This window comes from Melanotaenia boesemani, chromosome 3 (genome assembly GCF_017639745.1).
Source record: "Melanotaenia boesemani isolate fMelBoe1 chromosome 3, fMelBoe1.pri, whole genome shotgun sequence".
Taxonomy (NCBI): domain Eukaryota; kingdom Metazoa; phylum Chordata; class Actinopteri; order Atheriniformes; family Melanotaeniidae; genus Melanotaenia; species Melanotaenia boesemani.
In genome coordinates this window covers 12,467,727-12,596,939 of record NC_055684.1, presented here as the reverse complement: position 1 = coordinate 12,596,939, position 129,213 = coordinate 12,467,727, and the positions used below count along the sequence as shown (strand labels likewise).

Genomic DNA, 129,213 nt, shown 5'->3' with positions numbered 1-129,213 from the left:
GCAGCCATCTTACAAACAGATGGATAAAGAGCTGCAAGTTTACAAACTGTCGGCTGCAACCAGACCATCATGCAGAAAATGTACAGTATATGTTAGATATTTATTCTGATATTTTGATTCTGAAATCAAATATAATTCTGTGTGGATTAATGTCTGATAAATAAACATATTCTGGGCATTATAAAACGAAACAACATGTATAAATATACAGGATTAAATAATTAATTTAATACATTTTATTTAAACAAAAGGAGCAGTAAAAATATCAAATCAAACAAAGCATGCAGATGTTTATTTATTCATTACAAGAACAGTAAAATACACCAAAAATATTACTGGATACGATGGCAGGTTTACACAGTCCTTAATGTCTGGCAGAACAACACTGGGAACCATGTCAACCAGCGCAACAAAGGGTCACAATTTTGTCAAGGAAAGTTATGTTCTCATCTGCAGATGTAAGTGTCATCCAGATTGGTACTGTTTCATTTAAAATCCTCTACTTGCTGCGTGTGGTATGTTGGCAATTTAACAGTTTTTTTATTTAACAAACAGGGACCTCATTAGCATGTAGATGAACCATTCCCTGGAAATCAGGTGCTGGAAATAAGGCACATGATTAGCAGCACCTGTAAGCATGGACCCTGCTATAGCAGTCTGATGTGAATCATAGGGTTGTGCACATAATTTTCCTCTGAAAGTGACCATGACAACCACAGTGGTTGATTCTCACAGCAGTGTGACCAAGCTGATGACCACATGCTACTGAGGCCCCTGTTTGTTAAACGAATAAAGTGTTAAATGTTTTGGCTCTTAATTTCAATCATCCAACAAGTTAATATCTGAATAAGCAGGGTGGCATTGGCAGAGAAGATTTTTCCTGGTTTTTCATGGGCACAACCCACATTCTCAACACAAATGCATTTTCCTTTCTCACCATTTCAAAGGGAAATAAACAGACTTGGTAGGGCTACACAGTGCTGTGGTGGTTAGCACCATTGGCTCACAGCAAGAAGATTCCTTTCAAGAAGTGTCGGCTGAGGGCGTGGGGTTTAAAAGAGGCCTTTCTGTGTGGAACTTGCATGCTCTCTCCGGGTACTCTAGCTTCATCACACAGTCCAAAGACATGCTTGTTAGATTAACTGTAGGATTGAGTGTGAGTGGTTGTATTGGTTGATGCGCAGGCGACCAGCCCAGGGTGTACCCTGCCTTTTGCGGCTGCTGGGATAGGCTCCAGCCCCCTGTGATCCTGCATTGGAATAAGCTTGTATATAAAAAGGATTAAATAAACACTGTCCAACTATGTAACATTTATTGTCAAAAGCATTGTTACAACAAAGAAATAATCAAACATGCATTTCTCTGCTTGTGTGCCAAGTTTAAATATGTAAGTTATTGTGCAAAATGTTTAGAATTTAATATAATTTAATGTCCTTATTGGCATTCCATTTAAATCATCATTCAAGATCAAAATCTGTTTAAGCAGCTAATTGAGCCACCTGTCCTATTTCTTAATTTGCATGTTAGATGATAATATTGCTTCATAAGTTAAGACCATTTTAGAATCATGCCATACTGGCAGATATGCCTATGCTGTACACGGTTTAAAGTGGATCACTATTTTTTCCTGAACCTAACAATGTACAGTAGAAGTGGTGCCTAAACCTAACTTAATGAAAGGTCAAATGGAGGGAGAAAAAGTTGATTTTATCGTGTTTGAGTTAAGAAGTCAGAACGCCTCTGGCTTTTTCTTACTGCACAATTCCAGAAGATAAAAACATATTAAAAATGCTGTTTTGTGATAGAAGTTTGACAGAATCATGTGTTCCTGAATTTTACTAGACACAAAATAGAACCGGAAATAACAGTATAATACTGTAGCTTTATTCACTTTCATGTGTTTGAAGCAGCCACATCGGACTTTGAGAGAAGGCTGATGAGACAGAAATTTGACTCCAATACCTCATCAGTGGCACCAACTAAATGCATAAAGCTGTGTGTCCACAGAGGCACAAATGTGCATACACGTTCTTTATGACATATTTGTAAAACTTAGCAAACTTATTTATCTCATGAAATTATATTGTGAAAACTGTACGTATGTGCACATACCTGATTTTCTGTCAAATTTTTAAAGCATGGATGTGGACAAAAACATGCATATGTTCAATCATTAATGATTAATAAAAAGGGTTGCACCACAACTACACATGATAAAAAAAAAGCAAAGAACAAACTACCCTTTTCTGAACCAGCCCAGTCTCACAGCTACATCTGAAGTTGTGGATCACAAAACTTTGTGCTGCTGCTGATGAAGACATTTTTTTTTTTTTCATGCCATCCAGCTGAAAGAAGACATACGCATAGTTTTCATGTGTTTTTGCTCTGGCTGCTTGTGTGTATCCACACCAGAGGCTTTGACTGAACAACATCATCTGATGCTCTAATGAGAATGGGAGGCTGATACAAAAAGTCAGAAAAATCTCAAAAAATAAAAATAAAAATGGGCACTGTAATGTGTCTAACAGTTCCTTTTATAATATAAAGTGATGCTCCCTACAAGTTCCCCAACCTGCAGTTAAATATCTCTCTTAAATGCACAAAACTCTGAATTGATGTATTTGAATAAACTTACTGAATTATCTAGTGAGATCACTATCTCACCTACAATATGTCAAATAATTTCATCAAGGGCACAGACATTGTTTAATCTATAGATTTCTGATATGGTGCAGATTTTGAAAAGTCAGTGATGCTGATAATTTTACTGAATGAGGCCATGACAAAAACTAAAGATAATAAAGGTGAAGTCATGTCTTCTCAATCATGACAATTTTCCAAGATAGAATAATAGACCTTGTTTAGTCCCTCAGTGGGTAAACTGCTTTGTTGCAACAGTACAGGTGAAGTAAGCAGAAGCACACAGGTGATATAAAAAAGAACACACACAAATAATAAATAACAATATGTACAATATATGGTCTGATAGGGGTGAGTATGTACAGATATTAATAAATGATGGCTGTTATTGAACTAGAAACCCTCCATGTTCATACATAAATGTGGAAGCTGCATCTGTTGGTTAAAAAGACTATGCAGAGATTGCATTAAATTTCTTACTGGATATTTTAATGAGATATTTTCCAATGAAAACTTGCTGCATGCATGAAATGGACTACTAAAACAATTTATGATTGTGATCTGACAGGTCTGACGGCAGTTAAAATATCTTGTTTCTGACATCACGCTTCTGTCAACTGTGCATTTATCAATATTTTTTGGACGAAATGGGATTTTATTCCGCAACATGGATGTATGACTCAATAAATGTGTATATTTTCACATTGCTGCTGGGGTTTTCTTTCCATTGTGTACCGTCTGCAGATCTTAAAAAGCTGCAAACATACAGTTCAGCACATCAGTTTAATTCCTTCTGAAAGGTTAATTTCCAAAATGTCATCTGTGATAATGTAGCTTTGGATGCAGAGAAAGCCTTAGAGCATGAACAGTGAAGTCTATGAAAAATAAATCATTTATGTTTCAGTTAGTATTTTTTTCACCTTGTTATCAGCCTAGCTGGTGGCATAGATTTAACAAGGTGGATATTTTGCAACATGATAGCATCACGTAGTTGCTGCACATCCATGATGAGAATCTCCCGTTCCTCCACAACCCAAAGGTGCTCTATGGGCTTGAGATCTGGTGACTGTGGAGGCCACTGGAGTACAGGAAACTCTATTACAGTCAACTTGTGACATGCTGCATTATCCTGCTGGAACTGTGGTCATAAAGGGATGGACATGGTCAGTAACAATACTCAGATAGGCTGTGGTCATGCCATGGTGGTACTAAGGGGTCCAAAATGGGCCAAGAAATCCAACCCCCCCCGAATCATTACACCACCAGCAACCTGAACAGTTGGTACAAAGCAGGATGGATCAGTGTTTTCAGTTCTGACTGACCAGACAACGTTTCTTCCATCGTCTAGTCCAGTTTTGGTGAGTCTGTAAAATGTAGCATTGGTTTCCTGTTCTCAGCTGGTGTGGTCTTCTGCTGCTGTAGCCCATCTGCTTCAAGGTTTGTACGTGTTATATGTTCAGAGATGCTATTGTGCATTCCTTGGTTGGAACTATCAAAGAATGCATCTCCAACCAGTCTGGCCATTCTCATCTGACCTCTGAAATCAACAAGACATTTTAGTGTCTGCTCACTGGATATTTTCTCTTCTTCAGACCATCTCTGTAAACCCTGGAGATGGTTGTGTGTGAAAATCCCAGTAGATCAGCAGTTTCTGAAATACTCAGATGACACATTCCAAGTTTCTTAAATCTTTTCTTCTTCGTTCTGATGCTCAATTTGAACTTCAGCAAGTTGTCTTCACTATGTCAATGTGGCTAAATGCAGAGCTGCTGCCATGTGATTGGCTGATTAGATATTTGTGTTAATAAGCAGTTGAACAGGTGGACCTAATAAAGTGGCTAGTGGGTGTATTTGTTGTAGAAGCTGTTTTGTGAGCAGTTGATGTGTAGTGCAAGAACAGACATGTGGATCAACCTTGACAAAATAAAAAAAATAATTAAGGGAAATAATAAAGACTAAAGTGTCTTTCAAAATGGAAATATATTTTAGACATAATGATTAGGCAAACTGGATTTTTTAAGATGAACTATAATTTGAATAACTTCTGGCTCTAAGTCAATCCAAAATGTTAATAAACATTCAATAAGAATGAGCTAATACTTTCCAAGACATAGTAAAATGTCTCAGTTTCAACATCTGATGTTATTTATGTTCTATTATAAAACGTGGGCTCATGAGATTAGCAAATAATTGCATTCTCTGTTCATTCGCATTTTAGAAAGCACCCCAACTTCTTTGGATTTGGGCTTAGTGTAGATGACAATCCCGTCTCCAACCTGAACGCTAGATGTCAGTAAATGTTCCACAGTCACTGATGAACAAGAAACATTCGAACCTCCACATCTGGCAATGACCGATCAGACAAACATAGCTTGAAAGTCATCTTTTATTGCACAATAAAAGATCACACATACCATGTTTTGACTCATCAGATTGGTCCACATGGGAATACAGAGAGCTATAGTTACAAATAAGAAAAAGGAACCAAAAAGATAAAAACCCCACCACAACTTATTTATTAATGACCAGGTTTCTAACTTCAGGATCAGCCTGTTTGTACACTTATATGATGGCTGACCCTCTATATAGTGCATTGCAAGTAGTTCAGCGATGCTTGCAACCCACAGCAGCTGTCAATAGCTTTATTGTTCAACTTTCCTTTTAACTTGCACTGAGAAGGGTGGTTTCACACAGGAGCTGGATGAAGGAGAGAAATTCTCATGTTTAAGTATCTAATCCTGCAGCGATCTGATCCAAATCTTTATTTTACATCCAACTTTCAAGTTCTCATCACACTGAACTGTCAGTCCTTCAAGTGTGCTTCTGCAACAGGCACAATAAACCCAAACACATTCAGGACAAATCTATGACTGAGACTGATGTCTGGACTTTAAACCTTTGGGAGAAGCTCTCATGTTCCAGAAGCCAGTAAGGGTTTTTATGAACTTGCTGTAGGTTTTACAGCTGGAGGAGAGAGTGAACGTGGGACAGTAAAGTGTTATTTATGTAATTCCTCTGGCAATAAAAACATTTCAGTCTGGATATTTGGGTATTTATGAACAACAGGGAGATAAATACAGTTGGACTCTGCAAAGGTTGTTTGATTTCTGAAGCTTTGCACATCAAAAGCATCTCTGCTTCTTTCTTTGTTATAGATCTCCAGATCTTGGTTTCTTCACTAACCAGAATCAGCTCTGAATCAGCTGAAGACTTGAGCCTCTGGAAGGAATCGAAATTAAAGCTTGACAGCAAAGTTGGTGGCAGAAAAGCCAATAAAATGACATCACAGAGCATATATCTCATGTAATGCCTTCAAGCAAATCAGACCAACAAACCAGTTACAGGATGAAGGAGGAACAAATGTAACCTCAGTTAAATCCAGCATCTGTCTTCTGGCCTCATGAGTCAATTAATCTGCACTTTAATTTAAAAAAAATAAAATAAAATAAAAAAAAGTTGATTTTGCATCTGATTAACTGCCATGTTTGCTCCAAAATGTTGCTGTCCTGCAACCTAAAAGAGAATACCCTAAAGAGTGCATCAAAGTTTAAGAACATGAGGAATAGACAGCATATTAATCCAATGTGATGTGCAAAAATCAGATTAGGAGGTGATGGAGGCGACAAAGAAATGCAGATTGTTTAATTTCCATGTGAACCAAAATGCTATATTTCAGGAGACTTTCCAGAATAACAAAAACAGCCATTAATCAGTCGTGATACAACAATGAAAAGACAAGAACTGTACAATAAATACATCATTTCTGATAAGAGATCAAAGTTTACATGTTGAGGTGACTTCTGTGACCAACAAAAAGGACTTCAATGTAAAAAAAAAAGACAAAAAAACAGTAAAAGAAATGGAGCTGACACACAACCATTGCTGGGACTCACTTCCAGCTATGGTCACACGCTAATTCAAGTTTTTACACAAGAACAGGTGACAGGAAATGCGTCCACAACCGTTGGGAGTGACCTCTTTTCAAAACTCTCAGGTAATTTAGCTGCGGTGCGCAAATAACTGGCTTCACCTTCAGATCGACTTTTTCAGGAATCTCAAAAAAAGAAAAAAAAAACACAAGAACAATCAAATACTTAGTTTGGATGTATACTGTGTGTGCATTATCATCTTAGATGTGCTAGATAGCAAACACAAGGCCTCGTGCAGTAAGGGAATGCTGGGAGATAAAACAATGATCCTGCAGGGAAGGATCCGAGATATTCCAAACTGCATCATTTTACACGATTACCGTTGGGAAGAAACAGAGATATTTATGGAGCTTTTAGACCAACAGAAGCTAACTGTCCTGTCGAGAACTGAAGCAGCCAGTTTACGTTAAAAAAAAGCTTTTTTCTGATTAAAATAGCTGGAATTTTCTATGTGAATGAGTATAAATAAATAAAAAAAATCTTTTAGCCTATAAATGCAACTCAGTTTTGACTGTTGAGACTATTATCCTTAATTTAAATAACATTCTGATTAGGATGAATCAGTGAACTGCAGGCGAGATATTCCACCAGTCTGAGTGATGACTCCCATCCTCCCATCCACACCTGCAATGTTTGCTCCCATCTAAACTCTTTATTACATCAAACAGTTGGGCATTGGTCTACTTGGTTTCTTTGTTTTTCTAGCACTGAACTTCACTGAATTTGGCATCACAGGATCTTGTAGCAGAAATAAGAAAAACATGAAAAAAAAGCAGCAACATGTCGACATGATGCCACAAAGATAAGCTACTAACTTTTCATGTTAGAAAGATTTAAGTGAGCAGAGAATTACACTTAAATGGAAAGGTCTTGTTTTACAAATCAAAAGATGCAAATATCCCAAATTATTCAGGAATTATAAATCCAAAGCTGGGATCTGCTGACTGGAGGGAACTCTGCAGAGCCTGGCTGTTCCAGTTTGGTGCTTCTCCTGCTGATATGCAGAAAAGACCGTTGGTCCAAAATCTTCCCGAGCGTCTGAGATGCAGGTTGACAAATATCCCAAATCATCCTGTTTAAACAAAGAACATCCAAAGACATTTCCAAAGGATGACCCCATCACCATGGAAACAGGATGTCAATGCAGCGTGCAAGTGAGGCCTACAAAATAAAAAGTAGCTTTAGAGGCACTGGTAAGCAAACAGTCACTTTTTTTTCTTTTAATTCTCCATTTGTGCTTTAAGGGATGACTGATTGACTTTTAGAAGAAGATGTAGTGATTTGGACAAGTGGTACCTTCCATTACTGTTGGCTTTTTGGAGATAATGCACATCACCAAGGCTGTGTACACACACACAAAACAACAAAGACAAATAAAAAAAAAAACCATAAACTTATGTCCCTATATGGAGATGTAACAGACCATCTATACAAAAACTACTAGCTAAAAATAAGGCATTTTTACTTTGAGTAATACATAATGAAACTAAGAGAAAATAATGTGGTATTTGGTGAAAGTTTGGCAAAAAGCAAAAAGAAAAGTATAAATTATATGAAGCCACAAACTTGTGACAAGGCAACAACTATGTTTTTTTTTTTAAACCCTCCCCCTTCGAGAAATGTGACCTGTCAGGACAAAACAGCTCCACAACAAAATGTGTGCGCATGCATGCACACATATAAACTTTCTCCCGATATCACACACACAGTCATTCACACACACACACAAACAACACAACGGAAACAGGTTAACATTCACAAAAAGACACTGTGCAAAAATAAGTTTTTTTGTATATGAAAAAAAAAAAAAAAAAAGAAAAAACAGAGTGGAGTCACACAGGAAACATTTAACACACCCTGTTGTAAAAAGACTGAGTAAAACCAGCTACTTGCATCCATTCAATGTACAGTACAGTCTGTTTGATACAGAAACACTGAGACCACTGCAATGCAAATAAATCCCTCTCGCATATGTCAAGTATCTTTCCCCACTTTACGGAGAAACAAACAAGAAAAAGAAAGAAATGGAGCACTTTAAAAAAAAAGAGGACAGCGATATACAGTGATGGATTTACGTGTCTGAACTGCTGTGTGAGGAAAAACAAATGCGGAGCAACGAGGCACTCGGCATCTCTGAAAGCGGACCGGTCCGTTTCCCTGCTCGGACCATCCAAAGGCCAAATCGCACAAAACTGAAGGGAAACTACGAAGCCTACAGCTGTCACCCAACTAAAATAAAATAAAATAAAAATGGGGGTTTTATCACATTATAACATGATAAATTTTATTCTAAGAACATGAATCAAAGTAGCAGATGTATGCAGATGTTGTTACGACCAAGAAATATTGGAGCAAAATACATTTTATGAAAAACATTCTCATCAAGCTTCCGCCATCAGTGTGTGAATGTGTGTGTGAATGGGTGAATGTGATGTATGATGTAAAACGCTTTGGGTAACGTTCCAGGTATATAAATACGGACCATTTACCATTTATCAAGCAGAAACACTCCAGTTTTTCTTGTCAATGATCAATAGTTCTACTGATCTACTGTTGTACACACAAATGTGGGACAGTTATGAGCAACAAGCATGCAGTGAGATGGTGTGTGCGTGTGTCTTGAGTTGCCATTGTGTGTGTTCTGCCTTTGGTTAATAACATGTACCAGAGATCAATTCTATGGCTGTCTTCTGAAAATAAAAATGAAAATTAAAAGGCTATATGCACCGCAGGGACTGGGAGAAATACACTGCTGACACGGAGCTGTAGTCCTGTCTGCTTTAAGGTGCGACATCAACATCATCACGGTGTCCTTCAAGCTTCACCAAATCCCTCCAATGAAGTACAACTTTATCCCATTTTGTAAATTAGGCATTTCTGTCACTATAGCATGAAGAGTTTCCCCATACGAAGACAAATACAGTTTATAGTCCACGTTTTTACCACAAAACATATCACGTGATACGGTTGACACTTTTACAATAAACTATCACGATATAACGCGATGCGGTCCTATTGATTTTGGGTGACAGCTCTACGCTTCTGTAGGAAACAAACAAAAAAAGTAAAGATTTTTACCCTAAATGCAGCAGTGATTTTGCACTTTTCCCGAACGAGACACTATTTTTTATTTTTTACTTGTGTTGTAACATTTCCAGGTTGGTACTTTGCACAACCACAGATCATGAACACACTGTCTCCCATAATCACACCCACCCCCTCCACGTCTCCACCCAAGTGTTTGCAGGCCAGGATACATTCTAATCTGCCCCCTACCGCCCCCTGGTGGCTGAACTGAACTCTTTGCCCCTAACACTCCCGTTTTTTTGTGACTTCTGATTGGACCCGACCACTTTTACCCTTGTAGGTCATTAGGAACTTCTTTCATCCTTTCAGGTCACCTCCCCAGTTTTCTACCAACTATTCTGGTTGTGGTAACCCGTGTGAAATAACATTTTGTATGAAAGTGTTTCTCTTGAAGCACTTTGATATTTCCAAATTATTTTTTTCTTACAGGTTAACAGGCCACTAGGAACTATCTTTCCAGCCTTTTGGGTCACTAGTGGACAAAAAGGTCCTCTCCAAAAACAGCTGTAAAAACATCATGATTATTATTGTGCTCAAATGCCTCAATGAAATATGTAGTTATACAAATTAGCATTTCAATGGCAATTTAATCAACAAACTGTCACTGTTTTCATGAAAATAAATACACATAAAACCATTTTTGGTTTTATTTTCCACATAATCCTTTAGGAGGATGGGGATTTTATTTAACGATCAAAATCAATATTTTTATACGTTTTTGTAAATTTAAATCTGATCAAAAGGAAAGAAATCCCAAGCTCAACATATATTTTATAGAAAATAATTTTAAAAAAAGTTGACAATTTGTAATTAAATGTTTAAAGTAAATAATTACATTTTGGAAAATAAAACTAATTTCTAATGTTTAATGACACTTTGTGGGACTTTTTTTTTGCCTCTAATGACCCAAAAGGGTAGAGAAAATTATAAATCTGACAAAGCAAAAAATAAAAATTACAATGCATCAGAATAAATTAAGTCACTATTTTTAGTATATTCAAGACTGATCTTTAAATAAAATCCCAGCCATCCAAAAATCTATCACATAGAAAATAATACATTTTTAAAAGTTGTTTTTCTCCATAAAAACAGTGACGTCATATGATCAAACCAGCATTTTAAGGGGTTCAGATAAATTAAATAACATATTTGGTAGTTGTCATTAGAACTGAAGTTAACAAAAAAAAGGGGAAAAAAATAACAATTTATAATAGTTTTGAGGAAAAACTTTATTATCCGCTAACGACCTCAACCATGACAGTAGTAAACTGAGGCGACCCGCAAGGGTTAAGACGACTATCAAAGTGACTTTGTGGCTAAGTTTGATAAAAAATGTAAAAACTAATTTTCATGATTGTTTGTTTTTGTTTGCTAATAAATAAGTTTGGGGTTTATCTGGTTCTGGACTCAACATTTCCTGTTCATAGTGTGCAGAATGAATGATTTATCCCCCTGATCTCCTCTCTTACTTTCAAAATGAGCTATTGTGGCAACGAAACTGTATTTAAAATTAGAAAAAATTTTCTGAACAAAAAAAAAAAAAAAAACAAAAAAAAAAAAAGAGAAAACATCTATTTCACGGAAGACTTGCAGACAATATCTAAAAGTTAGGATTCAACCTTCATGCCTGATTTTTCTCTTCGTGCGACGTTAATGTTAAAGATTACAACAAAGAAGAAAATTTGTTTAAATCTAATTTGGCTGCACTTTAAAATGCACTTAAAGTAGTTTTACTGGACGATTCGTAATGCAGCAGCAGCGTTTTCTGTGCTTTTTTTAGTGTCTCATCTCTCATCATGTCCAAATTTATCTGGTCAGCAGGTTTTTAAACATTGCACAATTACAATTAAAAAAAACATCGGTTGGTTTAGTGGAGTTTGCAAAAAAATAACAAACAAACCAAAACTGCTAACATCTGTGAGCCGTTCCCCCCTGCGTCAGCTTCTCCCCGTTACCAAACTGTGGTGAGAAATTTAGAGCAAACTTTTTTGGAAAACTGCCTCGGAAAAGCAGTGCTGCAGCTTTCCTGTCATGCTCGGATCCATGCAAACACAACAGAAACTAGAGCTGCTTTTTCAAATCTTCGCTAAATACCATCCTGGATCGCATGGACCTTTAAACCGGATCAAAATGACTGCCAGAGTCGCTCCTCAGGGAGTGCGTGTTGCCTGCAGAGTGCCTTCCTGGTCCTCCTGACTCAGTCTTGATGCAGAATGAAGGAGAAGAAGACAGAAGGTCATTTCAACAGTAGTTTTTTTTTGTATACAATGGAGTGAGGCGGGTGGGTGGGGTGTTGGTATATAAACATGAACAAGTTGAATATAATCATCATCATTAGTCGTCATCATATTAAAAGTCTTTACATGGACATTGACTGACAGACTCGGCACAAACTTTACACCGTCGCAACAAAGGAGACGAGAGGAGAGGACGGGAAGTGGTTTGTCTTCCTCATCCTCTATGCTTCTTCCCGCTCCGCCTGTCTCTGCTCCTCCACCTCCACTCCCGTCTCCTCCAGTCTTTCCTTGCTCTCCTTCATTGCTGCTCCGTCTATGTGGTTATTGGAGTCCGGTTCCTGGGGCTCTGAAGGCCCGTCCTGTCCAGTCTGTGTCTCTTCGGTCGGAGCCGTGTCTGGTTCTGAAGCTGAGGTAGAGGGGATGGGTGGAGAGGAGGAAGAGGCAGGTTGGGACGCACTAACTGTACTTTCCTCAGCGTCTCCTGTCGCCGTCTTCTCTTTCTCCTTCTCCTCCTCTCTCTCGCTGTCCTCCCTTGCTCTCTTCCTCCTCCTCTTGGGGCTGCCCGGGGAGCTGTCCACGGTGTTGGGAGGCATGGCGGGCAGCGCCATGATGCCGCCGTGCGGCAGGAACATGTGTGGGTACAGCAAGCCGTGGGACATTCCGGGGATCAGGAAGGGGTTAAAGGTAAGATGGCTGCCGGCTCCTAGATGTGCAGAGCTGATGTGGGCCCTGCTGGTGGAGGTAATGACGGCTGCTGGTTCTACTCCTGCTGCTCGTTTGGCGCCCTCTGCTGCTCCCTTCTCCTCCTGATTCTTTTCCTTTTCACCACCAGCAGCTGAAGAGGACGCGCTCTCCTTATCTGCAGGTGTGGTCGACGACGGGCTGGCTGCATTGGATGTAGGCGGTGTGGTTGTGGTGGTGACATTCGCAGCAGACACTGATGGAGAAGAAGAGGATGTCGAGGAGGAGGAGTTGGGGTGAGGAGGAGGTGGTGCGTGTGCCATCATCGTGCCGACGCTGAACAAGGCGTGCTGCGGGATCGCCGCCCCGTGAGGATGAGGGATGCCGTGGAGCATCATGGGTAACATGCTCAACCCGTTCTTGCCGTCTTCTGCCGATGACCCGGTGGCTCCTGCTGAGACCGCTGCAGGGAAACCGTGTGGGAATCCAGCCGCCATGATCCCAGATATTGGAATTCCAGGAATGCCACCGCGCAGGTTCTGCATGGCCACCATGGAGTCCACGCTGCTGATTATCCCGCCGTTCATGTAGAGAGGGGGGCCGAGCCCAGAGGAGGAGGAGTCAGATACAGAAAGGAGGGGCTTGGGCATCTCACTGCGAGGCCGGCGTCCACGGCGACGGGAGCCCGGGTCTCTGTTGACTGGCTCCGTCAGGATCCGGGAAAACTTCCCCTCAGGGAGGAAACCCTGAAGGAGGAAAGAAAAGGGAATACATCCTGTGAGATTACACATCTGTAGATTACAGCAACATGGATTAAAGAGGTGAAATCAACAGATTCTGACCTCCACAGCTCATCATACTCACCGAGTGTTTGACCACATCGGCCCAGTCTGGAGCCACAAAGTACTCCGAGTTTGCATCCAGCCACCTGGACAGCTCCTTTATAGCCGGAGCCATAGCACCACCAAGCTGCAGAGAAGGAGAGTAGCAACACACCAGGGCCTTCATTTACACACTTTGTGCATATATATATATTTTTTTAATTAACAGATTTATAGTTTAGTTCAATGGCTTTCAAATCTTTTATGTCTAGTACCACTTCTAAGATTTGTTTTTTCACTTTAACTTATTTTATTAACATTCTGGACCCAAAAATACACAAAAATCATCAACTCAGAATTTTAAAAAGTAAAATAAAACCAGCAAACACCACTTATTTACTTATTTCTGTTAAAAGACAAACAAATCAGACAATATTATATTAAAAGAAACTTTTACACTTGGACAAATATTTTTGTGAAACTATCATATTTCTGGTTTTACTCGGTTCATCAATGTCAAGCAAAAACTGGGAGAGTTTCAGATCTGAACTTTCCAGTGAAGCTGTTAGCAGCTCCAGGTGATCTACTATTTTTAATGTTATAGTGCTGTGAACATGTTATGTCATCCAATCGACATGATTCAAAACTTATAAGACACCCATGTCAGACAGAGAACTAATCTGGTGTTATTAGAAGATAATTGAAAGTGAGCTCCACGGCCAGCTGGTCATCATGACTTCTGATGGGATTCTGCTCCCAAAGAGAGGTCCTGATAGCTTTCTGTCATGATTTGGGACCGGTGTTACAGAGTTGTACTAACTACACAAAAACTTAGCTAGTGAATATCCAAACAGGTTTTTTGGTGACTGACGTGGAAGAAGACTGGTCAGACATTCCCGGACCATCACTGAGCTGGATTATAGCATTTGTGTTGAATGAAGTCTTTTCTTTGGGCTTAAAATACATTAAAATGTGAAAGAGCTGCAGCCATGCTGGGAATGTGTGTGTGCAAGCCACGCCAAATCCAGTCACCTTTGTTTCTACAGAACATTTAAACTAACCGAGGTTAACCAAACAATAAAAATTCAACATCCAGAGGTGGAAGTTCTGTTGGGTTCTGTCCTCCAGCTGCAGACACGTCTGATTTTTAAGTTTAATATGGAGTGATTTAACAATTTCTCCTTTTTTTAATGTCTGAGAAATTTCTCCTTGATCCCAAATCATCTCCTGCTCTCCTTTCTCTCTGCGGCTTTCATTTTTTTGTAATTCAGTATATTGTTTTCAGATGATTAATGATATTTATCTCCTGTCCTTGCACTTTTATAGCTGTGCTTCAGCTCTACCTTTTAGATAAATACTGACTTGAATCAGTGAACTAAATGAACTAAACAGACTTATTTCAAACTTAGCAGAAATGAATTGTTTTTACTTTTCTTTCCATCCCTCCAAACAGGAACGCAATCAATTTCCGTGTGACTTCTGAAGAAGAGCGATGTCCTCATATCTGGTTGATTGAGTGTGTTTCTGGATGTAAATGATCAGGTGGTTTAGAACATGTGGGATTTATAAAAGCTGAACAGCTACGTACGGCTGCTTACTGGTTACTTGGTACGACTGGTCTTCACACTTTTTGTACTTTAATCGCTCTAGTTTTCATGGAGGGTTGATAAATGAGGGGCCTGGGCTGAGTTTTACCAGGAAGGAAGTGTTTGGTTTGGCTGCAGGCTGATATTCATGCACTTAATGTGTGTGTGTTAACTACCCTCCGTCCGGTGCCTCGGTGAACAACAGGGACCCTCTCTTCCCCCGTCAGAGAGTTGACGTCCAGCTTGGTGGGGTCTTTACAGCGATGCCTCCTCTGTTTGGGACGCTCCACAAAGCCGTGCAACAGACCAGCTCCAGACTGCACAGCATGGTGGGAGGAAGAGGAAGAAGTTAAATGAGTTAGTAACTTCTTCTTGTGGCAGTTCAGATCTTTCAGTTCAGGTCTTTTCCACTTGACATCAGTGTCCCTGTAAACACCTGTCTGAGGTATGAACCTCCCTCTAGTGTTTTCTTTGTCCTCTCCACTGATCATAGCAGCCGTGTCTTTTTCTCATCCTTCTTCATCACAACCGTTCCAGTCTGAATTTATCACACAAGCGTTTCTAACCTATAGCGTTCACAGAGGGAAAATGATGATGATGACCTCTTTCATATCCTTCTATTTATTTACCTTATTGTTCTCCCTTTGACCAGAGACATGAGATGATTTCTTAAGATTTCTTAAATGTAAAACCAGCGACTAGCTGGAGCTTCTCTGGGATCAGTTTATATGGTGAAGAGTTGATGTTAAAACCTCTGGCAAAAACCGGATTCCAGGTAAAATTGGAAGCTTTATCAGCTGTTCGTCTGATCATCAACGTTTAGTTGAAGATCCCAGCTTGGCCTCAGAAGGCATACATCCTCTCTACCTTCATATTTAGGCTTCAAACTTTCCCTTTTGACAAAGCTTATATTTAGGACTGGCTTGGTGGCATTAGCCATCCCTTTAATTCTGTTGCTGTAGGCTGAGGCTGCTGGAGGAAGTCCCATGATGCACTGGGCTCTGCTCTCTTTACTGTCCATGTAAAATATCTGACAGTGTTATCATTAATTTGTGTTTCCCTTTTTTTTTTTCAGCGGGTATCCCTGGCTTAGAGATTAAGCTGCCTAAATAACAAGGGCGCCGTGGCACACCCCTTTTTACAGTTGGCAGCTAGCATGTTGCCAACTTAGCAACTTGGTCGCTATATTTAGCGAGTTTTCACTCGCCTCTAGCAGCGATTATAATGGAGACTTTTGGAGACCGACGTGAAAGAGCTAGTGGGAGCTGTGCAGACAGCTCCACCGTGCAAAAGCACACAGAAGAGGCTTGTTCCTCACGCAGCAGAGCTGCATTCAGAGCAGGAGATAATCGCCTCTGTTACATGACCAGGCTGAAAATTAAACGTACATAACTGCTGCTGGATGATCCTGTGCTGGCTTACTGTCAGATATTAATGTTTATTAATGAAGAGTGTGGACAAAATATTTAAAAAGTTAAAAGTGTTGCAGTCTCCTAATTAAAAAAAAAAAAAAAAAAGACACTTAATAAAATTAAACTTAAAAAACAAAGAAAATATTGACTGAAGAATTTAATGTTATTATTTTTTGCTGTTCTAAACATTTTAGGTTGTCTTTTCATCAATGTCTGCATTTCTCAAGACATCTGAACAGTTCCTAATTTAGCATCTTATGTAGCCCCATAATTTACAATAACTTCTCAAAAATTAATGGTAAATGCATTTTTTTGCATTACTTTTTATCTATTCTAATTTAAAGTTTAATTTTTCACTAAAAATTGTTGCAACATAGTTTGTTTGTTATTGGTGCAATAAAAATATGTGTTTTTCCAAACACATTGAATGATAGTGATTAATAATCGTGATTACAATATTGACCAAAATAATCGTGATTAATATTTTGGTCATAATCGTGCAGCCCTACTCACCAAACTGACAGCGTGCAGCATTGTAGCTGCAGCAAATGGTTACAAACCGAATCTTAAAAGCCTACAACATGCAGGGTTGACTTTAAAGCAATAAATGAGACGTACGTGAGCGAAAGCGGGCAGATCCATGCTGTAGCCCGGGTTCTGTCTCAGCCACTCGATCAGACCTTTGCTGGCCGCCTCTCTGTCGATGGTCACGATTTCTGGCTGAGGCGGAGTCTGAGTGGGGGTGGGAGTTGAGGAGGAGGAAGGCGTGGGAGGGCCTGCAGGTCGCTCGGAGGGAGACGGGGACGGCGAAGAGGTGGAGGAGGAGACAGAGGAGTGGCTGATCCCCTCTACACGACCCTGTAAATGGACGCGCACACAGAGACACACACATGCACACAAAGATGTTTTAATGACTGGAAATGAAGCAGACAGAGAAGATTTTCCTCTTCGGCCCACTCTGTTTTTGCCCTGACTGGGGTTTCTCCCCCTCACACTGAATAATTTCTAACTGCCCCCTCTACCCACCTGTGTCTCAGGGAGGTGCAGTCCTCGGCTCTTGGTGAACTCAGAGTACAGAGCTTCCACATTTCTCCTCCTCCCCCTCCTCCTCCTTAATGAATCATCTCCCCTCAGGCTCCCGTTAACTATCTGTCCAGTGACAGGATGGATGAGACCAGCCTGCAGGATCCCAGACATGTCGATCCCCACAGAGCCCGGCAGCGGTGCTGTGATGGGGGGCGGCGGCAGCTTATGGCTGTGTTGACCGACTCCTGGAGCCACCACAGCTTCATTTGTCCCGATGCCGCTTGTGGTGCTTATTTCTCCCGATGACTTGGTTAGATCAATGGCTGCTTCTTGCCAGCCATTTATCAACATGGATCCAGTGTGGTGAGAGGGCGGAGCTACCACTGGCACCTTCTCACCGCCAGAGCTTGTGGTGGCAGCGGTGTGGCACGATGACGCAGGTTTCCCGGCTAAAATCTTGGCAGCTGCCGCAGCAGCGGCTTCGTAGTCGAAAGACCTGCGACCTCCTGCTCTTTTGAGCTCAGGGAGGTAGGTAGGAGCCACGAGCCTCTCCTGCAAGAGAGGCAAGGAGGTGAGGCGCCAAGCTCCGCGCCCGCATGCGCCGCCCCGCGGCATGTACTGTCAAGATGGACAAGGTGGTGAGGGGTAGACAAGAACGGGAGAGAGATGATGGCTTCTGTTAAACACACATATGGACTGAGACACAACACAGTGGCAGCTGTCAGTTAGACCTGGGTCACATTTAAAAATGGCTTCCTTTCATCGTCTGTTGTCTCTGGAAGCTGCTAAAGCTTCCTGATGGGTTAACCCATTTACGATGGATCTAGCAAATATCTACATCCCTGTAAGATGTGATGCCTGCACTTTGAAACAGGATAAACACTGGTGTCAAAAACCGCTTTGTTTTTATACTCTTAAGCTTGTTTTGGCTGAATTTTAAAGATTTGGTATCTTAAGATATTTTTTGTTAAGTGTGCAGCACACCAAACTTACCAAACTGCATCTGATTAATTATGTTTGTATGATTATATTTATAATTTGATCTGTGTTAATAAGAATGTTTTGATAAATTATTAAAACCATGGAACAACTAAAAGCCTTTTTATTGAACAGTCATGAGCAGAGAGCAGTTAAAAGAATCCTAAACGATCAGACATACTAGTCAGTGGACTCCCTTGTAGTCCTTTTTCCCAGCTTTTTTAACTCCTATCTCACTGTGATGAGCTGTTCAAAGTAGAGAATGAATGCAGGGGAAGAGAAGCTGCAGTGACAACAGAAAACTAACAAATAACTTTCTAACCAACTCTGACATTACTGCAAAACACAGAGTGGTCTTCCGCTTCTTCTTCACACTAACACAATGTTGCTGCCATTCTCAGCCCAGAGAGCAAGGCTGGCTGAAAACTACATCTGCTGTTATAAACCACAGTGGTTTCCTCATTCTTTCCACTGAGTCTACTATCTAAATAGATCCATGACTGAAAACATTTCTGACAGAACTCTAAATAGTTTAGAAGTTGTTTTGCTTGTTCAGATGTCGGTAATGTGAGGAAACCCAGCAGTGGACCAAATGTCAGCACTGGTTTTTCACATGGGTTTGGTATCTAAGAGCCCTGGATAACATGACAGATACTGATCAGCTTTTTCTTTTACATGAACGCCCCATCGGCATGGAGAGGAAAAGTGCCACAATGAAACACCTAAATACAGCATTAAATAATTAATTAAATGATTAAAACCATAAATAAATATATGAATAAATTATTTAATATATTATTAATTTACTTTCTAATCTAATTTCATTTTACATAAAACATATAGGCCCTGGGATCCAGGTGAACCTGCCTCTCATCTAATTGCTGGGATAGACTCCAGCTTCCCAGCGACCCTGAATTGGACAAAGTGGTATAGAAAAATGGATAAATAAAAACCCGTATATTTTTTCATCATTTTAATTGACCTTCTGGGTTATAAGATGCACTGGCTTGTACAAACCGCATTACCCATGTAGCAGAAAGATGCCAGAGAGTCTCCTTTTCAACTTCTGTTGACAGTGTCGACTTTAAACTATAAATCAGTCCTGTCTTAATAGTCAAAGTAAACCCAAAGTTATAATAAAAAATGTGTGTCATACTTTTTTGTGTATATTACTGTCACATTTGGTGCAGGAAATAACTAAAAAAGGCTGAATACAGGGAAGTGTTCACAAGAATGACGGAAAAAAAAGCCTTAAAAAAAATCCCAAACCCCCTTTCCTACTAGTGGAAAGCGCAGCAAACAATCCAAAAATTAAGAGTTAACATGATGAATTTGGTTACTGAGGAAGAAGGAAAGCTGTGGGAGTAACTAAAATCCATCAAAAGCAAATTGTAGTGCTGCCTCCTGGTGGACAGGAACTGGTTTTTGGGGTGGAACAAATCTTATGGTGACATCTGTTTTTGGAAATAGCTAAAAAAAAAAAAAAAAAAAACCACTGCCTGCATGTATTTAGGTGTGTATAACTATTAGTTTTTAAAATCAACTATTCATATTTGCATTCTGAATAAATAGTTGATTAAACATGTTTATGGTTTTCATACAAAGAAAAAAAAAATTGAAAAGTTTCCAACTTGAATTTTATGTTTTCTTGTGAGATTTTATGTCCAAAAGTTAAAACTAAAATCACACATGACGTGCTGAAAATGATACCAGCAAGGAAAAGTAAACTGTTTTAAAAGTGAAATATAAAGGCAAAAGTAGTCAGAAACAGCCAGTTATACCTGAAAGACCACAGAGGGTCTATTCTTTCATGGTCCTGATGCTGCAGAGTATCCTGAATTCATTTAAACCTGGTGGGCGGGGCTAATGTTGAGCGCGTTAACCATGACTTTAATTACTCTGGTCTGAAGTTAAAGCTGCGGTTGAAATGACTCTTGATTGTTTTTCTTAATCACAGCAAGTATCGGGTGTTGCCATCAAATAAAAACCTGATGATTTCAACAGGCTCTGCAGGGATCTTTTATTTGGGATAAACGTACAGTCATATGCAGAGTTAACCAATCAGATGTCGAGATCCGCCAAAGAGCTGCAGTGACAGTTTAAATGGATTAATGATGTACGGCAGCTCAGGAAGCATTAATATAATCAAATGCTGAAATGGTTATATTTTAACATCAATTTAATTTATTTAGATTTTTAAATAACGCATTCATTTTTTTAACTGAATGTGCAAAAATTATTTAGAAAATGATTTCCAATTTAAAGTCTCGACTGGCATTTTTAAGTAATTTATTAAACATTTGATTTATTATATATGTATTTATTAGCAATGTTACTTCATTAATGACACATTTAAGATTTTTTTATTTAATTTTAATGTTTTAATTAATTTCTAATACATTAATGATGCATTTAATTAATAATTCAGTGCTGTATTTATGTATTTCATTACGGCACTTTTCTTCCTCCAGTTTTCCTTTCGGTTTTATTTGGACCAGCTTTGTAGTAGCTTTAGATCCATGACTGTGATTGGCCATCTCAAGCCGTAACACCTTATTATTTTACACCTGCTCATCCACAGGTGAAAACCAGCATCCGGTCCTCATGGGTCACTGTCCTGCAGGTTTTAAATGTTTTCCTGCTTCAGCTCATTAACAGGCTGATGCAGAACCTGAGAAGCCATTAAGAAGATCCATTTCACTTGAATTGTGTGTTTTGGAGCTGGAAAACATCTAAAACCTGCAGACCAGAGCTGGAGCTACTGTGGATGTGTTGAAGTATATTCATAGTTCTGGCTCCTGGAATAGAGTTTTAAAGGTGATATTTGAGACACGTCCGTTGTTTATTGTTATACTGCCGTTATTTTACATTTTTATTTTCAGTTATAATTATGTAGTCATTTTAGAGGTTGTTTTCAGTCTAAATGGGGAAAAATAAAGACTTCCTATCTTTAAAAACTTGAGACATGGAGACAAACTGCTCACACCTCTTCTGTTTACAGACTAAAACATCTGGGGAAATTACGTTTGAGTACGTAAGATGTGAAACTGAGTTCAAATATTTTTCTTCTTTCATAAAATCCTTCCTTTATTTTTATAAAACAATTTAATCTGCCCAAGTCTAATATGCACATATATAATATCAGCAGTACACAATACAGACAGTAGAAACTTTACAAAAGAGCAACAAAACTATGGTTTGATGGTGCCCAGTGCTACAGGATGTATAGAAAAACGACCTGATTCACATTTACTGGTTCATATAAATGAAGTTGTTGCTGGTTTATAAACCAATAAAAGCTTTTATTATCTAGTAATGCCACTGTTTGGCTTAGTGTTTTATTTTTGGCTTAATGGTGTTTTCTAGTCACATTAAGTGTAGTAGATCATGTCAAACGGGGGTTATTGGAACCTCTAAGATAAATTAGGTCATTTTAACGTTTAGATTATTGTATGCGAGTCTTTCCCTGTAGAAAAAAAACTGGACACCACATGTGTGAACCATGGCATGAAACGGATAAATGTAGACAGGTGACTGATGCATGTGTACCACAAAGGTAGGTCAGTCATTCATTAGGTTACAGAGGGGGAGTACTCACCTTGGGTAGTCTTGTGAGAGGAGGAGGGACAGAAAAGCCCAGTCCAGGACTGGCCTGCTGGACTCGAGCCTGGCCTGGGACGGAGCCAGAGGCTGTGGTGGGGAGGAAACCTGCTCGGTGCTGGTGGTGCTGGGCTAAGCTGTTCACCAGACAGGAGTTGGCAGCCAGAGAACCTAGAGAGTCATACTGCTCATTCGACGAGGGCCACTTTCCTTTCAGGATGGCGTGGCAGATGCTGTCCAGCCGGTTGATGATGACTCGGTCCTACAGGGAGCGGGCAACACAGAAGCAGAGGCAGAAGAGTTATGTGGAGAAAATAAAGCCAATTACAATATCATATTTTCAGGGAATGCCCCTCTATTATACCTTATTGGCAGAGTTTAAAGAAAATAGAAAACATCCTGAAAGTGGAGCTTCTGTGTACATTTGAAGTTTCATATTTGGGAGAAGGAAACCAGGAAATGACTAATTCAGGGAACAAGTACTATTTATTCCCAACAGTGTCAGAGGCAGGTAAAAAAAAAAAGCCATCATAACTTTTTTTTAGCTAGATTAGAATTAGATAAATTTGGGAATTTCTGGAGAATTGTGTTGATTTTCTATTACTACTGAAATCAGATTTAAACCAGTTAAAGTAATGTAATTCACAGTATTTGCTACAATTTCTTTTTGTTTGCAAGTTTATGTTCTGTGTTATGCTGTGCCAGGACAAGGAGGGGAATAAAAACAATGTCAAATGTGCTTAAAAACTGCCTAAATATCTTTATGTGTTTCACTTGGTTTACTTGTTAATGTAGCCTTGGTTATATTTTTTCTTTTTTTCCTCCAGTGTGGAGAATTTCAGTGTGTTTTATGTCCTTTTTCTGTTTTCTTTGAAACTTGAATAAAATAAATTAAATTATTATGACAGAAATACTTCAACAGGCATCACAAGAGTACCTTTGGCCACTCAGAGAATGAATAAAGAGCTTTTTCCTGTAGCAGCTGGGCGATGGTGGGTTCCCTGCTTTCATGTAGGCTGTCGGGAATCTCACACATGGAAACAGGAGCTGCAAACCTGGGGCTGCCAGTGTAGCTTTCCACCACATGAACTGCAGAGGAGAACACATTTAAACACATCACATTGTTTCTGAGCCTGTAAGTGAACCTTTCTAACCGGGTGTAAGTGTTCGTACCTGGAGAACTTGGCCTCTCCTCCTTCACTTGGCTGTTCACCACCAGACTTTCCGAGGAGTCGGCCAGCCCATCTGCCTGCTCCAGCTTCGGGGTCAGGACAGTACTGTCTGCCTCCAACATCTCCTGCTTCATCTCAGCTTTAAATTCAAGGCCATCTGGCTTGGTTTCAGGTTTTATCTCAGAGCTGTCTGGGAAGGCTGTGAATCCCAGAGCTTCTGCTTTAGCTTCAGGCTTGACGGTGTCAGAAAAGGCTGTAAACTCCAAACCTTCAGGCTTAGTCTCAGTCTTAAACTCAGAACCATCTGAATATGCAGCCAACCTCAGAGCGGATGGTTTAACATCTGGTTTGACTTCTGAGTAGGCAACAAACTGGAGAACTTGGGGTTTAGTGTCGAAGTTCTCAGGCTTCAGGCTGAGAACTTCAGGCTTCACCTCCAGTGACGGAGCGTTGACGGGATATTCCAGCTGCTCAGTTTTGGTCACCAACCCCTCTGACTTCACAGAGAAGGAGAGAAAATGAGCATGTTTGACTTCAGAGCTGTCTGGAGCCTCTGCAGCCTCAGTTTTGGTCTCCTCTACCTTCACAGGTACCACCAGTTCCTCTGTTTTCTTCTCACCGCTGGTTTGCTGGAGAGAAAATGTAAGCGCAGATGGCTTCAGGTCAGTGCTGTTAACAGGTACAGCTGAGAACATTTTACCTTTGTTTTGACTGAGCAAATTGTCTTTGTGGTCATATTCAGTGATGTCTCTGCTGCAATCTGGTAAGTTCAGGTCTTCAGCTGAGCCCTCATAGTAGTCCTGATCTACTGAGACCTGAGTCCTGGCTCCATCACTCTCTCTGGTGCTTCCAGGATACTTTGATGGTTCTGATTCAGAAACAGATGGACATTCTGAGTAAATATTTTCCAACTCCATCTCACCGCTGGTGTTTTCAGTCTTTTCAGCCGTTTCTTCCACCGGATCCTCAGTCAGAGAGACACAATCCACCTGGCCCTCTGAGACCTCATCGACTTGATCTGCAGGAACCGTGCTGAGCGCTGCTGGACTCTCTCTGGAATTCTGTGGAATCTCCTTCATTTGCACAAACTCTCCAGTTTCATCCTGCATGAACGCTTCAGTGTCAAGAGAATTATCCACACTCTGTTCCTCCACCGTCTGATATAAGATCAGCCCGCCCACCTCCACAGGAGGCTCCTCGATAGACTCAGGACACACCAAGCTTCCCTCCTGCACCAGCTTGCCCAGATAAGGCTGCACGTCTTGGGTTAAGTCCTCATTATGCTCTGCCTGCTCAAAGCTCTCCCTGAGGTCCTCGGCGTCTGGTTTTAAGATCTCTTTCCTCTCATCCTGTTCTGCTTCTGGATCGCTCTCATCCATCTGTGGCACTTCAATGGTTCGGTTAAAAACTCCCAAACTTGGGTCGGCACCTTTGAGCAAAAAGCAATAAGATTTTAAGAAATTAGGCAACATTAACATTTCACTCTGTGGCTTTACGACAGAGTAGTTTTTCCACACTGTTAATGACTTTTTATGTGGTCTGGAGATAACGTCCAAACAGCTTTCTTTCTGGTTTATAAATTAATTCTACTTACAGAAGCTGTATATTCATCAGTGCGCTGTGTAGTCATGTCTGAAGCACTTGGATAACTAAACAAAACAACTATAATCTAATAATTTATGTTACTATCATTTTGAAATGTAACCGTCATATTTTACCAGTACCTGGTAGAAATACAGCATGGGTTGAGTCAAGTCAGCTGGACTGGATGCAGTTTTGAAAGTGTTTTGCTCTCATCCAGAAGAGCTTTTTCAGTTCTGATGGAGATTAGGGGTTAGCCGATTCACTATTTAATTGATTCATCCTGATGAGATACAAGCCGATTCAACATGGATTCTTAAATGTTCAAAATAATGAAATGACAGTAAAACAGGACATGTGGCAGGAACATAAAAGTTGTGGGCTGCACCAGGACACTTTAGGGAACAGACCATCAGTCCGTTTTCCTATACTGTTAAACCGCGTTTCCATTGAGCGGTTTGGTTCGGGCCGGTACAGTCCGGTACACTATTGAATGGTCCAGTCAATTCAGATGACCGTTTCCACTGTAAGTAGGACTGCCACTGGGCGGCAGGGTTTAGACCAAATGCCTAGCGTGGGGTCACACTAGCGTGACAACAACAAATGTTACACTACTGTACAAACAAGAATGGAGGCCATTCAGCAGCTTGGTTTTGTCTTGCTTAGCTTGCGGTTCTTTGTACAAACAATACATGCCGCATTGTATGAGAGAAGGTTACGAGCGGAATCACACTATCACCAAATATAGCTAGGACAGTTTGCAGTTCCAGAGCCAACCAGACCTTACTGTTGTTTGCAGGCATCCTTTTCCTATTATCTTTCCAACATCCAAACACAACATGCAACTAAACCACAAACTGAACAGCAGCGTTGTTTGTGTTGCGCTTGTTTTTGTCGTGGGCAATAATGTTTTTCTATCCGCAAATCAATGGATTTTATTGGCAATGCTAGTAGCTCTGCCTTAACTGTGCCATAGAAATTTTCCTTTGGGCCTACAACTGAAGGGGGTCCATAAATGGCGGGGTATAGTTCAGTATGGTTGTATAGGCCCATTTTATAACAGAAACACACAAAATACCGTACCGGCCCGAACCGCGTAATGGAAGCGCAGCTTTTCTATGGTTCAGTTAAGGTGGAGCTACTAGTTACGTATGTAACACAGAAAACTCCATTTGTGGACTAAATACTGAGCCTTGACACACCTTGTTGAGGATTACATTCCTCTCCTTCCACATGTTGCTCCATGGTCTCCTTTGACAATTCTTCCACTTCTTCTTCCTCCTTATCGTCAAACTCAAACCCAGCGTTTCCCTCCCGGTCTTCTCCTTCCTCCACAGGATTAGTCAGGCTCTCTGAGACATCGGTGTTTCCCAACCCATCCTGCGGCTCTTGGGCGGTGAGGTCCGAGAGAGAGAGGGAAGGAGGAGGGACGTAAGGCAGAGGGGAGCTTGCTGACAAATCTGTTTGATCAGCGCTGGCTTCCTCGTTCACACCGATGTCCTGGAAAAGTAAAATAAAGAGTTAGAATTAGAATATGTATATATACATACATATATGTATATATACAGTATGTGCAGAATTATTAGGCAAATGAGTATTTTGACCACATCATCCTCTTTATGCATGTTGTTCTACTCCAACTGGTACAGGCTTGAAAGCCTATTACCAATTAAGCATATCAGGTGATGTGCATCTCTGTAATGTGAAGGGGTGTGGTCTAATGACATCAACACCCTATATCAGGTGTGCATAATTATTAGGCAACTTCCATTCCTTTGGCAAAATGGGCTCAGAAGAGAGATTTGACGGACTCTGAAAAGTCAAAAATAGTGAGATGTCTTGCAGAGGGATGCAGCACTCTTAAAATTGCCAAGCTTTTGAGGCGTGATCATCGAACAATCAAGCGTTTCATTCAAAATAGTCAACAGGGTCGCAAGAAGCGTGTTAAAAAACACAAGGCGCAAAATAACTGCCCATGAACTGAGGAAAATCAAGCGTGAAGCTGCCAAGATGCCCCAGTTTTGCCATATTTCAGAGCTGCAACATTACTGGAGTGCCAAGAAGCACAAGGTGTGCAATACTCAGGGACATGGCCAAGGTAAGGAAGGCTGAAAAACAACCACCACTGAACAAGACCCACAAGATAAAACGTCAAGACTGGGCCAAGAAATATCATGACACTGATTTTTCTAAGGTTTTATGGACTGATGAAATGAGAGTGAGTCTTGATGGGCCAGATGGATGGGCCGGTGGCTGGATCAGTACAGGGCAAAGAGCTCCACTCCGACTCAGACGCCAGCAAGGTGGAGGTGGGATACTGGTATGGGCTGGTATCATCAAAGATGAGTTTGTGGGACCTTTTCGGGTTGAGGATGGAGTCAAGCTCAACTCCCAGTCCTACTGCCAGTTTCTGGAAGACACCTTCTTCAAGCAGTGGTACAGGAAGAAGTCGGCATCGTTCAAGAAAAACATGATTTTCATGCAGGACAATGCTCCATCACACGCATCCAAGGACTCCACTGCGTGGCTGGCCAGAAAAGGTCTAAAAGAAGAAAAATAATGACATGGCCTCCTTGTTCACCTGATCTTAACCCCATAGAGAACCTGTGGTCCCTCATCAAATGTGAGATCTACAGGGAGGGAAAACAGTACACCTCTCTGAACAGTGTCTGGGAGGCTGTGGTTGCTGCTGCACGCAATGTTGATCGTGAACATATCAAGACACTGACAGAATCTATGGATGGCAGGCTTTTGAGTGTCCTCGCAAAGAAAGGTGGCTATATTGGTCACTGATTTGTTTTTGTTTTGTTTTTGAATGCCAGAAATATATATTTGTAAGTTTTGAGTTGTTATATTGGTGAAATGGGTATATATTTGGTTTTTGTTAAGTTGCCTAATAATTATGCACAGTAATAGTCACCTGCACACACAGAAATATCCTCCTAAGATTCTAAAACTAAAACAGCCCCACTCCAACTTCCAAAAATATTCAGCTTTGATATTTATGAGTCTTTTGTGTTCATTGCGAACATAGTTGTTCTATAATAAAATTAATCCTCAAAAATACAACTTGCCTAATAATTCTGCACACTCTGTATATATATATATATATATATATATACTGTATGTGTGTATGTTTGTGTGTGTGTGTATATATATATATATATATATATATTTTTTTTCCAATCACTCAGTCACCGTTAAAGTTGCTGTTTGTATTAACACATAAATAAACTCTGATGTAATCCTACTTAATGTCTGGTTAAGTTCAGCTTTCCTTTTTCCTTTTCTATTTCCTTTTATTTTATTTTTTTGCCTACCTGGGGGGTATGATTACAACAAACAGTTATGTTGTGAGTTATCAGTGTCACCCTAATGACAGACAGGATGTCAGAACCAACCTTAAAGAGCAAGTAACTTGATGACAGTGGCTCCACAGAGTCTACTGTTGAAGGATGGGATGGAGGAGATGAGGGGGGGAGGCCTAAACACTCCTCCAGGGTTCCACCCTCCTCCCCTGCTCTTTCTCCTCCCTGAGCCTCCTCATCTTCCTCCTCCAGAAAGCCAGTCTCCAGAGCAGGTGGACCAAGAATTGGATCCGATTCATTGAACATGTGCTCAGCCGGACTGGTGTGATCTGTGCTGTCCCATGGAGCCTGCAGGAAGTGATGGAATAAAAGATAAGGACGCAGCCTAAAAAATATTCTACGTTGTCCTCTAAAAACTCATTTTCCTATCTATAGATTCATCATTATGGAGTCCAAGTGTCATTAATAAAAACAGTAACTAAAGCTTGGTGCATACCTGTAACTGATCCAGCTCCACCGATGGAGCCATCAGCCCAGTTTCCTCCGATGAGCCCTGCTCGCCAACAAGCACATCGCTCCTTAATTTTGAATCCAGGTCTGCTCCACCCACTCCGTATGAGTTGAGCATGCTTTGACCTCCTGCTGCTGAGTTAAACGGGAAACCGTTCAGTGCGTCTTTGGAGGTCTTTCCTCCGTGTAAAGCATCTGCTGACATGCTGTCGTGCTGCAGCGTGCCCAGCTCCAGAGATTCATCCAATGGAGCACAGTCCAGAAAGTCTACACGCGGGCCAGGGACCATTCCCAGACTTGGTGAGGCTGAATCATGGGCATCCAGGGGTGGAGGGTGGAGGTGAGGATGACAGGAAGAAGACGAGGAGGATGGGGAGGGAGCAGAGGGAGGTGCAGGGTGCTGCTGGTGATGATGGTGAGAAGCCTGGTGGGGATATTCGGGAAGCTGAGGGGAGTGGCGACCCAGTCCTGAATCATACAGGCAGCAGTGAGGATGAGGCAGCTGTGTGTGAGAGGACGAGGAAGATGAGATTCCAGGGTGAGATGCCAAGCCTGCGTGATGAGGGTGATGATGACTTTGTGGATGAAGTTGAGCAGGGTGTCCCCTGACGTAGTTCCTGTGAGCCTCCAGGAAACTCAGCTGCGGGTCGTTCAGGATGTAGAAGTCAGTCCGGCTCAAGCCGTGGCGCGCCGCGCCAATGAGGAGGTCGCGATCGTGTTTACCAGACTCCCACCAGACAGGAAGGTAGAGGGAGGGGCGGCACAGCTGGAGACGAGGCGAGAGCAGTGGGTGGCGGAGAACCTGAGGGAGGGATGGACCTTTAGGGACAAAGCTACTTTGTTTGTTTTTTATTATACATTTGTCTATTCCTAACTGCTCATCTGACAGCTCCACATGGCTCTCAGGTATATATGTATCTGATATTTGTTCCCAGACTTGTCACAATCAGGACTGCATAAATTTACTTATGTTTCTAAGTCATGAGCGGCACACAAAGAACCTGCTGCAGACATTTGTCTTTATGCAGTCATGCCCTCATTAGATATTTAATACTTCCCATTCACATTTCTTAGAGTTACAAAGTGCTTTACCAGTAGAAATAAGCTCTGTTAGATCACATGGATGTTCACCAAAATACAGTAATAACATGTGTGGCATATATATCAGACATTATTTATGCTTTTGCAAAGATTAGCTAATTAGCTATATGGTGTTTCAGTTCTTTTAATTCTCATTTACAGCTCAATCAGTGTTTATATAACAGAACGGGGAGCATGCAAACTGTAATGTTAAAAGGTCTTTCAAAGATTAAATGCTATGTGAATGTGTTGGGAATGTTTATACAACTAAACAGGAATTTTCTGCAAAAGTTTCATTATAAAGTACAGAAAGTAAGGAGATGAGTGTTTACTGAAAAACCCGAAAGAAAAGAACCTGCTAAATCTTCTCTGCCAATGCCAAACAAATGATTCAGCTACTGACTCTTGTTTGGTGTTTATTGGATTGGATAATTGAAGTCTAAAGAAACAGGACAAATTGGCCTGTCGTTTAACAATCAGGGACTTAGTATTGCGTGGAAGAAGCACACAGCCACAACAGCCTGGCACCTTCTTCTCACGCTGGTCACCAGCTTGGTCACACACTGCTGTAAAAACAAGAGTCAATAGCAGTGTAAGCTGTTCAGCATTGGCGGAGAGGATTTGATAAGTTTTTTCATGCTCTCATCTCACATCCTCAGCTCTGCTGCTCATCCCATGAATGCATTTTCTTACTCATGTGGCACCATTTAAAAGTGAACTAAACAGGCTTTCTAACATTATAAGATTTATTGCCAAGAAGCATCATTACACCAAAGAAACAACTAATTTTCTCACTTTCTGTGCTAACTTTAAATGTTAGATTATTCACACACCATTCAGGGAACCCAAACCAAGGAAAGAGCAATATTATTCTAAAATATTTTCCAGGTAAACCATAAGACAACCAAAATCCACATTTCTGGGATGTTTTAAGTTTTGTTTTGTGTTTTTTTTTTCCTCAAAGCTTTGTGGGTCATGACAATGTAGGCAGAGCACATTAGGAGGTAGATGGTATCACATCTAACACAGGTGACTGGGGGTATGCATCAGGGATCACTCCTTTTGATGTTAACTTGATCAAAATGTTTTTCGTTTGCCTTCTATGCTGATGATACCTTCATCTGCATGTGTGGACCTTCACCTGATCGGCAAATCCATTTTCTTCTGAGGGCCAACAAAACAATCACAATGTTCTCAGATGGAAAAACAAAGCCACTAAATCTTCCGGTGTCTTTTGCTACTTTTCAGGCCTCTGACGGAGTTTGTATGTCATTACAAAAATATCCTGGAACTCTTTCTGAACTGGTTTGTTTGTTCACATAGTTACCAGGTGTCTCTGTACACTCATGATTAAAAGTTTTGAGCTAAATATGACATAGTAGGGACATATTATTACAACTAATGATGAAAATACTGCAGACAAAAAGTTTATCTAAGTTTCTACCAACTACTGAAATCACTTGGACTTTGGTTTCCACAAACAATCATTGAAAATGTTAAATTGCTTCTGCTTCTGATGACGTTTCTTCAAAGAACCCACCTGCTCTCTGATCTTGCGCAGAAGCTCGATGCGATACAGTGTCCGAGCTGCTCTCTCCTCCGTCAAAGGCTCTACAATCACAGCAGGATCAACCAAACCTGGATAAAAACAGGAGAAGGAAAAAAGGAAAGAGAAGGTGAGAAAAACACACACTCAGATATATGTGTGTGTGTACTCTGACCTGAAGTTTTATTCATCAGCAACTTAAAATGCAGTTTATGTTTATGTGAAAAGCTAAAAAAGAAAAAAAATATTTTCACCATCACCAATAAAGCGAAAATAGAGACCTAAAAGACAGTGTGACCTAACGATACAAAAAGGTTGAATACAAAAAAGGAAAAACATTGGGCTAGCCTTTGCCAGGTAGAAGAAGCTCAAGAAGGAGAAAGATTTTAAAATGGATGTTGAAGATGCCTACTTTCTCCTCAACAAGTAAGTCTATGGTAACACCTTTATAAAGTCAAAGCTAACTTTTTGCATTCGGTTTTGTAAGAAAGTGTTGCTCATCACCATGGGCAGCGTAACAGTAGCTCCTGCTAAAATACACCAACCTTGTTGGTGTAGAAGTGTATGTTGACATGGTTTTAGTCACTTTCATAGTTATGGTAAACGCTGGCTTTCAGTTGCAGTAAAGCCAGACTAAAAGCCGGTGGGACCGTTTTATAAGCTGGCTTTTACTGTGACAAAAAGCTGGTACTGTGAAAGGCCAGTTTCCCCATCGAGATCCGTTCCCCCTGTGAGATAGTTTTTTCCTTCTAAACACAGAGGAACGATATTTAACAGTGAATTTCTGTCCACCAGATGTTTCCCCCTGACCAGCTATGATCCAGAGGGAACTTCTTCACCTGAGTGAACACTTTTAACTATTGGATGACATGCCTTCATCTGTGTTGCTGAGGCTTTTTGATATACCGGCAAAAGTGCCAAAGATGATAAATAGCAATGTGGACCATCTTCATTACATAACATTTAATTTCCCTCTATCGCAATACAGATCCTTTGCTGCTATTATAATGTTTTCCACAAAGCTAAAGCACCAACAACAGCACCAATACAACCACAGAAAGCCCACATGTCAGATTGTTCCACATATTTCTTTTTACTGCTTTCTTTCTTTCTTTCTTCTTTTTTAGTCGCTGGCATGTTTAGATTGGTTTGCTGCATCTAATACCTTCTTCTTTTCTTGGAGGAAGCTTGCAGGCTGTCCTGCACATGTTGACAAAGGAATTGAAGTATCTTTCCAAACTCTCGTCCGTCTTCCTCTCCAGTCGGGCCAGTGCTCTGAACTGGGACCAGTCAAATGCTTTCCTCTCTGGATCATACACAACTCCAAACGATGAAACAGTTCGGTAGAAATCTGCCTGCTCTCGACGGGTCCACCTTCAACATCAGAGAGAATGGGACCAACAGTGAAGAGAAATATTCCAGAAGGTTTTAACAAAAATCAAGTACATTTAGTATTTTCTTGAAGTGGGATGCATCACCTTCTCTGCCACTCCAGGAACAGGGGGTCTGGTTCGGTGGCGATCACAGAACACCTCCTCAGCTCTTCACCCAGTTGCCAAGCAAGCGGCCCGCCAGCGTGATGACTATGAGCAGCTCTAGCTCCTCCGATCCCCATGCCGACAAGGCCATCATGAAGCAGGAAGTCGTGCCTCAGTAGAGGCTCGCGGCGTAGCGTGAAGCGCTGGTAGGCGGTGATCAGGCGCCGCAAACGGGCTGTCAAGGCAGGACCGGTGGGCCACAGGGGCCGGGCTTGGACGACATGGAGAGCCGCCACTCCGGTCCCTGTTCCTGCTGTTGTCGTGGTGACCAGAGTTCCATCCTGAGCACACAAGTCACCTGACATCTGAGAGTCTGTAGAGAAAAGAGAGAAGTTTCTTTAGGGTCAGATACTAGATACAACACAGTGGTTGCACTTCAGGAGCCAAGATTAAGTTCACTCAAATGTTTAGAATTAGGTTCTGGAGGACAGATATTTCAGATATTTTTCTTAGGAATTTAATAGATTTAATTTAAATACATTCATTCCTGTATTTCCTGTTGCAACACATTCCAGAAAAGGTTGGAATGGATGCAGTCAAAACAAAATAAAATAAAAATAATATCAATATTATTAAACAGGTAATTGTAATTATTATTTGGTACAAACAAAAGCATCAATGAAAAGCTGAGTATTTGAGTAGTAAAGCTGGACAGAGGATCTCCAGTTTGTCACCAAATGTGAGAGAAGAAAATCACTGAACTGTTTAAAAATGATGTTCCTCAAAGAAAGATTGGAAGTAATGCCCACATTTCTCATACGACAGATGTTAATAAATCAATCATATGCAGAAATTTCAGAGTGTAAACAACAAGGGAGCAAGTCTAAGCTTGATACTGTAATACCTCAAAAAGAGAAATGGCAAAGCTCAGTTTCTCCTCTGTGATGGCAGCAAGATGCAGATGCAGACCACATCCTTTCCAGAGACGCCCATGCAGTTTTCAACAAGACGATGAAGAACCACATTTAGGAGTGAATGCGCTGGTCTGTCTGCATCTCCCATTACCAGCAAAAATGTTGATTTTAAAATTAAAAAATGTGGCAACAACAAACCTGTACTGCTGCATGTAGAGACATGTTTGCAGAAAAAATGGGATAAAATAAAACCTGGAACTCTTCATCACTGGTTTCCACAACAAACACTTAAATGAAGTGAGAAAGACATTGCACCAAATGTTGTAATGTTTTGTGCATTTTCTATTTATCATGAAAGGTTGATCTGGACATTTATCCATTCAGATCATCTTTGAATAGATCACATAACATCCCATACCACAGAAGACGGTTAAAAACAAATTTAAACTAAGCAGTATACTATAGGTGCTTTCGTTTTAAAATTTAATCTGCACATTAGAGAAACTATAAACTTATTCTGCAACTTTCCCCTAAAAATTCAGCTTTCAAGAACCATCATGACTGGGGAACTAAGAGTTTGTCAGTTAAGAAATCTGGAAAAATCAGCATGAAATCAAACAGAGAGGAAGAGCAGAGGCAAAATTATTGTCACTCTAAATGTGAAACTGGTTGACTTGAAGGACAAAAACCCCTGAGCACAAGCTGAGCAGCGCTGTGTATGCAGTCCAGTCCAGGAGGAGCACTCGGACCTTCATACAGGGGAAGCTAAACAAGTACTTCACAAGCACATGTCAGCACAGCAGAACCAACTCAAGTTTGGTGAGCCTCTCAGGTTCTGTTTTTAAATGGCACTGACAAGGATATGTTTGTGCAGTTTATAATGTGTGCATATGTAAAGGTTTTTGACAAGATATAAGTAAGTAACAGAGTATCTGTGTCCTTTACCTCCTCTGTCACTCAACAATTCATGATTAAATGTGCCCAGGGAGAAAACAAACACAATTCAAACCGATTACAGCTCATTTGTCTCACCACCCGGCCTTCTGCAGAACAGCAGGAAAATGAAGGGGCATCAGGGGGAAAAAAGATCATCAGCAACTGGACCAGTTTTATAATAAAATATTTTTTTCTGCCAGTTTGCCAGCTGGGGTTTCATCCTGTGTATCGTAGAAGATTTGTTGATCATATAGTCAGAAACCAAAAGTAAAAAGCATCGACTTCAAAGCAGTAACTGTACATCTCACCTGGACCTGTGCTGTCCGGTTTGTCTGATGTATCAGTGCTGGAGCAGGTTTCCTCCCCCTGTGGAAAAAATATTTAATAAATATAGAAATGATGATATAATAAATCTTTAAGCAACACATAAAAAACACAGGTCAAGTAAAAACACCGACCATCCTCTACAGCAGAGCTTCTCAAGCTTTCTACCAGTAACAATGAGTAACATGCTTGTCTTCAATACCGTCTTTTTCTATAAGTTATACAACATGACTTCTCGTCAGCTGTTAGAACATGAGTAGAAATATGAACCTCTGTTTCTGTCAAACTATCTGTATGCGAGTGTGTTTGCGGAGCAGAGGTGCGTATTAAGAAGCAGGATTAGTAACCTATCGAGGTAACATCAAGTGCAGGATTTCTGGAATCAGAAAGCTGGTTCATTTTTTACCAGTTTGGATCACCATGGCAACTGATGCTGGGAACCTGACGTGCTTTCAGGCAGGCGAATGCTCCCCTCCTGACCAATCAGTTCCCTTAGAATGGGTGGATGGTGAAAATCTCTGTCTGACTCTGTACTATCTGACTTTCATGTAGAAAATTTTCATGTAGCCTTACACAGCGACTGATTTAAGTTTGTTCCTGCAGAGATTTTTAAAGATTTGGAACTGTGTTTTTTAACAACCATCACTGAACTATAACAGATTTCCTTCCTTCTTCTCCCATAGTGTGAATGTGCAGCTTATCAAACTGCATCAAATTATGTCTGTACATTTATTTTCATCCCCACATTCATCTGGAAAACTACTTTTAAAATGAGTTAAAGTCACTAGACAACTTACAACATACAAAGTCCTTTGTATTAAATGTACAGAGTCTGATCACAGAAAATAAACTGGCTTGGTTTTTCTGTTTATTTATAAGCTGCAATGACAATTTCAAACAGTCACATCTGACAGATGAATCCTTCAAAACCTGCAAAGCAATAATTTATTCAAATAAAGAATAGTGAATTATGTATTAATGACATGGCAGTGATATTAATCAAAAATGATATTAATCACCTACGGGGCCCTGAGCTCCCTCAGACTCCAGGAATTAGCAATAAAAAGCCATAAATTAGGTTTTATCCACAATATCCTCTAAAGTTGTACAAGTTTGTGTTTTTAGTCTGTTCAAATGATCCATTAACTCAAATATTATGAGTTTCTTAGATCCCAGAAGCCAGATTCATGTCTATAACGCTTCAAAAATGATTCAGACAAATATGAGGTTGACTGACAAATATCATAAAAGACAACATCTGGAAAAGGACAAAAATATATTAATAAAAAAACACAAAACTCAAATGAAAATGTAACTTTTCTTCACCTTGCTGCTCTCATCTCGATCCTCTCCTCCATTAGCTTTGCTGTGAGGGTCGTCCTTTGCCTCCTCAGTTTTGTTCACACTGAGAACAGAAACAAGAGAGAAAAGCTTTAGCCACTGAGACATCGTCAAGTTAGCTGTGCAACATACAAGAATCTAAACAAGGACGGTTTAGGTTCAGTGTTCATGATATTAAATATGTGTGTTGCAGCATGTCATGGGATGACTTCATGTAAAGAAAAAAAAACAAATATGAGACTGCCACACCAGAGAAAAAAAAACAACAAAAAATCCAAAAATTTCACTGAAGGTAATAGAGCTGCAGTTGTTCTACCCTAACAACCAAATTTAACAGGATAAAAATCTAAGCAACACACCTTTAAAGTGATGAAAAGTCAAGTTTTACCTGGCAGCCACATTCGGATGGAAATCCATCTGTTTCCCAAATAAATTTCCTTATGTTTTCTCTCCTTCAGACGGGCATTCAATGAATATCTGAATTTCATTTGAGCGTTATCAAAATAAATGAATGAACAAACAAACAGGGAAAAATCTCATGTGAAATTCTTGTATATGTTACGAATGTCCTGTTGCCACCTGGGAACTCTTCCTGACTCCAGTCTGATTGGAGAACAGCTCACCAGTCAGCCTGATAGGCTTGCTGTCGTCAACCTGAACATCACCTAGCGCAGATGTGAGCTGCAGGCAAGCTGCCGTTTCCCAGAAACAGTAAATGCTGATCACACTGTGTGCTGTTTTAGCCGCAGAGTCTGTCTTTTTGTATGAGGATACAGAACATGGAGTCTGATACCGAAGCAGCTTTTTATCTTTCTGGGAATGAGGCAAGACTTTGTGATGGACTGTCCACCTGAGCAGGGTTTAGCCTGCCTCTTGCCTAGTAGCAGCTGGTGTAAGCTCCTGCCCCACCGCGACCATATGCTGGAATAAATGAGTGTAGACAGTGGACGGACAAACGGATGGATGAGCAGGACTTTAGTCAGAAATATAGCTGCAGCCCTGAAATTATAAAGACATGTTCTTGAGGTGCTGAGAAGTGAAATGAAGGCAACAGGCACTCCAGACTTCCTGACAGTAGTTGCTGCTTTGTCATATTGTTTTGCAGTGCTGCATTATTTGCTTGTTTTTCCATTTTTGGAAATAATAAAATGGAAATCTTTGTCTGTAGACTCCACAGTTCTAAGAAGATAGCTTTGTGGTTTCCAAACATTTGCACTTCATAAATACCACATTTGTTTTCCTTGCTATTCAGGCTACAAACTTCAAATTCAGCAAAAACTTTATGAAACTGAAAAGAAAAGCTTCACAGTTCCTGTAATACTGCCTCTGCATGCACGATTTTATCCCCATGGCATCAGCTCTCTGCATCCCTTCATTGTTTCCTGTCCCAAATCTGCGAGTAAACCCTGCAGAGTCGACATTTAGAGACAAAGAAATCGCCCTGCTACACAGCTGCCACGCTCAGCTGGAAAAACCTTCAGGTTGATCAGGTAACACAACGAAAGACAGCTTCCATCTCATCTCCATACCACTGCCATCAGCCACAGCAGCAGAAAACACAAACTCATGCACAAGTTTTCTTGGCTGTCTTCCCCACTCTGCCTCTCTTCCAGTCAGCATAAGTTCTCCATTCAGGACCCCCATGTGGAGTGAAATTTCCAGAAATAATAGTTCCGTGACACTTCTGTGGTTATTCATTATGATGTTTAATTTAATGAACAAAGACATCTGTTACCACCAAGATAAATTTCTGTTCTCCACTTCAAAATTCACAGCATCTGTCAGTCTGTTAAGTTTCATTAAAACATGTTTGTTATAAAGAGAATAAGATTAATAACACCTTTAGCATTTACATGCATTTGTTTGTAATCAACTTACTCACAGCTGGTACTCAGTATGTTAAGCAGCTGCGTGGGCAGCGAGGTGGCAGAATCAACAAAAAACCAGCACGGCGTCAGAGCAGGCAGGATGTGTTTATTCACACCAGTGTTGGCTCCTGCTGTGAACACAACTACCGATGGCAGAAAGAGGTGATGACTGCGAGGAGGAGGAGAAGGAAGAGGAGGACGAAAAGGAAGAGGAGCTAGATTGGCAACTGTAAAATAGTCAAGTGACTTTGAAAGTGGCCTAGTTGAGTGTTTCAGAAACTGCTGACCTACTGGGATTTTCACACACAACCATCTCTAGGGTTTACAGAACGGTCCGAAGAAGAGAAGCAGTAATCTGGAAACAAAATGTTATGTTGAAAAGTTTGGAAATAGTGTGGGATGAGCCGCTAGCTGCCTCTGCTAGGTCTTTTAGGGGGGCGTTCCCACCAGGAGAGTCCGCTAGACTTCTGACTGGGGACTCGGTTCAGTATTTTTCCGGACCGAGAATGTATTCATGCTGCACTTCTCAAACGAATCAAACCTTGTAAATAACATATTCCACTCTCCGTCAGAGGCCACACTGCTTGTTCGTAAATTGAATAACTTCACCGCCTTCAGGAGCTCATCTTGTCTCACATCCTCAGTCATCATCTGGTGACGGACCTGCTGCTGCTGCTGTGTCTGAAGCTAAGGTCCATGTGGTTCATGATGTTAAGCTTTGCTAGTTCTGATGTTACAATGTTAAAGTGGTTCTGAAAGTTTAATATACATGATTGTTACACAATAAACTCCAGTGGTTCTCAACCCGGAGTCCGGGATCCCCCAAGGGGGTCTCCCAAAGAACGCAGTGGGTCCCCAAGGCTTTGAACATTCAGAGCTATTGTGATTAATGTCCACACACTGTCCCTATTTTGAGAACAAAAAGTAAGGCTATATGTTGTTAATTTAACTTTGGCTTTATCAAAGGACAGGACTCAGCCAGAAAACATTATTTATGTTTTGAAAGCATGAAAAAACCAAGCATGGTTTCAGCACGTAGTGGGGCAGGGGGTCCATGGCTTTTTTATTATTTGCATTAATGGGGTCCCTCAGGATAAGAGGCTGGGAACCACTGACCTAGGCTACACCACTTGAGTCTTGTTTTATATTGTACCTCCTCTCTGACTGCAAACTTATTCAACTCTTGTGTCTTATAACATGCAGACTGGGTAATTCATTAATAATTATAACACAGCCCTTTTCCTATTTCCATGTTAGATATTTTTATAAGGTATTATCAGTCATCGTGGACCTAAAGTTGGGAAGTTCTCCTGTTTTATTTGATTAATTTAAAAAATGATGATAGATAATTTGTTATCAACACTACAAACAACGGGTAATAACATGATGACAGTCAAATCCACACAATCTTGAAATTACAAGGAATCAGTTGATACCAAATGTGTCATGACTGATGAGTGGGAAAGGGCTTAAATATCGATACAAAGTGGAACCATTTTGTTATCGCCAGGTCAGTAAAATCAGATGAAATGCGGTAACAACTTTGCTGACTTTCTCATAGTAATAAATTTGTGTCCATAAATGAATAACGTGCTACCTACAGACAACTGCTGCTGATATCAGCTCAGCCTGTGCTGCTCATCTCTCTTCTCTAAGAAATTAAAAAGAAACTGCTGCTCCTGAATTCATTTTCTTTCCTCTCCCTTTTCTGGTATCCAGATTTTACTTTCTTTGGGAAATACACAACTTTGTCCTCTGACTGTCTGGATGCACTGTGTGCAACCCTAACCCTAACTCGGCTGAACAGACTGAAACAGGTGTGGACTAAACCATTATGCTCAGTTTAGGAGGGGTGATGGGCCTTCGAAGAACACCCATCATTATTGTTAGAGCAGAATTCTCTCTGCACCTTCAATCGGGCAGACTGACTTTATCATATCAAATAATTAGACAATTTTAAATTGATTACAAAAAAAACACTCACCATGGAAAATCAAAAGCTTGATTCAGGATTTTCAAGGACCCATACACTGCTGAGGGCTCTGGGTAAATAGTACCGTTTAACCCCCCCAGTCCGACACCCCTGCCTGGAGTCATGGTCACGTAGGATCCTGTATTTTCACATATGTCTGATTTTGCTTTTTGTTCTGTTTGTATATATATATATATACACACATATATATATATATATAAGAACGGGACAAAATGCTGTATCAGTCTAAATGACTCAGATCGCGTTCGTATGCTAAACAATGCGTGATGTATAATCTGTGACTGTTGTGCAACTCTATATCAAGGAAGAGAAGTTATTTCACATCTTTTCACACAAACAGGGAGGTGCTTTTTTCAGCTTACACAAAGTTAAATCATATCAAAACGACATAAAGCAAATCAGGGTCATGGAGCTCAGAGTCCAGCTTCACTGTGTGCAGATTTGTTGAAATGTTTTGAAATGTTTTGATTTCCCTTTTTTTATTCTATACCTGTCAGTCATGTCAGAGGCTGCCTCCCCTCCTCCTTGCTCAGCAGAAAGAGCCGTGACATCAGGCATGCCGACTCTTTCCAGGAAACACAAGTCCGGATCGGCCCGCATGGCATTGTACCGCTCATATCCTGCACAAGGACAGACAAAGACAGATGCACATACCTTTAAAACACACAAAAACACAGCATGAAAACACACAGCACACAAAAAAATGCTCCCTTTCAGAGAATACTGGCAGGTTGCTTTCCTGCAAGAGCTGAAAATAAATCAGACATTAATCCCCAGTGATGATTTAATACAGTTTCTGATCTTCAGCACAACAAAAATACTCATTTTTGGGTCACAACAAATGATCAAAACACACAGAAATAACAGATGAAAGCATGTTTGTCTTCTTAATATTCCTCTTCAGGACAAATTTTTAATGAAAAGTTGTTTAAAAAACTTTGAAAGCTGCTTTGTTGAATCACAGCAGGAAAAACATCACCCGCTGTAAACCGACAGCAGTCCTCACCGTGTTTGTGGACTCCTATAAGGAGAGACTTGTCAGCTTCTGCATCCCACCATGTCACAGGAATCTCGATGTAGTCAATGTCGGGTAGCGACACCTCAAGTTTACTGTCAACACACACAGACACACACAGTGTGGCTGTCAGAACACTGAAAACCCAAACACAAGCAGGAAAAAACAACTCTGCTGCACATAATTAGTCCAGACAACAAAATGAACAAATTACTCAACCAATCAATATTAATTATTTCATTTTATGAGTCTAGTGTCAGAAATGTACCTGGCAGGTATCCCCTCTAAAGCTTGGTTGGCAGCTTCACCCAACACCTCCACCTTCAGGTAGTACAACATTCGCACCCTCAGAAGGACCCTGTGAAGTGAAAAGGCACCAGAGGAGCAGCTGTAAGAGTCTGTAAGAGTCTTCCATAAGTCGATACTGAAGTTAAACTGTCAACTCTCTTTTAAAATTTCCTTTAAATGTTGGAGAAACAAGACTAAGTAATTAAATTTTTCTTTATTTTTTTTATTTTGTTCTAATCCCAATCCCTTGTTTTTCCTGATGCGAGGACACTGTAAACAAGAATCATGTCTTACAAACAAATAAATGCTTCACACTGTAAATACACCCTATGAAAGTCATACAGAAACTCTAACCCTCTGAAAGTTGTTCCGAAATGCTTTGTACTTGTATAAAAATGGCGGGACTTGCTGATTGTAGTGTTTCTAGTAGCTTCTGTTCTGTGTGTCATAAATTATACATGGCCTAAAGAGAAACGGGAACTTTTAGACTTGCTTCAGGGCCACAAATTATCTATAAAACACGTTCAAAGATTTCCTTAACATAATCTCAAAAGACAAAACAGTCAGTAACGGAGCTCTAAACTGACTTGTTGCAGTGTTGTTTGAGGTGTTTCTTGTAGCTCTCGTCCTGAAGAACCACCTCCGGGTTGCAGTGGACCAGCCAGTCAGCGTTCTTCAGTTCAGGAACGTTCAGCTGATTCTTCAGCTTCTTCCCCTTCCTGCCCCGAGGAACTGGAGCGGACAAACCTGCAAGCAGGGAAACAGGAGAAAATATAAGGATGCATAACCAACACATAGAATTTAAATGCTGATCACAGAGGAAGTGGGTTGCTGGTAAAATGGTAGAGTGAAAGTCAGTGGTTGCAGTTTATCTAACAGTTTTAGGCTAACCAGAGTGATTGAGCAGAGCCTGGTCCTGGCCTTCCTTGGTGGGTGTGATCAGATCCCAGATGAAGCTCTTGATTTTGTCATCACCTTTGTAGTGTTTCAGGCAGTAAACTAGCAGAGCCCTGCACAAAAAAATAACATGAATATTTGCAAATATGGTGTTACAGTTTTTTTTTTTTTTTTACTTAAAAACATACTGTATTTAATTCTGGACACTTCAGAGTCCTTACCTACAGATCACCTCCATGTCTCTCTCCGTTAGGTGCCATTTGAACCGACCATGGTTTAAAATGTCCTTCCACCGACCCCAGCTGGAATGACAGGTTAACAGATAGATGATGAAGAAATGCATGAAGGAAAAAAATGAGAGACCTGCAAAGATTTTTTCATTACAAAATCTTTAGAGAAAACTCTTGATGCTCAGCCAAAGACTTTTCTTGATGAGTACACTATCTTGGAGGCTTTTCAATCTGGGTTCAAAACCTGTTATGGCACAAAGTTAACACAGCTGAGGGTCTTTAATGGCACCCTCCAGACAGCTGACTCTGGTGATTATTTGATTCTTGTCCTTTGATACAGTGGACCTCAAAATTTTTATGTTTTATTTTATGAATCATCTTGTTTTCTAAATCCACTGCAATGGTTCCCGTTCTATCTTGTGGAAAGAACCTTTTGTGTAAATATCGCTAGTCATGGATTCTGTTATGTGGGGCTCCACAGGGCTCAATTTTAGGACCATTGCTTTTCTCTCTGTATTTACTTCTTCTGGGATCTGTCATGTTTTGACAACATTAAATATTGTTTGGCCCAAAATTTATTAAATTTGAACAGCATTTTTAAAATGATTTTTATAAGATGGAAGTGACCGTTTTTTGACCCAGTAGTTGTATTTATTTGTTTTTGTCTGGTGCTTTGAATTTATCCCTAATGTAAGGTATTTTATTTCAGCTGTGTATGAAAGTGCTTTATAAATAAAATGATATGACAACATTTGGCTTTTAAGTGTAAAATCAGGATTTAGTCCTGCTTCAAATGACTCTGCAGGGATTTATCTGTATGTTTTCACTGATAATTCACAGCCCACTTTATACAGACAGTAGCATCTCATATGGAGACTTTAGAACTGACAACAGCTTGAGGACACCAGAAATAAAGACTTAACTGATCCATTTTAAGTTTCTGCCAGACTCTCAGTCCTGCTGTGTTAGACTGAGATCTACAGTACAGTCCAGTAAAATCATCTTCATCAGAAACTAGTCCAACTCAGGCTCCAGCATACAATGTAAAGACATCCCTTCATGCTTCACAGATCACATGGTCTGTCTTTTAGAGTAGTTCATAAACACATTTTGAGTTGGACATGCTCAGTTATAAATACAGATTCTAACATCAGCTGCTGGACACTGTATTTCTAAAAAAAAGGTTTTAGGTCTTACCCAAAGATTAACAGATTCTTTTCAACCCGGAAACATTCTGCGCGAAGGTACCGCCTACTGCGGTCACCTAGGCGACGAGTCCGACAAGGCCGTTCCTCCGAGTCGCTGTCCAGTTCTGAGAACTCCATCAGCTCGTCGTCCTCGAAGGAGTTGTAGTGCCGGGTCTGTTTCCTGACGCGGGGAGTGTCAATCACCAGCGACTCCTGCATTACAGAGATGGATGTCGTTTGGATGTGAGAAAGAAACACAAGGATCTTTGTTAGATAATCAAACAGGTCAGAAAAACATCTGTCAGCATCAGGAAGATTAAGTACAAAATAAATAGACACAACAAACACTAACCCAATTAACTTGGAGTTGCAGTTAATGAAGATACAGATCAGCAGATTTGAAGTTCTCTCACACACGCAAGGTGTAAGGACAGTAAATGTGTGGTGTAAAATTTCTATAACTCACGAAGGCAGCAGGCAATCGTAGTAAATTAAATTACATACTCTTTCAGTTTTAGTGGACAAACTCATCTGATGTTTATCAGGTCTTAAATTCAGGTAAATACAATGCATGACATATGGCACTGTTTTGTTATTTACTTAAAAACAAAAATAAAAAAACTTAGATTTAGTGTGTGAACAACTAAATCCACCCGTCCTACTTCCAGAAGAATTAAGGAGCAGTCAGGAGCTGCTAATTAAATACACTTTTTAACTGACGGTGTTCAGATCTGTGTTAACACAATGCCAAGGAGGAAAGACATCAGCAATGATATCAGAGAAACAATTGTTGCTGCTCATCAATCTGGGAAGGGCTACAAAACAATTTCCAAATTATATAGAGTCCATCATTCTACAAAGATAAAGAGCATTCACAAGTGGAAGACATTCAAGTCAAATAAAATCAAATCAAACTTTATTTATAAAGCACTTTTTATGCTGAAGGCAACACAAAGTGCCCAAGGTCAGACTATGCAATGCTCAGAGAAACTACAAACAACCCAAGAGCTACATCTCAGAGTTTCCAGGCCTCAGTTAGCATCTTAAATGTTAAAGTTCATGACTGTCCAATTAAAAAAAGACTGAGCAAATATGGTTTGTTTGAAGGAATTGAAGGAGAAAGCGTCTTCTATTTAAAAAGAACATGGCGAGTATCAAATCAAATCAAACTTTATTTATAAAGCACTTTTCATTCCACAGGCAACACAAAGTGCTTTACATGATTAAAAACACTTATGCATATTAGAAATAAAAACAAGCCTTTGCATTCATCAAAGTAGAATTACATAACAATAAAAACACTCATTAAACTATTTCACACAGTTGCACGCACACACATGTGTACACACACACACACACCAAGCAGCCCCCCCCCCCCCCCCCCCCCCATCCCTGTACAAACATGACTCTCTAATTTCTGTCTCCGAACTGAATGTAGGTATAGAATACTAAAAGTGATAAACATCTGGCCTGATGCTGCTGTGAGGAAACAATATCAATGTCATGGGGATCCATCCACACCAGGGGCCAGTCCACCCGTGTCCAACAGTAGCAACCACCCCCATCAGTGCAATCACTGCGGCAACAGCCCCCAGACCGAGCAGGCAAAACCCCTGGCGTGGAGGATCCCCATGAGGAAAACACTGGAGTTAAAATGAAGATCATATAACCTTAAGAAACAATAAGAACAGCTAAGAATGCATAAATAAATAAATAAATGAATGAATGAATGAATGAATGAATAAATAAGAAGTAGTACAACTGAGTAGAATGAAAATAAAATAATGTAACAAATTAAGGTAAAATAAAATTAAGTTAAAAGCTAAACTAAAAAGGTGGGTCTTAAGCCTCTTTTTAAAAACATCAACAGTCTCTGCAGCCCTGAGGCCCTCCGGCAGGCTGTTCCACAGACGAGGGCTGTAACAATGGAAAGAGGCCTCGCCATATGTCTTGGTCCTCACTTTTGGACTAACTAAAAAACTACAAGGCCAAAACAAACTAAAAGGCCAGTACCAGAGGACCTCAGGGTCCATGAGGGTTCATGACTTAACAGAAGGTCCGATAAATAAGAGGGCCCAAGACCATTAAGACATTTATAAACTACTAAAAGAACCTTAAAATCAATCCTGAAATGCATGGGAAGCCAATGCAGCGATTTTAAAACTGGTGTCTTGTGTTCCCGCCCCCTGGTCCTCGGTAGCTGAAGGTTTAAAATGGACTTTTTGGGAAGACCAGAGAGCAGGTCGTTACAGTAATCTAATCTACTAGAAATAGAAGCATGAATCAGCACCTCCGTGCTGGCAAGAGAAAGAAATGGGCGGACTCTGGCAATGTTTTTAAGATGAGCTCAGAGTCGAAAAGAACACCCAGATTTCTCACACACTGAGAGGGATTAAAATGATGTAGTTTTGATAAAATGATCTCTCTCTTGCCCTCAGGACCGATAATAATTTCCTGGTTAAGGTGTAAGAAGTTCTCTGCCATCCATGACTTTATATCTAAAAGACAGTTTAAGACACGGTGATTAAAGCTGTGTACCATCAGCATAGCTGTGAAAATCAATGCCATGTCTCCTGATGACATCCTCAAAAGGTAACATGTACAAATTAAAAAGTATGGTGCCTAAAATCGTAGAGATGTTTGGACATAATTTAAAAAAAAAACAACTACAATATATCAGCACACACACCTCATACCAACTGTCAAGCACGGTGGTGGAGGGCTAATGATCTGCACTTGTTCAGCAGCTACAGGACCTGAACACTTTGCTGTCACTGAGTCGACCATAAACTCCTCTAGATACCAAACTATTCTAGAGTCAAAGGTGAGGCCAACTCTCTAACAGCTAAAGCTAGGCTGAAATTGGCTCATACAGGAAAACAATCCCAGAAACAGCAGCAGATCTAAAACAGAATGATTGAATAAGAAAAGCCCCGAGCTGTTACAGGGACCCAGTCAAAGTCCAGACCTCAACCTGATGCCGTGGTGGGACCTTCAGAGACCTGTGGAGAAATCAATTCTAATAACCTGAATGAAGCAACATTGGAAAGAAGAATGGCCCAAAGTTCCTCCACAAGCATGTGAGAGACTCATAACATCATCGTGAAAACCATTACATCATCTTACTGCTGCTAAAGGAGCTTCCACACGCGGCTGGAACATGGACTATCCTTACATTTTGGTCTAACTAGCTTTTCCCCATAATCTAGAATATTAACAGCTTTTTCTGTTTCAGTTGTTATAATAACCAGTGATTCTTTCTGCATCCATCTTCACTCTCACTGCTATCATATTCCTGAATCTTTATTTCAGAGCTTTCCTTTTTATCCCACCGCTTTTTAGCTGTTTATTTAATTTTCTTTACATCTGTACCTTCTCTGATCTGGAATCTATCTCCACTTCAGCAATCTTGGCCCATTTCTGCCAGAAGTTTGGGTCGTCCAGTGAAATATCTGTTCTGTTGCCAGATGAGATGAAACTGGCCTGAGGAAAGATAAAGTAAAAAACACAGAGTCAAGACTTTGATGTTAACTTGGTTTTCCCGCAGAAATGCTGAGGTACAGCACAAATGTAAGGTTTTTCAGAAGTTTGAGATTTCTATATGTTTTATGTTTATGGATTTTTCCACCTTCGCAAATGTGGATCCCTTCCCTTCAGACTGGATGGTGATGGTCTGAGTTCTTCTCTGAAGGATCTGATCGATGTCTTCCTCGCAGAATTTGGAGCCCTCATCTTCTTCATCCATCAGCGCTCCGTAAGCTCCTTTTTTTAACAAATCCTCCACCTCTAGTTTAGAGAGCTGCTGCACCTGTAGCATCACACAGACACAGGTTAAAAGTTATGCTAATCCATCTGGATTTTGACAGCTAATCACATCAGAGGGGAAACATCCATGTGAATGATATGGATCATTTAGCAACTTGTATCGATACTTGAGTCTCACCCCATTCAGGCTTCCTTTGCGGTTGATGTCTTGGAGGACAGCTTTGTCCAGTCCTAGCTTCAGGCTGGCCTTGTCAAACATTTCCCTTTCATATGAGTTCCTGGTGATCAGTCTGTAGACTTTCACAGCTTTGCTCTGACCAATCCGGTGGCAGCGTGCCTGGGCCTGCATTAGTGAGACACATAAAAACAGGCACAAAAACAACCTACATTATGTGTGTAAAGCTGGATTTATAGGTGCTTTTATAGGTGCTTGTGGAGGTAAACTGAATAAACTAAGCCAAATTTAGAAATACAGAATGCTGTTTTTGAATTGCAATGTAAGACACAGGTCATGTCGCCAGCATCTAAACAAACAAAACAACATTTAAATACACCACCAAAACCTGCTACCTACTGCCAGTCTGGATGTGTAATCTGATGCTGCACGAAGAGACACACACCAGAGCAGAAGGGGGCGACAGTACGCTGATTATACAAGAAGGTAAACCAGAACCATTTGTTCTTCAGTGTCGTCGTGAAACTGTTGCGTTCTCTACACTGAACAGCCAATCAGATGCAGTGTCTAAAATACAACTCCCTCATTAATCCTGACCGACTGTTGACTTGTATGTTGACGACTACGCAACGCTTTCAGACTCTGTGCAGCCCATTTTATCTGCACCATCACCTTAGTTGCAAAATCTAGCTCAGCAGCTTAAAACCAGCATGCATTTTATGATATACAGTGCATCTCTGTTTTATTTATTATTTCACCAAATGAATAAATATTTAATGAACTCCCTGAGCTGTTTGATGTGTTTTTCTGCTCTGTTCACTGCTAAATGCTCCACGCTACTTTTAGAGTTAGAATTTATGCATTTGTCTCATGACTGCAGGAATATACGCATATATATACAGGAATGTGTGTGTTGTGCTTCCCTTAATATGCCCCTTGTATAATAACAAACATATGTGAGCTCCTCCCTGTTCATCCCTTCTCCCTGTTTTTTAACTAAAGAAGACGTGGTGAGATCATAGTTGTGAGTCTTTAGTAAGTCGTTGCTCCTTTGGTGCTCTTGTTAGGAGGTCTGTGAAGTCTTCTGAATCCTGTTTTGTCTCTTAGAGCAGAAACTGGTATTAAAAGCAACACACAGGGTAATTAGACCATGTCAGGGTCTAAACATGAAGTCTTTTTAGCTGGGATTCTTTTAGATAGCGTATACTGAAGATGATAAAATGACTAATTCCTCATGCTTTCACAGAGTGGTGAAACTTCTTCTTCCTGAAAGTTTTCCAGGATTTGAAATAAAACAGGATTTCAACATAACACAAATTTTCCAGTCCTTAGTTGACAATTGCAAAACTTTAATGAGCTTATTTGCTCAAATTGAAAAATAAAAATGAATTTATATTTATATTTTATTACAATGCTTTAATGCAATTTAAAACTTGTAAATTGACTGGTATCCCTGCATTTTTAATACTTATTTTCTTTTTTATTCTTTTTTATTATTGATAATCAAGCATGGAAAACCAATCAGATTGCTCAAATTTTGTTGCCGTGACAATTGATAAGGATGGCGAAACATGAACTGCATCAAGTTTGATTGTTTAACTCATCTGAAATGTGAATTTTATGAGCTCCTACAGACTCAAAAGAAATCACAAACATCCCTACAAATGAAATAACAAGAAGCAACATAGCTGAGACAAACCAGGTGAACATCTCTTCTTCATCTGGTGTTATTCTGTTCTTGTTTCTTGTTATGTGCTGTTTGTGAAAACACGCTCTGACGATCTGTTTTTCGCCGTGTTACAAAGCTCTTTGCCCACCTGCAGGTCGTTCTGTGGGTTCCAGTCGGAGTCGAAGATGATGCAGGTGTCGGCGGCTGTCAGGTTGATTCCCAGTCCTCCAGCTCTGGTGCAGAGCAGGAACACAAAGCGGTCTGAATCAGGCTTACAGAAGCGGTCGATGGCCGCTTGCCGCATGTTTCCTCGTACCCGACCATCGATGCGTTCATATGTGTAGCTGAACACAAACAGAGAGGGATGCTTTGGTTTCATATTTCCTCTCATCTTTGGCTACTTTGTTCCCTGTATTCACAAAGCCTCTATTTCTCTAACTCCTCTCCTTTTTCATGCTACATTTAATCTCTCCCCCTCTCCGCTCACCGTCTCTGTATGAGGTAGTCCTCCAGGATATCCAGGCAGCGGACCATCTGGGAGAAGACAAGTACTTTGTGTCCCCCAGCAAGCAGTTTGGGCAGCAGCTTGTCGATCAGCACCAGTTTACCGGCTGCCTGGATCATGGCCTGCAGCTGGAAGTCTGGTGCTTCCGGACTGTGGCTCTTCCTGAAACTTTCCAGAATCTTCTCCTCAGCTCCTGTAAGAAAGGAAGATAAAGAAAAAAAAGATATGTTCTGTTTATTTTTATTTTTGCTAATACAGTATTTTCCAGACTTTAAGTTGCACGTTTTTTCATAGTTTGGCTGGGCCTAAAACTTATAGTCAGGCGCGACTATATATATATATATATATATTTAAAAAAAAAAAAAGATATACATATATATATATATATATATATATATATATATGTATATAAATAACTATACATATATATGTGTGTGTGTTATAATTTAACATGCTTTTAAATGTTAATTCATAATGACTGGCATGAACCAAGGAGTCAACACTACTGTCTACAGCCACGAGAGGGCGCTCTAGGCTAGTGTTAACCACAGTATTTTCTGCTCCTGTACCACTAAAAAAATTAACTAAAACATAAGACTGAACACAGACGAAATGACCTCAAGAAGAAAATCCTATCTTGGTCAATTTGCTTAATAGAAACTTGATTGTTGGAGTCGCTGGCATGTTATGTTAACTTAGCCTGTTCAGCCTCCCAGGCATGTTCTTTATGCTGTTATGGAGCTGAATGCGTTCAGGGTTTCCACTACCTAAATGATCGTGGGGCACTGTCAGAATAAAACCCAGATGTTACACATGTAAATTATATTTTATAAATGGATCCATATGAACATAAATTCTATATGTGCACACATTTACAGACCATAATAAAAGCGTGAAACTGTACTCAGGAAATGTGACACTGCTGCAAATAATATAATTGTGAAAAATGAACACTGGCGTCCCAACTACCTGTCTGGTTCTGCTTTGGCTCGCTAGAGAGTGGCGGCCAAAAGGTGACAGATTGTTCTAGAGGCCACAAGAACAAGAAAAAAGTCTGTTTTGGTCTGATCAATTCATAGTCCAGGAGAAGCTTCATCCGCGACAGGGTGGGAATTACTGCTGGGGAGGAATGTCCGCGTCTTTAAGTGCAATGAACAAAAGACCTGGTTATTTTATATTTAACATGAAACTTTAGGGCGGGGTTGTGCATGCGGCGGTGTCGGTTTCTTTAAATGGCAAATGGAATGTATACATTTTTGTACTTTCTCAGCACCTTAATCAAAATCCTGGAGGAAGCCCTGGTGTTACGTTAACATACCGGTAAACATGCGGTACATGTGTTGAACATTTCTGGCTGCTCTTTAATTTTATCTTTGGCATATAGAAGCAGATGTCAGGTATTTTATAAATATATTTTTAGCTTATTTGTGCCACAACATGCCGAGCCACAACTCATACTTTCTTGTAAAGACTAAACCTTTGGTGGATGCTACCTTTATATCCAACTGTGGCACCCTTACCTCCAACGAATTAATCCTCAGGGGACAGAGTCTACTTTTGATCTGTCAATCTTCTCTAATACCACAAAAAAAATGTTCACCATCTCCATGTCTGTAGCACGACTTATATAATAATTATGTTATGACAGTTATGTTTTTCACTTGAACCCTACTTTATTAACATATTGAGCTCAAAATTCACAGCAATCATCAAATCCAAAGTGTAAAAAATTTAAGCAAGTAGGATTTCACTGACTTTACTACTTTTTTTCTGCGTGAAGAAAGATTATGAAAGAAAAAGTTATGAAAGGTAAGGCAAGGCAAGTTTATTTGTATAGCACATTTAATGTACAAGACAGAAAAAAATGCAGTGTCTGATGATCCCATTCCACTTTTACACTTGGATACAATAAATAATTTTATGTTATCATATCTTCAGTTTTACATAGACTTCTCTGTCTTTTTTGTACTCTTGGTTTATGAATGTGTTGCTTGGTATAGCATTATGAAATGCCAACACGGACTATTAAAATGGAAGGAAAATTACCTTACATCCTTTCAAAGACACTTGAATTTTGTATCCACAACAGAGGTGCACCTCTATTTTATTTATGTTTTTACCTTGACCCAGCCCTGAGCTGCATCACTGTGTAGCAGGAGAATGCGAGTGTTCTTACCTGTGATAAGGTAGGGGTGGTTGCAGCACTTGCGCAGCTCCATCATGGTGTTAATGAGGTTGGGCATGTTGTGCTGGTTTGCTCCTTTAGACAGGAAGGAGAAGTTCTTCTCCAAGATTGCTCGGTAGTATTTTTTCTGAATGTTTGTTAGCTCCACCTGGATAAAGAGAAACGATGAAAAAAGTCACTTATGTAAAACAGCAAAGCCTGTCTGTCTATCTACTGGTTACTTTTGGAGTTTTCCTCTTTTTTTTTTCCTGTATGTGTACGTGTGTATGTAATGTATGTGAAGGAGCACGTTACAATAGGTACATGTTTTTGGGTAAATGTATGTATTATGTATATATCTAAATTACATCTATGTTTTATTAATACAAAGCCAGAAAAAAATCGTATTTACCTCAAATATCAGGTATTAGGGTCTAGACAGGTTTAAACCTGGAAGCTTGTTATTGTTATTTATTATTTAAGGAGTATACAAATGATACTTCTTTTCATTCTGTTTTTTGGATTTGTGTTCAAATCCCCAGGCTGGCAACAGAGATGAACCACTGTGGGCCCTGAGCAAGACCCTTAACCCTGCCAACTGTTCCCCGGGTGCCATAGAATGGCAGCCCACTGCTCATAGTGTAACTAGTGATAGGTTTAAAAGCAGAGGACAAATCTCGCTATGTTTTGTGAGATATATACTGACAAATAAATAAAGATTTCTTTCTAAATGTTTTGTCTTATTTGAAATAAATACTTAAAATAAACAGTGTAGCATCTTCTGATGGCTACTTCCAGCAGGATAATGGACCATGTCACAAAACTCAAATCATCTCCAAATGTTTACTTAAACATGACAATGAGTTTACTGGACTCCAATGATCTCCACAGCCACAAGATCTCAATTCAGTAGAGCAGCTTTGTTATGTGGTGGAACGGGAGATTCTCATCATGGATGTGTAGCCGACAAATCTGCAGCAACTGTGTGATGCTGTCATATCAATATGGAGCAAAATCTCTGAGAAATGTTTCCAACACCTTGTTGAATCTATGCCACAATGAATTAAGTCAGTTCTGAAGGTAAAAGGAGGTCTAACCCAGCAGGAGTAAAGTGGACTGAATAAAGTGGCCAGTAAGTGTAAAGCAAAAACAAACACATCTGGTTTACATTAACTGTGAAATAATGCTTTTCATCAACCTCATGTTTACCGTAACCCTAAATTCGCATTCTGTACTGTCCCTGTGTTTACACAGAGTCTGTCATACCTCTATGATAGTCTCTTCTTTAGGTGCAAGATTTTTTTCCACATCATCTTTCAGTCTTCTCAGCATCATGGGCTTTAAAATGGCCTGAAGCTTTTTCACCTGTTGGAAGAACAGAGGAGGTGTGAATGTGACAAAAGTGAAAATATTACATTTCTTGCTGTTAAAAACTTATATATATATATATATTGGGGTCTACATGAAAACAATTAACTAAAAAAGACCTGCTCGTCTGTTTTAAGGTCTCCAAACTCCTCCAAAAAGGCGCTCTCAGAGGGAAACTGCTGCGGCTCCAGGAAGTTCAACAGACTGAACAACTCTTCCACAGAATTCTGCAGAGGGGTTCCCGTCAGCAGCACCTTGTGTTCCTGTTGAAATGAGGACAAAAATATCTCGCCGGTCTCAGTTAGGTGTATTCAAAATTATCTGGACTGAAAAAATAAGCCTGTCTATAGAAAAATAAGCAAATAAAGAAATAGAAAGACAAGAAAATAAACTGTAAATGCCACACAGCAACAAACTGACCAGGTTCATTAGTTTGAGTCCCTCCAGCAGCTTGCAGTTCCTGTTCTTCAGTCGGTGGGCCTCGTCGATCACCACACAGCGCCACTGCAGCTTCCTCAGCTCAGGACAGTCAGCCATGATCATCTCAAAGGTGGTTATTAAACCGTGAAACTTGAGAACACCGGGGACTGTGTTACCCTGTGAGGAAGGGAAAGATCAGAGTCCTGATAGATAAATGGTTAATGAGAACATCACATAATTTTTTTCTCTCTGTCTCTGAGGAGGTGACTGTTTAAGATCAGCTTGGTTAAAAAAAAAATGTATCTGTGATGCTGGTTAATGTTTGTTTCTGCTTTTCTGTTTCCATCATGAGGGGTTTTCACAGCATGACAAACATCCATCCATAACATTTATCATGTATCTCCGCATCTTCCTTTTACAGTCATACCATCTCAGCTTCATAATGTACTGCTCTGGAACCTGGATATTTATTCATGTCCGATACCACAACACTGCAAACTGTGCGGGAAAATGTTTAATAATAATTTATCATTGTCCATGTAAGTACGGCTAAATTCACTGCATTTACGTTGTCTGATGATTTATGACTGCAGATTAACAAGAAAACACTGAACATTTCACAAAAAACATGAGCAAGACCATCATACTGTTAAAAAATCTGTTTGTGATTCAGAGAGCAAATAGATTTGTTAAAATAAAAGCAAATCAAGGAAAGTCGAAAGAGAGCCGCTGTTAAAAAGCCACTGATAAGCTGCAAGCAGGTATTTGAAGCTGATGGTAAACCAGGCAGGATAATCCAGAAGCTGCAGCCGTATCTGGGCGACACTTAACCAACGCTCACAAGAATTACTTGCAGTGAGCTCAGAAATATATGAAGACTTATTTCCAAGCAGTTTTATTTACTGACGAATACTGTGATACACTGGATGGTCCAGACTGATGGAGTTCTGGATAACTGAAGAACGGCCACCATGTCCAGACAAGGCTACTACATCAGCAAGTTGGTGGTGGAGTGAAGTTTTGGGCTGAAATAATGGGGGTGAGATGGTAGGCCTGATGGGGTCAAAATGACCTCTGCTAAATCTGTGCAGTTTCTATGCCATGGTATAAAAGGAAGAACCATGTCTTCTGCAGTAAAGACGATGCTCCATCTTCTGCTGTAAAAACAACATTGAATCTTTGGCTGCTATGGGTATAGCTCATGGTGTGGCCACACCCTGACTTCAACCCTATTTGAGAACCTGTGGAGCATCTTTAAAAGGAAGATTTAGGGAGAGAATCTGAGAATCCGATTTTTTGTAATAATCACCTGGTGATGTTTGTGTCTACATCCACTGACATATAAACTCAAACGTTACCTGTGGGTCCCTGTAAAACATCTCGTACTGCAGGATCATCTGCCGGCTGATCTGTGAGCCGTGGTACACGATGACATTCATGTGCGTCCACGTGCGGAACTCCCTTTCCCAGTTGGTGATGGTGGACAGGGGGGCGATGATGAGGAAGGGGCCTCTAATCCCCATGCTGAAGATCTCATATAGAAAGGTGATGGACTGGATGGTCTTTCCCAAACCCATTTCATCTGCCAGAATGCAGTTTTTTCTAGGATAAAAACCAAGAACATGATGAGAGACCAACATGCTCTGACATGAACATAAAAACAGGAAATACGATTATAAATAAAAAATGTTTCTTTCTATAAACTTGTTTAAACACACAAGAAAACAGAAGGTGCTTCACAAATACAGTAGTTTTGAAGGTGCACATTTGTCCATCAGTCCGTCCATCCATCCTCAGCTTATCTGAGGTAACAGGTTTAGGAGGGATACCCGGACATCTCTCTCCACAGTGACATTCTCCAGCTCCTATTGAGGAATCCCTAGGGAATCCCAGGACAGCAGGAATATATAATTCCTCCAGCAGGGCCTGGGTCTAGCCCTGGGATCTCCTCCCAGTAAGACATGGCCAGAAAACCTCGAAGGACAGCCGACCCGGAGACATCCCAATCAGATGCCCGAACCACCTCAGCTGACTCCTTTTTACAGGGAGGAGCAGTGGGCTCACTATGTGAACCAGGGGGAAAGGCGAAAAAAAAGGAATTATTGTTTTCCTTCCTCTCTGTTCCTGCAGCTTGTAATTTCATAAAAACAACAACAATAAACCATCTGTTAGCATTTTGTACATGCATCCAGGGCGTTGAAGGAGTTTGGTGGACTCAGGAGCTGAAGCAGCTGGGATGAGGATCAGCACCTCCAAGACCAAGTCCATGGACCACAATCTGAAAAAAGGTGGACTGACCTCTCCAGGTGGGGAATGAGATCCTTCTCCACGAGGAGGAATTCAAGTATCTCAGGGTGTTGTTTATGAGTGAGGGAAGGAATTAGCGGGAGATCAACGGGGGGATCGGCAGCGATGTGGACTCAGGCTAACGTGGTGAAGAAGGAGATTAGTCGAAAGACAAAAGTCTTGATTTACCTGTCGAACTACATTGGGTAGCGACTGGATGAAGAAAGTTAGCGAACACAAGCAGCCAAAACAAGTCTCCTCTTTAATCTCCCTTAGAAAAGCTCAGTCATCTGTTGAGAGGAGCCAGATTGTTAAAATGCCTACTGGACACCTTCCTGGTGAAGCTTTCCGGGCACATCCCACCAGGAAGACGCCCCTGGGAGAAGAAGAGCTGCTGCCCTTGCAACCCGACATCAAATAAGTGGTAGAAGATGGATGGATGGAAGAATGTGGTTAGTACAGTTAGAGCAGTGGTTCCCCACCTACTTCCCCAAAGACACAAACACATTACATGGACAATAACTGACTGGATGTACAAGGTGCAGCCACCTTAAGAGCTTTATTTTATTATTATTATTCTTGACAAAGGACATAAGTTTTAAAATACTGTTGTATAGCAGATTTTGATGAGCTGTTTGCTCATCATACGCCCAAAATGCTGGTTCCATGTAAACAAAATGTCCAAATGATTAAAAAAACACACCTAAACTCATCTCTGTGGACATTGATTTTAACAATCATACAGGCTCTGTACACTCAAACTGAGGTGAAGTTTCAGTGTGTGTGCTCACCTGTTGTACCAGTTGAACAGTAACCAGTTCATTCCCTCTAACTGGTATTCTCTGAGCTGGTTTCCATTCCGGTAATCTCTGGAGTGCTCCAACTTCAGCCATTTTTCTGGAAGTGGACGCTCCTGTGATATAAAAAGTCACACATAAATAGATGTGTTTTCTCTCAGTACACACCATTTCATTTCCAGCTAATAACACACATCATAATGAGGATTTAAAAAAGAACAATTCGAAACTCCATCAAGCCGCTGCGTGATGACTCAGTCAGAGGAGATTTCATCAAGTAAAAATGAGGCTGTTATTTGATTTGAAAATTACACGTCCCCTTGTTGAATCAGTAAGGAGGTGAATGAGTGATTTTGTGGTGATTTTTTAAGAGACAAATAAGAATAAGTGGTGTAACAGATTTGTGCTGCTGGGCCATAATAAGTGATGACACTGGTTTTGAGGTAAATAATAACAGAAAAGCTACGACACTGTGATCAGGTCTGTTCTCCTGCATACGAGGAGCTGAGGGAGACACAAGAAAATTGCAGCAATTTTGTGTTTAACACACTGTAAAGTAAATACACATTAAAAGTGGCCGAGAGGCTGATATCTAACTACATTTGACACAAATGGACAATTTCTGTTATTGAAAAGGCTTCCTGGGAAGCACAGATGAGAAGTTTTCAGGTTTCACAACACAGAATGATTTTCAAAACTTCAATTTAACTTTAAAAACATACAGAAAACTTGATGTGGAGGTTTGAGACGACAGAAAGCCACTCAGCACCGGTGATGTTTGTACTGGTGAAAATGCATCCCTGTGATCTTCCCACCTTCCATAAATCAAGATGCTAAGTTTTTCTAACTGAGATGATTCAGGAGTCTGAATCGTCACACACGTCTTTAATCTTTTCAAAAATTCAAATGAGTCTCAGCCAGAAAAAATAATAAAAAACATAAAAAAATCTCAATTTTTGGAGATGAAGGCTGTCGTAAAACAAGATGTTTTTCTCTGAGGAACGCATGACATCAAACTGCCGTTTTCAACTCATCATGTTTCTACTCACGATGTGTCGGAGGTCTGCCGGCACTTTCTGGATCTCTTCAAACTCTTTGATCTTCTCTGGGTCCAGGTCCTCCTGAAGCTCCCACGTAGCCTCCTCATACGATAAACTGCACCACTTCACCAGATAATGTGTCACCTCCTACAGCAACACACAGAAACACAGTGTGTGTTTGTACCACCTCTCTGACGACCTTCAGGAGAAAAACACTTTCAAACCACAGCTGAGAAACTGTGTCTTTGTTTATGATGTCTACCTCTCCAGTCTCGGTATCCGTGGTAACGGCCACCTCAAGCACTCGGTCCACCTCAACGTAGTCTGGGTTAAACAAATCTTCATCGGGCTACAAGAACAAAGAGACTGCTGATTATTTCTGGTTTTTCTTAATGAATAAAATAAAAAAACACCAATTTTCCTGAAGACTTGATATGAGGGATATGAAGGTCTAATTATAAAAAAATATTCAGTTAATGATAATATTTCTAATTATTATTCATCATTAAACAATGTATTCAATTATAATTAAAGTGATTACAATTTATAATTGTAATTAAATATATATAAAATTAATCGTTTGTTTTGATATATAAAATCTAATATTAACATTTAAAAAAAAATTTAATTAACTTACTTTTAACTTCATTCACTTTTTCAAACACTTTAATATATTTTTATTTGATTTATTTAACTTTATTTTTTTTCAAATAAAGGATCTAAACGTGTCAGAAATGATCTCATATATCCTCAGTTTGCTCTTCCAGGCTGACAGACAGATTTTATTTTTTATTATTTATTTGATTTGATTTTATTTTAAGGCAAACAGAAACACTTGCCATACAGGGTCAGAATAGTGAGTTTAAACCGATCCAGTAAACAGAACAAACCCACATATATGGGGTTTCTGATTTCCCTTGCCAAGCATCAGATTTGTTTTTGAGAGATGGTATTAACTGCAGCGTGTTACTTACACTTTCTTAGATGAAGTATTTATGTCTAATGGTTGTAGTGGTCCCAAAACAAGGGGGGAGACGCATCATACAGAAGGTTTATGAGGCACACAAATTAATCCAGATACAGCAACAGGATATAATATTTCAAAATATCCATCAGTGCAGGAAGGGAATGTGCATCATCCAATATTTACAAGATAATTAATCTTTTATTAATTCTAAACTCACATCACCTCATGATGGTTACAAAGCTTTCAGGATGTTTTATTCAACCAGATAATAATGTGCAGCAGGAGTCAGACTGGAACCAGGAAGTTACCTCAGTGAACAGGTGTTTCATCTGAGCCTGTTTGGTCCTGAAGCGTTTAATCTTCTGGTGGATTCTGGGGTCTTTCTCCAGTTCTTCCAAAGTGGCCCATTTGCAGTGAAGGTAGGAACTAAACATAACATAAAAAAAGTGGATGAAGTGGATTAGGATTTTTTCCCTTAAAAAGAGTTTTCTTACTCTCTAATCATAAAAACATATTACAGATAATATACAGTTAAAATAAAACGTGTAGTACATGTAACAGTTGTGTCAGTAGTTCAATGAGAATTTAGGGTTTGGTGAAAATGGCTAACTTTAGGGGAAAAAGATCTGTCAGACTAGAACTTCCAGCATCAAATAAATAAATAAGCATTTACATACATATATGTATACATACATATTTATACTGCAAGAACCAGAAACTAAACAAAGTTACAAAAGATGTTTTCCTTCAAAACAGTACTTTCCTTTTAAAGTTACCTGAACCTGGTGGGTGGGGCTTTTTTTTAACTGACCATTTCTGATTGGTCAATTATTCTCAGCCTTTTATTCTCATTGTACCAAGAAAAATGTATTAGCTTTAAGTCATAGCACAGAAAAACTTGTTACTCACACAAAAACATTCAAACTCAGACAGCCTCCTTAACAACAATCAGCTGAGAAGAAGACGTGAGCTGCAGTGGTCGAGCGAGCTTAAGACTGAGGAGAGAGCGAATTTAACAGCAACTAGGATCTATGGGTCCTGATATTTCGTTGAGCATTTTTTTGGGTGAATAAAAACACCTTGTTCTTCACCAGCTCAGTCCCTGATAAAACACCTTAAAAAACACCTACAACATGGCAGAGATGTAACATAAACCGACTGCAGTTTTATATGATCTATTTACACAACCTTCGTATCTTTTTGTCATATTTCTGAGTGAAAAAGCTCCTACAAACATGCGCTCTGTTGAATATGCTGCTGTAGCCATGCAAGGGCCTGATGTCGGATATAAAACCTGTGATGATGTCGGGAATTCAATAGGAGACCTGAGGTCAGTTAACAGAGCGGCTGTTGTACTAAAACTTGTAGAATTACGAGGCCATGATTTTTATCTCTGCACCACAGAAAACGAATCATACACACGAAGTGAAAAAAAATAGCCTGTCTCACTCAGTGATGTACAGTAAATGTCAATGAATTGTCTTAATATTAGATCGGAAACACAGTGCTGTTACTATGGCTACACTTTTCTTGTATTATTTAATGAATAAAACTACAATCTATAAATGGACAAATAGAAATGTCAGCGCGGTGGTCTTACAGTTACAACACTGCCCAAGCGGCTGCTTCTGCATTTTATGATTTATTATGTAAAATAAGGATTTTTACATTACAAATTCTTTTCTGTAACATTATAATTTATGAATACATTATTCCTAATAAAGTCATGGAAAAGTTAAGTGTTCAGTTTAGTCTGAATTCACTATGTTTTATTCATAACCCTGGAGAATAAATCCTAAGCATAATAACTGCTGTGTGTCTGAGTTAGTTAAAGCCACCAAGTACTGTGAATCAGTGTCATGCAACTATTACCAAACCTTAAAACCCTCAGTGTGTTTTTTTCCATCCTTACATTGTGTTTAGCATAAGACTGAAGATTGAAGCGTTCCCTTCATCGGCTGATCTTTGCCATCCACAGAGTTGTGCAAGTGCTGTGCATTAATCATTAGGCACTGGCTGAAAAAAGTCAAATATGTGTGTTGTGATGCGTAGCTGGAGAAAGACCCAAATGCGGAAATCACTCTAGCTCAAGAATTTATTTAAAGTAACTTAAGGCGCTGCCATGGCAGCAAGTACTTAACTTAAAACTAACAAACAAAAAACACTCATAGTGACAGAGTAGAGCTTGGAGGGCCATGCTGAGGACGATGAAAACCTGAAGGATTTAAAATGATGGAGATAGAAGTGGCCAGAACTCAAACCTGGTGTGACATGTGGACAGGAAGTCAGCTCAATTAAAAAACCAAGAAACCACTCAGTAAAAAGACAAAACAGAAAAATAGAAATCTCTAAAAGATCTTAACAGAACCAAAACCAACGAGTGGTTTTAATGGTTATCCAGTTTTTTCCATCTATCTTTTTGTATTTCTCAGATTTGTCAACACGCTTTTTCCTTGTTCTGTTGGAACAGGATGTTAGATGTTGGCTTTCACACCCACAGGTGGAATATGTGTAAATGTGTAAATATTTTAATCAGATAGCAACAGATTTCACACGTCCCCATTGCAGCACGTATAAGTGGGTCTTTGAGTGAGGGATAAATGTGATGAGGTTGAGTCTGAAGACCTCCCTGTGCATGCTAGAACCTAAGATTTATTTATTCATTCATTCATTCTCTGCACCGCTTAGTCCATTACGGGTCATGGGTAAGCTGGAACCTATCCCAGCATTTATAACAGGTGAGAAGCAGGGTACACCCTGGACAGGTCACCAGTCCATTGCAGGGCCAACACAGAGAGACAAACAACCACTCACACTCACTCCTAAGAAGAATTTAGAATAACCAACATGCATGTCTTTGGACGGTGGGAGGAAGCTAGAGAACCGGGAGAAAACCCACGCATACATGGGGAGAACATGCACACAGAAAGGCCACCTCCCCCAAGGTTTGAAACCCCAGGTCTTAGAGGATTAAGCCCTCTAAGACTCAATCTCAAACTCTACAATACAGTTTGAGCCATGGCAGATCCTAACAAATCCTAAGAATCCTAAAAACTGGAGTCCTAAAAAAGTTGTAATGCGCTTTTCACTAATGTCATAAAGGAAACTATTTATGAATTTCGTTATTTACATTTACAAAACTCATCATCAGTGTCTCAAAACAAATAGGAGGTAAACTAATGACTCCCCACACACACACACACCATTTTTTGACAGGGACAGAGCATATAAAAAAAATTTAAAAAAGGAACAATTATAAATATGCCGGATTTAGCCAACAGGCTAATTTTTATCTGTTGTCCCTGACCAGATCTTACAATGGCTCCCTGGAATAAGAAAAAACATAAAGAAAAAAAGATGCCTGTGATTAGATGATATCTACATGAATGCCTCTCAGTAGGGTCATTGCAAACCTAAAAACTCACACACACCTGGCACACTCCATAATCAGGTTGGATTCTCTGCTTTGTAGCCCCATAAACTAAAATACCAGATGCGAAGTTATACAGATAGCTTTAATTAACAGCTGATTGAAGTGGTGAGAAAGTATGGAAATGTAAAGGGGAATTTAAATCTACTTTAAATCAGCTGAAAGAAAAAGCCCAAATCTTAAAGAAATGTTTTCAGTCCAATTCAAGCTCCTTTTAAACACATTTACTCTCTTCACTGTCAGTTCATCGGCTAGATCGTTATTCCCAGAATTCTTAAAACCAGAATCGGTAGTTTTAATTTTCTTGTCCTGCTGAACCAGTTTGGATGAAGGAGTCCAACGAACTCCCTGCTATTAAGTTAAAAATTTGCTGCTTTGAAAAAGTTTTCAGTCAATTTGTTTGCCTTTTTCTATCTTTATATCTGCATTTTCCCTTTCAGTCTTATTATTGTTTACAAGTTAGTAACTTGGGTTGCACTTCAAATCTTTTGAAAGCCGAGTTGACCTGATATCTACATGGATGTGTTATTTTGCATAACATATTATTAATTTAGTTTTGTCTGCAGATTTAAGCTGTCAAGTTGCAAGGCTCATCCAGCACATCTCACACATGCTCGATGGTACAGAGATCTGGGGAATTTAGAAGCCAAGTCAACACTTCAAACCTGTTATTGCGCTCCTCAAACCATTCCTGAACCATTTTTGTTTCGTGACAGGGTGCATTATCCTGCTGAAAGAGGCCATAGCCAGTAGGGAATACCGTTTTCATGAAAAGGTGGTCGGCCATGTAAAAGAAAATGTGATTCATCAGATCAGGCCACTTTCTCCAACTGGTCCATGATGTAGTTCTGATAACCACATTGGCCTCGTTGGAAATCTCAGGGGTGGACAGGGGTCAGCATGGCAACTCTGATAGCCCTTTAACAATGACCCAGCTCCGGCACAGTGCCAGTTCCTACACTTGTTTTTGAACCGGCCCACCCACCCACCACTGTCCCTTCACCAGGAACACGTACAAGAGCTGCAGTTTGGAAGCTGCTCCGATCCAGATGTCTAATAAGCATAATTTGGGCCTTGTCAAACTAACACATCAACTTTGAGGACGAAATGTTCTTTTGCTGCCTAATATACCCCACCCACTAACAGGTGTCATGATGAAGAGATCGTTTTCATTCAGTCCTGTTTATGTCTTTAACTTTGTGGCTGGAGTCCAAAAATCCACAATCCAGAGGTCGTTGGCATGTTTTGCCCTGAACCAAAGATGCTGAAGCTATTGCCGATCTTATCAGGCTGCACTATAATTAGAGGTGATTTTGATATTCTGCAGCCCTGATGAAGAGGAAGCGGTGCCACTGGGTGGATTAAACACTTCAGACCTAGTTGACCTGGTCGAGTAACAATGAGCGGCAGCAGCCTCTGCTTCTTCCCCCAGGGAGCACAAAGCCGGAAGTCTTCATCGATGTGTAGGAAAAGATCAATCTGCCAGCATGCAGCCCTTAAAGCCCTCCAGAAAAAGCCACCATAGTGCTACTTATTTCTGCATACTTGCAAGTTTCCTGTGAAAGAAAATGAAACCCCACTGAGCTGAGCAAGCAGCTCTGCTTGTGTTTTTACAAAATGCAAAGTTTTTTTTTTTTAAAGTCTGGAAAAATTGTTTGCAAACTGACTGTTCAACATTTTGGTTTTGAAATCAGATTTCAAGAAGTTCAAAACAAGAAAACACAAACTTTGTGTTTGATTTATCGTGCCCGAGAATCATTTAAAAACACTGAAAAGCCTTTGTATATGTTTCGGTGATGAAGAGATACTCACAAATTTCTGTATTTGACATAAAACTCTTCTGCTTCCTCTTCTTGGTCCTCTGATGAAGTCTACACACACAGAGGGAGAGAGGTTACTAAAGAAAAACAGAGAAATAAACATCTGGAGGAGAGTTGCTGTATGTTTGGTTTATGACTTTTACCTCTTTCTTCGCTTTTCTGACGGAAAGAATTTTCTCAATGATGTTGGCTTCATCTTCGGGTGGCTCCTGCGATGAAGAAACAGAAGATAAGCTGATGATAACGTTGTTCATGCAAGAGTAATATCATAACACCCACGTCTGCATGAAGCATAATGATGTCGGTGAGCAGGAGTTTTTGTCTGTGCTTACTTCAGCCTGCCATGCCAGAGCGGTGGCATTGAGCGCAGAGATGCGACCGGCTCCGAGGACGGCAATCGTCTCTCCGTCATCGTCCACCACCTTAAAGTCCAGGTCTTCGTTATACTTCCTCCTTTTGACCTGTCGTCCTGAACGGCGCTTCTGGAGACGAGGAGGAGAGAAAACACAGCAGTGAGAAAAGGAGAAGATAAAAAGGGAGATTTGTGGGTGAGGAAAAGAAAAGTGATGACGGGAAAATGGTGGTGAGAAGTACAACATAAAAAAATGCAAAGAGTTGAAAATTAGGGAAGAAGAGAAGATGTGATGAAAAGAAAATGAGAATCCTTCTTTTCAAGAATCATTGTTACTCTGCAGCACTGTGGATGTTGTAGCATCTCTTCACCCCAGGTTTATGACAAACATCTTTTATAATATTTATAAAACATTTTCTGCTTCCTGTTGCAACATCTATAAATAACTCATTTTTCTAGAAAGATATAAAAATCCACTGTGTGCAAACCTACGATATACCATTTAAATATAAATTTATACACTCCTCCCTGAGCCGCCACCTTACCGCGGTGGAGGAAATGTATGTCCTGAAGATGCTAGAAGCTATGTGTAAAAACAATGGAACCAGATGGAATAAAACATGTTTAAGGTATAATTTGTATAATGTGCCTGTTCGGGTGGTGGTGGGCGTGGCTCCAGCTCAGCTGTGAGGAGGAGGGTGAGGCTGTTCAGGGAGTGGCAGGTGAGGTAGATTGGTGCAGCTGTAATGCATATCTAATCAGGACCACTCTTTATCTGCAGTAGTGTGATGAGAAGACAGGGTGGAGAGTCCTGGCCTTTCTTTCATATCACGTCATAATAAAAACCTGTCAAACCAGAACCAAGTCGGTGTGGTTGCTGTGCCACGTGAACACTTGATGTAGCAACATTACTATAGTTCTTTTTTTTAGTTTGTTATGTTTTTAACATTGTGGGGGCTCTAGTGTATATACATATATATCTATGATGGTAAGCAGAGGTGAACGTCTCCTGCTTTGACTGCAGCTGTGAGGGCTAATCGAGGGGCCTGCAGAAGCGCTGCTCACTGAGAAGAAGTAAACTATCTGTGCTTTCACATAGTTTCCAAACGTCTATAATATCACCAGAAAAAGTCTTTAGATTTGTTGCTAGTCGCTTCTTTGAAATAGTCTGAAAACTCGCTAAATATGACGCCAGAGTAGTTAAACTGGCAACACTGATTTAGCCGAGCTCTGATGTGTGTCTCAGTTTAATCGGTGTACCGGAAACAGTGCTGAGGTTTGTACTGCAAACTGCGATTAAATGAGTTAATTTCTTTATACCATGTTTTTTTTTTCGTAATTAATTCATTGTAATAAACGAGTTAAAGTTACACCCGTAATATATAAATATTCTTTAAATAAATGAAATTATTTTTAACATTTAGATCAGTTGAATAAATTAATTTAATAAGTAATTAATTTTTCAAAAGCTAAATTTTATTTGTTTCTTGACTGTTTCGTTTTCCACATCTACACATTTCATTATTTAAATTTACAATATAAAATGCTTCTTGTGCACTCACTGTGTTGTCCAGGGGGTCCTGGCTGTCCTCTCCTCCCATGTTGAGCGTTGACATTGAGGTAGTGTCATCACTCTCAACCCCCTCTGGGACAGCCAGCTCCTGGTTTCTCCTCTTCCCCTTCTTCTTCTTCTCCACCGGCGCTGCGCCAGGATCTCTGTGAAAGGAGGAATCCTGATGAGTAATCAGCAGCTTCAGCAGCCGGCGGCTGTGTTCTTTTCACCAAGTCAGCACCAGGAAGGTTGTCGGGTCCAGATATTTTATCCTCATTCCTTGTTTTAACTGAAACTAACTAGTGACTGGAGACGGACTGAGACTGGAGGGCTGGCGATTTTAGTCCCCAGACTGGCAGAGCAAACAAGAACCTGCAATCTGAATAAAAAAGCAGCTAAATGACTGATTAGCATATTGTGACACAATCATATTCCTTTCATGAGGAATTTTCTTACTGACAGAGAGAAATGTGGTTCTTTGTTCATGTTAAAATGTTTGTGACTGCAGAGTCTCTGGAGACGTCCTGGCTGTCTGAGCTACAGAGAAACGTTTACCTCCAGCTTACCTTGGATCAGCAGCAGAAAGGGGCAGAAAAATGTGTAAATCTGCGAACACACAGTTTTAAACATCCACTTTAAATCTGTTGAAGTCGCTTTTTTTCTACTGACACCTGTTGGCAATTACTAGAGGGTAAAAGTTGAAGTCTGCACAAAGAGCAACGACGCATGTACCAGCCTCTTTCACATGTTCAGCTGTCACATCAAACTGGTTTTAAACAGGGAACCACTCCTGAACACATATTTGACCATCATTCAGGAAAGAAACTCTCACAAATAAAGACCTTATGTCTTTAAATACCCTTCTGCATCAATAATACAATTTTAAAAAAGAACTAAAAAGGTTTACAATATCTTAATTTCTGAGGTACTTACTTACAACAGCTCTCTGGTTAGCTGATGCCAACTAACCTGCAGTTCAGCTCTTGAGCAACCCTAAACTAAGGAATAACAAGAGAGCCAAAAAAAACAAAAAAACAAAAACAAAAGAAAGCGAAATAAACACAGAAATCTATAAATGTGGAAACACATAACTAAAAAATCAACAGGGAAAAAGGGGGAAACAAAGAAATACTCTCAGTGCATTTGTTGATATATTTTTGTATATATTCCCGTTTTTTATTTATATTTATTTATATATTATTTGAAAATGACTATCTTTTACTTTAAACTTTAAAAGATTTTCCTTGATTTCTTATCTTTTATAACTGCAGTTCAAACCTGATTGGCTTGAAGCAAACGCCAAGGAGAAGGAAAAATACTAAACACATATTTAAGGCAGTACTCTAGCTACTGCCTACATACTTGTGTGTCCTTACTGCTCAGAGAAGTGCTGATCCGTAATTTTCCATTCACAGGATCATTTGTTGGTTTCTGTTCCACATGGCTATTCTGAAATGGGCACAAGGATTTTCCCCCCATTTGCACCATCATGGAACATGTTGCAGAAAAACGTGAAATTTACTGAACTATTTACACTGAGCAAATCTAATCTAAGAATTCTTCTCAGTACTAAACCGCCTGAGACACTGCCTGCATTTTGATGTAAACACTGTGGCTTTGTAACTCTACCGCTGCACATTAGAGAAGCTTCATCAAAGTCCGTTTTTAAAACCTGAATTCTTCTCAGTTTGTTTGTTGAGACACACTTGAGAAACTTTTGACTGGTACTGTGTATGGAGCAAACCTCTGCAAAGTGAGTTGTGAGAAGACAAAGATGGAATTAAAACTGTGCCACATGGGGGTTTTCTAATCTTCTTGAGGCTGCTGATATCTGAACAAAACATGACTTGATACCAGAGCACAACCTGGAAATGACCCTGAGAGGTTCAGGAGGCTTCTTCCTCCTCTGTATTATCTCCTTTCCTTCCATTTTATCACGCCTTCCTTTTCTTTCACATCATTACCTTCGTGCCTTTTCATCATCCTCCCATCGTTTTCAACACTGACCTTTCTGTCTTTTCACAGCATTGATCGTCCTCCTTAAGCGTCAAACCTTTGAAATGCTGAAGTCCTTCCTTCTGTTCTAACATTCATTAGACTTTATTTCTGACTCTGAGTTTGTTTTCTACCCTTCTCTTCATATTAGCAGCTCAACTGAAAAAATATTTAAAATGTATTTAAATATGGCCATTCAGCTGAAGGTTGTTAATGAAAAAGAAAGAGTTCAATCATTTTATCTGCTTTCTTTAAGAAGGAGAAGTCTTTTCAGTCAGCTGGCACATCAGATGTATCCGTACAGGTTATGAGATGACAGCGAGGTAAAGAGGCTGCGAGTGGAAGACTTTTGTCTTTCAGGATCCTCTGGGCTCTGTGCAGACAGTTTATCAATATCTCTCCTGCTCAGCAGATGGATGTCAGTGATGTTTCAGTTTTATCAGATCATGTAAAGGCCGCTTGTCTTAAACCGTGTGCATCCAGTGTCTGTCATTTTTCCAACCAGGATGCTCTCTATGTGTATATTTACAAGATATTCTCTCTAAAGTTTAGCCTTTGTAAGCCTCCTTAGGGACGTAAAAGCGCTTCTGGGTTTTATAAGCTGGTAAATTGAAAAGCTGCATGGAATAAAATAGCAAAGAAGACAGAAAACAAAGCAGCAATGCTATGTTTTCATGAAAAAAAATAAAGAAATAAATTAATTAATTAAAAAAAAAGTGCAGAAAATATTTTAAAGTGGGCATCTGGGCACATTTTGTTTTTATGAAATCTTTACAAAAAAAAGCACCAAACTACTGAATGAGAATCTGTCTGAATCTGTCTCACAAAATACTTTCAGTACAACTCCGCCGAGGAACCAGCAACCCTGAAAAACAAAGCCAGTCTGTCAACGGCGGCCTTCAGCGCCATGAATCCCATCACCTGGGCCCAATAGCAGCTCCCTTTTTAGTTAGTTTTACTGATATGCAGAGAAATCTGATTCACCAGCTCTTCCCTTAGAAGCAGCGCTGCCGTCGTCTTTTTAGAAACATCCCTTTACAGAAACTGTTAGAGCCGCAGTCTGCAGACAAAGTAAGGCCCACCTCACGAGTGATGTCTGGGCTGGCAACAGACTCACAGGCAACAAACTAATATATAGAGATATTTAGCTAGATAGAGATGGGTTTCATAATTACTAATAATTTCATGTATGATTAATAATAATAATTTATTTTACATTATGCATATATATATATATATATATATATATATATATATATATATATATATATACACAAATAATGTAAAAACTTTTTTATATCTATAAATTTGATCATTTCAACTAACAATAACATAATAAACAAAAATCTATAAGCTAAAAATTGATTATTATAAATAATTAACAGTTCCACCTTAACTGGAGACCCACAGATTAATATTTTTCAGTGATATCCCCATTAATGGACATTTTATTTCCTTCTCTTCCTTAAAAGACATTCCATATTTCTTCGATATCTGTCCCTTTTTTCCTGTCCATGCAACTGCATCGTCAAAGTCTGACAGAGATATATTTTTCAGTCTGCTCCTCCTCTTCCCCAGTTCACTCTTTATCTGCTCTGGTAACCCTGCTACTTGTGTTTAATGCTCATCATAATTCATCTGTGAGTAACAGGGTATTATTGTCATAGTGTAGATAACATCTGCACAGAAGAGAAATTACAAAATAAAAAAAAGCGCAAGATATTTAAGAATGTGAACATAATCACAGTGATTGCTACGACAGCTCTTGTTTTGGTATTTTCATGGTTAATGTGATCCATTACTGCACAAAATATCAGCACAGCAGCAATTCAAAGATGCAACATCAAACACACAGATGGAGCTCACAGGAAACAGTCGCCCCCTAGAAGCTCCTGTGGTCAATGGATGTTTCAGATATTACAGCTTCGTATTTGTGATCCTGAACTGTAACACAAAGCCGTAAACATTACTAGCCTAGGTGAAACATATCAGATATAAACCGCTAAGGATGAGGCAAAGTGTTTGAGGATGCAGGCAGCGTGGCTACAGCTATGAGAGTGACCCCATTAGTGACTTATAAAAAGATGTCAGCGTGTCCTCGCTCTTCTATTTCTCAACATGATACATACAACTCGGCTTGTCTGAAGTGGGCTGGAAAAGAGGAATGAGAATAAGAGACCATAAAATTAGGTAAAAACCATAAAATAAGGTGTAAAGAGCAATTTGAGTAAAAGGAAAAGGTGAGAAAAAGAAAGGCAGAAAGTGGTGTGAGGGGGGCGGATAATATATAAATCCTCTCATAAAGCATAAACCCGTCCTTTCTCTCTTATTTAAATTCTAGCAATAGATTAGATTTTGGAGTTAAGACCTGTGATTTGTGTTTGCATGCATTTAGTCATCATTGATGAGTTTGTTCAAATACGTGTAAAACTAGTGGAAGCATCATTTAGTGCGAACCCTCCTGTGAAGCCGTCCTGGAGATGTGTAAAATGACCGATCATACGTTCTCTTCCCAAACTGTAGCTTCAAAGAGAATACCTCCAATCAAAGTTAGCTTTGGCCTAACACTAGTGTCAAGCAAAGGTGATCTCACGTTTCATCTTTTTAACTCTTTTTTTAATTCAGTTCAGAGTAATCACATGGCTCCTTCATTTAATATGTGTGTAACTGAGTGTTAAAAGTTTTTAAACGGTGCAACTATGATCTTTTCAGCCCGGTGAAGTCTGACATGAAACAATAAAAAAATCAATAAATACTCTTAGGGACAGAAAATGTATCAATTTGAATCCGGCAGGATTTTATGAATTGTTTAATTTATTCTGCATTTTGTTTTTCTTCACGTCATACATGAAACCTTAAAAAAACAAGAGGGTGTTTTTCTTTGTAAAACAACTGTATTAATAAAAGTGTGTCCCAAAGTCTTACCTGGGTTTGCGACCCCTCTGTTTTGGTGTTGAGGGGGCCGGTGTCTTGCTGTTGGTCTGGCCGTGGTTCCCTCGTTTGCTTTGGGAAGCCTGGGTGTTGTGAACCTGCCCCGGGGTGAGAGGAGGAGCTGCAACGTTGGGGAAAACATTATTATTAAGAGAATGAGTGTAAACAAGCCCCTTTACAAAGGGAATGCACCGACTTCACATAATACTGTATGACCTGGAGTATGACAAGTGAGTATCTTGAATGGAAAGCTGTTCTTTTTGACAGAGATCTTGTTAACATGATACCGAATCATTTGTAAACCACCAGCATTAGTATCTGTTCAGAAATGGGGTTTCCTGATATTTATCTGTACCTCATTTGTACACTGGAAAACTTTGCAAAGCAAAGCTGTAAAGCAGAGAAAAGTCTGGCTGTCTACTCATACTTCACAATACGACTGGACAGTTTGTATTTTATTCAAACTTTTGCAATGAAAATGATAAGCAAGGATGAAATGATAGCATAATTATAGCTTTTTTGCAGCTCAACCTTTAACTTAATTGTTCTTATCAGTTTCTAAAACTTGAAAAACATCTGACATGTGAACCTCATCATCAGGATTAAAGATCAGCTTCAGCTTTCAAATCAACTCAACTCAGCCCCATAATCCAAATAAACCACTTTAATTATATTATCCGCATTAGTGCAATTCATTATAATTGTGCTCATATAAAGCCAATTTATTAAAACAAAAAAAAAACAAGGAAACTAATAGACTGTGTTGTATCTTCTCTTTGATTTGATCCCCATACCAATTTTGCAAGGAGACACAGTGGAGAGGAAAAACCACCGTCTAACCGGAAGAAAATCTTCCAGCGAACCAAAGCTTACAGCAGATTACAAAGGCAGATTAGGTGTATGGTTTAACAGGTAACAAAGCAATGGTTATTAAGTTAAATTAAAAAAATATCTGGATTAAAGTTTTTATATTAAATCACTATCTGCATTACTGCACCCAAACCAAGTGTTGCTACATATCTATTCCACCAAATGCTAAAACAGTTACTCTGTCTGCTTCTGATCTTTGGAGCAGACGCGGTTACATTTACACACTCACACTCATTAAACTCATTAAACACAACTCATTACTTATAATCTGCACACACATACGCATTTACTAACGTGCACGTTCAGACAGCTGCTGTGATGTCTTATAGGTCTAATCGCCAGCAGCTGCACTTATGTTTTCATGTTGCTGGTGTTCTTTTCATCGTTCATGTTTTTCTTAGTTTGTCTTCCTGTAGGTGCTCCTGATGATTCTCTGCTTGTTTTTCTTACAAAGACCGTAAGATGTTTTCTTTTAAGTTTCTTTACTGGTTTAGCAGCTGCTTGTCTGGTCTTTTGTGTTTCTGTTGTACAGTTGTTGTATTCTTTCTTTCATATCTTTGTCTCTCTTATCTTCACCTCTTCTATCCTCACTCTCCCCTTTCCTTGCTCCCCCCTGTCCCCCAAACACGTAACTCAGCAACAACCACTCCAGTACAAAGAGGAGCCTTACATCCACAGAGCTTCATTTTCGTTATATCCACTAAGCTCCTCTTGGCAAAGCAAAGTTGTTTGGTAGAACATGGATAAGTAGATCATCATTCTGCTTGCTATGATGCTGGACAGGAGAAGGTATAAATACATTTTGGGAAAAAAAAATAAATAAAAGAGAGATGGAAAAGTAACTTCTTTCTGAATCAGTTCAGTTGATTGCATGACACCTCTTCCTATTTTTAGAAGTATTTTCAGTGTTTTTGAGCTAGTTAAACAGTTCGCAGCCATTGTATCTTTTTGCCACTCAATGGGGTATAACCAGTCACATGATTCATGACATCATAGGCAGTCCCTGTATTAAACATGATGACGTAACTGTGACTCATATTTTGCATCAGCCTTGCATTGGCTGTTACATTGGCTGTTGCTCCTGATGAAACTGAACCACTTCACTACAGTTCAGGGTAAAGCTTAACAAGCTACAAAATTTTATGGCAATCCATCCCACAACTGTCAACACATGTATGTAATAGACATGAATATCAAAGCAGAAATCCAGCAACACACCACATCAATCTATCATGTATCCCTACACCCCTCACTGCAAAAATATGCATCGATTCCTTTCTGCTCCTCTTAATGTCCCCTTAGTTCATGATAAGAACGACAGAAGCACCTTCCAACAATCATTCATGCAATCTGTTTTGCTCTGAAGAATGCTAATGCACCCACACATGTGCCAACACAGGCTTGCTTAGTCTTAATTAGGTCCAACAAGCGCATAATAACAGTCATTTATCCTGACAAGTGTGATAATGATTTAGGGACATTTAAGAACAAGCTATTTATCATCTCTGCCTTTCAATTAGTGCTGAGAAGTTCCAGCTCCAACACTCATTCAGACCATATTTTTAACACAAAGTGACACCGGGCACACGCAACTCTAACGAAACACTGCGATTAAAAGTGAATCAGATGGATCAGAGATTTTAAACTTGCACAGGTGTGACAAGGTTTAACAGTTGGTTTATCATCACATACTTCACATGCTTTCAGGTCAGGTGCCTGTGCTGATGATGTTTGACCTCAGTGTCTGTCTAACTGAATATAATCATTTCGGGATAACCAGGCCAGCTTAAAGTCTTTAAATATTCATGCTTTCATTGCACATCTATTACATCTCACTTTCACAGTCTTAGAGATGATCAGCATGAAAGTTGCTGAGTGAGGGATTTAGTAACATCTAGAGGTGAAATTGAAGACTGCAAGCAGCTGTTTTCTCTTTGTCACACCGCTCTCTTCACAACCTGGAAGAACCCGTGTTCTGGCTCTTCTGTCTTAAGCTGGACTGCAAAGAGGAATATAAGCCAGATCTGCTGACACAATCTTCTTCTACAATATTAAACACATAATTGGGAAGCTTCAGTGTATCTGTAAAAACAAGTTAACAAAGAGCCCATAAATGAAAAGCTGCACAGCATCAAAGCTTAGAAAAGCAGACAGCATAAAAAGCCTGATGTATGATGGGAATTTTCCTTGCAGACTGGCATGACTTAATGTTTGTGAATATACATTTCTACATCAACTTCATCAGGCTCAGGGTTGTGAGACAAACAAAGGTAAACACTTGAAAGTTAAATATTTGTCATTAAATATCTAAAACATGTCTAATAACTATTTTTCTCTCAATGCTGGTAAAAGTTGAGGGGATCTGAAGAAATGTTGAACAAAGTGTTCTTCTGTTGTTTTTTATATGATTTGTGCAAATTTTCATTAGATTATACTGTAAACCAAACACCTTCTTTCTACATCCACTGAGGGATGTTACAATGTGAAGGAAGATTGATCTCCACAGACTGAAGGATGATTTAGTTCAAGTCAGACAGACAAATACGGACTTTACAAGCAAAGAAAAGCAGTAAATTCTTATATGACAGCAATGAATGAGTATAGGTTTGTCAGTTTGTTCTTGATGCATTCTTAAATCTGTTTTCAATTATTCTCTGAATCAATAACGTCAGCATTTTCTTCATTTCACACAAGCTAAAAGTCTGGTGTGATTTAACACACCTGCCATCAACCTTTAGCCACAAAAACCGATTGGTCTGACAAAGATGCTTCAGACAGGACAAACCTTGATTTGAGGGCACAGGTGGTAGGATTTTAATCTTCGGTTTCCGTCCTCTTTTACCAGGAACTTTAACAGGCTCCTGAGCTGGTCCGCAGGCCGTTCCAGAGCCAGACGTTTTCCCACCTGCCACATTCCTTGCCTCAGTCCCACTCTGCTTCCTGCCCTCTTTCCCCTTGGACCTGCGCTCCCTCCGCTCTTTGCCTTCCTTGGGCTCTTTGCTCTTCCTCAGCGTGAGCACCGTCGCCTCCCTCTCCTCCTTACGTTTCTTTGGTTTGCTGCTCTCCTTTTCCTCCACCTCTGTCCGTACTCTCTCCCATTCTCTCTTGTCCTTTTTCTTCCTTTTCTTCTTCACCCTGCCTCCACCTCCTCCGTCATCCTCCTCGCTCAGAGTGGAGGCTGGCTGCGGGGCTCCTCCGGAGTGCTTCGCGGCGTGGACCCTTGCCGCGGCGCAGTGATTGGATGTCGCCGTGCTTCCCACGGGGGTGAGGAGGCGGAGCTGGTCCTTGGGGCCCACAACCAAGTGTCCCCGTGGGATTGTGGGAACTGTGGTTTGTGCGTTGCTGTTTTGGTCCGAGGCAGAGGAGGGGGCTGCAGCAGAGGAGGCCGGAGGTGGCGTGTGCTTCAGGAGACCAGTAAACATCTGGAAAAGAAAGAGTACGTCAACCAACGTTGATAAAACAGTCGTCAGTCAGTCGTTTCATTACAATGAGGCAGACAGTTATACTAAATTCACTGAGTGACTCATCAAACTGGTCATTGTACCTCTATTCTGTTTTTTTTTTTCTACTTTTTTTCTTTACATTAGCTTTTTTCAGTTTGTCATGCCCATCATTACACCAGTACCAGCTTCTATCTAAGAACTTACCAAATGATGGCCATTATTTCTATTCATTATTTTACTTTATTATTCTTTTTTTTTATAAATGGGCCATGCGTCATGAGTTCATTCATTAAAACAGTGAATTATCAGCCCACTCTGCAGTTCCTGTTTCTTCTACTGACAGTCATGGTCATTACAACTCACTGGTTAATTTTTTTTATTTTTATTTTTTTTATTTTTTATTTTTTTAATCAGGTTTGTCTTCTGCAGGAAGCCTCTCACAAAAATAAACTTAGAAAAAAAATGTAAGGAAATTTGTGTTTGGTTGATTAATTCTCCCCTTTAATTATATAAGTTAGTGTTGTAGGATGCATTGCTGGAAAGCCTGATTAGTCACCTTTAGAATGAGGTACAAGTTTTAATAAGTTTTAAGGATTATACTTTTGTAAATAGAGATTGGTTTGGTCTTGACGCATGACAAGTCCTCCCCACTCCCAAAATCTGAAGAAACTCTATGATCATCCTGGCTGTGTGTGTGTGTGTGTGTGTGTGTGACACACACATGGCAGTAACTGAATCTTAAAATAAGAACAGGAGAATATTTTAGGGGATTTTGGCCCATTTTGGAGGGAATGACCTGCATATTCAGCTGCGTTGCTATAATTTCTTAAACTTCTTTTTCATTCCAACAAAAAATATTTCCACAGCAAACATCTCTCCAAATGTATCTATTTATAACAAATTAAACATGAAATATATATATAATATATATATATATAATATATATATATATATATATATATATATATATATATATATATATATATATATGTATATATTATATTGATTTTTCAAATAAAGAAAACCTGCAGAAAATGTTTTTAATTGAAATTACTCAGGAAAAAAAGGGCATATAGAGCCATAAGAAATAAATGCAACAGATCTGAACAGACTGTTTTTATTTTTTTATTTAACAATTAATGTTGTTTTATAGGCAAGTACTAACAGGCTCTGTTAGTTCCAGGTACAATGTGTGCAATAAGGTAATTTTACAAAGGTTTTAAATAAACACTGAACCAGTCTGGACCTAGACTTGTTACAGTTTTTTTTCTTCTTGTTTAAGTTCAGCGCAAAAAACACTTGTGAAAATCGTGCCAGAGAATTGTGATCTCAATTCTGAGCAAAAAAATCGTGATTCAACTGGCTGCCACAAAACCAGAGGGAGAGCAAAGCTAATGTATAGGGAAAAGGAAGAGTGTGTGGAGACAAAGACGAGGAGAAAAGAAAAAAGATGAATCAAATTTCACTTTGGGCAATAATGGAGAAATGGTGAAAAATGATGGAGAAAGATCAGATTCTGAGCACGTACTGTCTGATGTGTGACTCATGCTGTGACTAAATGCTTAATATGCAGAATATTCCTCCATCATCCGCAGGATGTTCCAGCCTTTCGCTGCAAACCCTAAACTACTAAACCGCTCAGACACCATCAGCATTAACACAATGAAATAATCTGTTTTATATCACCAAACCAAAACTCTACGGGGGCATGTTGGAGGACAGGTGGAAAGAGTCTCATGCTGTGATTCAGTTTGAGTCGTTTCTGGCTGATAATTCCTCATTACTGCACTACAAGTGTCTTATGTGAATCCCGGAACAGAGAAAGAAAGTCCACATGGGAATCTGATGGCTGAACCATCACCACCACTTGGTTTACTGGAGAACAGAGATGCAACTGGTCAGCTGATGATCAGATCTGGCCAGTTAACCTGCTGATTAGGCTTTAATTCTTTCCATCCATATTATTCACCGCCTACTGGGAACTTAAGGTCAGTTTCCTCATTCAGTAACCACACCATCCGCAAAGCCACACAGACACAGAAACAAGCAGCGAGTTTGTATCGACTGGATTCTTTTCCAATCTGAGCAAAAACAACCCGAAGAAAGAAATTTGCCACAGCTGTAAGAGATAACTAGGGTGTTTAGCTTGGCTAGAAATGAGCAAAATAAAATGATAAACACACACGTTGATGAGGCAACCTCATCTGTTGACAACCTAAAATTACTTTCTTGTGTACACCTGGTTTGATTACCGAAAGACATGACTTTATTTTTTTTTACCTAGCTATAACAGTATTATTACCTAGTAATAAAAAAGAGGGATGCTTTTATTACAAGGTATTAAAAACTCAGACCAATGTACCAATATCATCTTTTTTTTTTCATTTCCAAAACTACAAACACAACACTTCTCTGATGTGCTTCTATAAAATTAAATGAAAATTAAATCATTACTTCTTGAAGGGAATATAAACAGTTATATAATATGTATGTGATTATACAAGCATGTAATTATATGATTTTTAATTATTCATATTTTTAATTGAATAAAAAACAAAAAACATGTTTAGGACCTATTATCTGGTGAATAAAGGGGGTGGGTTTCTTTTACATTGGATTTCTATCAAAACTCTGTACGATCAACGTACGGTTGATAAAAATGTAAAAGTTATTCATAATTAATGGATTTTTTGTTGTGTGTGTGTTTTACATTTAAATATTATATTTAAAAGCAGAAAGTGTAAAAGGCTGTTGTTTATAGTTAAATAGGACTGGGAGGGTCCCTAAACAAAAACAAAACAAAACAAAACAAAACAAAATAAAATAAAATAAAATAAAATAAAATAAAATAAAATAAAATAAAATAAAACAAAACAAAACAAAATAAAATAAAATAAAATAAAATAAAATAAAATAAAAACATCTCTGCCAAAGACTCTTTCCCTGACATGACTGCGAGCTGTTCTGATGATGATAGTGATGAAGATGATGAAGGTCGACTATAAATGGGAGCTGTGTCATGTGGTTCTGAAACTGAAGTCAGTGCTTACACATCAGCATCCCACATGAACGTCACCAAAACCTGTAACGCCACGATAGACGCAGTTCTTCTTATTATAATTTATCACAACATTACAAATTTACAGGCAATGTGTGCTTGTGTTCAAACTGAACTATTCTTGGTTTTTATTCTTAGGATTAGCTGTGATTTAAAAGATGATCCAACCCTGTTTAAGCATCTTCCTCCACATCCCACAGAGAAACCCTGGCCGGCTGCGATACAGTGGGAGCTAAAACATCCACCGATCAGCCTGTTTCATCGCCGTCTGCAGCATCCTGAACCACAGCCGCCATCACCCGGTCTCCAAAACTCCTATCAAGCATCTGAGCTGTAAAACCAATTTCAATGAAAAAGTCAGAAGACTCCAACAACACACAAGCTGCTACCTCAGAGGAAGCAGGAGGAGGCTCTACTGTGGCTGCATCTGTACCATAAGGAAGGATAGATGCAGACTAGACAAACTTCAATGTCTGTCCATCCATCTAGCTCTGATTTTTACGCTGCATTGTCTCTGCTATCTGCATAACTGCTTGCAGCCATAAATATTCATGACTAGTAGGTGGACCTCAAGGTCAGTGCAGCATGTGGGCAAATGGTATCAAATCCATTTTGATCAAAAATGCAGAGACAAAAAAAAAAGCTTCAGTATTGGTTTCTTTTTATCCAAAAAACATGACAGAGATCTGAGCAAAGTCTGCGGTAAATGAATCAGGGATTTCTGAAGTGTTACACCCATGGATGCACCTGAACCACTGGGATAGAACAAAAAAATCCAACATGAAGCCAATTTTCATTATTACATGTTGTACCGTTACAGCCTGCTAAATGTCTGCCATAGTAACACCCTTTTGGATGTGCGAGTAACAACATTACAGTCAGATCCAGAACCTCCTGCAGAGACCCGACTCCAAAGCCAAATGGCTGCAATGCTTGAACAAAGACTGCAGTACCAGAGGTTGCAATGAATATAAGATGTGTGGACAAGTGAGAATTTCCGCACTTACTCCATCATAGCAGAACTTGTGTAAATTAAAGCAGGATAGCCACTTAATGATAATAACATGATCTAAAGCCAGCTATAGTCAGAAAATTCACAGCATGTTAATAAAAAAACATGATAAATTTTACAAAGACAACGTTCTTTTAGGATTAGATCACGCATCGTAGTTGCATGTTGCAGCCACCAACATCAAATATCCCTAGTGTACACTGATAATTAGCTTGGGAAGATGCATCAGTCTTCTGATCAAGAAATACATTTTTTCAAATAAAAATAAAAAAGTTACTCCAGAATGAACAAAGCAAAGTTTTGCCATGATCTTAGATTTGTTTCCACTTTTATTACTGTAATTTTTAATCCATTTCGATTTATTTTAGATCCTTTAACTGCTGGTAAACTCATTTTACACATTTGCTTAGATCCTGGACTTCTTGTCAAGGAGCAGTTTGTTCAGATTTATTCAGGCTTGGACTGGAAATCTGCTCCTTCTAAAAATGCCAGAAGAAACAGCTGCACTGTGGACTAAAATGCAGACAGAAATGTCGCAAAAAGTGGGGGGGGATAAAAAAATGGCCAAGTAGCTGCAATGTTATTCTGACACTTCCCCAGCATTCCCCAACAGTAGCAACATCCCCCACCAGGACACCAGCGGACCCTGCCAGTACTGCTTAGAACAGGGCTTAAAGAACACAACGAGAGTCTGAGATGTTCATCCAGCCTCCGAAATTCCCCAGAGACCAATCTGATGGGATGTGATGGCATCTGTGGGAATCAAGCTGGATCTACAAAGACCCCACTCTTCCAAACAGCTGCTCATGTTATAGTCAGTTGATGTAAAAGGTGCCAATTCTGTACAGTAGCTGTGGAAAGTGCTGTCACTCCCACTTCACACCCCTTCAACTGGATGCATCCATGCAGCAACTATTCAAATCAAGCCAGAGACCAAAGAATAGTTGTCTTAAATTGGGTAAAAAGTGAAGTGAGACTAAAGGAAAACTGAATGAAGGTTCTGCCATTTATACATGTTAATTTTGGGTTGTAACCTCTTGGCTTATAACTTTAACAAAACAATATCATTTTGATTCAGTGGATGATTCATTGTTTGTAGGCAAATTCTGCCACCATGTAATTTTAAATTAATTCAGAATTCAGTGATCAATGCAATCCCTTCCATAAATATGTCATCACAAAAAGCAACCAATGCACACATTTATTACTGACTTCAGTTAGACATGAACATGAAAAGTTAGTTATAATAATATAAGGTAGTACAGTCTGACTTTATCATAGTTACAGATCATTGTCGTTTTCCAACCCAGCTTTATTTATAAAGCACTTAAAAAAAAACTGCATCAGACCAAAGTGATGCACAGCAATTTAACATAAAAGCCACAAATAACGGTCATAACAGCAAACACATAACATACAATAAAATAAGTTCAAAAGATAAAACACTATTAAAACTGCCCTACATCACAAAACTAAAACAACATAAAATCAATTAAAACAATTAAACACAAACAATAAATAACTAAGATTAACATCTTACACGCTTCTAAAAGCCAAAAAGAAGAGACGGGTTTAAAGGAGCCATTTAAAACCAAATATGCGGAGGAGGAAATCGCTCCACAATTTAGGTGCTGCAACAGAGGAAGCCAGATCCCCTCTGATCTTCCGCTTGGGTTTACGCAGCATCATGAGCAGCTGATCAGCTGAGCTGAGGAACGAGTAGGCGAATGCTGCTGCAGAAGACAGAGCAAGGCCATGGAGGGACTAAAAAGCTCATTTTAAGATGAGTCCTGAAAAGATCAGGCAGCCAGTTAAGAGAGGCTAAAACAGGTGAAATGTGCGCATATTTTTTTGATCCGGCTACGAGCGGGCAGCAGTGTTTTGTTCTCTCTGGAGACGATGGAAGATGCACCACTGTAAGCTCATGTAAAGTACATTCCATGTTTGGTTTTCACTGGGATCCTCTGTATCAGTCAGGAAGAGTTTGTTTGTCTTCTCTTTAATATTTTGTGGAGCATCCAGCCTTCGCAGCCTACATCCACCTGTCTTCTGCCTCCTGGTCCTGCATTTGGGTCCTTCCTTCTTGGCTCCAGACCTGGTTCATGTCACGCTTCCATCATTTCTCTGCTTCCCACTGATCCAGTGACATTGGTAAGCTGTCCATGTTCATTTATGCACATAATATACACGATTATATTGATTTAATAACTTAATGTTTACTTACATCAAAAATTCTATCATGACATGATTTTGATTTGATTCAGGCGTCAGTGATGGATGAGAGATGCTGATTTAACACATCACTTCTATTTATTACAAGCCACACCTTGGATATCAGCATTTTCCTTATTAATTCACATCAGAAACTCTCATTGTTACAACAAAGACTAAAGCATGTTTTATAAATAATTTCTGTATCGATATTTGATCGAAATTTTCATTTGGATCAATTTTGTTGGATTGTTGATCACTTTTACATCTTTATTGTTACATCCAGGCTGGATTCTGTCTGATTCTACGTAACTATGGAGGTGAAACACCACCGAGGTTGAGCAACATGATAAAACTTCTTCAGTTGCCTCTCAACTCATCATAACGCCGTCCATCCCCTTCACCTTTGAATAAAACGGTTTATTAAACCATTTATAGCCCATTAAACCACCTACAACACCACTTCCATGTCCACGTCTGTGTGTAGTTGCTTCGTTTTTGACACCCCTGAGTGCATTAGTGACTAAAAACTGCATCACTGACCAAGAGAAGTATATTCAAATGTTACAGAATCAATTTCCACAGTGAGATCTTTCTGCTCACGCTTCCCTCCACAGGTACGCCTGTCAGTATGTAGATAATGAATCCTTCCTCAGAATGAATAATAACGTGTTACCTGATTATTTCCTGCAGGCCAACACTCTGACCGCAGGCAGGTCAGAGGAAAGGATAAGCTGTCCAACATCAGGCTTCAGATGACATCAAGTGTCACACTTAGAGATACTTGAGCTGGAAATATGTTTCTGAAGCTGAACCACGATGTTGAAACGAAGCACCCTGCGGCTCCACATAAAATCTGGTGTTCTGGCTCTGTTACAACTTCAAGTAAGGGCATGTGAACGCAGCGCTCAGTCAACAGACACGTTAACTTTCTCTACCACAATAACTTAAATCTTTTCAGAAAAAATATCTCAAGGCCAACATTATATGCTGCAAAACTTTACATCTAAACCAGTCATGTTTGAAAGATGAATGAATGTCAGTGTGCCTTTAGCCAACATCTTAAAGTTATATCAAGGGCAGGGAGGTCCATATGCTGGAAAACAGCACTTCTGAGTGGTGGGTGAGGTTTACATAAACTATAAGCCACTGAAGCCACACTAAATCCACTTCATACAGATTTAAAATACTATTTTTTTAGTTTTTGTTGCATGTTATAGGTACATCTGCAAGCTACAGGGGAAAACTATGCTAGCTTCAGCTGTACAGAAACTGAGAAAACCATGCACATCTAGAAAAAGAATAATTTTACATTTTCTGTTTCTACGAAATTTCCTTATGCATTCACTTCACACAAGGAGGTAACAATAAACATACACCTAGTTCAGCATGCAGAGTTCCGTTCGCACTGGATTGTTTCTGCTCCAGACGAACCAAAGCTGCAGCCCCTGAACAAAAGATATTCATCACTTGTGAATGGTATGATAAATGGTATTGTGCTGTTTTGGATTTTTTTTCTTTCCTTTAGCATGTCATTCAGGGTTTTTATGCATCCATGAGTCTGTTCATTTCATCAACAAATAATATGCTGCAGTTTTTGTCAACTTTTTTGTCAGACAAAAATGAGACAATAACAACAAAATAAATATATAAATGCACAACAACAACTGTGATGATCTGACCTAAAATAGTTGTGGTAAAAGACAGGAAGAGATCCGATCAGGCTTAATGTCCATATGTGGTGAGAAGGAAGGAAGACACATCTGATCTACTCCAACTGTCATGCCTTATGGGTTTCTGGTTTGGGTTAGTTTAGCTGTGGCAGAGTTTCTGTCTTGTTTCCTGTTTTATTTTGTTGAGTTTTCCGTCTGTGTATTCTATTTGTTTTCTGTTAGTTTGTATACCTGGTTTAATTAGCTATTTTAATTTGCTCCTCTATTAGTTCCCCTGTGTGCATATATACTCCTCAGTTTAATTTATTCCCAGTCAGTTCATTGTAAGTCTTCATGTCCTGTTACCGTTGTGTGTTCTCTATTGCCTTCATTTTCAGTTCATGTAATATAAACCTCGACCTCTGCACCGGTCTGCCTCATCAGCCCGGACTTGGGTCCTCACCTCCACACCTCAACCTTGACACCCAGGAAGATGGTACAATTAGCATTATAATTAGGCTACAATGAATTGTATTATATTGTGTTTGAATTTAAGTTTAATTTTAACTGAATTTTATAAAACACAAACATTACTATATCTGAGCAAAAATTCATTGTGGAACCACTTTGATGAACCGTAAAATATCATCTAAGACAGGTCAAAACAAAGTTTAATGTGGCTGTAAAATTACATTTTTGCAATAAACAACAAGATGTAACTTTAGTTTCTGCTTTAAACATTTAACACAACAGTAAATGTATTAATTACAGCGTGTTTTAATTTAAAATTCAAACATTAAAACAATAAATCTGGGGTTGCAGTTTGGATTAAGATGTAAAAACACGTATCAACCACCAGCTGCCTAAGTGTTGGTACACACCCCGCCCCATGAACTGCACGGGCTGCCGTCTGTTAAACTGCTGTTTGTGTGCTCTGTCCATCTGTACGTAATGCGACAGGCTGCTCATCACGCGTATGTTTTCTGTTCCAATGTCACCATCGCAAGCTGTAGCACATTTTTGCACTTGGCAAAGGAAGGCTCTGAAAACGAGCCAGCGTAGGCTCATTACCCTGATTATGTGGAATTTCTAATCAGAAAGATCGACTTCTGAAAGGCAGGTTTCAAAGGAGGAAAACTTCAAATTCATCAATTTCCCCCAACACACCTACGGTTTTTCATGCAGGCTCTCACAAACAAAGCCTCTGACTGCGAAGCAAAGGAAGCAGTACTGCTACTAAAGCTGGCTTTCAGATGATTTTGGCTGCGGCTGAGTGCAGGGACGGCGGTGGCTCAGGTGCTTAAGTCTCCATCCACCAATCAGAAGTTAAGTGGTTTGATTCCCAGCTGCTCCATATGTCAAAGTGTCCTTGGGGCTGCATGTTACCCCATGCTCATTCATGTACGAGATAAAAAGTGCTGCATTCACAACGCAAAGCGAACTCCATTAGTGTGTGTTTATAATCCTTACAGTTTTGCTTTGACTTACAAGCCCTCACCTGCATGTGTGTGTGTGTGTGCGAGAACATGACTGTCATGTTTAAATGAAGCAGGTGAATGTGTGTTTTTCTGCTGTTTGCATGCAGTAAGAACAAGTGTTGCTGTCTTGTGTCGTGAGACCAATGCAGATGTTCTAACTGTTTCTCACACAGGTATGAGGAATCATCTCAATGAATCTCACACAAACACACACACATACACATACACACGCACATGCGCACAACGAGCTCATCGCTAGTTGGTGTGAGGAGCGGGTATCAGGGCCGTTGCCATGGAAACTAGCTCTCCATGCCAATACTGCTGGGAGAAGAGAGGCAGACGTAAACACGTGGTCACCATGGTAACCCTTTCGTTGCTGTCCATGTTAACAGACAGTGTCTCTGTGTGTGATGTTAACCTGCACATTATAACCTTCAGCTGCTTCCAGCTGTCGGCTTGAGTCTGAACGTGAGGAGATGAGGGGCCGCAAGAAAGACCAAAAATCTGACATTTTTAGGCAAAAAGACAAAAACAAATAAAACTAAAATAAAAAATTGAAAATAAAATATAAATAAAAAATATTTGATTTAAAAACTTTAAATGTTTATTTTATTTTTTTGAAAATAAAAATGAAAACTTTGAAATTTATGAGACAAAAAAGAAAAACTTGTTTAAATGATAAAAATAAGAAATAAAAATATAATATTAATGAAACTATTTTATAAGAAATAAAATTATTTCTATTGATAAAAAACAAGACAAGCAGAAAAATCCAAAATAACAAAATAAAAATGAAAGTGTTTAAAATACAAATATGTTTATTTTATTTTATAAAAATGAAAAAATGAGACAATATGACTGAAGATATTTTTTTCTTCATTTTTTGTTTGTTTTTGTTTATTTAGTTTAAAAACTTGACTGTTTATAAACTCCTTTCCCATATGGGTTTCCTGTATGGATACCTCTGTTTTACTTGTTATGTTTGCCAGCTGATGTCTGTTTGTTTGTTTGTTTTTATAAACTTGTGGTTGTGCTACCTTCTTGTCCAGGTCATTCTTGGAAAAAAATATTTCAGATTTCTAATTTTAATGAGGTTTTATCTGTTTAAATAATGGAGAAATTAAAAAAAATGTTAAAAAAAAGCATCAGATTGATCACATTATTTGTTGTGTTTTTTATTTCTAAATAAGCTGTTGTCTAAACAGCTTGAAAATCGTTCGCTCTTCTGCATATTTAACAAATACTCTGTTTCTTTCCATGTCTAGGAACGTGGTATTCCTTACCTCCCTACTAGCAAATATGATAGATAATCAGACAATAGATGTTCACCTCACAAAGTGATGGGTAAGTGGACGATTTCTATTGTTTTATGCTAGCTGTGTTAGCATCCAGGAACTCACCAGGTGAGAGTTCAGATCTGGTGTGCTGTTGCTGTACTTGGAATCCCTTAACTTAGATACCAGACAGAAATGCGCTCAATGTTCCTCCTTTCTTATAAAATCTAAAAGGTTTCCAGACTTCAGGATTTTTGGTTCGTTATAAACTGTATCAGTGTTGGACCTAAAACACGCCAGTTGATTCACCAAACACTGGCGATGATTCAGACCCACCAAGATAAGTTTCCACTCTGACTCCAACACTGAACTGTTGTAAGACGTACAGGAAAACCTCAGGCAACCAGAGCTTATTGGTTGAACTGGGGCACTGATTAGTTGATGCCTCACTCTGTTCAATCCAGTGGTGCACACGCTGATGTAACATCAGGCTCAGGTATGAATCACTCATTGCAGGATATGAAATATTTATTAGAGCAAATGAGAACCTCTTTAGATTGTGTATTTATGTCTAATAAACAGTCCAAAAAGAAAATTTAATTTGCTGCTACAGAGGATAAATAAAACCAATAAATGCACAAAAATTAAACTCAACTCTAACCTCCGATGCGAGTCATTCTGCAAAGAACAAGAGGAAAAGTGAGCTTTCATTTGCTGGAGAAAATGCTCTTTAGGTTACACACGCATTAAAATGATCAGCCTTTTGTTTGGTGCCACATTAAATAAAAAAAAAAAGCTTTGACAACTTAAACCCCAACAACAACCTGCATGTAAGAAGTCCAGCTTAGACTTCATGTTCAGATCGTTTTGACAGACAGGCGATGATTAAACTTTGCAGAATGACATAAAGACTCAGAGTTCAGGGTATGCTTGTCTGCAATCTACAACAATCCTCTCGTAAAAGAACAAATGCAAAGCAGGGCTGACTGAGGTTTCCACTGGTTAAAAGCGTCTAACTGTAAGTGTGATCGCAGTGTTAAAGGGTCGAGTGCTGGAGGAACAAGAGACGCTTTCTGCACGACATGAACAGCGAAGTAATGACTCTGAATCCCAGAGTGAAAAACCCAAGAGAAAAAAGTTGAAGAGCCCTTTAACTTAGGTCAACTGTTATTTTTACTAACAGTGTTCAAAAGCTTCAAAAAGGAAAAGGAGGTCAAATCAAGTTTATTTTGTTCCGTGTCTCTCCAAAAACAAAAAGGTAAACGGTTTTATTTTTTAAATCAATGAAAACAGATCTGAATCCACACATTATCAGGAGTTTTTTACAGTACGATAGCTCCAGTAAATGTTTTCAATATCACTCTAATAAAATGGCAATTAGACATTTTCCTAACAGTTAAACGATCACATCACACATCTATGGTGTCGCGCAACAAACACCAAACTTTATTTTGCCCAACAACAAGTGAACACTTTAAGGTTCAGCTCAGAATGACTTGGTATACACTCACCCGCCACTTTAACCTGGCAGGATGGATTCATGCTTTCAAGTTGTTTCAACCAAATTCTGACTCTAGCTGAGCTGAAATGGAGACTCACCAGACCAGTTTTTCCATCTTCTATTGTACAGTTTTGGTAAGTTAGTATGAAAATAATTATCATATATAGGTGATGTTGTGCTAAGAAACTAAAGAAAATATATCATACATGGCTTTTGTTACCTTTTTTGTTTTTAGTGTGGTATATAAAGGTAAAATCAAAAGTATGCAAAACTACCAAAATAGTCTCGGACCCCTTAGAGTCATCAGGACTTTGCTGAGGGGCTACCTTTTAGTTTAAATGTCAGTTCTGGTGATAAACACCTTTTACATTGATAGCTGCCACCATTTAACAGTAAATAATCATTTGGAATTAACTTTCCTCTGTCTTAAGGTCTTTTCAACAATGTCAGTCATAAAAGTGGTGCTTGGAAGCCTGATATATTCTGAAGTATGAATACAACAGAGAACATCTGCTCTAATTCAAATTCATTTTCTTTCAATAATTAAAATAATTACTAATAATTAAATCATTAATATGTAAACCAGGAACTGTGGCCTGAAGTTCATCATACAGCTTTGTCTTCAGTTTTGTTTTTATTATAACTGTAATGATCTAAGTAAAATCTTCCTTTTCCTCTTTTTCTGCCTTCAGATCTCCAAACTGGTCTTCTTCTCTAAATCCTACTGAGGCCGAAGCTCCGAGCCAGGTCCAAATTACCTGTGAAGCTGTTGGACATCCCATAACTGCACAAGATCCCTTCAACAAGTCAGATATTATCTGGTTTATGGTTAATAAAGGTTTTATCCATGTAGTAATAGAAGTTTAATAATAGTAGTAAAGAGTTACATAATGTTGTTAAAGAAAATTAGAAAAAGTAAGTGAAAATCATATTTTAGCTGGGACAACCCGCTTTGTTTGAGCACTTAAAGATGCTGGCCAGCACAAGATTTGTTTTTGAACGAAGGCATCTGTAGAGAGACACAAGCTCCTCTGAATGACTTCAGGCTTTAAATAAGGCACTGCACATCAGAAGCTTTGAAAACATCAGTCTGGATCACACCGGGCCGCAGACGAGCTAAACAAGCCTTGAACACCTCGAGTGAAGGTTTCCACCAAAGCAGAACATTTTCATCATGTCAGTGTATTAAGATTCAGGATCTAGGACTGAGAGACCAACGGACCGGAGTCATTGTAGCCCAATATTAACTACTAGAACCAACCTGGCTTTAACTGGGGCTGATCACTGATAAACTGGGGTTCTTATCTAAAGATTTAAAGAAGCTCTGTGTTATTTTTTTATTAATATGACAGAAACAATGAGGTGAAATCATTTAAAATACTCTGAAGGACGAGAGCAGAACTGGGCCACTTGCACCAGACTGAGTAAGAACAGATTCACTGCTCGCCAACTAGGCCACATTTGCATGATGCCACAAACTTTATCTGACACAGAGAAAACACACACAACGACTCACCTATTTATGGATTCAATAAATTCACAAACAATTCCAGCTGTACAAGAGGACTGTACCTGCCATGTCACCGAATCAAATCTGTCCATAAATTCATCCGTGCATGAAGACTATGCTACTTTAATAAACATGTCTATCTAGATTTTCTGCCTGACAGTTCTAATGACCCGAATTCCCTAAAGATCAATAACATCCATCTTACGATTTGGTTAATGTGTTAATCTCATCAGCCCCTTTACATGGCTGCTCTCTCTGTCTGCAGAGCTCTGGAAACTTACGAGTAATTGATTTGCTCAATAAATCAACGTACAACAGGCTTCTTCATCAACTCAACACACAACATTTCTGGTGTTAATGCTGGACAGATTAACTCCAAGTTACCTTGTTTATTTAATTTCACAAACTACAGTGTTGCCAAATCTTTCGAGAAAAACAAGCAATCGGACTTATGGAAATAAGCCCCCAAAAAGTGACTTTTTACTCGTATGATGTCACACACTCTACATCATTCATATCAGTGTCAGCTTACATACACACATATATAACCTCTCACATACAATTACTGTTAGCACTGATTCAAACAGCTATATGGTGTTTTTTATGTGTGTGTGTGTGTGTGTGTGGGGGGGGGGGGGGGGGGGGGGATTAGTAGTATCTATGTATGAAGTTTCATTAGACATTGCTTGTGTGTGTATGTGACAGTTCATTTCATAAGTGTGTGCATGTGATTATAATAATACACAACCAATAAAAAGTTTGGACACACTTTTAAATCTAATGGGAACGTGTGTCCAAACTTTTGACTGGTAATGCATATGCATGATTTTAGAGGTGTGTGTGCGAGTTGTCCTATAGAGCACCTCATAGTTCCCCACCATCCTTCCATTTAATAATATGCTGGACAGGTCTTAACCCATTTTTTCTAGTTACAGAAATCTCCTTAGATGTTTTTCTTTAAGCCTGATGCCAAAAATTTCATCCTTTTAAAAACAGAGTAACATCTTTTCCACGACCGCAGGATGTGTCTTCCTACATGGTTGTTCAAAAAATGAGAAGCATCAGTTACGGTTAAATAACTCATTGCCAGCTGAAACATCTGTACAGTAATTAGCCAATGGGAAGCTCTTGCCTATTTCATTAATTAAAAGTTGGTGCTTTTTTTTTTTTTTTTTTGGACGGGCAGGGTACTTCTTTAAAGTACTTCATAGCACATCAATCTCATTTAAGCTTCTGTCACTCACCGTTTTCATTTAAAAAGAAAAAAAGACATTAAAAAAAATGCTGAGCAGCATGAGGTTTAAATATCTACAGCGGGTCTGACAAACTCAGTTTTGATGTTACACAATGAATGCAGGTATTAATAATTACCAGAGCGCTGATTTCCTTCCTCATATACAAAAAGCTCACAGCAGACACAGTTACAGGTAACCTAGAAGTTAAAATTAGCTCCTACGCTAACTCAGGCTCAGTAATGGCCTGAGCTGCTGCCATCCATCTCCACAACAACGGAGCGACTGCAGCCCCCCCCCCACCCCCCGACACACACACACACACACGTGCACAGACTCACACACTGTGGCATCAGGTCACAGTTAAAGTGCTTACATGACTGACTGCATGAGCATGCAAACACACATCAGGAGTTTCTCTCCGACTCCCACACCGACACGCCACGGCTCAATGTGCTTACATGACTGACTGCATATACAAAGTTGACTTACAACAGCTTCTTTTACACACACACACACACACACACACACACACACACACACACACACACACACACACACACACACACACACACACACACACACACACACAGCTTTAAGTGCTTGCAATTGTAGAAAAACAACATGAACGCTGCATTTGCCTGTCTTCAAACACACAATAACACTTCTCTATCACACACACACACACACCATCCAGTGACGTACTGCAGCGCAGCAGCAGGCCCTGCCAGTCCAGTAAAGTCGAGAGAGCACAGCTGAGAGAGCCTGCCTGCAATCATACTGCCTACGAATCAATAATCCTGCCTCACAAACAAGCAGCACACACACACACACACAGACACGCAATGTCTGTCACGAATATAGACCGTGAGCACTGCAGTCTCATCAATGCTGCCACTTCCCTTCACGGCTGCTACGGGGAGCAGAATAAGTGAATGTGGCTCACACTCCTGGTGCGCAAGCAGCATTTTCACCACAGCTGGTGTGACAGATTAAAAACATCTGCAGCAGCAGGTTCAAGTTTTACACAGAGAATATGAGGCCAAGACATTTTGTTCATCTTAAGACTGGATGAACCTTGTCATTTTTTATGAATCAATGTCATGATGCATGTTGGGGCCAATCAGATTTCAATCTGATGGATGAAATTCTGAACAGATTCAGAGAATTTGACAATAAAAATGGAATCAGTTGTAACACGCAGAATTTCGTGTTATGTGCTCATATGACCTCCTTTTCCTACTAATCTAAGAGGTTTTTCACAGTCTCTGAGCCAAATGAGCACCCTCATCAAACTCACCCTGTGTGTTTGATACTAATATATATAGCATGTTTTAAAACAAACAAACAAAAAAAAGAAAAACTTGATGTTTGTAGCTGGTTGAGCAGCCATAAACGTGGCATTCAGGACAGCCTCCGGGTGCAGCTCAAACATATAGGCTGAGTTTGATAAAGGCTGCTCTAGTTTTCTGCCGATGCTCCTCCTTGTTTGTCAGCCAGTTTTATTGCAGCCTGATGCTTCACCAGAAAAGGTTGCAGCCATTACACTTTTTCTAGAACTGCATAACATTGAATTTCTTCATTATTTTTGGACAAATTTGGTGTTTCTGTCTGCCTCTTAGCCCTGGCAGTTCAGGTGACATCACACAGACGGGAGGCTGCAGAGGTCATAATAACTTAAACTCTCATCTAACAGATCACGACCACATGAGTCCGACAGATGCCTGGCTAGTTACCTCAGAGTCATGACATCTGTCAGGGCAGGATTCAGGACCATGTGAATTAGACTGGACTGTATATGTCTTAAAACTTTTTTATGAACCGGTTTATCTTCATCTACAATCACTACTCGACTCATTTGTGTTGTTCTTAGTCGTGCTGGATGCCATACTGTGCACCAGCTGCAATTTCAAACCAACACACAACACGGTTTACAACTGTGGATCAGAAACAATCAAAGGCAAAGACCCTTCCCTTCTTCTTCTTCTACTGGTTTTTGTTTTGTTTTGTTGTCATGATGATTCCTTCCTGAGGTCAGGCAAGGAAGGAATGAAAACAGAATATGCAGACAGATGAAAGTCCTACACCTGCAAAATGTGCTAAATTAGTCACACTTGACTAACTAAACCTTTTAACTCAAACATTCCCTCTGTACAATAAAACCAGGAATCAGATGCAGGGTCCTGGATCAAACATCATGCAGCATGAGGACGCTCCTCATGCACAAACCGGAGGACAGAACTCCGAACTATCTGGTGGCACTGGGTGCACATATTAATACCCTATTATTCTGCATAGGAAAAGGGATCAGAATATATTTTAAGTAGATTTTTAAATTAGGGTTGCAGCAAAAATGTATTTAGGTAACTGATTATTTTACTGATTTATCAAGTAATCATAAAAAATATTTTCCTTTATTAAAAAGCAATAAAAACTATTCACTGGTTTCTTATTCAGAAAATGCAACAAATTTGCGTGACGTAAATGCACCATGGCATGAATGCAAGGATTTATACTGTACATGCAATAAACTAGAAATCAGATGACATGCATGTGCAAACTAACTGTATTTTCTTTCCACTCAGTTAATTGTGCAGCCCCAAAAACTCAATCGCTTCACCTGAAAACCTAGAGACACATAAAAGACCACTTCAAATGCAATCGCACAGGCTTTGTTTATCTCAGTTTTTCTTTCCATCTTCACAAGCTGATGCTGTTAAGGTGGGTAAGTCATGAGACAGGGATAATCTGTAATCACCCATAAGGCTTATGATGAAAAAAAGCATTATTTTTGTGTTTGAGAATGTATATTTTGGAGTTTGGATCTTCTGCTCTGTGTGATGATTCCGCCACATGCTTTAACACCCCGCGGTGATCATGCTTCAGAGAACAGATGAAGACTTTCTTTGAAGAGTTTAACATTAAATGAAAACCGTTCTGAAAGAGTTTATTTTACACATTAACCTAACAACATATGATCATAATATCTAAAATGAACTGGAAACAAAATGTCGGCTTAAGAAAATAGAAATCCAGCTCCGAGAAGAGATTCCCTCTGGTTATTTATATAAAAATAAATAAATAAAAACAGATGGAAGGAGCTCAGCGCAGGAAGCTGCATGAGGATGTTTCCAGTGTTTGGATAAGTAAAGATGATGATCAAAGCGACTGAATCCTGGCCTCAGACAGGAAAGAATCCAGTTATTCAGTTTTCACACGCCGTTTTCTAGAGAGAATAAAACAGAAAATGTAAACATCAGATGCGGAGGCATCGTGTGAATGGTACCACAGAAGAGAGTTTCAGTGTTTCACTTCAAGCAGTCATAAAAAAACAGTCAGATTATGCTATTTAGTTGTATTTATGTGCACAGTCAGAAGTGACATGATGGTTTCACCTCTAATTCAGCAGACTGCAGGAGTCTTCTGCAACATCAAATTAATATAGCCAACATTACATGCTAATCTATTACAATCATTACAAAAATGACGCGAGGGCTGAGGTTGGGACGGGGGGGACGGGGGGGGGCTTAAACAATAAATAAACTTGCTCGTCATGCTAAAATTGCTGAAAAATGAGCTGTACATTCATGATGAAGTAAGTAGCTGTTGTAGAGTATCTATGCTGACCAACTTTTTATTGAATCTAAAAATTAATCATATAAATAATATAGAGATTAATTCATGATTTAAGAAACAGATCAAGTCTAACTCTGACTGTCACGTGCAGTGCAACAAAGTGGGGCTGCCGCCATCACTTGATTTAAAAATGAATCGCAGTAATAGATGCCTGCCGTGTTATTATGCAGTATTACTTTTATAGAAAAACATGACAAAGGTTTCATAGTGGATGACAGCTCTCCAGCCTCTAAAGCATGTTATAAAACTGTTGAGGTGAAAGGTAGAAATACATGGAACATGCCGGATAAACACTGGCTTTGTACACTAAAGTAAAAATAAAGAGTAAATGCACAGCTTGAGGGATAGTGTCACGGTTCAAACATGATGGACTCGGCATGAGGTTGATGCCTTTTTTTGTCATCAGTGTACAGTGGTCTGGAGAAGAAACCATATTTAATTTCAGTTATTTGGTTTTATTTATTTTCACTGTTCCAGTATTATTTGTGTTTTAAACAGCAGCTATTCTGCTAAAAGACAGCTGAAATCAAAGCTAGGTAGATGTTCTTCCTACGTTTCTAAATTCTCTTCTCAGGTTAAAAAGAAGAAGAAGAAGATGGTCCACTGGAACATTTCTTCTTTTAAAAAGAAATGTTCAAACCATTTGCATAATATAATTTACAGAAAGAAGCCTCCCAAGTTCAGATAGAGGTCCTGTAGATTTTTTTTATCTGCTTTCTCTAATAAAAATTCAGAGTTAATAAGTAGAATTTATTTATTGTTTACAGAGCAGAGGAGGCCCATTTATGCTCAATGCAAAAGACAGATACGAAGCATTTCATCAGTGAAGCATTTACGTGCGCAATTTGGTCCGTTTTCCAGGCCCCAGTGGATCTGTACCCAACAGAATAATGGCGTAGTACCACAAGAAGCTGAGGGTCAGTGTTGAGTGGTATAGCTCAGAGGTCCCCAACCCTGTTCCTCAAGGCCCACTGTCCTGCAGGTTATAGGGTTGGGGGCCTCTTGTATAGCTGTTATGTGACCTACAAAATAAACAAAGAAGAAGAAGCAACCATTGCAATAAGTTTAATGGCCGCACAGCCCACCGCCATCTACTGCGCTGCCTCCTTTTATGTCTCTTTATGAGAATATAGCCAAAAGTAGACAGACATTACAGCATTCAGCATTATTTCCCTACATTTTTTTATTTTTCTGGAGTGTGCTATACCAGTTAATACACCGTTGTCAAGCACTTTAAACACAACGCAAAGGGTAAACTAAAAAAACGATGGCCTTTATACAACACAATAAAAGCACCAGCTTAAAAGAAAAAAAGTAAACACTGTAAGGAACAAAATACTTTTACTACTTTTTTATCTAGTTCTGAATCATTTCATACTAGTTTTGAATAATTGATAACAGCATGATAATCTTCACTGTTTAACAGACCTCTTCATCACTTCCTCACACACTAGTATGCTCCACATCACTGTGGTCTGATGACATTATCTCTCTGATGTGGCAGGCAGATAAGCAGATAACTGAATGTACACTTGACGAGGAGGATGCAAAAACCATCATCAATAACAATTTACAGAATTGGAGGGTCAGTGTCTGACAAACTCTAGCAGCTCTGGAACAAGGCCATGATTCAGTCCTACATGTAAAATAAAAAAACACAAAGAAAAAAATAATAAACCTAATTTGGGGTAAGTAAGTAAGAAGTCAGTGAGCAAGCGAGCAAATGAACGAACGGGCCTTTGAGTGTGGCATGGTTTTTGTTCAGAGTATTTCAGAAACTGCTGATCTTCTGGGATTTTCACACACAACCATCTCCAGGGTTTACAGAGATGGTCTGAAGAGGAGAAAATATGCAGTAAGCAGCAGTTGTTTGGACCAGAATGTCTTGTTGATGTCAGAAGTCAGAGGAGAATGGGCAGACTGGTTGGAGATGATAGAAAGGTAATAGCAATTTAAATAACCACTGGTTCCAACCAAGGCATGCTGAATACCATCTCTGAACACATAACACATCAACCTGGAAGCAGATGGACTACAGCAGCAGAAGACCACACCGGGTGCCACCAATAGAAGATGGAAAAAGTTGTCTGGTCTGATATTTTCTTGACACACACTGGGCCCTTTAGTACCAGCGTAGCATGGTTTAACCACCACAGTCTAACTGAGTATTGTAGGTTGGTAAGAACCCAAACTAATGATGGTATTGAGTAGATATGCTGTGCTAATATGAGCATGCTGGCAGGTTGGAGGCTTTTCACTCAGCTGAGAGTGCTGTGTTGCCTCAAAGAATCTCTGACTCATTACTCATTTCAGCCTGACTCATAAACACAAACAACAAACAGCACAGCAGTAAGAAATCCGTATATACCAGAACAATCCTAACCCTCCCAGGGTGTTACGTGTAATAATATTCACCTCAAGTGACCTCTTTTGATCAGATGTCACTTCCTGTTTCACATGGAAAGAAACTTACATCTCACAGTCAGCTGTTGACAACAAACACACCATGAGCATGTCTAATAACCTTTCTGTGAAAACCTTACGTACTCTCAACGACCTGAATGTTTGAGTTTCCCTGCTTCACATTAAAGCTTGTTTTTTTCTGACACCCATTTCAACAGACTTTACTGTGTAAAATCTGCTGTATTAGAGGTGAAAATAGAATAAAAACTATGCATTCGACACATCTGCATCTAATTCAAGCTTTTCTACTCTTAGCAGGTTTCACTCTGAATCAGAGATGTGAGGAAAAACTGTGCACTGTCACTCTCCAACGCTCCAACTCCAACTTTTGTGTCAAAAACCTTTTCTTGGCTTTATTCCATTCAAAGAGGACCATTGTTTGTGTTCTTTTCAGACAGACTTTATAATATATATATATATATATAACTTTTTTGTCAGTTGTTGCTCTTTGGCTGCTCCTGACATTAACATCATTTAAGCTATCAAACTGGTTGAAACTGGTCATCACAATTTCTGGATCAAAAAAGAGGTCTCTTAGCAACATAGTAGTGATTGTGATCTTTTGTTATTACGAAAATGTAATAAATGATGGTGGTAAAAGGTATAAATTATTGCGGGTTTACCATATTGTCCCAGAATAAGCCCTACATTTTGCAGATGAATTGTAAACCTTTGGGGAGCGGAAATAAGTGTCTGGCCGTAGATCACATAAAGGGTAACCTGTCGAGCACAAATTACCCCACAGAGTTACACACAACTGTTCCTGAGAAATTGTTGACAATAAGAGCAGCAGTGCTAAGGAGTCCCTACGCTCTATCAGTGTTTTAAGGGTTAAAGTTCTGGAACGGCCAAGCCAGAGACCAGAACCTAAAACTGACAGAAAATCTGTGAGTTGTGCACAAATCCTCGCAATCTGACAGATTTAGTTTGCAATGAAGAGTAAATATAAGTCCAGATGTGTCACACAGAAAGGCTTCTACCCAAAAAGATTGAATGTAGAGATTAAATCAAAAGGTGCTTTAACAAAGTTTTAGTTTAAGGGTGTCCAGACTTATGCAACTAGCTTATAGTTTCCCTTTTTTATGATTATTTATTTATCCCATGACAGATTTATTTGTTCTTCATTTGAATTGTTGAGGTTATCGGTCATACAAAAGGTGAGAAAAGTTTTGGAAATTAATTACTGTGATTTCATTTTTTTCAACATCATAAAAAACCTGGAATTTAAACAGGGGTGTGAAAATGTTTATAATGACCACTGTAAATATTTCCCCATAAGTATGTTTATTTGACCCATCAAGATTTTCATCCATTTTCTATTCCCACTTATTCCAGTCCAGGATCACGAGGGGGCTGGATTCTAGGCAAGAAGCAGGATGTACCCTGGACAGGTCACCAGTCCATCACAGGGCAGAGAGACAAACTCACACTCACTCCTAGGTAGAATTCTGAGACAGCAACTTAGTGAGCAAACATGTTTGTTTTTTTTTTTGTTTTTTTGACTGTGAGAGGAAGCTGGATTACTCGGAAAGAACTCACACATGCATGGGGAGAACCCGCAAACTCCACACAGAAAGTTTCCAGCCGTAGTTTGCACCAGGAACCTTCTTGCTGTGGGGCCATGGTGCTAACCCCACTGCACGCAAAGCAAACAGACCAAGCAAACTAATTTATCTAAGTTCACTGTTCCTGAACCAAATGAAACAGTCTTGGATAAAAAACATCCTGGGAAGAAAAACTGGCACTAGTTTAGATTTCGTCGGTTTCAATTTGTGCAGCAGTTTCAGATCTCATGTAAAAAAACCAGTGTGTTAAAATCCAAAAGACCTGATCAGCACTAAAACAATCAAAATGATTGTTTTTATTCTTCAAATCATTTGTCGCCTTCCTACAGTTCCTTCAGTATCAGGAAACAGAACCACACAACTTCTCCTCTTTTCTTTTTGGATTATTTTGAGATGCACAACCCTGAATCAGCCTCACATCAGTGCAAGCAGCTCGGGGAGCGTGCAGCCGCTCTCTCCACCGGAAGTAATGATGATGCACTGCGCAAAGTCGAACCTTTGCTTCTGGCATGAGAGCACTGATGAGGTTAGCTCAATACTCTGTCAGCATGTTATCATCCATCCATGTATGTGAACAGATTAAATTATCCTGGATTAAACTCTGTTATACTAAAAAAGTCCAAATTTTTTTTTAAATAACATTTTCTTCATATGTGAGTAGCTCTGTCTTTTGAGTGATATCCCACACTAAATGCGTGTGTGTGAGGTGAGAAAACAAACCTGCTGCTTGTCCTTCTTGAGTATTTTCATCTTCTATCCCTTCACTGCATCTGTTAACAGAAAAATACAATTCACAATAAATAACATGCAAACAACAAATGAACTGTGATTCAAGAAATATAACTACACTGGTCGAGCTTCACGCTGAACAAATGCCATTTCAAATCATATGAACCAAGATTCCTGATTCGAGCAGGAAGAGCTGAAATCCTTTAGACTTCTGCTTAGATCTTCCTCCAAACCTTATGTAGCGTAAGCCGTTATCCTTTATTCAAAACAGCTAACCCATCTCACCCATATTAGGAGAATATTTGGGCCAAATGTTTTCCAGAAACATCCTTCTTCACACTCCAGTTACTCACACACACACACACACACACACATCTGCTGCTGGTCACTGAGACTGCTGTCTTACTTCAGGACAGCAACGCAGTATTTAAAACTTTTAAAAAAGAAACTTTAGAGTAGAAACATCGTGGTCCTACAATAGGATGTCTGACTGCTGGATTTAGCTACGTTTTGTGTGTTAATGCAAAAATACTGGAGATTACTGCAGGCAGAAAAGTCATCTCGCTAATGTCCACGATGGACTACTATAGTGCAGGGCAGTATACTGGTTTATAAAGAAGAAAATGTAAAAACATAACACTGTCTTTTACATTAACACTGGTTTTAACCAGCCTAATCAATGTTTGGAATGTGGCTCGGAAGAAAACTGTTTGAGGGGGGACATTTTTCACTGCTGCACCATTAAACATGCAGCAGAGCAGTTGTGTTACTGGAGATGCTAAATGGTGAAAATGGATGTAGAAAGTTCAGAAATTGAAGGTGAAACATGACGACACAGAAAGAAGGAGCTGTATCTGTTGTCCAGAGTTGCCTCGGTTTTAAAAGGTCAGAAGTGGACCAAATAACTATTTACTGCAAATAATATTGAGGTAAAGCTGCCACTGAAGTGGCAACAAGAGCCATTTGATGCCGCCCCTTAGACGGTGTGTTGGAGCACAAAGGATGCTTGAAATTAAGCTCGGCACCCTCCACAACCTCAGGAAAAACCGGGAAAGCTGGAGGACACATGTCAGATGTCAGGTACAGCCTATGAAGGAAGAAGGTGGATCAAGATGACCAACACCATCGCAGCCATGGATGGAAAAAAAATTATACAAATACGTGAAATTAGTATAAAATTAAGAAAAATACGCTAAAGCTCTATGAACAATTTGAGTATAATCCTTTTTAAACATTAAAGTGAACTTTGAGGGCCTTCATCTGAGCTTTGACTGGAGGCAGGACGAGTTTATTTAAAGGTAAAATACTGTTTTTAATAGGCACTAATTTAACATTAAGGATATCCACATTTAAAGATGACAAAAGGAAAGAACATGTCAATTGTAGCTGCTATGTAGATCCCATCCACCTGGATAAAGGTGGAAATCCAATATCATCCTGATTCAAAGCATAACAAGTCAACTTTTGCCAATATCACAAGTTCTGCCATGATATAATTTTGATTGTAATCTATATGAGAAAATATTACAAGTTGATTTAACAAAGATATCAAAATCTAATTTTCTTCCTAAACTTAATCACATTCGAAATGAAAGACAATCTGTTCTTTGAACAAACACAGACTGAGCCTCATTCTGGATGTTCAGCTTTGAAATGTTCACATCATGGAAAAGAAAACTGAAAGAATAAATTTCTACAAGACATTACAGCATGTAAACCTTGTTTACACCTTAGTTATAATAACCAAGATAGTTACACACCACATCTTTGGATTTCATTTTCCTCATCAGATTAAATCCAATATTTTGGTTGTTTAAGAAAGAAACTGGAAACAGTTTGCAATGTTTTTTCTTAATCTTATAAATTATTACTGTTTTGATGTTTGGTCCATATTTTAAATTTGGATCAATGCAATTGGATCGTTAATTGTTAAACCCAATTATTGACATTGATCAGGGATTTTTATTACAACAATGTTACAAAACTCAAATTAGATTCACTTCTTTTATGAAGCATCACAGTCTCTCCAGGAAGATGCAACTTTTAACTCCATCTTTTCTGCTTGCAAAATTGTGGTTGAAGACAACAAACAAAATCTTCCTATTGATGGATAGTTAAGGAAAATTACCATAATTAGTCTCTTAGATCCAGATCTGCTGTAAAGGCTAAAAAAATAGACAATATTTTTTTTATTTTCCTCTTTCCTCAAGTTGCAGCTTCAATCTGCTGAAGATGAAATACTGTTGCAGTGTGTTTTTTTCTATAAAGAATGCTAGAATATAATAAATATTTAAAATACACTGCCTGGCCAAAATAAATAAATAAATAAAAGACACCACTACAATTAAAGGTCACTCATTATTTTGTTGGACTGCCTTTAGCTTTGACATTGTTTCGATAAACTTCTGCAATGTCACAAGATTTATTTCCATCCAGTGTTGCGTTAATTTTTCTTCAACATCTTGGATGGATGCTGGGAGAGTCCAATCACTGCACAGCACCTCCCGAAGATTCTCAGCAGGATTCAGGTCTGGACTCTGAGGTGGCCAATCCATGTGTGAAAATGATGTCTCCTGCTCCCTGAACCACTTTTTCACAATCTAAGCCTCATGATCATCCTGGCATTTTCATCACTGGACTATTCCCATGCCATCATGGAAGAAATTTTTTTTTTACTGATTTCAGTATATTCAGTTATGCAGCTGGCCTCATGTTTGCAGACATAATGTAGCTGAACCTAGACCTGACCAACTGCAGCAATCCCAGATCATGACACTGCCCCCACAGGCTTATACAGTAGACATTAGGCATGATGGGTGCATCACTTCATCTGCCTCTCTTCTTACCCTGATGCTCCATCACTCTAGAACAGGGTAAATCTGGACTCATCAGACCCATGATCTTCTATTGCTCTAGAGTCCAAAATTTATAGACCCTAGCAAACTGAACTCTTTTTCTCTGGTTGGCCTCCCTGAGTGTTTTTTTAAATGGCTACACAGCTGTTCAGTCCTAATTCCTTGAGTCCCCTTTGCTTTGTGCGTGTAGAAATGTTCTTACTTTCATTATTAAACATTTAATCAAACGTTGAAGTGATATTCTGAGATTTCTTCCTCAATGATGATAGTTCCTCACTACTGTTCCAGTTTTTAATACTGCGCTGGAAAGTTCTTTAGCTCATTTTAGTAGTTTCTGCATCTCCTTAGATGTTCTCTCTGCTTGATGCATGCCAATGATGAACATCTTTACTTCATTTCCACGATTTGTCTATCCAAAGCTGCGCTCATTTGATACACATTCACACAATAAGTCTGAATGTAGGAGTGGATCCTTCAGTCACAACTGTACCAGTTTTATCTTAGCCAGAGCTTTGGAATGCTTTTTATTTAAGGAAAAAGCTGAGATTAAGCTTTTCCTAATGCCCAACCAGTGCTCTTTTACCAGGAAAAACATTTTGGAATGAGACCTGAAAGATGCACCTGTGGAAACTGAAGTAAAACTATTCTTGTGTGGAAGGAACCAGCATATGTCTTTCTGTGTTTACATGGAAACATCTACAAACTCTTCTTGCTGCCTGTAATTCTGCACAGTGCTGCAGTGACAGGAAGGAAACTATTTCACATCTCAATTCAAAAAGGACTGCTCTGCATTTGTAAATAGAAAACCCTAAAAATTCACTCATCACTCATTCACAGTATCTCGTCCTTCACATGTTTAGAATAACAACAAACACCCACAACTGTGAAGGAAAGCGGATTAAAAAACACTGAAACCAGATGAACTTAAAAATGGTTGTTTTAACATATTATTGGTGGTTCTGTCCTTATATCAGCTTCATTACCATCTTTACTATCAGCCCCGCTGAAATTAAACTGAACCAGCAAGTTGAGAAGATCCAGAGCACAAAGATGAAGTGTTAGTGAATTTTAACTTATTTATACCAACTTCACTCCCAGAATCTAAAATAGTTACCTGATGATTCATCGCTGCTCAGCCTCGACACACACACAAATGTTTTGGAGTGTTATTTACTTAAGAAAAGAGGTGGCACTGGGAGAACCAATGTAACATGTATTTGCTGTGCTGTCTGCTTGTGTGCCTGCTGCAGAAAACAGAGCAGTGTGTCATTTGTGGCCCGATAACCAGGACGGCATTCAGAGTTTCTAAACTAAGTATCTGGTTGGGAATCACGTGCTGGAAACGGTGCTGCAGAGAAGATGTACAATAACAGGAGCTGCGACTTTCACTGCAGCTACAGTGGAAACACACAAAAATAACTTGAACAGAATTATTTCAAACTGCTTCTGTAACGTTTATGGAAACTCATGTAGAGGTATTACTAATGTGGACTGGACTGAAGATGATACAAGCCCAATCAGTTTCTTGTTTCTGTTAACCTTAAACTTACTTGGATCCTGAGATCCAATTTTTTTTCTGTAGTTGTTGGCATTATAATTTGAATGTGTCCTCCATCAGACTTCAGTGTCCTGCACACAGAAGACATGACATCACGCACAGTACGCTGCATCTATGTGGCCCGCCATGTCAAGCTGATCTTGCTATTCTAAGATTTTTGTTTTGGGTAAACAGAAGTAGGGATGGGCATAATTAATTAATTATTTAATGATATATTTTTAAAAATATCATGTTCGGCTGCATAGTGTTAGTCTTGAAGGAATGCGGTGAATTTTACTATGTGGCAGTAATTAACCCTCTGGTGCATGAATTATTACAAAACAGCACCACATTTATTTTAATAAAATATTTTACTTCTACAGACATGCACATTGATGTTTTTCTGTATTTTAAGCTCATTTTAACTTTTACTGAGTTTGTTGATTTTTCAATTTGATCTATGAAAATATTTATAAACTAATATCTTGTCATCTTAATATAATATAAATTTTCTATAAAAACACCTGGATCATTTTCTTGTCCTGTTTATCACTGAGGCAAACTTGGTAATTACAATGTATATATATATACTATATCAAATGCATTTATTCTTTATGCGTGGCAGAGTATTGGTAACTCACTAATGTCCAATGAAGTTGCTAATGTACGATCCACACCCATGCATACATTTAAAAACAGCCTTTAAATATGTGTCCACTCTAGTGGACACTATGCACCAAAGGGTTAAACACTTTACCACATGAGGGCAATGTCTGAAAAAAATGCCACGAGCCTACTCAGTTACCTGCGAGTTTCTGTGCATTTCAAAAGTAGCCCAATCATGAAGAGGTCACGGCGAAGTGTGACGTGGGACCAGTTTGATTTGAAAAATGACTCCTCTGACCCTGGTTATAGGCAGTGCATCCTGCTCTGCATCAACTCGATGTTAGCATGGAGGTACCTGCGTATCAGTCCCCTCAGAGCCGGTGTTTTCGGCATGCTGCTACAGTGAAGAAGAGTGATTTGGTTGAAACTGTAGAATACACTCACTGTTTGAGTAGAAGAGTTGCCATGTTGTGTTGTGACCAGGTGCAAGCTAAGAATAAAACAGTGTCATATGTTTGAGCCAGATCTATTTCTTTTACCCACGACCTGAATTCAGTTAATAGTTAACACTGAAGATGCATATAGCGTTACAGTATTATTCTGTACACCACTTCTGTCTTCATCTGACCGGGAACTCAGGGGGAGAAACAACCACATAGCCTAATTGATTACGAGCGATAGAGGAAGGGTAAAATGTCATGGTAGACTGTGTGCAGCCGAACATGGATGCATACATAACCATAGCGCATCCAGAGGAAACATAGGAAGAGTTTTAATCTGGAATCACAGACATCAGTTTTCCCTTCCAGAGATAAAAGACAAAAACATTATGAAAAATGTTCATTAAGACCAGAAACAAAGAGTTTCTTCATGGTGGCTGTAAACAGCTGGACGCTCCTCGCCTGATGAGGAGAGGGAGCCTCGACATCCGGCAGCCTGAGATTAGTGTCCATGGTTTTTCGGTTAGTAATCTATTCTATTCGGTTTCCATTTCGATCATTAGTCAGATCTAATATTCGGTTTTATTATGAATAAGTGAACATCCAGATACATTTGAAGTTCTGGTAAAAGTAACGTTGTTTTTATTTAAAGAAAAAAAAGGTAAAGGAATCATTACTTTCTGAGTACTTAGTTACTCTTGTAATGATGTAACATCGTTACTAACTTAGTTAATTTTGCAAGAACTAATAGCTGTAATTTTTTTTTTTTTATGGTAACATGCCCAACATTATTCACCACACAGGCTGTCATCAGTAAATCTTCTCAATCAGCTTCTTCCTTTTTACACTCTGACGTTACTACACGTTACTACAGATGCAGAATCCTGATGAGGGATCAGGTGACTTGTTAGGAAAAGGTAAAGTCCTTTTTGTAGATAGAGATGATTAACCCAGTTTAAATAGCTGATTTATGGTAGTAAAAACACTAGTATTTCAACTTAAACACAAACGTTTTTTTTACTTTATTAAAATAGTAAATAAACTTACTTTTTTAAAATAGCATATTTCTGTAAATTTTCTATTACTGAAGCATTTATCAGTGGTAAGGTTAGAAAAATAAGATTCACATTTAAAAACTAAAAAATGGGGAGGGGGATACCTAACTGTAGGGATACCAAGGCCTGTGAATACTAGGGCTGCAACTAATGACTATTCTGATGGTCGATTAGTCACCGACTATTAAAGCGACTAGTCGACCAATCGGATTATGTATGTCATGATTATTATATATGGATCTTATTTCACTTTCGGCTTTGAAATCTTGCATGAGGTTGTTAAGTAAGTCCGACGTGCCTCTTTTTTAAATGTTCGAGCATTGCAGACGTACTTCCGTGGTACACAAGGTCCACTCACATTCTCACATGTACTTAATTTATTTTGTAAGTTTAACGTGAAGTTATCCCAGACTTTTAACGTTCTCCGCCGCCGTTTTCCTCCCTGGACCGCCAACATATTTTTTCCTTGGCAGACTTTATTGCGCACGTGCAACTCTCAGCAGAGATAAAAAAAAGAAGACGATGTCTCACTCTGTAGTTTTTTGTTTTTTTTTGCCGACAATAACCGTTGCAGCCCTAGTGAATACCCTTGTAGTCTTTACACTTTAAAACTATGTTCTGTACCACCGATGGCAGATGGGCTACAGCAGCAGAAGACCAACCAGGGTTCCTTCTGTCAGCTAAGAACAGGAAACCGAGGCTACAATTCACACAGACTCACCTACATTGGACAACAGAAGATGGGAAAACATTTCCTGGTCTGTTGAGTCTCCGTTTCAGCTCCACATTCAGACGGTAGAGTCAGAATTTGATGGAAACATCATGAAAACATGAATCTATCCTTCGCTGGATCAACACTTCAAGCTGCTGGTGTTGTAATGGTGTGGGGGATATTTTGTTTGCACACTTTGGGCCCCTTAGTACCACCTAAAAATGGTTTAAAACACCAAAGCCTACCTGACTCAAATCATCTCCAACTGGTTTGTTGAACATGACAATGAGTTCACTGGACTCCAACGGCTTCCACAATCACCAGATCTCAATCCCATAGAGCATCTTTGGGACGTAATGGAAAAAGAGATTCTCATCACGGATGTGCAGCCAACAAATCTGCAGCAACTGTGTGATGTTGTCATGTCAATATGAAGCAAAATCTCTGAAGAATGTTTCCAACACCTTGTTGAATCTATGACACCAAGAATTAAAGCACTTTCGGAGTAAAAAGTGGACCTAACCTGGTACTAGTGTGGAAGTAAAACTTGATTTATAAAACACCTTTTGAGATATAGAATTACAAAGTGCTGTACATACATGTTAAAAACAACAACACAAGACAAATTAAGTAAAAGCTGTTGCAAATAAATGCGATTTGAGTTTCCCGTTAAAAAGCTCCACTAAGTCAGTAGTTCACAGATCTAAGCGGAGAGCGTTCCATTGTCCTGGGGCAACTGTGAAGCAGCTGTGTCACCCTTGGTTTTTAGACTCATACGAGGCACGACCAGCAAGCAAGCAAGAATGCAAAAATTAATTAAATATATATATATATATATTGCACACCTGAAAAACTTTTTCTCGTATCAGCAACACCAGAAGGTTTTTGAAATGTAAGACTAGATCGGTGCTACGACTAAGAATCGTCATGGAGATAGCCAACACAAACATCTACCCCCTCCACCTCATCCAAGGCCAAAAGACAGCGACATGAGGATTCACCTGGAGCTATTTCACCACCAGGGAACGACTCAACTGACATTCTTATCTCTACAGATAAGAAACCTAGTAGTTTTGATGTGTGTTTGAACCTGGTGGAAATTCTCCACAAAGAGTTCCAGGCGTTATGTGAATCACTGGAATTCAGCCAGAAGCAGGTGGAAACTCTGGCTGCAGAGAACGCTGGTCTCAGACAGTCGGTAAAATCCCTCATCGAGGGGTTGACCCGACTCTCTGTACAGGCATAACAGTTGGTTGTCTGGTATTAGGTTGGATTGAAGGGTGGCTGCGTCTATCTACTGTATCTTAGTCTCCTCTTCCTTTTTTCTACTTTCCTTTTTCCTTATCTTCTTTTTTTCTGTCCCTTCAAATCAGGTCCAGCAAGATTACAGAAATTCCATAAATCCAAATAAATAAGATAAAACAATATATTTAAATAAATATAGAAATAGAAAATGAGACTTTCAAGAGGAGCCTTATACCCATTAAGGTCCCCTTGGCAAAGCAAATTTGTTTGGCACAACACAGCAGCCAGACCATCATTCTGTTTGCTACAATACTGGACAGGACAAGTTAAAAAAAATAATAATAAAATGTGAGAAGGAATGACAACATTACAGAAGTTTCACAATTCAAACCTTTTTATGGAATGTGTGTGTGAAGAACCTGTAAGAATCCCTGTGGCTGCTTGTTTTTTGTTGTGTTTACCATACCAGCCTACTTGGACCAATACAAGGTGCACCCCTCTTTCACCCATCTATCCATCCCTTCCTGAGGAACTTAAGTAAATCTAGAACACTTATTGTCCACAGCATGTAAGCAGCATCACTGCTTCAAGTAAATGTCAGCTGTTCTTCACAATTTCAACACAGAGTACATGACATTCAGCAGAACCTGGCCATTGCTACTTAACACGTGGTTGATAAAATGACATGTGAGGAGCCCAGCTCTGCAGCAGCAGTCAGATACTCCCACCACCTGTCTCCCTGTAACAGCAGCATCAGCAAAGAAGTTTAGATCTGAAATATACCGGTCTGTAAAAGCGGGATACTAAATCCTTGCAGACATTTTGTTTTCAGCCAATAAAGAGATTTTGAGTGTGATTAATGAGTCACAAGGTTTACTGCACACATCAAAAGTCAGAGCTGCAAATAGCAAACATTAAAACAAAAGAAACTAGAAACACTCAGGCAAAGCAAACCTCCACCGAGCCATTGTTTTATTTATTTATTGCCAATAACTGTGTGCGATAGTTTTAGAGTTAGAAGCTCTAATGGCAAAATTATGCCGATCTCCCAATGGGCAGGCGCAAACCCATGTTCCAACCCAGACCACGAACAGTTTGCAGGTAAACCAAACCGCGCATCATAACAGCATCCATTGATAGCCTGTGTCAAGGCAAAAAAAAAAGATATGAGGTGAAACTAGTGGCAGTAGGATGGAAGAAATGCCCTCATGTCTATCCACCGTCACATTGTGATGGAGCGGCTAACATGAAACCTCGAGAACTTGACAAAAACCACCAACAGATGCTTGTTATTGTTACTGCTACCAACCATTTCATGGTTTTTAGTCATCTACACAAAAACAAGTTTTAAACAGTAATATAATAATTTTTTTACTCTCCACTCATAAAATTATCTGAACAATACAACATAATCCCAGGTGTACCCTCAGCATTGACATGCTTGATAGCCGCTAGCCAGATATCTTTCTGGGCTTTTGTGTCTTTTCAGTAGTTAGAAGAACGACCTCTTGTTGTTTGTGGAACAACAATGTTCATGGAAGCCAATCACAACACAACTTTTTGACATTTTTAAAGGAAATTCTATGAAAATTAAAGAAAAATCAGTGAGTATCAACGCTGAAAATCCAGTGGTGCGACGTTCAGGAACGTTATGTTTTTACTGGCTAAAGACCCGGAAAGTTGACTGATGTTTGTGCCTGCCCTGCACCTGAAAAGAATCTTTTAAAAAAGTCTTGGATCCAGGAAGTGAACCAGATCACCCCCAAAATCTTTGTTTCTTATTCAATCTCAGAGATTTCCTGAAAATTTCATCAAAAGCCTTCTATAACTTTCTGTAACTTTTTGAGTTATGTTGCTACAGAAAGACATACCAACACCGCTGAAAACATAAACTCCATCTTGGCGGACGTAATGATCTTTCCACCAACTGGTCAATAAACTCTTTTACACATTTATGATTACTCTTAAGTTTTATCAAATACATTAAATACTATAGATGATGGGAACACTGTCCTTTGTCAATGTTCAAATATCCCAGTTTCAACATCTGAAATGTTGTTTATGTCCAAATGGGAATAAAATATGTGTGTATGAGATTTGTTTTTTAGAATTAGACATAGAACATATTTAAACCAAATCCTTCAATATGCCATATATGATTTGATAATTATAGTATTTTATTTGACCCAAAAACTAAAAAAATGTAGCCGGTGGCTGATATTCAGGGTTGAGAACAGAGAGAAAAAGTACAAACACAAAAGAGAACAAAGAAAAACACACAATAATGACTGACAGGTGATCTCTGGAAATGCAGTGCAGAAACACTTCATCAATAAATGCATTTAGAGTGACCGAAACAATCTAATAAGGCTGATCAGGTTAATACTTTCTAAACACACACACGCACACCCAGAGGCATTGATGTTCAGGACCGTGTTGCATTTCGTTCATCACGTGCAAGGATGGGTCACATGAGTTAGGTGGGGGGGAATAAAGACAGAGAGAAAGAGACGCAGTATGAAAATAGGACAAGACCGCATCATACTGTTGTCAGTTTATCTCCTGTTGCCATAGAGACCCCCCTGCCCATTTCAGACATGAGATTTGTGACGTTAACAGCTTCATCAACCTGCTCAGGGACTCTCAGGTACAACACCAAAACAAAGAGTCAGAGTTTTCTCACACAATTATTTTTCCAGAACAGTTTCTCTGAACATCCACCGTCCAAAGACATGCATGTCAGGTTAACTGGTTACTCTAAACTCTCCCAAGGAGTGAGTGTGAGCTTGAATGACCCTGCAGTGGACTGGTGACCTGTCCAGGGTGTACCCTGCCTCTCACCTGTTAAAATGGTGGGTCGACTCCAGCTTCCCTGCGACCCTTAATGAATGAAGTAGTTCAGATGAATGCATGAATGAATGAATGAATGAATGAATGAATTTATCTGAACATGTCATGTGATCTGTAGTTGTGATAAACATGCCTGCAGTGGATGGGTGAATCTTAAAATATCAATTTTCTACATGTCTAATCAAACTGCCAGTTAAGAGTTATTTATTTTAAACTTAACCTGAGGACACCATGATGACTGATAATGTACACTTAGGTATGTCACTACAGCTGTACTACTGAGTAATAACTCATTATTAAAAGAGAAATATTTCCTCTCTAACTAACAGGAAATACCATTACCACTGTTTCTCCACTTGACTTATGGAGGAAAATTAGACTCTGGAGGCCTGCTGCACAGTCACAGTCACAGATACGCTGTAATTACATTTAAGTGTTCAAAGTCACACCTTGGTAAAATCATAGTCAAGTCTAAACCAAGGAAAATAGTATATTTAGTCTAAATAGCATATTTGTAAGCATACATTTAGATAACATTTAAGATTTTACAATATAGCTCAATTTTATGATTTTATATACCATAATTTCTTTATTTTGTGAATCAATTTTAAATGTGCAGGGTTAAAAAAAAAAAAGACTGCTGAAAATTATTATAACTCTCAGGTCAACTCAGTATCACAAATGTCTTTCTTTAGCTGAATTGACCAACATTTCATTAATTTCCAAGGGTTTAATTATATCATTAAATTGTTTGTGGAACAGTTTGTGTATATAAAATTTAAAACTACAATATCTTTAATTAAATCACTCTGGTTTGGATCAGGGGGCATCCCTTATTAATGCTGTTTATTACAATTTCTATAAATATATTTTATGGTTTAGTTCCAACTTTAATGTGGGATGATGAGTCCACATCCTTTCAGCAGGTTGCACACACTAGAATAAGCAAGTGATAAGAACGTCATAACCAAAAGACTGTCGATAATCAACAAAAGTGTCATGAAATCCAAAGAATGTGTGAATAAAAGTAACGGATGAAACAGGTCAAACCAACAACGCCAAACTGAGGTCAGACAGACGAGGATCTGGAAAAACCTGGAGTATTTAAACTGAGGAAGAACATTTCAAACAAGGAGCAGGTGTGGCAATTAGGATTGAACACCTGGTATCACACATGATTAAATAAGATTAACTCAAAAAAGTAAGCAAATAAAACATAAGAAACAGAAACCTAATAAGAACTAAACTATATTAAAACAAAACTCTGACGCTTTGGTGCTTTCTAGAAACTAAAAGGCCTTTGAAAATTTTGTGCTGAGATTAATTTTTCAGGTCAGGAAGCCAGAACAGTTAAGGGAGACCAGGAAGTGCATATTAATTAAAGACTTTTGCAATTTCCTGTCATGCTCCCCCTAACGACGTCTAATTCGGCATCCATCACGCATCCTACCTGTACGTGAGCTCTCTTAGTCTACAGTCTTATCTTGGCTCCTGTCTTGCTCTGTTCTAGTATCTCTTTCTTTTTCTCTCTAATAATAATGTCTTCTTGCATTTCCTTGCTGAATCAGCCATGGTGCACATTCAAAATGACCAGTTTGTTTATATCCATTTGCTAGCATGTGAAGTGGTGCATGAAGTGAAACTTGGCTGCAACGTCACGCAGTATCCCAGATAAAAATAATTGTATAGTGCGGTTTCTCAGCCTCAGAACGATAATGAGCAGCAACAGCTACAGAAATGTGCATGAAAGATATCACTGTGCCATCAAACAAATCTGGAACGCAGAGTTTTAAGGTTGGAAAGTTACGTAATGCATCTTTAAATGAAACATCCAACAGATCTTTCCAAAAATTTACATATGTCATGCCACATGCCTCAAACCTACTGCCCCAACAGCTCCCAACGTGTCTATTTTTACAGCAGTTCTTTTCCACAGAAAAGTCGGCAGGGGCTGGTGTTGCCAGATCTGTGACAGAAACAAGCATCCAGACCTATGAAAACAAGCCTTAAGTTGTTTAACTGAGAGGACACTGCTCATTATAAGCAGATGTTGCAACTCTGGACTTGGACTTCATATTAGGATTAAGGAATACACATCTATATGAACCAAATGTCCAGTTAAGGTATTCATTCATTCATTCTCTGTACCGCTTGGTCCATTATGGGTCGCGGGTAAGCTGGAGTCTATCCCACCATTTAGCAGGTGAGAGGCAGGATACACCCTTACACCCTGGACAGGTCACCAGTCCATCACAGGGCCAACACAGAGAGACAAACAACCATTCACACACACATTCACTTCCTAGGGAGAATTTAGTGACCAATTAGCCTAACACGCATGTCTTTGGACGGCGGGAAGAAGCCAGAGAACCCGGAGAGAACCCAAACATGCACGTGGAGAACATGCAAACTCCACACAAAAGGGCCACAGTCCCCCAGGTTCGAACTCCCCCCGGCTGAGGCTCAAACCAGCAACCTTCTTGCTGTGAGGCTGCGGTGCTAACCACCACACTGTGCAACCCTAATTTACCTTAATTAAGGGATTAAGATAATCAGATAAAAAAAAAAAAAAAAAAAAAAAAAAGGACAGGACAGGACCCAAATGCAGGACCAGACAGGGGGTAGGCAGATGAAGGCGTCAGGCGGTTTATTAATCCACAACAAAATAGCATAATAGCTTACACGAACAAACCAAGAGAATAAACAGAGAAACAAGGCCAGACTGAGGGAAAACCTGACATAAATAAAAGAAAGACAAAGAAATGGTGATGATAGATTTACAACACTGTGAATTTAAAGTAATTACGGATGCTCAAAAAGTGCAAGAAAAGGGAAACAGACATGCAAATTTGAATTGGACTTCCTGTTCTGTTCAAACTGCAACCAAAAGCAATAGGAGATAAATTTATGCAAGAGAAAGAGCATGTAAAAACAAAATGCGAAATCTTACAGTTGTCAAAAAAAACGCTCATCTTCCTCATTTTTAGCCTTTCATGGCAAAATCCACACTGACAAACACGTCAATGGTTATGTATACAAAACAGCTGCCATCCAAACACATTCATGAGCTTGCACACAGCACAAGGCAAGGCAGTTTATTTGTATAGCACATTTCATGTACAGGACAATTCAAAGTGCTTTACATAAAACAAAGATATTACAGATATTTAGAATAGTAAAAGGCATCAACACATAATCAACACATAATCACAATAAAATAATAAATTACATTAAAATGATTAAAAGCAAGATAAGTTAAAAAAAGTTACCGTGCAGATTTCATGCATAGGCGCATGAGAAAAGAAATGTTTTTAACCTGGATTTAAAAATGTCTACATTTGGGGAAAGTTTAATCTCCACTGGCAGTTTGTTCCATTTGTTTGCAGCATAACAGCTAAATGCTGCTTCTCCATGTTTAGTCTGGACTCTGGTCTGGACTAGTTGACCAGAGTCTTTGGATCTAAGAGCTCTGCTAGGTTTATATTCTCTGAACATATCACAGATGTATTCTGGGCCTAAACCATTCTGGGATTTGTAAACAAGCAGAATGGTTTTAAAATCTATTCTGTGACTGACTGGAAGCCAGTGTAAATACAAGGAACAATACAAAATATAGCATCATAAATTAATGTCAGGTTTATTTAATAACAAATGACTTCAGCTCATTAACATCGAGTTGAAGATTATTTTAAAGCTTGCTTTATTAAAAGTCAGATGTCTTTTTGTGCATCAGTCAGGTTATTCAAGGTGTTAAAATTTAAAATACCCTTGACCTAAACATCAAATCTGCACATAACACACTGAACTAAGAGCTATGGACTTTAAATTTTGACTCCTCTTGTTTTCTGATGATCTACATTGTGAAGGCCCTGGTTTAGAGTTGAAATAACCAAAAAACACAAACATATTTGCAACTTCTCTTTAATGGAAAAATCAGCTGTACGTAAATGAAAAAAATAAGGACTAATCAACTCTAAGCTTTAAATAAACCTGCTTCACACCACAGGGGTTTCTCTTAATCTCCCTTAAACAAACAAAATGCTCCAAATTGAGATGTTTGGGCAAATTAAGTCCAAATGAAAATGAAGTTAATCTCAGTTTAACATGCAAGACGCTGCTGCTGTTGTTGTTTGTTTGCGTGTTTTTTGTGAAGCCTGTCAAACCCAAAACTGCTCAGTTGGTGCATCCCAGTGCTTTACTGAACACCAGAGACAACAGAAACCCAGTAATGAACAAGGGAAATCTTTGCCAAATATAACAGCTTCCAGTTTGGTTTTTTTTTTTTTTATAACCTGAGAAGATGGATGCCGAAGCAGAAAACCTTTCCGACCGTCTCTGTTGAGAAACCAGCTCCCTTTTCCGTGACCTGTATTTCCATTGCTTGATCACTCGCTCTTCCAACAAACAAGAGAAGCTGAATTGCTGCAAATCATCAGGAGAAAACTTGCTTCAGGGATGAGGAGGAGAAGGAGCAGGCGTCTGTTTAAAACCAGAGCCAGATTCAGCCCCGTGTTCCCTGATGCATGCAGTTAGCATGCTCTGAGAGCCAGGCATGGCTTTAAAATGGAACACAGCCCCCTCCTCGCTCTGTGCCGACTTTGGTGCAACAACGATCCATCTAAAGAACAAACAAAGGAACATCCTCATCCAGGTTATAATGCACTGAAACTCAGCTGCCTCCATCACTTAGAGCTACACGAAACTTCTGCAGCGTCTTTTGATGACACAGTTTTCTAACAGCAAGTATCCGGCTGACCTGCTCTGCTGCTGTGACACTAACATACAGAACAGAAGACTATTGTGTGTTATTTTCAAGGTCTCACTCAATTCCCCCCCCTAATGAATCACATCGTCACTCTGAAAATGTTGTTACTACATTTTCACAGATTTCCTGCAAACGGTGAAGACCTACATGGAGGTAATGTTTATTATTTAAACATCTATGTGCAATGTGGTAAAGACTGCAAACAGCACCTCTCAACTTCTAACGTCCTTTCAATCAGATATTCCACATTAATGTTTTCCTCAGTAAATATAGAATATTTTATTTGTTTTATTTCTTTTTACAGCCTGCACAAGTTTATCTGTTTGCATGCTGTGCCTAATGCTGGGCTCACACCAAACGATTTTCACGGTCGCAGACTAAAAACGGAAGTCTTTAGGAAATCTTTAGGAAGTTTTACTGGAGTCACAGCACGCTCCTGTCATCTCGGGCGTTAGGTGTGAGCTGGTAATCTGCGCTGTTTAACATCAATCTTTCTCCAGTCTTGGATCTGCGACAATTTCTAAAATGTTGGATATTATCGCAAGTCGCAGTGACGAAACACGATCAACCAATAGATGAGCTCTGACGAAGGCAGAAACAGGAATCCCGACATTCAGACCACCGGCAAAAAAGGACAGGGGAAGAAAAACCCAAAAAAACAAAGACGAACAAGAAGCGGTGATAAAACGTCGTTGGTGGACCGTCCAGAAAGAGGAGCGGGTGGTTATTAGAAGTAAATGTCTGCTGTAGATCATTTATGTGTTACAGTATAATGATCTAACAAATAAGAGAATAAAAACTCATTCATCCTTCCAGATTCTGATGAGTCGGTGTAACACCTGGTGGAGATGCAAAGCCAGACTTAATAATGATGATGTGTAATTCCCTCCTGGAGGGAAACTCTCCCCTTGCTTGCTTTACTGTGTGCAGATCAGCCCTATTCCATATCAACTGTCCAACATGTCACAAAAAATGCTAAAAGAATCTAGTTGCAGTCTTGTAAATAGTGACCCTATAGATTCAGTCTTTGTCAAATCTCAGTCTGAGACTAGGCTGAGACTTAAGACTCTAAACATTGGTCTTTAGATGTGAGCTGGTAGTCTTTCAGAGTTTTGTGCAAATCTTTTAAAAGTCTTCTGGTGTAAGGCCAGCCTAAAACTGCATAGATTCCCTCCGAAAATCCTGAGACGTATGCTGACAGTAGTGTAGCCATGTGCAAGAGTGTGGTTGTTCTTCCTTGTGTCAGTCATAAGATGGACTGGGAGGGTAGATCACGGGGGATCTATGTGATAAGCCAAGAACAAGAGGAAAGCAAATTGACCCAAATGCAGGATTGGAGATGAAGGCAAGTAATGAACTCTTGTTTTAGTAATTAGACTTAAGCAAAATACAACTGATAATCAACTGGAAGAATATTGAAACACTAAGAACAGAAAATGACCTGAATATGATCCAACAAGATGAAAACCAAGAGTCTATAGACATATGGAGCCAATTACAATAAAAAAAAAAAAGAAGGCATTTAACAAAAGAAACTGTGATGAGCAGGAAGTGAACAGAGGTGAATACAGAAAGGGATGAACCTACTAAATAAAACAGGAAACAAGTCCAGCAACTCAGGAATAAAACAGAAATCCAACAAAAAACCAGACCAAAACTCATAAACCACAGCATCCTTCTAACCAAAGCAATCCTCTATCGAAGCCACAAGATACAGCTGATGGACGGACGTACAGACAGACAGATGGATGGATGGAAGGGTGGACGGACGGACGGATGGACTGATAAACAGGTGGGTGGCTGGATGGATGGATGGATGAGTGGATAGATGGGTGGATGGATGGGTGGATGGGTGGATGGGTGGATGGATGGGAGGGTGGATAGATGGAGGAACGGGTGGGCGGGTGGCTGGATGGATGGATGGATGGATGGATGGATGGATGGATGGATGGATGGATGAACGGGTGGGCGGGTGGCTGGATGGATGGATGGGTGGGTGGATGGATGATGGATAGATGGGTGGATGGATGGATGAACGGGTGGCTGGATGGATGGATGGATAGATGGGTGGATGGATGGATGGGTGGATGGACGGATGAATGGGAGGGTGGATAGATGGAGGAACGGGTGGGCGGGTGGCTGGATGGATGGATGGATGGATGGATGGATGGATGGGTAGATGGATAGATGGATGGATGGATGGATGGATGAATGGATGAACGGGTGGCTGGATGGATGGATGGATGGACGGATGAATGGGAGGGTGGATAGATGGAGGAACGGGTGGGCGGGTGGCTGGATGGATGGATGGATAGATGGGTAGATGGATAGATGGATGGATGGATGGATGGATGGATGGATGGATGAATGGATGGATGGATGGATGGATGGATGTGAATAGTGTGGTAACACACAGGTTATTAATAGGTTACGGTGAGAAGAATCTTCGTGTGCGAAAACCTCCTGATGCTATTTTGTTGTTTTTTTTTCTTCGAGTTTAGCAGCTTTATCTGCCTGGCTTTTAGCTTTCAAAACTTTAAACAAAACACAATGAGCTCCTCAACTTTGAATCCTCCCTGTTCTGTTGCAGGAAGAAGGAAAGTTGGGTAAGAGGAAGCACATAAAACCATCACACAGCATTCATGATAAGGTTCAAGGATAGTGGGAGTCATCGAATGCAGATACTCGTACTCCAGTGCCAGCTAAGGATGTCTTCATTGTAAATTTTCTTCATACAACTATTGTCAAAGAAATAATCACATCATTTCCATTATCATGATTTTTATGCTTTAATTAATTTCACAACATTTTACATAGAAATATGTAAAATGACATGAAAGCTCCTTAAAGGTCTTTAAGTTTAATTTATTTCTACCTTTTGATGCCAAAATAATATAGCAACAAAGTAAAGTAAAAAGTCTCATTCGAAGAAAACCTCCTCTGCGCTGTAAACAGTAAATAAATTCTACATATTAACTCTGGAAAAATTATCGCAGCCGGCAAACTTATCGCGCTCATTTTTTCTTACCGTGTAATTTACTGACTTATTGCTTATCGCGACAGGCCTACTCAGAAGGATTCTTTCTGCAAACTCCATCATGAAAATGTTTTTGAACATTTGTTGTGAACTTGAGTAGAGAATTTAGAAACACAGGAAAAACATCTAGCTATCTTTGACTTCCAGTTGTCCTTTAGCAGAATAGCTGCTGTTTGACACATGAATAAAACAGGGAAAATAGTTTCTTCTACAGACAACTGCACACTGACAAAAACAAAACAAACAAAACCAAAGAAAAAACAAGTCATTGTCATCAAGCTGACTCAATCATGTTTACACAGCAAAACTATCTGTCAAAAGAAATTGGAGATTTGTTCAGCTTCTTTGCATCCGCATAGCGTAACTTGAAGTAAATGCTGGTTCACTGCTTGGACTGTAAGTATAATCCAAGCTGTGCATCACTGCAAATGACACGCTGACATTTAATTTAGGAATAACACTAAGAAAACCTTTATTAGTCCCTCAGTGGGGAAATTGCATTGTTGCAACAGTATAAGTACAGTAAGCAGTAGCACACATGAGATATCAAGCAAGAACACAAGCTTTACTTTGAAGTACAAAGCTGGTGTTTATCCTGCAGGTGGTTAAACTTGGGTGATGCATTTCTTCCTTCCTCTGCAACTTTATATGTCAAGCTTTACAGGCTGGTGAGCCATCATCCACAATGACACCTTGGTCATTTTTTTTCTATAACCAAAGAAATAAGAAAAGGATGACTTAATCCATTTGTTTTGAGGGAATACCTCTAACTGTGTTACTCTAACATGCTTCTTCTGCAACTAACAGAGTGAAAACAAAGCAACACAAGCAGTAACATACAGAGGATGTTTAACTTTGTTCCCCATTATGTTTCAGGGATTCACTTTTGTGGAAAGTGACATTAACTAACCATGTCTTTTAATACCGCTAAAGATGCTTTTACTGAGTGGAGTCGCTTTAAATATTCTTGAAGTTCAGATGTCAGATAACATGTTAACGTTAATAAAACCTACAAGGAATATTACTGGATCAATTTTGAGCCATAATACGACTCAGAAATTACCACATGATCTTGTTCAGCGGTGTCTCCGTGCAGAACATGAAGTTGTCAGCTTAACACAAGTGTTTCTGTCTTCACCTTTTTGGGAGAGTTTAGGAAACGCTGTTTTCTGTCTGATGTTCTGGTGGTTGAAGCCACATATTGTCTGACATGTATTCTGCTGGTTGGAGTGTGTGCACATGCGTGCACGCATCAGGGTGCAACACCGCTGTTTTAAATAAGAGAGAAATGACGCGCTGTGGTGTAAATAAGACAAAAAACATTAAATTACTTAGTATTTAAAAATACATGACAAAACTTGGGCAGATTTGCTCAAGAGACGTGCCTCTTATCGACGGCTAATTCAGCATCCATCTTGCGTCCTACCTGTACTCTCAGCTCTCTCCACACAGCAAAACTCAGTCATACGTTGCTTTGTTCCTTTCTCTTCCTCTATTCCTCCAATAATGTCTTCTTACGTTTCTTTGCTGAGTCAGACACGGTGCACGTTCAAAACAGCGAGTGACGCAGTGCGTAAAACTAAACATAGCTGCTCTGCCATGTGGCATCCTGGAAACAGAAGTTGTGACGTGCGGTTCCTCAACCTCAGTACGCAGCTTGGCAACTACAGTTCTAGGAGTGTTCATAATAAATGCCATCAAATGAGTCAGAATCGCAGATTTCTATGGTTGGAAAGTTATATTGTGCATCTTTAATATGAAGATTAAGTATGAACCTGTTCATGCGGGAATATAACCTTCAGGCTTCAGTGTTTTGAACACAGGTTACAACTTGTAGTTAGTAAGTGAAGCAGTTCTTATCTCAACTTTGCATCTTTGCCTTAGAATATGGAGCAGTTCATCTCATGTGGTAACCCTCCATCCCATGTAAAACAAAATAGATTTCTTCGTGAATGCTGAACAAAAGCTTGAATGTAAAAGACTAAGTTGCAATATTTGTCAGAAAAATTGCAATTATATTTTTCCCAACATTGTTCAGGCCTCGCGGGCAGCTGGAGCCAGGAGACCGGTCACCTTCAATCTCTGCCTCAGCCACAGCGTCAGACTTTGTGGTTGTGTTGGCTGCTTGGCATCCCTGCAATTGGTCTTATCTATACCAGTTTTATAAATTTGCATTTATTGAGGCAGCCCGATGGGTTCAGCCCAGATCTCATCATGCAAACAATAAGAAGCATTGTGGTCTGTAAATTTCTCTCATTTGCTCTTCTTATGACAACTTAAAAAGGCTCAATCCCAGAATAATATGCTGTACCAAAACATTTAACCAACTCCTCTTTGAAGTTCAGATATCCTGTAAATGCAGACAATGCAACAAAAAAAAAAACTCAGGTTATCAGAGTTTTATTTACAGCTGAACAGAATCCACAACATCACCATATGAATAACACTGGTATCTGCACACAACTATCTTCTCACCCTAACAGAAAAGACAGCCATCCACCTCCATAACCTGAGAAGCTTTCACTCATGTCAGCTCAGGCATGCCCTCTTCCTTCACCGACAGAAACAGCAAACCTAAAATAAACTAATTATCTCCTGAAGAGGATCAAATCACCACACCAAGAGAAAACTAAATTGCTGATTGCTGTTTTCATCCATGTTGGAACTTTTGGGACTTTTTAAACATAAAAAGGGTCAATTTTCCTTTAAAAAAAAAAAAAAACCATGAACCAACTCTTTTAAAGGTCAGGCTGAGTGAGAGGGAGCTGACAGGTAGATTACAGCCTGAGAAGAACTGTCCCGGTGTTTCACGAGATGATCAAAAACAAGGAAACAACAAACTGAACCTGTGCAAATGACACTCTGCATGCAAGTAATTACGACTATCCTCAGAGAACGACCTTGTTTTATTTTAATTCCAGGTACTAAAAGCTGAAATGTTCATATAAACATCTTGAACACTGACTTGTTCATGAATGGGTGATGCTACTTTTTCTTTTATTTTTTTGCTCGTTTTAAAATTAAAAGTTATTAGTCATTTACTACAGCTTTTTCTTCAAAGTAATTATTAACACTTTTGTGACATGGTTTAGATATAATGCTCCACAAAATTAATCATTACAATGACTTTAGTCAAACTAGAAAGCTTTACTACAGGTTGGTTTTACACTTAGAGTTTTCAGAGGATGATACGAGACGGCATCAAAAGCTTTCATCATCCGTTAGAAAATCCTGATACATCAAGAAGAGCTACGTGTTCACTGACGTCAGAAGTTAATAATGAATAGCATCCTTTGACAGAAACCCTTTGTCATTGCACTGAACTCCATGTGTCAACCAAGTCACTGCAAGTGCTGAACATGTAATTCTTAGTTACACCAACTAACTAAATGTCATGTTGAGTACACTTTTACAGTTCTTCATTACATAGCCAGACAGGTTTGCTGTTGAGGTAAATCATGAAAAGCAAACTGAAAAGTTTCAGTACACCTTCAGTAGGTGTGTCTGAACTTTTGACTTGTACTGTATGCATTGGGGAGGGTTTCATTCGATTGCATAATTCACAACACATCTATTGTTCCTACATACTCTGTGCTGCAAGTACTTCATTAAACTGAAAGAGACTTTTTGTTTCCAGACGTGGAGCTTTGGGAAGTTATTTTAAGAGTAAGTTAGTGTCCCACCTGCAGAAGATGGTCAGAGGACTCAGTTTGGAGGATGAAGGATGCATTCTGATTCACTGGGCACCCACTGTACAATCAATGATGCAAAGAAACACAATGACAAACACAAGTAAATACAGTATTTGCCCCAGGTTCATAAACTTGGGGGGGGGGGGTGATGACAGCGACCTGACACAAACACTTGATGGCCGTCCGAGCTGAAATAGAGACACTGTTTCCTAAATAATGATTGGTCCGTTTAATACATGTAACTTATATACAGGCTTAATAAACAGGATGTTAATATCATCAACCTTAAAATCAGCTCTGCTGAATCATGTATTCATGAATGCTGTAGCACTTAAGGCCCATTTATGCTCAAAGCAGAAGACGGATTTGCAGACAGATGGACAGTTTCGTCCATCTTCACTTCGGTTACACACGTAATTTTGTCCGTTTTCAGAGAACTTAGCTGTCCATCGCTTGACGCAGAAGACGGAGCAATACCATGGGTAATAGAGGGGGCAGTGCTGAGCCAAACAGTTGATATGCAATCAGAGGAAGAAACAAACCAGAGAAGAAAAAGAGAATCAGGAAGGGGACAAAAGAGCAGAAGAAAAATGTAGACAATGACAACAACTACAGAAATTGTGGGAGCTGTTGAACAAAAACTGTATGCGAGTGTTTAGGGTGTGTTCGACAGTTGGAAATTACTTTGTAAACAGTATCTGAAACTCGAATCGGCTCGCGGTACTTAACTCTGAACTCAGCACTGCCCACTAGTGGAAGAACTGACTCAAGAACAATAGCAACTCAAAAGACACATGGAAGTTCGAAGTTCGAAGACGGTGACATATGACAACATTTGACCCGTGACCCTTACATGTGTAAGGGAGCATCAATGGGACTTCAGCTGTGAGGCTGCAACTAATTTCAAAACCTCATCGTGGACCAATTCTCCATAAATGACTGAAATGTGGTGATAAAAAACAAAAAAACATCTAAAAAAGTTACATTATTTTAGATGTCCTGATGAAACCGTTTCGTTCAGTGGAGTCACTCTAAATATTATTAAAGTTTAGGTCTCAGATAACATGTTGATGTTAATAAAACCTACAAAGAAGACTGGATCCATTTTAAGCCGTAATACGACTCAGAAATTTCTACAATGACGGTAGATTCAACTTGTTTAGCTGTGCGCGTTCGGCGCAGGTGAAATACTCCAGCTGCTCCTCACTGGACCGCAAGTGTTTCCACCTTCACTTCATGGGAGAGTTTATAAAATGCATTTTTTTTTTTTTGTCTGTTTTTTTCAGGTGGCCAGTGTATTTTCCAGTATGTTCACCTGTATGCTCGCCTGTGTGTGCACACACATCTATGCATTTAGTATCAGGCCAGAACTACACTGTGGACAGAGAGAACATTTATGACATGCTATCTGTAACTCAGATAAACAGCATCAGGCTGCTTAGTTTTTAATAAAAGGACACAATATAAACCTGCTCTAGAGGAAAGGGAACCTGAAATTTTCTCTATTGTGACTGTGTGCTGCATGGAAAACATTTAAAAATAAATTAAGATGGGTCTCGGTATAATGGTAGGGGAAACACTGAAAAACTGCTGAATGTAAAAGGGACACGGCTTAAAATTTTCAAAATTTTACTCAAATCGCTACACAACCTTTTAGGTTTGAATCCATCTAAATCCTCCACACAGAGTGCTCTGCCTCCCATCTACTGCAGGTATGATACTAACTACATATAAAAGAACAAATATTTATTCTATCTGATTGAAATCAGTCTGATCAGAGATTCCAGCTGACATGTTTACATTGATGCTTGTTACAGTGATCCAATCAGTTGTGAGTTGACATGATGGAAACATTTCATAAGATCGTAATACTTTTGACATGTGCAGTGTGGACTAATTCAGAAGAACAACTATGAAGAAATTTCATCAAACCTGATCAAACACCTGCGTGAGTAACTCGTCGTCTGTGGATATGCTCAAAAATCCTTTCAGTTTTCAATTAAACATACCTTCCACAGTCCAGTTCTGTTGTCGTCATTTTTCAAGTCTTTCCTGAAACTTTTAACATCACATAAGCATGAGGAGTTCAAATCAGCACTGAACCTTGAGCTTTCTGCAGCAGCATACACTCAAACACTTGAGCTTGTATTTTTCTGCAACAGGTGTCTCTCTGAAGACAATCGCTGTTTGTTTTATCAGCTAGCAACATTATATCAGTTATGCACAAAAATGGCTTTGAATTGTTGCTGTTTAAAAACATAAACTAATAGTCACAACTCAGCTAACTCGTTAAAAAAAATCACCAATAACCATATGCAGGGTCAAGTTGTGCTTTAAAGAAAATGTGAAAATGTTAAATGCAAACCCTAGCTCTTAACCAGCTTTCAGATGAGTCTATAGCGTCAGTGTTTCTTTCTTAAAACAGCAATCCTGCATCTGTGTGAGATAATCCAGTAGATCATCCTCAAGTTTTCTTTAATTTATGTAATAAAGTTAAACTTAATAATCTATAACAGACTTAGACAAGCACTGCTGCCTCAGCTGTATAAAGAACAGAGAAGTCAAAGCACAACAGCAGCACATGTCAAACAGTACAGATGTCTCAATGAATGGACAAAAGTGCACGTCCACATTCCCCCTCCAAAGCCAGAAGACATGCACCTATATCCCAGGTAAGCTGTGGGAGGGAAGACACACCTTTACAATGTGAAAATGTTAACACAACAGGACAAATTATGTGCAAAAGCTGTGTTCAGCAACTGGGCAACCATACTGCCCCGTGTTCAAACAGTGGGACACTAAGGAAGCCAACTGGGTAACCTTGACAACCAGAACCAGCATCTTTTCGGCATGTCACTGAACAAAAGCACTGTAACCCATCTATAAATTCAATTTTTTAATCCAAATACAAAGGATTTAACAACATAAAACATACAGCTAACAGACCTGATGGTAGCAAGCATGAAAATGATGAAAAACCTCTTTGAATTTAAGATCTCACATTTGTTTCTTATATTCATATTGATTAAAAATTCCAGATAGTGTAAATACTAACATATAGGTTATCTTTTGGCACCCCTTATTTATTGCCCTGGGTGTTACACCTGGCCAGGTAAAAGTGGCATGCAGAAATGGATAACACTAAATGATACACTGCACTTGTGTTGAATCATTATATCCCAGGATACACACCTGGCTCCTATAGCTACCAATGTGTCAATAGGCTAAGAGGCTAACAACCTAGCTTTTATGAAACCTCTTTGAGGTTTTGGCTGTAATGAATGCTAGCAGACGCAGGGGCTAACGCACAGCTAGCTTCATGTTTCAAGCCACAGGATTGCCACAAGTTGGGGGAGCTCGCTGGGATGAAAAACGAAGTTCCCGGCGAGCAAAAAGGCAACTCGGGACAAAAGACACAAAAGACACACACAACACACACCAAGAGAGAAAAAAGGAGACACTGTGTCCTATTTCATGTTAGCAGCCGTAGCTGCAGCGCTAGCTTTCTCCGCTAGCTCTGTAATGTCACTGCATCGCTGTTGTAAATACATTATAACAGCCCTCTCCTTACACGTGTGGACAGCCTCTAAAACTCCTTCTCGGGGACATCTCTCCACAGAAAAACCCTCCCCGGCGGACAGCTCACCTGCTCCGGACTCTGGTCACACGCTCTCACCGGCAAGACATCACCCCGGTAAGCCCGAAAAACCCTGGCGCTTTTTATTTCCAAGGACACAAAATCGCCATGACAGTTTAGAAAAATGCATAAAAAATTAGCAGGCAGGGAGGGAGGGGAGAGAGGAGAGAGAGAGAGAGAGAGAGATGGGGAGGTGGAGGGAGGGGAGGGGGGATGAGCGGAGGAGGAGGAGAAGGAGGGAGGAGGGGGAGGGAGAAAAGAGGAGTGGAACTCCGCGCAATATCTATTTAATCCACATAAAGCTACCAGCACCGGAGTTCATTCAGTCAGGATGCCGGAATCCCGCACTGTTTGTCACCCCAGTCCAGTCTAGACATCACACGCGCATGCACGCGCATCCGCGTTCACAAACCAGCCGCATCCAAAAGTTAAAGGACGTTTCTTACCTAAAATGGCCTCTGCAGCAGCCAAAACACAAGCAGCTTTTTATTTGGTGGAAGTTTTGCAGCGGCGGCGGCAGTGTGACTGCTACAGCCAGCCTAACCTTACCATTTAGGTCCAGTAGCAGCTCAGCATTTCACATTTTTCCATTGGCTGCAGCCTTGCGCAGCTGGCTCCATGCATATTTCCATTGGCCCTGCAGCTGTCAAGCAAGCAGAACGAGCGAGGCTCTACTGGGTTTGTCTGAGAGCTATCGCGGCAGCCCCAGGCAAGACCATTGTGTATTGTGTGTGTTTTTCAGCCTTCCTGGTGATTCGCATTGATGTGAGCTTTCCTCACACTGCCCGCTGTGTGTTGCCGTCCTTACCGCACACTTGCAGGGAGATCCTTCTCGCACCGGAGGAAGCTTCCCACCGCACCGACCGGCTGGCTCCGGCTGCTGTCATTGAAGGGAGGAAAAAAACAAGAGGGGAGCGTTCAGCTTTCAACCCCCCCTCCAATGCAACAAAACCAAGGCTTTACATTTCTCCTCTGCTGCCTGCATCCACCAATCATGTCGCTTTTACCCCTCCATCATTACCGGGTTTGAAGGGCGGAAGAAAAGAAATAAGGCATTCCACGTCTTTTGCAGATCAGGTTCGGGTTCCCGGATGTTCAGCTTGTTTGCTGGACTTTAACTGCTGTTTGTGGGCTTTGGTGTTCTTCTGGTGTGAATGCACCATGCCATGTGGGCTACAAGTGTGTACTTGTGGGAAGACTTACTGCTTTTTTTCCTAATTTCAACTAAAGTGTGTTGGCACTTAGCTTCAACCACCTGTCACTGTCTTCTGATACTTTAAATCTAATTTAGTGCTTTTTTAAATCACACTCCTCTTCAAAAAAAGACATGCATAAAGCATCAGCCTTCTCTGTAGTAGTTGGGAAACTTAAAACAATGACAAACTTTCAAGGCTGTTGTGGTCAAGTTAACCCGGAGGCATTCACTTGGACATTTATGATTCAAATGTCACCATTTCTTTTTGAAACTTGCTTTTAAATTACATCATTGGCCAAGAAATACCGTTCTAAGTGATGAGCACCAATAAATCTAAAGTACATTATAGGAAAATCTAACTGGAATTAAAGTTATGACGTGTGGTTTCTCATCCCTGGGACGCAGGACACCAACAGCTTAAGGAGTGGATAATAAAAGTCAGTGTTGCATCAAAATGAGTCAGAATCATAGACTTTAAGGTCGGAAATTTATGTGGTGTCACTTAAAGGCAGGTTTAACCTCGTCAACTCTATCTTTATGGTAAATACTTTATTATAACTGTTTTATTGGAACTGTTATTTCTACTGCATTGTTTATGGTTTGTGTTGTTTTATGTTTATGATTTTGGTTTTATCATTGCGTGTTTCTTTTATACCTGGGACTACAGATGGAAATTAGCATTCTTCTAAATAATTCTGCTTCATTAAAACTGCTTTGGAAACTTTATGTATTTCATCCAATGCATGATGTTATACACACAACATGAATGCACTTTTTTATTTTCATGTAAATACAGATATTTTTAAAGAGGCTGTATGAAAATACAACATGGTAATTGTGAAATGGGCATTTTAAAGTGAGGATCTGCTAGACGTGAAAGAAATACTTGCTGATTCCTTCTAGAAAGGGGTCTGATCCTTAAAACAATTCACTATTATATTCAAACACAGTCCTACTAAACTAACCACCAAGTTTTTATTGAGTGCACTGAGTTATTATTTGCAGGAAGATGGAAAAGAAAAAACTAGAGAAAAGAGGATACTACACACCATCACTGGACCCTGATTTCATCTGAAAGGCACAGCAGAGGGAGCATCATGGTTAGGTTTGCTCTGCCATCTTAGTTCCATGATGCTGTGTAGTAATCGAATCAACAATGATTTGATTTGTTTCAGGAGTGTCTCACTGTATGGACCTAAAAGCAGACAGGGACTGTAAAGGTTAAAAATGATTTATTATCTTTGAAGGCAAGATGTGTTTTCAGGTGGATTCATTCAGGAAAGTGTGAAAACATCAGGCTGATATTTTTGAAGGCTGATGTCTGAGTTTTCCTGTGATAGCAGGGAACCACGTAGGAAATATGAACCAAGGGAAAACCACTGATTATAAGTCTGAAACATACAGGACTGGAATAAGACGATTGAATCTCGGCCTCATGTTACCACTTTGGTGGAGACAACAATCTGATGAGGAGCGATGATCAGACCAGGGCTGATTTACTGCGAGGTTGATGAGTAAATGAGGAACAGCTGTGCCAGCTGAAACCTGCACCACACATACACCAGCACAGAGACGTGCTTGGATCCATGATCAATGACAGAATGTGGGGACGATATCCGTGATCTGAAGCTCAGAAAATGTACAATATGAAACATGACAATCAGCAACCGAATAAGAGGGAAAAAATATACATATATTTTTCCGAATGGCTGAGCCATAAGCCGAACCCCGACCCAGTTGTGGGTTTATTTAAACAGAGCTGTAGAAGCTCCTTTTCATTATTGAGCAGGTCTGATAAGCAGCTATTCAGAAAATATCTGATGAATGTTGTTACTGTTAAAGGTAAAGCCAAGATTTTTTTTATTTTTTTGTCATTAAAGAACAGATAAAAAGTAATTAACCCAAAGCCACACATTTATACCCACATAATGCAATGACACTCGGTTTCAGCAGAAATTAAATGACCTTGTTAGTTTTCTTCTCATTTTACATAAATCTTTAAAAGCAGAGGCAATCTGACACTATCCTTCACATAATTTTAGTATTAGCATAACTTTAATTAATATGAATTAATCTTAGATCATTTAATTTTTTTTATAGTACCCATTCACAACAAATTCAACTCAAGGCACTTTTACAAGCACAGTTCCATTCATTTGAATTCATTGTTGTTCAGTTACAATCCAATTTGAACACATCCTTTATATGATCCACATTAGTCCAACTATAATAACTTTGTTAAAAAATTATTACCTAACTAAGGAAACCAACAGATTGCTTCGAACCTTCCTCCATCCTGAGCTGCACGAGGTGACACTGGAGAGGAAAAACTCCTTCTTAACAGGAAGGAAAACCTCCAGCAGAACCAGGTAATCTGGCCATCAGCCTTGACTGGTTGGAGGTGGAGAGGACAGGAAACAGGGGTCAACAAGCACTCTTAGCACTGGATACCTGCTGAGAAAGAAAAACAGAAACACAAATTAGTGTAAACAATACTGGCTTATTTATACATGGGGAAAAACAGGAGAAAAATGGAGGGAAGTGGTCAGTGCCTTATGTAACTTCCCACCAGTCTAACCATATAGCATTGCAACTAAAGAGGTGGCTAAGGGTCACCAGGCCAGCCTTAACTTTACCAAAAGGGAAAGCTTGAAGCCTAATTTTAAAGGTAGAGAAAGTGTCTGTTTCCCAAACCTGAACTGGGAGCTGGTTTCACAGAAAGGGACTTGATAACTGAAAGTTCTGCCTCCCATTCTACTTGGACAACATCTAGGAACCAGCAGTAAACCTGCCATCGGAGCACAAAGGGCTCTGCTACGAAAATATGGAACTATGAGATTTTTTTAGATACAATGAAATAAGAGGTCAATTTCATCAAATGGAAGTCAGTACAGCAGTTTAGAAGTGGTTTTGATGTGGCCCCACTCCCCCCCCATACAGTATGATGGTAATTATCTTTTATAGGTGTACATCTTTGTGGTGACTGTAACTCAAGAGTTATAGTGATTGCCTTTTACTAGTTTGATCCCCAAAGTTAAGTCTACAAAGTGTT

General features: G+C 39.5%; 1 protein-coding gene across 2 annotated transcripts; it reads right to left on the bottom strand.

Annotated features, from left to right (window-relative positions):
- Positions 1–11,193: 11,193 nt before the first annotated feature.
- On the bottom strand, positions 11,194–126,809 carry chd6 (chromodomain helicase DNA binding protein 6). Of its 2 annotated transcripts, XM_041979688.1 has the most exons (46): positions 126,219–126,809; positions 125,775–126,180; positions 98,527–98,576; positions 74,557–75,193; positions 70,896–71,022; positions 65,986–66,139; positions 64,404–64,553; positions 64,215–64,280; positions 64,064–64,122; positions 59,130–59,247; positions 58,117–58,203; positions 57,864–58,001; positions 56,809–56,930; positions 55,090–55,333; positions 53,732–53,908; positions 53,431–53,574; positions 53,210–53,308; positions 51,956–52,112; positions 49,762–49,972; positions 49,423–49,618; positions 47,609–47,773; positions 47,294–47,473; positions 47,038–47,148; positions 43,676–43,878; positions 42,470–42,550; positions 42,243–42,361; positions 41,939–42,098; positions 41,332–41,421; positions 41,055–41,158; positions 40,539–40,668; positions 36,173–36,251; positions 34,831–34,888; positions 32,673–33,045; positions 32,360–32,568; positions 31,189–31,286; positions 28,555–29,370; positions 28,152–28,406; positions 25,953–26,250; positions 23,171–24,598; positions 22,935–23,086; positions 21,996–22,259; positions 17,420–18,037; positions 17,012–17,251; positions 15,158–15,298; positions 13,439–13,543; positions 11,194–13,320 (listed from the first exon to the last, which is right to left on the bottom strand). In XM_041979688.1, exons 3-46 carry the CDS (start codon positions 98,554–98,556, stop codon positions 12,115–12,117), a joined length of 10,599 nt encoding a protein of 3,532 aa, XP_041835622.1. In that variant the 5' UTR covers positions 98,557–98,576; positions 125,775–126,180; positions 126,219–126,809; the 3' UTR covers positions 11,194–12,114. The 2 variants fall into 2 exon arrangements, with proteins under 2 accessions (XP_041835622.1, XP_041835621.1); XM_041979687.1 differs by lacking the exons at positions 125,775–126,180; positions 126,219–126,809 and adding an exon at positions 124,976–125,107.
- Positions 126,810–129,213: the final 2,404 nt, after the last annotated feature.

What these genes read in the sequence shown, in the direction of transcription:
- chd6 (XM_041979688.1), bottom strand. Translation starts at nt 98,556, where the DNA reads ATGAAAATACTCAAGAAGGACAAGCAGCAG. An exon ending in TCAAGAAGGACAAGCAGCAG is followed by an intron (nt 75,194 to 98,526) that starts GTTTGTTTTCTC and finishes TTTCTTTTCCAG; the next exon opens with ATGTTTACTGGTCTCCTGAA. An exon ending in TCAGAAAAGCGAAGAAAGAG is followed by an intron (nt 64,123 to 64,214) that starts GTAAAAGTCATA and finishes CTGTGTGTGTAG; the next exon opens with ACTTCATCAGAGGACCAAGA.